The sequence below is a fragment of the Zootoca vivipara genome, chromosome 9 (assembly GCF_963506605.1).
Source record: "Zootoca vivipara chromosome 9, rZooViv1.1, whole genome shotgun sequence".
NCBI lineage: Eukaryota > Metazoa > Chordata > Lepidosauria > Squamata > Lacertidae > Zootoca > Zootoca vivipara.
In genome coordinates, this window is record NC_083284.1 from 60,892,996 (window position 1) to 61,037,174 (window position 144,179).

At 43.4% G+C, this 144,179-nt stretch overlaps 3 protein-coding genes across 12 annotated transcripts in view; 2 read left to right on the plus strand and 1 right to left on the minus strand.

Moving 5' to 3' along the window:
* The first annotated feature begins 8,301 nt into the window (after nucleotides 1-8,301).
* Nucleotides 8,302-86,980, plus strand: GABRB1 (gamma-aminobutyric acid type A receptor subunit beta1). 2 transcript variants are annotated; one of them, XM_035112201.2, is made up of 9 exons: nucleotides 8,302-8,381; nucleotides 8,602-8,693; nucleotides 9,152-9,219; nucleotides 56,363-56,583; nucleotides 73,517-73,599; nucleotides 79,980-80,117; nucleotides 80,207-80,359; nucleotides 82,317-82,558; nucleotides 86,633-86,980. In XM_035112201.2, exons 1-9 carry the CDS (start codon nucleotides 8,302-8,304, stop codon nucleotides 86,978-86,980), a joined length of 1,425 nt encoding a protein of 474 aa, XP_034968092.2. The 2 variants fall into 2 exon arrangements, with proteins under 2 accessions (XP_034968092.2, XP_034968093.2); XM_035112202.2 differs by having other exon boundaries at nucleotides 82,317-82,552.
* Nucleotides 86,981-97,856: 10,876 nt separating this feature from the next.
* COMMD8 (COMM domain containing 8) lies at nucleotides 97,857-105,490 on the minus strand. Its single transcript, XM_035113954.2, has 5 exons — nucleotides 105,382-105,490; nucleotides 103,607-103,762; nucleotides 102,238-102,390; nucleotides 99,325-99,480; nucleotides 97,857-98,498 (listed from the first exon to the last, which is right to left on the minus strand). The coding sequence occupies exons 1-5, from the start codon at nucleotides 105,421-105,423 to the stop codon at nucleotides 98,478-98,480; spliced, it is 528 nt and encodes a 175-aa protein (XP_034969845.2). The 5' UTR covers nucleotides 105,424-105,490; the 3' UTR covers nucleotides 97,857-98,477.
* Nucleotides 105,491-109,920: 4,430 nt separating this feature from the next.
* ATP10D (ATPase phospholipid transporting 10D (putative)) overlaps nucleotides 109,921-144,179 on the plus strand; it is a 56,364-nt gene continuing 22,105 nt past the window's right edge. For 5 of the 9 annotated variants that reach the window (XM_060278873.1, XM_060278876.1, XM_060278875.1 and 2 more), the window contains exons 1-12: nucleotides 109,921-110,069; nucleotides 122,670-122,938; nucleotides 124,143-124,337; nucleotides 127,630-127,834; nucleotides 129,242-129,327; nucleotides 130,883-130,989; nucleotides 132,778-132,909; nucleotides 134,234-134,349; nucleotides 135,941-136,193; nucleotides 140,006-140,223; nucleotides 141,027-141,209; nucleotides 143,355-143,919. In XM_060278873.1, the coding sequence (XP_060134856.1) occupies nucleotides 122,700-122,938; nucleotides 124,143-124,337; nucleotides 127,630-127,834; nucleotides 129,242-129,327; nucleotides 130,883-130,989; nucleotides 132,778-132,909; nucleotides 134,234-134,349; nucleotides 135,941-136,193; nucleotides 140,006-140,223; nucleotides 141,027-141,209; nucleotides 143,355-143,919 (2,299 nt within the window). In that variant the 5' untranslated portion in view covers nucleotides 109,921-110,069; nucleotides 122,670-122,699. Of the gene's footprint in view, nucleotides 110,070-122,669; nucleotides 122,939-124,142; nucleotides 124,338-127,629; nucleotides 127,835-129,241; nucleotides 129,342-130,882; nucleotides 130,990-132,777; nucleotides 132,910-134,233; nucleotides 134,350-135,940; nucleotides 136,194-140,005; nucleotides 140,224-141,026; nucleotides 141,210-143,354; nucleotides 143,920-144,179 lie in introns of those variants that run through there. The other 4 variants (XM_060278874.1, XM_060278878.1, XM_060278879.1 and 1 more) reach the window with 4 other exon arrangements.

Here is a 144,179-nt window from a genome sequence, read left to right on the forward strand (position 1 = left end):
ATTGGGACAAGGACTACTGGCAGGAGTTCATGTGCTCAATAGACCTACCCTCCTGAGCAGTTTGTTTCTTTGGATAAAGAGTTGATTTCTCTAACACCGTGTGAGTTATCGCTGACCTGCTCCTGGCTCCCACTCCAGACACCTTGAGGTATTGAGTTTCTAAGCTGCGGAAGGCTTTATACATGTTCCTGAGCACTGCTGAGAAAGACAGTGGCTACAGTTTTATACCTGCTTGCCTAGGGGTAAGTTCAGCTGGGGAGGGGGGAGAATCAGGCTTGTAGTTGAAGGATAGCTAAATGTGTGTTGGATCCATTTGCAGGATACCCCATCAGATTCATAAAAACACCACATTGTGTCAATCTGGGTCTGAATGTAGTTGTGTGATAATGCCCTGCAAGAAATATTCTGGAGAGAGAGATTCTGATGTGGCTGGAAGAGATTTATATTGAGCACTATGTGTTATTAAATAAATCTGTTCCAAGGAAGAGTCTGAAAGGGGGAAGGAAATCAAGGCTTTGTCTCATCTTTCGCAGCCAACCCTCCCACACAACTACACAGACAATTATCAACTTGTCAGCAACTGCATAAATAAAATACATTTATCCTGGAAGAACCATTTGCTGATATCCTTTTATTTTGAAAAGGCTTCAATTTCCTTTTATTCTATTTATAAAAAAACCTGATTTTTTTTTTTGCATCTAGTTACAGAGCAAAAGAAAGAAAGAAAGAAAGAAAGAAAGAAAGAAAGAAAGAAAGAAAGAAAGAAAGAAAGAAAGAAAGAAAGAAAGAAAGAAAGAGGGAGGGAGGTACTGGGGTCATGCCTGCTTGAAAATCAGCCCACTTCCCTAGAAACCTTTTTCATGGTTTCTCCATTAAAATGGTTTCTCCATTAAAATGTGCAAAAATAGCATATGGTACAGTTGTTCTTGGAGCAAACCACTTTAGAGGGGGAGTTGGATATTTAAATGCTCTCACATAAAAAATGCCCTGAGAGAACTCTGCCTTCACTGTACATGAGGTCCTTTAAAAAAAACATGGGGGAGCTTTCAAACATATTGTTTTACCACCTTCTCCATCTGAAGTGAGCCTATCTGAAAAGGAATGTATCATGCTCTATTTTAATCTTTTCTATATTAGTGGGGAAAGGGCATCATGTCCAGGTTGAAAAGCTATGCTATTAGTACCTCCACAGAAAAACAAGTTTGGGGAACTAAGCATTTGAAAACTTTGACTCCACTTATAATTCAGATGGCGCTGAGGTAAGACGTGCTTATCGGTGCTCTTCGGACCTTTTTTAATCTTTTAAATTTTTAACTTAATTGACCCTCTGGGTGCCAACTCTACTTCCTGGAAAATACTTTAAAGATTTCAAAGACTTTGAAGCACCTTACATTTGCTGCCGGTTCCCTGCTATAACAACGCTCTGAGAGCTTTGGCCCAGCTCCAGCCTACTCCCTGTCTCGCTCTTATCAGCCGGCCGGTCAAGGTTGCCAGAGAGGGGAGAATGCTGCTGCCAGAGAGGGGAGAGGTGAGAGCAAAAGCTGGGGAAAAGGCTTGGGAGGAGGACGTTCTGTGGGCTTGTTTAAAGCCTGGAAAAGACATTCCCTGTGCCTAACCCCAGCAAGACTCCCGGACCAGATTTCTACTTCCCTTAATAACAGAAAGTTTGACTGAGAACTTGGAGTTTCAGTTAACATATCTGCTACAAGACAGCGACCCTAGCAGAACACTGCTAGTAGCAAGATATTTGGTTACAGTTCTCTCATACAAAAGGAAAAATGGTTTACTTCATGATTACTGAAAATCTGTTGTATTACCCGATTTATAGTGGAAACTTGTCGAAACAAATGTACTGTTCCATCTATTTTAGCCAAGGAATTCTTGCAAATTATATCTGTTTATATGTATTGAATTTTTAAAGTCCTTTTTTAAACTTTATTTACTCTTGCTTTATTTTATCCTGTCTTGCCCAGTGTTTTTGTACATTGTGTTGCATAAGATTGTATTGTGGGCCTTTGGCCGTAATAAAGATTTCATTCATTCACTTATAATTCAGTCCTGCTTTTAATTCCCCCCAAAGCAGCACATCGCACAAGCAAGTACATGGAAGTAAAGATAGTACAATATAAACCTGGAATTTGGAGCACTGGGTTTGACTGGATTTGTATCTTTCCCTAAAACGAGGAGGAGGAGGAGGAGGAGGAGGAGGAGGAGGAGGAGGAGGAGGAGGAGGAGGAGGAGGAGGAGAGTTGTTGCATATGGTGTATCTTGAAAGTGAAAAAGAGACCACATAACACTCGTCTTGAAAGACCTACATTGGCTCCCAGTACGTTTCCGAGCACAATTCAAAGTGTTGGTGCTGACCTTTAAAGCCCTAAACGGCCTCAGTTCCAATATACCTGAAGGAGCGTCTTCACCCCCATCGTTCTGCCTGGACACTGAGGTCCAGTGCCAAGAGCCTTCTGGTGGTTCCCTTGCTGCGAGAAGCCAAGTTACAGGGAACCAGGCAGAGGGCCTTCTCGGTAGTGGCACTCACCATGTGGAATGGCCTCCCACCAGATGTAAAAAAGAAAAACAACTACTAGACTTTTAGAAGACATCTGAAGGCAGCCCTGTTTAGGGAAGCTTTTAATGTTTAATAGGTGAAATCCCCAAAATCAGTGAAAGAAGTAAAGCTTGGACATTAAGAACATTAATGGCTGTGATCTAGTTATGGGCCTAAGTGTGCAGAAGCAGGCTTCCTTATGTGAATCCCCAGATGGATTAAGTACCACGTATTAGAGACTGCTGCTCACACACCCCTAGATCCAACTGAACTATAATGATGCATTCAAGGCTGACTCAGTCCTTATTGCTGTCCCAGACAAAAGCATAATTCAATCCTACGCATACATATGTGTTCCAGAGCTCCTTAAAGAGAGGTTGGGATGCACACAGCCTATTGGTGTGAAGTTGGTACCCATGAGGTTCATCTACTGAAGCGAATTTTAAAAGGTCTGGAAGGTCTGGCCTAGATGGAAAACCACCCAGATGCAATAGATCTTTAAATAAAACAAGTTATAAACCTGTCTATATATTTTACTATCTTAGTCACCTATCCAAGATTGCTCCAAGTTTGCATTCAAAAAACTGAGTGTTGCTTGAAGAAAGAAGTCCATGTTAAATAAAAATGCCAAATTCAGGTGTATTGCAATATCAAACATCCAGAAGTTGAAAGCTCAAGAAAATTGAAATACAATGTTCTGTGTCATTGTCTAAGTGGATGATGTGCTACTCACTCTGACAAACTGGTTCTTAAAGGTGTGAATCTGTTCTGAAAGTGGTATATGGACCTTAGTGAAGCCCAGGTGAAGCATCTCCTACCTGATATATCAGCATAAGGGATTGCATTGCCAAATCAGACCACCTAGTCCAGCATTTGACAGGGCTGGAAGGTGATGTCCAGTGTCTATTGCTTGTCCCAGTGTTCTGGCTCTGATAAATATGCTGCCTCCAGAGCAGCCTTCACAAATCCAGTGCCTTCCTGATGCTTCAGACTGCATCTTCCTTCAACCCAAGTCATGGCAGCTTGTGCTGCTTGGGGCAGATGGCAGCTGTAGTCCAAAACACCTGGATAATGCCAGGTTGCAGAAGGCTACACTTGGTTGCCCTTTGTTGCAAATATTATTCTGCCCTTTCAACTTCTGCTTTAGGAGAGACAGGGCGGTAAGTGAACATGCCCATGAGGACAAACTGTGGTCATGGATCATCGAAACATATGGCATCCTGGCAAGTGACAGCTCATTTTTTGTTATCTATTCCCTCTTCATTAGTATTCCACCAATGTTTGGAAGCAGAAGAATACATTAACCTTTCCAAAGGATGCATTCTTCCTCCATGCTCTCAAAAACCATGTGGGAGAGTCCTTTATGGCTTCCTCACATTCCTCCTGGAGACTGAACATTGCAGGCACTTCTTTGCAGGTATAATTGCACCTCATCTTGTAGCCCCTCACTTTTTCCTTGTCTACTTTGCACCTTCTCACTCCAACCATGGCCATGCCCCATCTTTAAAGAAGCAAACATCATGACATATAGACATGTGACACGTTTTATTAAGTATGTCTTTATGAGGTAGGTACTCATGTCAAGTAGTCATGTATGTTCTTTCTTTATAAGAGGCCTTTAATCCTTCCAGTCAAGTTTCTGAGTATAAACTCCACCCATTTTCTTTGTTAACTGCCTTTACCTTCCTTCAATATTGTCCTCAAGTGTACTGTGGTCTTTAATCCCTCAATGCAGCACGAGTCAGTTTTGAATGGTGTAAGTAATACGTGCATGTTTAAGCACACAAAATGACACTTTTCTACCAGAAAGAAGCAACAGGCAATGCTAGCTCTGTCACATAGGTTGGCATTCCAACATCGCAAAACAAAACTGGCTGCGGACGCAGGGCTAAGCCTGAAATACCTAATATCCTTGGAATCGTAAGAAACAGCATTCAGCCACACCTGCTTGTATAACACCAGCCTGGAAGAACACCCCATGACTGGCACATACAGGATCACTGCTGTCTGTCTGACCATGTGCAGACTACCTGTAATCAAGATAACATCAAGTGTGTAGGAGGCATGAGCAAATGAACCCAACAGCTGGGGGGAAAGAGTATAAAAGCCACACAGGGTCCACTGGGTGTATTATGAATTCATTGGGTGGCTGTCAGCTAAGTTCTACTCACTGTAGACCTAACAAAATAAAATAAAATAATCCTTCCAGTAGCACCTTAGAGACCAACTAAGTTTGTCATTGGTATGAGCTTTCGTGTGCATGCACACTTCTTCAGATACACTGAAACAGAAGTCACCAGATCCCCACATATAGTGAGAGGTTGGGGGGGCACCACTCAGAAGGGTGGTGGGAAACCGGACTGTAGTGTTTACAGGAAGAATTTACGACTGTTTACAACTGCAACTGGTCCCACGGGAAAAGTAAGGGGTGGCTAAAGATAGTTTGATCATGTATAATGAGATAATCAGACCAGGTTTCTCCATGGTTTTAAGTTTGGTGATAAATTGCAGTTTAGCAACTTCTCTTTCCAGTCTGTCACTGTAGACCTGTTGGAATTAATGGACATAATTTAGTCATGCTCATTCATTTCAGTAGGTTTCCGCTGATTAAAACTTAGCTGAATGCCTTGTCTTTCTAGTTCACTCTGGAAACAGCGGCTTGTTTTAATGGAGAGCCAATTGGTTGTAGACTTTGGCCAAGTAATAAGGCAAGCATTTCTATGCTTCCACTTCTTTCCAGATGGCCAGAATGGATGGCTGGTCACTTTCACCACATGGCCAATGGCTTCACACTCCTAGTTCTCTCTGCGCAGCTTCGACAATATGGTTTTTTTAAAGCAGTTGTTGTCACCTCTGCCACGAATGCTCATCTGAAGCCACTTTCAGGCTTGATACATACATTCACATGTGTGGGAGCTATTTTGTGCTCCCAGTTCCCCAAGCAGATAGATTTTTCTTTATTTAAAAAAAAACAGGCTGAAACTCAAAGGATGTTTAACTTTTGAAATCATCAATTTATAGTCAATTTAGTTATTGATTAAATTTGAATGTCAGTAAAAACATTTGTGTCAAAGGAAGCTTCACTCTTTGGGCTAACAGTAGTTTCAAGTGGGGCAATTTTCATTGACACCATGGTGGTAGGAAAGGGTAAAGGCCCCTTTCTGGCCCTGATCCTATTTGGGCCCTCAGCACAGCTATTTCTTTTTTTAGAAAAAAATATGTGTGTGCATACTAATTACTTCCCCCGCCACCCTGGGTCAAACTAGATGTGATATCAATTTCATATAAGCAAACATCTCCAAAAAACCCGATACTGGTCTTTAGAGTAGCATGATCCCTAAACCTCACTCCCACAAGCAAGCAACATGTATTGACAACCTCCCCTGCCTCCAAGCTGTTATCTGCCAACTCTGCCAGCTGCAAAACTCACACTTCTGTCTCCTTCAACAGCAAACAGTTTCTCACCAGCCTCCACCTAAGCCAGTAGGTTGTCAGTATCATGTAATCATCAGCCATCAATGATTATTATAACACATCTCTATTAGCCATCAATGCTCATTAAAGAAACATTGTATGCTATTAGATTCTTTATTTTTAAAAAAGTTCCTCCTAATAGATAGTTACTTTTTTCACTTGGTATAATGCCATAGCATTTTTCTCAAATTATTAATGAGGCTTCACTGTATCAGAGAGATGCTGAGAGCAAGTTTGTGTCGATCAGGATGTTGCAATTTTCTGGCTTTAATTTGATGCTACAGATCATTTTATAAGCTCTTAGTACTAGCCATACGAATGGAGTGGCCTTTTTCAAATAAACTGATACAGAGTAACAAATCTCTGTCGAAATGGGCTGTCATAGTATTCAAGAAATCTTAGCCAATTAATCATAGGATTTAAGTCACTTAATTGATTGGTTAATTGAGTTGAAAGAATTCCGAAGTGAGAAGCATAGTTTCTTGGTGTATATGTTCTGCACACTTAGCATTCAGCAAAAACAGCCCCTCCTTTTAATGGGCCTACTCTGAGTAGGGTTGGAAGAAGCATTTGATGCTCACTTTTGTGCGGACACACCTTTTTGATTAGAGGGAGCTGAAGGAATATTTAAAATAAAGAAATCACATCAAATTGTGTGTATATCTAGCCTGCTACCTGATTAGTTGGAGTGAATCTTTAGTTGATTAAACGGTTTTAACTGATTAATGTAACAAATCAATCAATTGCATGTTGGAGCCCTACTGCTGAGTGATCTTCAGTGTGCACCTTAATGTTCTCTCTCTGCAAACTCCCTTCCCGCCGGGGGTCCCAACTGGAATAAAATATTGGAGGGAAGGTAAACCCCACCCCGCATAATCAGTAAAAAGATGTGGTGCACATACACCATTTGTCCATTAACTTTGGGGAGGCGCCAGCCCAGCTCCCTCAATTACGGGTACTTTATTTTGGGGAGCGAAGGGGCCTTGGCCCCTAGAGTTTGCTCCTACGCTTTTCCCATTTCCCCACCAAAAGCCCACACTCCAAATCACAATATGCATTTGCTCCAGCTGTGGCAGCTTACCTGCTGTTCCTGCTCCCCTAACATCAATCCTGCCCCCCTAAAATAAATCCTCGCTACGCCCATGCCCCCCTCCACTGCAAACCCTCTTCCGGAAAGACTCCTCCTTTCCCCATTTCCACAACTTCCCATTTAACGCATGAAACCCCACATGAAACCCTTCACTGTCTTCTCTCCTCCTGTCTCAGAAACAAAACTCTCTGGGTTGGATCCAGGCTAAGTGAGTGGACCTACGGTCCCATTAAAACCAATGGGTCATGTTAGGCACGACTTAAGTTTCCGCTGAAATGAATGGAACTCCGGTGTGTTCCATCCCTTCATCCTTCCCCTGGAAACGAAACCACCAAGGGCCCACTTCCCTTGGAGCAAGGAAAAAACCCAAAACAGTTCATTTGGAGCTTCTCTAAGCAAACGCACGCGCACGCGCGCACGCACACACACACAAACCACACAAAACCGGAAGCGTCATGCTGCCAGTCCTGCTCGTTGCCACTAGACTTGGGTTTGACCGTAAGGTCTGGCTCTGCAGCTAAAGACCTTTGCCACGCGCCCCACCTCCCGCCAGTCCTAGGCTAGATTCTCCGGTGGGTGAATGGGTGGCGTCTCCCATGTTCTTCCCGGGCAGGCTTCTCCTCCTTAGTCCTTTCACGGTCACACCTGAATGTTGCCGGTTCAAAGTGCCTGCTGCCTTGTTGGGCATCCCTTTGCTACGGGAAGGGAGGTCCTGGAGAGCACGGAGGGGAGGCGATGATGGCGTGTGGTAGGAGGAGGCTGCGGGTTAAGGTTGGGGAGGGGGCGGCTGCTGCCATTGGACAACTTCCCCCCGCCCTTGCCCCCGTGGCTTTTCGGAAATCGGCGACCTCTAGCAGCCAAGGCGCTCCGTAGGGAGCTCACTTTCCCCCTCCGGAACCAGCCCGACCACCCAGCCCAGACAGGCGGGGAAAGCGCTGGATGCGCCCGGGGCGCAGGAGGACCAGGGAACTCCCAAGGTCCCGCCGCCTCAGCTGTTGCTCGCTTGGCCGGACATTGCTGGCAAGGCGCAAAGGTGCCTTCGGAGACTGGGCCAGCTCCGCGCATGCGCCGCTCTCTCCGGCATCACAGCTCTGCCTGTGGATTGAAAGTTACATCCCTTGAATCTTCGCGGGAGGGGGTGGGGAGAGGGAAGGGGGAGAAAGAGGCATCAACTCTCCACCCGGAGGAAGGAATGTGGGCAGTTCGGCCGCGGGAGCGCGTGGGGATTTTGCTCTTCCCTGCGATGATAGCCATGGTCTGCTATGCCAAGAGGTGAGAATGGCGCTTGGACGCGAGAGGACGTGTGTGTGTGTGTGTGTGTGTGTGTGTGTGTGTGTGTGATGGGCTGAATGATGGACCTCATCTTCCGGGGAGCTCAGCTCCGTGGATTTCTTCCTCTGCTGGGAGGCTGGTCGGGATCCTGGTTGTGGCTGTGTCGGTGCCTGTGTGCGTGTGTTCAAGCGCTCGCTCTGAATCCTTTCCTCTCCCTCAGCCTGAATGAGCCCAGCAACATGTCCTACGTGAAAGAGACCGTGGACAAATTGCTCAAAGGATACGACATTCGCCTGAGGCCGGACTTCGGAGGTGAGTCTCCTCGGATTTGTTTACAGGGGGGAATCACCAGGCTTTGTGCCGGTCCCGCTAGTGTCAGAGGCAAAAGCTGGTTAGAATTCTAATCAGCTGCAGAAAGGGTCCTAGTAGCCAATTCCTTTCCCTCAAAATGGGCGCGTTTTCTTTTCTCTCCCCACTCCCCTCATACACACATTCGGACATCTATAGACATGCTCCAAATGTATGGGCTCTAAATTGGTTCAGTAAATCGATGTCCTTATATAGACGGGTTTTGCTGGGGTCGACGGTGGTAGGCTTTCAGATTTCACAGAGCTCTTCTTCAGACATGAAAAAGAGCACACCAATGTGTTAAGCATGTGAACAGGTACAGGACGCCCTCGCGTGTGTGATGCTTTGAGGCTCAGAAGTCCTGACCTTCCAACCCTTTTGACTGCTGGCCATTAAAAACAAACACCTGTTTCCGTTTCCAGGCTCTCCCGTTGACGTTGGCATGAGAATCGAGATTGCCAGTATAGATATGGTCTCGGAAGTCAACATGGTGAGTACTCTCTTGGAATAAATAACATTGGGCGGAGGAGACGCAAGGCGCTCTCTGAAATTGCAGAGGGCTATTCACGAGAGATTGGCCGCTTGTCGAGTTTAATGTCGTGGCGTCCTGTTCTGAGGTGTGCTGGAGAAATCAGTTTGGGGAAGACTTTGGCTGCTGCCACCTCGTTCGCCTCACCTTTTCCAAATGTGGAACGGCGCCACCTGCCGACCGCCGCAGGTCACGAACTGGTTTCAGCACCGCGGACAGCGACCTGTGCCTAGGCTTTTAAATGGTATTTCTACGCTTCTCCCTCTCCTTCTGGAGCGTTTGATTTGGATAAGGAATTAAACTGGAATTGTATTGGGGTGAAATAGATTAAAAAGAGGGGAGCTGATTAGTCACCAGTGGATCTTTGGGAATCAAATGCTGAAAGGATGCACAAGCGCCAAAAAGGAGTGCAAGCATGGAGCTTATAGGACTTGGTATGCAACTGGTAGCTTCCTGTAATCTAACTACTGCAGTTCTCATTGCAGTGATCTAACTTGGCATGCAGGTGATGGAGGGGAATATTTATATTAAGAAGCCATATTTATTTTATTTTACTTTAAGACTGTGCTCATCTTATTTAGGTAGCAAATTCTTGCTGCTATTCAGTGATGGGCTAAATCAGTGTTTGGTTCATTAGGAAGGGTTGGCAGCTGTATTGCTGCTGGAGATAACAGAAGCCTGTTGATTCCACATACACCCCGCCCCACAGTATTTTGACAGTCTCTTGTGAAGATGAACAGTAACTGCTGAGTGATGATTGCTGAATATCAGTGCTGACTTGAGGGAATCCTGCTGAGTAATAAAAATAAATGACAAGAATTAAGTATGAAGGTCTGGATGACTTTATTCAAGAGACAACTCAGATTATGGATTTGAAAGCTTACTAGAATATGTCCATTGGTGTGTCTTGTTTGCAGCTGGGAAATGAGGGCCATGCAATATTTATTGTCGATTTAGTAGACTTATATGCTGCTTTATGACTACAGTCCTCAAATCATCTCACATTTATTTGTTTACAGTATTTATTCTCTGTTCAGTGACAAAAGTTCTCTGGGTGCCTTGCAAGAAAACAATTCTATGCAAAATTAAAACCTAAAAAAAAAATATTAAATGTAGAATAAAAGATCAGCAGCATCACCAAACATTTCACAAGTTTCAAAACTCCAGAAACAACAAATTTATAAATAACAAAACAGTTTTAAAGCCTGGGAAAAGAAAGGCATGGGAAAAGGAAAAAAGTATTCACCTGGTTCCATTTTTTCAAAAACCAGAGTATATGCACCAAGCAAGACTACGCTGCTACCACTGGGGTGTTCCCCAGTAGCCAACCACCCGACCTCATTTGTTACAAATATGAAACTGACGCAGCTAGAAGCATGCACTTGAAAACAAAGACCGCCCCACCCCGCTTGAGCAGGAGCTAACAGCTGATGTTATTTCCCACAAGGCAGTTGGATCAGATGGCCCCCTATTGAGTGGAGGGGAAAGTCCAGCTGGCACAGACGCAAACATTTTGCATGACTCTTGCTCCTGGATTCCTTATCACAGGCTAGTTGGCCTTAGATGGCCCTGTGGTGGGGAAGAGGAAGTCCAGATGGGGAAGAAGCAGGCTTCTGGTGTTTTACTGTGCCTGCTTGCCTGCCTCCTGCCTGCCTACCTCCATATGTTTTAGTTTCCTGCATTGAGTAAATAGCTGTGCACAAAGAAGTCTTGAGGGCCAATTTGTACTACTATTTTTTGTCAGTGCTGAATTTAATCCAAGATTGTTTTTTAGCAGTCATGGTTACAGATATAGATATTCACAGTCCCCCCCTCTCACCACCCCCTCTTCTTTATTGTCTTTCTATATCATCAGGTCCCCATCTCCTGGCTGTTCCTAATTCTAAGCAGCACAAGCCTTTGCAGAAAATGGCACATGGACATCTGTTCTACATGTTCCTGCTCAGAAATCTGTCCTAGCTGCTTGTTGCTTTGGTTATACATGCACATGTGCATACAACTTATCTGTTGTATACCAGCACTTAGAGTCATTTACAAGGCAAACTACCTAACTCACAAGAAAAGCTACCTAGAGTTATCTAGCTATAAAATCTCATAGGGTTGAGGTTTGAGTGCTATAGCTTGTATGTTTCGCCACATGTCATGTGGTACATCCCAATGTTTCTTTCATTAAGAAAACAATGGTCACAGCTGAAACATTTTCCAATCTAGATAGAATTATGTTTCCCAAAGGACAGGGCTTGAAATTATCCCAACCTTTCTAAGGAGCAAAATTATGATTGGTTGACAAAGGTCGGGATCTCTGAACAGGGCAATCGGTTCCTTCTGACACAATGCTGTAAACAATGCTTTGTCAAGCCTGACATGAGTTTGCATTAACCTCCTTGCCTGGGTATGCAATTGCACAGTGAAATAATGCTGTCCCTATCAGAGTTAAAGGCCTTGTTATAAGAGATACTCGTGAACTTCCAAGCATTGGAAGTGCTCTGTTAACTTCACTGGGAGGTGAAGGGACTCAGAATGTCACTGTGGGACTCTTAAGAGTGGTGTGGGATTTATTTGTGTTGCTTACACCAGCAATATTTCTCCTAGGTCTTCAGGACAGCATGATTCATAGCATGCCTGTCCTATGCCAAGGTTTCACATTACTCCTTGCTGAGGTGGCAGAAACATGCCTTGTAGCATCTGAGGATGTGTTCACCCTAGGGCAATTAAATTGGTCTAAAAGGACTTATAACATTTGTGCTGCCCAAGCTAGCAGATTAGTTTTACTAGTAGAAATGCAAAGCACATCACTTCAGCCACAGCTGGGTGCAATTGAGTTTCAAGCGAGACAAAATTAGCTCACTCTTCCCTGTTCCATTAGGCAACTCTCTGCCCCTGCCCTTGTTGTTGATTATTTCTGGAACATCCATACATTTTTATGGATATGCCTGCCTTTTCTACTGGATACACCTGAAGCACACCTGTCTATAATGTTAGATGCACCTGGCCCCAAAATCCCATAGATACTGCATGAAGGAGCCAGAAGAAATCTGCAGAGGGACAGCGCTTCGATATATTTCTTTCTAGAACATGGATGGATAACTTTTGGCACTCCAGGTGTTGTTGAACCACAGGACTATTGGCCATGGTTGCTCGGGTTGATGAGAGATGTAGTTCAGCAACATCTGGAGGCCCAAAAGTTTCCCACCCCTGCTCTAGAGGGTATTGGCAGTGGGCCCATGAGTCAACCAGCTGCATCATTTTAACTATTCTGGCATTTTGTACAGAGGTCCATGCTTTCAAGTGAATTTCTTGTCTATAGGCAAGTGGGAATGATAGCTCAGTTGATAGCATGATAGCATGAGACTCTTAATCTCAGGGTCATGGGTTCGAACCCCACATTGGGCAACGGATTCCTGTATTGCAAGGGGGTTGGACTAGGTGGTCCCTTCCAACTCTACAATTCTGTGAGTCTACGAATGTCCAACAAGCAACACTCTTCATTCCTTCTCTCCCCTAAACCATAGCTGCCAAGTTTTCCCTTTTCTCACGAGGAAGCCTATTCAGCATAAGGGAAAATCCCTGTAAAAAAGGGATAACTTGGCAGCTATGCCCTAAACCCACCCAATTGTTCTATGGGTGTTCCCGATTGTTTCCGTTGGAGAGACTTAGAGCGAACAGTGCCAAGAAGGTACGGTATGTTGCTGCACAAATTGAGAGCCCCACATGCATTCCCTAAGAAAGGGCTTCTCATTTTACCCCCTTCAATGGGAGGAGCAACTATGTATCCCTTTGCACATATCCCTTTGTACTGCCAGAGCCAGTCTTCCACTGGAATGAGTGGCAAAGTCTATGTGTTTGGATTAGACTACAGCTGGCATTTAACAGGTGATACCTGCTCACTTCCACTTTGCAGGAAATGCCAAGTTCAGTCAGAATATTTTATAGTGACTTTTTCAATTTTTAGTAGAATTTAGTAGAATTGAGAGCTTCAGGCTGAATGTTTCTGTGTTCTAACTAGGCAGATAAGTTCTTCACAACTGCTATTGAGTGTAAAGCCAAAAAAAAGCTCGTTATCTGCAGTAATAAATAGTTACCATCACAGAATATTTGCCTTATGAACAATGCATCATAAAAGTGGAGACACCATCTGTTACTCATCAAAATAATTAATCTATCACTTAGGAGCAGATGAAAGTGATTGATTCATAAATGGTCTACAGTTAGGAATGAGCAGTCAAGGTTTGCTGAAGATATCAAATATATCAGATTGTTCAGGGTGGTTAAAACAAAAAGGGCCTGTGAAGAGTTCCAAAAGGATCTCTCCAAATGGAGTGAATGGGCAGTAAAAAGGCAAATGTAATTCAATGTAAGCAAGTATAAAGCATAGCTGCCAAGTTTTCCCTTTTCTCGCGAGGAAGCCTATTCAGCATAAGGGAATTTCCCTTAAAAAAAGGGAGAACTTGGCAGCTATGGTATAAAGTGGTGCACATTGAGGCCAGAAAAAGTCTAAATTTCACATATATGCACTCATGGAGTCTGTAGTTACAGTAGCTGACCAAGAATGAGACTTTGGTGTTGCAGTGAATAGTTTGATGAAAATGTTGACACAGTGTGTGGCAGCTGTGAAATAGGCAAATTCACTGCTAGCGATCATTTGTAAAGCAATTGAAAACAAGGTAGGCAATATTATAATGTCATTTTGAAAATCTATGGAGCTACCAGACATGAAATACTGTGCAGTGTTCTGGTCGTTCCACCTCAAAACAGGTATCGTGCAGCCGACATGACTGAGGCAATGGACCAAGTCCCCTAGAGGAGCCATTACAACATTTGGGACTTTTAAGGTTGGAGAAAAGTCAAGTAAGAAAGGATGTAAGCAAGTAAGAGGCATATAAAATTATGCATGGTGAGGAGAAAGTGAAAAGAGAAAAGTTTTTCTCCTGTTTTCATAAGGCTAGAACTCGGAGACATCCAATGAAGCCGAATGATTCAGGACAGACAAAAGAAATATTCACTCCCACAAAAGGCAGTGATGGCCACCAACTTAAGTTTAAAAGGGGGTTAGAGCCCCAAGGGTCAGCAAACTTTTTCAGCAGGGGGCCGGTCCACTGTCCCTCAGGCCTTGTGTGGGCCTGGACTATATTTGGGGGGGGGAGAAATGAACGAATTCCTATGCCCCACAAATAACCCAGAGATGCATTTTAAATAATAAAAAAACACATTCTACTCATGTAGAAACACGCTGATTTCTGGACCATCCGTGGGCCAGATTGAGAAGGCGATTGGGCCGCATGCAGCCCCCGGGCCTTAGGTTGCCTACCCATGGGTTAGACAAATTCATGGAGGATAAGGTTACCAATGGCTGCCTGCCATGATAGCTTTGTTTTATGTCCATTGTCAGAGGCAGTATGCCTTTGAACATCTGTTGCTGCAAATTGCAAGTTGGGACAGTGCTCTTGCACTCAGGGTCTGCTCTGGGCTTCCCACGGGCATCTGGTTGGCCACTGTGAGAACAGGGTGCTGGATGGGACCTTTGGCCTCTTACATTCCCTCCAAGAAATTCAAGGTGGTTCACATAGTTCTTCCTGCTTTCCCTTTTATCCGCACAACAGCCCTGCAAGGTGGGTTACACTAGTCAAGGTCACCCAGTTTGTACTAGCTGAGTATGTACTATTTGGTAGAGCATGAGACTCATAATCTCAGAGTTGTGGGTTCAAGCCCCATGCATAGCTGCCAAGTTTTCCCTTTTCTCGCGAGGAAGCCTATTCAGCATAATGGAATTTCCCTTTAAAAAAAGGGAGAACTTGGCAGCTATGGCCCCATGTTGGGCAAAAGATTCCAGCATTGCAGGGGGTTGGACTAGATGATCCTTCTGGTCCCTTCCAACTCTATGATTCTATGGCTGAGTGGAGATTTGATAACAGGTCTTCCTGCTTCTAGTCCTTTGCCTGCATACACACCTGTATTTTATTCTTTTATTATGAAAGAGGACCTCCATTTAGACTAGGTGCATTAAAAAAACATCCACTCCAATATTGTGTATAAAAGCATAATGATACCTATTATCCTGGAGGCATATTTACTGTATTTTGGCCCTACTCACTGGTCCAGCAAACGGACTACTTCTTATAAACACAGAAATGGTTGTACGTATCAGGTATGAATACAAAAAAACAAAACCCTTTTGCTTAAGAAAAGGGTAACCATTTAGTTAATTGCTTTAGTTATTAAGAGCCACAACAAACATGGTTATCCTACCCTTCTTTTTCACATTTGCAGCTTAACTTTGAATTGGTCCAAGAATGACCCTTGAAAACTTACTGAAAACCTTGTCTGCCTCAAAAAGTTCATTCCCCTCCCTAATGAAATGCTGCCCCCAATATACCTCATAATATATCTTTATTGTGTGCAATAACATGATCTGGACATAAATGAGATGGCAGGAATATGCTCTTCTACTGGAACTAAGAAATAAGAAAGGAATGTTGGACTTCCATGGATGATTCAATCAGCCTTGGTAACAAGGGGCAATCAAACTGCAGCACAGTTGACATAAATGAAAACTGCCTGGGGGTGACGGCATGCTAAAATTATTGATGGAAATGCTGTGTAGATGCCACGAGATCAAGTGACTCAGTTAGTAAAGGCATTAAGGAATCCCTTCAGGAAAGTCCATGAAAAATGGATCAATCCCGACACGCAAGGACGAGAGAATCCAAAGAACCCAAAGCCAATCACTTCTCCTTTGACAAGGAACATGATTATGGCACCTCTCATCTCAAATAAACTTGATTAGCATTTTAGCTGCTTAGGGCACTCTTAACAATGGAGTCAAATTGATGCTTTAAAAGTTCCAGGGATTGTAGAGAGCAGCTAATCAACTTCTCTATTCTGATGTTTGCATATTCTACTTCCATGTTCCGCTTCAGTTTGGCACATGAGACTCGATTGCGGTGCTCTAACGCAGTCCTCTAATGCACCGTCACTAGATCGGGGTTGGAGAACCAGGTACTCTTGGGCTTCTGCTCCTACCCCGACCACTGGCCATGCTGACTGGAGCTGATGGGAGTTGGAGTCCAGCAACAACTTGGAGGGCCACAGGTTCCCCAATCCCTACATTAGAGATCCCTGCACTAGCTTGTCAGATGTTGCACAGCAAAGTTATTTGTATAAGAAGGCTGGTATTTATCTGTACCAGCCCCAGTTCCTCCACAGTCCCTTCATTCTTAAGGGCCATGCTTCCCTCCGCTGCCTCTTCCTCAAATCCCTACTCTGTAGTCTGCGTTGCTTCTGACTTCCGTCTCACCCTGACTCTCAGGTAGCCTTGCTCAGCAGGAGGGATGGAAGAGTCTGCCAATTTCAGTCCTCTCACTTTCAGATTCCCCCATCTTTAAACAAGTTCTCTGCATTTCTGCAGAATCCCGTGAAAATTCTTCATAATGTTAGCGTGAATTTTCGTCTTTCATCCACCACTTCGGCTAATGTACACCTTTGCGCAAGGAAGTTCGCCAAATGTTATGCATTTTTGTGAAGTGATTTTCACAAATATGACACGTGTGCGCCCACTGTTTTCTGAATGTGGCAAACACTTGGAAGCATGTGTGACAGGTGTGCATCCTTAGACACCTATGCATGGTTCTTCGGTTCTTTGGAAACTAGAAGCAGATTAGGGGAAAGTACCCTGTTGCTCTGCACATCTTCCCATCCTCTGATTTGATCAGCCAAGGTGACTCATTCCAAGCAAACCAGCATTGAGATCAGGGCAATGTCAGCACCGTTATTACATGGCTTGCTGGCATTCGATGCTCTCAGTTAGTCAACCTGAAAAATAAAGCAAAGCTCTTTATGGGCATGCTTCATGCAGCCAATTGATTAAAGGAGTGTCCAAAATCAAAGACAGTACGTGAGAATCAACTGCAGGTGTCACAATCCCTTTGCTTTAGCCAATATACACACCCTGTGTCCTAGACTACCATGAGACATATGTTAATGTGAGTCTATTTCACCTCTGCTTTTTGGACACTCTCGCTGCAGTTTACAGAGCATCTTTGGAATCTACAAGGTGACCCTTTGGCACAGCATCAATTAATAGCAATTTAGCAGAATTTAGCAGTAACAAAAGGCTTGTGAAACATTTACAAGACTAGGAAATGAGTCCATTAGCAGCAGGGTTATGACTACGACAAAATCTATTAGACTCTGTCAACATGAGCTCTGTCTGCTTTCTGGAAGAAACTTGCTTTGAGTTAAACAGGCTGTTTATAAGAGAAGCCAGTGGATGCTTGTAATCTTGCTGTGCACAAGAGAAAGTAATTGTGTACAACAGCAGTGGTTCCCAATTATAGCTAATTACAGTACCAAGGACCCACTATTTTTCAAAAGCCAAGCCATGGATTCCCTACTTTTGAAAGTTTTGATAACTCTATGGCTGCCCCTCAATCAATACAAATCTGAGGTTCTCTCCCCCCCCCCCGGTAACAAAAGCCTGCCCCAAACAAAAATCCTGGCTACGCCCATGCTCTACGGTTGTTACCTCTGCAAAGCATTTTTTTGAACAAAATGTGGGGTAGCCCCTAATAAGCAATATGATTTTAGGTATAGTAAGAAAAAAAGACGACCATAAAATTTGTGATATTACCATGCAAGAAGGACAAAAAATAGTTGGAGGGGGAGGCAAGGGATGGGACCACAGACCCCCTGGGTGCATTCCACAGACCCACAGAGGTCCCCAGACCCCTAATTGGGAACCACTGGTGTACAGAGTTCCCCAAAATAGTGAACATTTTTATCACGAAAGCTGTCCTTGTCACGTAATTCAATAAATTGCATACATTCAATAAATGATATAACACAGAATAACCAGCCACAGCAATATCTGACGGAGAGGTGAGCAATTTGGTTACTAGCGTAGGAGAGCATTTGGTGAAAGGGAAAGGGTTGGCGTTGAAAAGGAGAATGAGTAGCGTCAGTGCAGAAGAAGCTCCTGCCCAGTGTTTGGATTTGGTAGTTTAGTCTTAGTTTCTCATTCTTTAATTCAATGCTCCTCCTCGACCTTGCATAAGTGAGAAAGTTACTGTGAGGTTTTTTTTGTTGTAATGCACATTGAAATGTATACATACACACACATGTGCCGGTGAAAACTTTAGGTTGTTTTTAACCTTGTTTTTATACTTGTTTCAATATTGTTGCTATACGTTGCTTTGAGTTCACCTTTATGAAAACAACTATGAAATAATAATAATAATAACAACAACAACAACAACAACAACAATAATAATGATGATGATGATGATGTCATTGGAATTTAAGTTAATTTGAGTTCCACAATGGAAGAAAGGTGGAATATTAATGTACTAAATAAATAAATCTAATAAATGACCTTTATCTAAAAGGTGCCTTCTGCAAGAAAGAATAACAGGACTGTTTGGAAAAGCTAGATAATTGGAAATATGGAGTCGGGATACTGAAGGATGGTATCTTGCTCCACTCCAAGTATATATGAAACCTCCCCATATTAGTCACAGATTTCAACAGCCATTGTGTGTGTGTGCATTACATTTTGTACTTCCTAAGGACAAATTCATCTAATTCCTATCACATCCTCTCCTTAAAAGAATATTGAGTGCAGTCTCTTCCATCTCTCTGAGAGGAAACTGATTTAGAGGACAGTTCTAAACACACTTTTACTACTACCAGTAATTATTCGTGACCATAGTTGTGCAGGTTTCTTGAATTTCAACCAGTTGAATTTGTGGCTATGTTATTCCTTCTGTCTTCCCATACTTCTTTTTAATGGTGATTGGAAAGGGACAAAGCAAATCTCCAGGTGGTCACCTGACAACCCTACTGGGAGAACATGGGCGTGGTGTTGATGGTTGTGGTGGTGGTGGTTGGTTGGTTGGTTGGTTGGTTGGTTGGTTGGTTGTTACACACAATAGAATGGGCTGCTTGTTTCTTTTAATGTGGAGGATGTTTCAAATATCCACCCCCCACTTGCAGGCTAAAGGCCCAGCAGCAAATTACATGAAATGAACCTGCCGGTTATGGATGCTAGTTCAAATGTCAAGCTGACCATCCACATGTCAAAAATGGAGAAAAGGGGGGGTGGAATAAAGAGGAAATGGAAATAGCTTTATCCATTTAAGCAACCAAGTTCAGGGTAGCATTGGAACCTGAACCACTTACCTGGGGCTGTGCTTCATAATCATCGTGAGTCACCAAGTGTTGCCATGGAAACAGCTATATTACATGACACAGTCTGTCTCAGAAATACAAAAATAACTGCGTAGAAAAACATTCATTTATGCATTTTGCAGCCCCCCCACCTGCTTTTAGAAATTGGCTTCCCAGCATTAATTAATTCCGCCAAACTTCTGGATGTGATGAGCTAGGTGGGCACTATTTGCTAAGTGGGCTTTTTGATAAAGATGCATGGCATTCTGCAAAGGCGAGTCTGCTTTTGCTTTTAACAAAAAGGGAAGAGAAGAATGATGGATTCCACCAAAAACCTGAATGCCATTCTAGGATGGCACAGATCTTTAGTTTGCTGCACGGGAAAGGGCAAAGGATTGAGATATAGGAGACTTAGGTTGAAAACTTTCCTTAGCAACTGAAAACACTGGGCAGACTAGACGTTCCTGCCTTCACATTAACAATTTTTTCCCCAGTGTTAGTGACCAATATCTGTACTCCTAGGGAAGTGACATCTCTCAGACCTCCTGCTGCCTGGCATGCACCCATAGCAACAAACCAGGCATCAAAAGGTGGAGGGAGACTTTTCTCCCTCCTTTACCTGTTGATTTGACATCTTTCCACAGGGCCTGCAAGATGGAGCTGTTCTACCCAGCCTTCGGCTTAGACTCATTCTGACCCCTTATATGGGATTTGGTATATAAATTTTCCCTTGGCTTTTTTGCTGGCCCATGTAGGACCAGCATGGATAGCTGGCTCAGGTGAATAGCTGATGTTTCCTCCCTTTATGGTCTTGATTTAAGGGCGACTACTAAAATGAAGCTGCATTTTAAGCTGTATTTTAAGCCGTGTTTTAATTAAATGTTTGTTTGTTTGTTGTTTTTCTATTACGTTTTATTGTAATTCATGTTTGGTGTTAGATGCCCTGAGCCTGGCCTCGGCCGGGGAGGGCAAGGTATAAATAAATAAATATTTATTATTATTATTATTATTATTATTATTATTATTGATAGAGCAGCACTAAGGACCACTAGATTATTATTATATTAAGATTCAATCTGGGCTACAGCTTTTCGGTCCAGAATACTACCCTCGTATTTCAGGTGAATATCACAGACTGGCTAGATTCATATTTTCAGTTCTAGAAATAGGAATGTTGATGCCATCTCTAAGAACATGGCATTTTGAAAAGCCTTGGTGGATTAGACCAAAGACCTAAATATATCATGCATTCCCTTCTCACATTACCTAAACCAGATGCCTATGGGACGCCTACAAGCATGACCTGCAAAAAAAAAAAATCCACTCTCTAATATTCCCTTTATATTTTGCTTCCTGTCTCCCACCTTTCCAAAGTATCATCATGTAATTTTTATTATTTAATCACATTTTAAAGTTCTTCTGAACTTTACTGGGGGTGGAGAGAGATTCAAGGTGTGTAAGGCCACATGTAAAAGCCATTGAACAAAGTCAGTAGAACTGACTTCTGAGTAAGCCCATTTAGGGTCAGGCTAAAAGGACAGAAGCTGAAACTTCAACATTTCTTTAAAAAAAAACCACAACCTGTTCTATGCATTTAAACTGGCCTGCTATTTAGACATTTTTTTTAAAAAAATGTACTTGCACTCATCAGAATTTTAGAGGGATACACACACGCAGGCAGGTAGAGTAAAATGCACAGAAATGATAAGATATAATGGAATGCTGCGAAATCAGAACGATTTGTCCTCCTGTTACACCAAAACAGCACTGTGTAAAGAAATGCACAGGCAGGAGGTGATAGGTAGGCTGGATTTTATGCCTATCGATTTTAACAAAGCCCTGCTAAATGCTGGCTTTGTTTTTAACAGAATCTCAGGCATTTCAGTGCCTTTTCCTGCCTCTTATTTCCCCAAGTCCACATTTAAGCTCAACATGTAGCACTGTATCAAGAGTTTAAAATACATCAAGAGTTCAAAGATAAAAACAGAACGGACTGCGCTGCTCAGTCAGCTAATGCTGCTCATCATTTTTTTAAAAAAAAGGTATTTTTTATTTTTAAAAAAATTCCTCGTTCACAAAAGCACATGCTTCGTCTCTTTCTTCAGGTTGTGTTTTCTACAGATCAGTTACATTTGTTGTGAGACCTTGGTGTTCTAGGGCGTGGTTGATTGCCTTTGGTTGGCTGCAGTGGGATTTGTTTGTGCCTGTGTGAGGGCGGTGGGTTGTTGGGTATTGAATTGTATGCTGCCGGTGGGTTCGTGGTGTTGTTTTGCTGGGCTGTGCATGCCAGAGGTAGGCAACCTAAGGCCCATGGGCCGGAAGCGGCCCATGAGGGTTACTTAACCGGCCCATGAGCCACCCCCGAACTGAGCTGCTCCGGAAATCACTTCTGTGCATGCCCAGATGCCGGGAAACACTTCTGTGCATGTTTGCGGTGCCGGAAATTGCTTCTGCGCATGCCCAGACACCGTAAAACACTTCTGTGCAGGCGCGATTTTTTTCCGGTGGCTGGGCATGCGCAGAAGCAATTTCCGGCACCACGAACATGTGCAGACGCAATTTCTGGCGTAGCTCTGCGCCGGCCCGGCCCACGGAGGATCTCCGCAGGAGTGATCCGCCCCATGCCCAGTAAGCCTTGCCGACCCCTGGTGTATGCTCATCATTTTAATGGTTTTACAGTGCAACTCCATGACAAGAGTTCTCCCCAAAATCTGGCAAGCCTTAGAATGAAAGATTTCAACATTGTCATCTAGAATTGTCCCTGCCTTTCATTTGCAGAATATGGAGCGAATACAGTGGTGGACCTTGGAGTCTTGAATTTCAGTGGCGCTATGTGGCACGCCAGAACTTGGCACACACCCCCTTCCATTCTGCATCATAGTTTCAGCTCCCCTTGTGGCACCCTAAGGCTCTGCACCCAGTGCAACTGAACCAATTGTGCTTCCCTAGATCAACCTCTGCTGAATCAAACCTTGGCCTTTGAGCAACTATGTTATTGCATAGCGCATGTGCACTTGATGCAACCTATCCAAAGAGAACTGGAAAATGTGGAAGCTGGATCTGATCAGAGATCAACGAGGTTATGAGACATTAGAGTGCTCAGTATTCAGGAAAGTTTCAGCTTCTGCACTCCTGGTTTCATAGGAGCCTGGATTCATAGGGGCTGAGGGGTCTTTGCACACCCCCAATAAAATATTTGAGGGTACCAGCCCCCCCCAGTTGATGGGCATTGTCATTCAAACCACTTCATGTGCTCATGCTGGGAGTGGCTTACCTGCCCCCACCCGCAATGTTTTATTCAAGTTGGCACCCCTGTATGGATTCAATACTGCCCCAACCCTGGCATGGTTACCTCTGTGTCATTTTAGTACAGTCAAAACAAAATAAAAAAAATCCTTCCAGTAGCACCTTAGAGACCAACTAAGTTTGTCATAGGTGTACAATGTACAGTGTAGATATCTGAGAGCATGGCTGCAAAGGGTGAGGTGGCATTTCATCTAGGCCAGTGCCACTCTAGGCTTTGCATAGCAAGACAAATCATGTGATGCTTGATTCAAAGGAGGACTGTGAGATTAAGTACTGTGAGTTCTCTTGCTCAGTTCTTCATTCGCTGCTCTCTCCCATGGCTCTTTCTGTCTCACCCATTCTTGCTGTTAGTGCATATGCGTGTAAAGACTGAACTTGTAGAGCACATGTGTATGCTGTGAAAACGGTGTGTGGTAAATAACAAAAGGGATTTACAAGGAAAATATACAATATGCAATAAAAATCTGTTAGAATCAAATATGTTGACAGTGTTCATCCACAAAAAAACCCCCACCCAATAGTATAAAATAATCACATTGCCCACATAGAGATACCCAGTGCTTTTTTCCTTAAAAAAATGTTTAGGGGTACTCTCATTTTCCTACTCATATTGAAATACTGACCCTCAATGAGGCCAAACCTAGATTCACAAGATGTTTAGGGGTATGCGTACCCCTGCATACCCCCAGGAAAAAAATGGAGATACCCAGTTGTGGGGCACACAGTGAAGACACATTTATTCCATCTAAGATTTTTTTTGGAATTTGCCCTCTTTGGAGGCACATAGTCTATAATGCCAGATTGTCCATGAATGAAATGTAACAAATTGTTGTATAGTGGATCCTTCAGATCAAGTCCCCTGAAAAGGTGTCTCAGTCCTTCAATAGACAGGCTAGCTCCAGTTTATTCATGCTTGCACTTCAAAATAGTCTTTCAGCAATCTGTGGACAAAAATGCACCTAAATCACATTGTGATGTGTGCAATATCTCTACTGAGTATTCTGAAGTCCGGCCACAAACTATATGGCTCTCTCTTACCTTTGTGAATTGGTTACCAAATTAAAGGCCACCATTTAAGCTCATTTTACATCATTGTACAGAAGAAATACGAAACGGCAGCCACATATTCAAATGATAGCATTGACACAGATCGTAATTTCTAGTGTTATTAACAGGAAGTAAATCTATGTCCATTTCTGATATCAAACAAAATGTCATTAGCCAAGGAGGGGCAACGACTGCATTCCATTCTGCTGGGAGAGCTAAAAACAAATGGTCTGTCCAGCATGACTAACAGACAAACCTTATTTCATTACATCATGGGAGAATTCAACTGTGGGATGTTTCCTGCCAGCATTATTGCACCTTTGTGCGAATTGCAGCAACAAAGGAAAGAGGACAGGATACACTGGGCAGGGAGTTAGACTGCCCCAGAAGGCAGTTCATCATATTGCCCCCATGATCTTCCACTCAGCAATGCCCACGAGGCTCAGCGTGGCTGTTTCCACAAGCTCCAGCACACAATATTCCTTTTCCCTGACAGCTATTTTACTCCCGGCTTTACCTTGCAAGTGATTCCAAAGCAGTGCAATCCTGCCGCATGATAATTACACTCTGCTCAGCGGGGCTGCTGACTGACACTCTGCGATATAGCAACAGGCAACTGTGAAGGTTTAGCTTCGCTCGCTTCAGCTGTCCGCCGCAGCATGTTTACAAGTGAGCACATCGGCAACATGGAGATGAAGAAGGGCTGTTGCTAGGTGCTTGGCAAAATCACGCCTTGAGTCACGTCCCACCGTATCATGCAGCAAGACCAACAGAGAGAATCATATTTGTCTACACAATTGGAAGAAGGGAATCCAAATACTCTATACTAACACAATCCTACACATGCCTGCTTAGACATAAGCAAAGGCAGACTTTAGACTCTCAAATTTCAGCAGTGCCCTGTGCGAGGTTAAAATTCTGCACCCCATCCTGCCTCTCATGCTCCATTCTACAGCATTGTTGGGGTGACCCCTGCATCATGGCACCCAGTATGGCCATACAGGTCACACTACCACAGCCTCTGATGTAAGCCCCATTGAATTCAAAGGGATTTGCTTCCAGGTGAGTGTGTATAGGATGTGCAGCCTAAAATGCCTAATAATTTCCTGTAAATCGATTATCCTTCATAGGGAAGATGAGACTGATAAATGAGCTGTTTTGTCATTCTCTTTCACAAAAACCAGGCTTGGTGAGAAATGTAGCACCAGGCGTTAAAGCAGGCTGACAAGTGACTCCATGGTACGCAACTGTGTGGAAGGTTTTATTTGCCCAGCTAGTTATACGATTTCTTGCCCACCTTGCACAACATGTCCCCAGGACAGGATACGGCAACACAATAATAAGAGAGTCAAAATCCGTTAAAAGAAATTGCATTCTAAAAAACAACAGAAAAACAGAGGAAAGGTGTTCTGTTAAATTGACTTAGCCCACAGCTCATGCCTAGGGATAGGTGAATATATCCATTTCAGTTGCTCATGTTTCTTCAGATTGGTGCTGCTCGTTTACAAGTTTGCAATTAAAAAAAAACCAAAAACCTAGTGAAAGTTCGTCAGCATTTTAGTATGAAATTCTCCTACTATACACATTTCTGCTAAGCACTTTCCCCCAATATAATGAACTTTGCATGCGGTTTTCACTAATATATGCATTGACATTCACACTTTACCCTAATATATATAAGCATTTTTGTACATGCCACTTGGCTGGAGAAAGGAACTGCACAATTCGGGGAAGTGGAAATTCCAAAAGAGTGGGTGTGTTTCGGTTCGCACAAGGTATTGGGAAGTGTTTATTGGGTAGATTCACATTTAAAGGTGAGTGGAACCCATCTTTTCTCCCATCCCTAACCCTGTAGGGCACAAGCCATGCCATTTGCCCTGGATTGTGCGCTTTCTCTTTGCAGAACTAACCATCATGGGGGCACCCAGCCCCAATGGTCATTACAGGTGTGTAAGTGGCACCCCGATTACCAGCTTCCTGCATGCCAGGTGTTCACGGGGTGGGGGGGGGGAGAGAATGATAGACGGTGAGAGGCAGGAGCAAGGTGGGAGGTTGGTTTCCAGGTGGCTGGCCTCATTAGCTTAGAGGGGAGCAAGCATGAACACCTGCCTGGCAAGCGAAGAGAGGGGGGAAATCTGGCAGCGTGTAGGGGGAAACGCTCAGCATGAATTTTAGTTATGGCTTTTGCAGCGATGCTTTGCCTCCTGTGAGACATTTTGAATGACGTTCAGTGGTTTTATTTGGCCAGGGGGAGAAGGCTGGTGACATTTTTAAATGGCAGTCGATGCGAAGAAGACAAATGGTAAATAAGCTTTAAGATCAGCAAGCAACACATGGCGTAGCAGCAGACTAATAAGAGCATTTCATTTTTTAAAAAAACAAACAAACCACCTCTCGTTTTCTACATGCTACAGCATGATAAGGGGAAAGAGTTTCCAATAAAACCATATTGCTTATATTCGTTGATGTGCTATTTAGATGTGGGATTGTGGCGGGGAGGTGCTTCACAAATCCTGCCCACGTTTGCCAATAAGAGGGATGAAAGGATTTACATCAAAGGATAGAAGGTACAGAATACAGACTGATAATGTATCTGGAGGGCATGAGATTGTTGAGACCGGAGATAGAAGAAACTTACCCCCCCCCTACTCCTCTGGTCCCACTCTTTTACAGGTTTCCAGCACCCTCCAAACTCCACTAGGAAAACTCCCAGTTCCTTCTTGCAGAAAAAGAGAAGTGCTTACTCATCAAATGTTTGGTGGCTATCGCGTGCACCTATAGGCTAGCACCTGTGACGCTACAGAGGCCAAGTGACAAACTTCCAATCTAGTTCACAACTGGCATTAAATGTTTTTTTTAAAAAAAAGTTTGTTTATATGTAGCATAGCTGTCAACCCTCCCTTTTTTTGCGGGAAACTCCCTTCTTCCAAGCCACAGCTGTCAACCTTCCCTTTTTTTGATGGAAATTCCCTTATTCCAGCGCCGTTTCCCACTGCTATCCTGGATTGTTAGATATACTGTAGACCAGACATAGGCAACCTTGGCTCTTCAGATGTTTTGGAACTACAACTCCCATGATCCCTGACCACTGGCCCTTTTAGCTAGGGATCATGGGAGTTGTAGTTCCAAAACATCCGGAGAGCCAAGGTTGCCTATGCCTGCCATAGACTGTCCCCGGGACAGGTGAGGCTGCTGATCCCTTATTTTCAAATCTGAAAATTGACAGCTATGATATGTAGATACCAGGGCCGGCCCTACGGCAAGGCTGGGGGGGCACCGGGGTACCAGGGGGGCGCCGCACAGTTGTGCCCACAGGAGCTGCGCAGCGGGCACTGAGAAACGGGGTGGGAGGGCGCCGGAGGGATCTTCGCACCACGGCGCCAGATATGCTTAAGACGGCCCTGGTAGATATACATAAACATTATTTAGCAAATGAAGAGTAAATGCATATCTGCCTGTTCGAAACATATATTTGCAAGGCTACTTGATTTCCCATCACAACTATGTGTCCCACCATTTCAAGCTTGTGTTGTCAAGAGTTATTTTACAGTGGACAGCAACGAGGGAGGCAGAAGGATAGAAGGCAGGAGTGTGTAAGATCAACAGTACATGGAGCCAGAGCCGACTAATTCTAGTTTTATCCCTATCTGCCTCCCTGCTGAGTTCTACAGGGGCAACACTGAGACCAAGAAGGAGGAAGCTGGCTGCCAGAGCCACCCTCTGGACTGTCTGAAAGTAAGAAAGTAGGAAGTTGAGAGATGGTGAAGGGCAGACTGATGTTGTTGGGGCTCTGCTCCATTTGCCCTAATGGTCCAGCCTCTGCTAGTAGATAGAGTGAATTCCCCTGCTTTTTCACTGGAGCTAAATGAATTGCTACCTATGTTTAGGATGGTGGTACACAAAAAAGGACAGGCCTCTTGCTTCACTGACAGGACTCAGCTACATTAGAATACAGTACAGTCATACCTTGGTTGACGAATGCCTTGCAACTCAAAGATTTTGGCTCCTGGACACCGCAAACCCAGAAGAGAGTGTTCTGGTTTGCAAACGTTCTTTGGAACCCAAACGTCCGACATGGCTTATGTGGCTTCCGATTGGCTGCAGGAGCTTCTTGGTTTCTGAATGTTTTGGACTTCCAGAACAGATTCCGTTTGACTTCCAAGATACGGCTGTATTAAAAAAAGTGTTTTAAATGTGTCATAGCACCAGATGGCACTGTAGAGTTTGATCCTTTGACAATGGGATTTCCCATTATGAGCTTTACAACGCGTTTTCCTGAAACCTTTCTTGATGTTTCTAGATCCAGCCACAGTTGTGCAGAAGGGAGAATTTCACTAAGTGTAGCTTGTTGTGCCCTAGTTCACCCTCTGGCTTCTCACAGTTCATAGTTTTGCACTCGGTCAGACATTACTCTGGTGCTGTCTTGCAGGGGGACCAAGATTGCTCTTATCTATTCCCAATGCTTTTCAGCTGTAATGTGACTCATTGGAACTTCTGATGGTGTCTGATAGCACAGGCGTGCTGTTCACCATTTCTCTGAAAATCAATGAGAATTCTCTGTGGCACATCATTCTTCTTCTAAGCAGAATAAATTTGGGGACCAAGTCTGAAGTCACACTGCTCACTGGTTGTTTTGGAGTGTGGAAATGCTCTAATGACGCTTCTCCTTCTTTTGGCCATGCATTCGTATTAGAAATCTGGCCCTCAGCTTACTTGCCATATATCACAGACAGCCATAACATGCATATTTGGCACCTAGATCACAAACAAATATTATCTTAACTTGTTTGTAACAAGGAGGACAGAGATGTGGGGAGGGGGCCTTTGCTGCAGATTCTAAAAGAATCTGGTGATGGTGGAAGGAGCAGAGGTGGAAGGGGGAGATATATCCCACAAAGCCCAATTTGCTTCCCAATACTTCAGTTAAACGGAAGCATTCTTATTTAACTTACTTCCAGGCTGTTGCTTTTGTACAGGTGCGGTTCAATCACATACCAGCAAATCCAGGTTGCACAATTGAAGTTTATTAGTACTCTTGAACAACGATCCTGTTTCTCCCCAAGTCAGACTTTTCATGATAAGGAAATTGATGGGGGAATGCACTGGGAAGTTTGTAGGATAACACTTGCTTGATGCAACAATCTCTAACCCTGCCACAAACAAATCAAATTGAATGCTTGATAAACAGATGGCAACATCTAATTTCCATGCAAACAAATCAGGATGAAAACACAATAAACAGGTTGTCTAGAATATTAAAGGTCTGATTGATTGATTGATTGATTGAATTATTTATTTAATTAACTAACTAGCCAACTGCCATGTAAGTCAAGACCAGGCATCCCCAAACTTCAGCCCTCCAGATGTTTTGGAATACAATTCCCATCCTCCCCAACCACTGGTCCTGTTAGCTAGGGATCATGGGAGTTGTAGGCCAAAACATCTGGAGGGCTGCAGTTTGGGGGTGCCTGGTCAAGACACACTGAAGCCTAAATAACTGTTTATTCAGCAACAGTTGATTCTAAACAACAACAACAAACTCATAATTTTTATTTAGGATATGGAGCCTCATACCTGTTCGCTCAAAGTCTTAGCTGTATGACTGTAACTTCTACTCCCACTTCCATATATGATTGTAGTCTGCTACTTCCACTATAACTTTAAATTCAAAGCATCTACTTTCCCTCAAAGAATCGTGGGCACTATAGTTTGTTTAGGACTAGAACAAACTCATTTACCTGTAAGCTGCTCTCACTGATCCTCGCAGCCCAAATCAAAAGTTTTTGGGTGCAAATAGCCCCATCAAAGCATATAAGAAAAGTCACACTGGATCAGGCCAAAGGCCCTCCTAATCCAGCACCCTCTTTTCACAGTGGCCATCCAGGTGCCTATGGGAAGCCTGCAAACAACTGTAAGTTGCTGTTCCCCAGTTGTAAATTCCCAGCAACTAGTATACAGAGGCAAGCTGTCTCCAACAGTGGAGGTAGAATGTAGCTGTACTGGCCGGTAGCCATTGATATGCTTATCATCTATGAATGTGGTCACCACGTTGACTCCAATGAAACCTGCTTCCAAATATACACCCTTAAGTGGCAGCTTTCGTAAATAAAAGCTGCCCTCTATATAGTTCCTCGTGGGCTTATTGACGCTGTGACTTCCCAGTATCCCTCATGTACTGCCCATAGCCTGAACTGGGGCCGCTGTGTCTTAAATGCCAGAGCAATTTTTAAAATCTTGGGTCCATTGCTGGTCACATCTAGTTCAACCCACATATCAGCAAATGCCTGCCATTCATTCCTACAGGAGAAAGTAAAATGCCATGCTTGGAGGACAATGTTGTACTACCCGCAGCACTCCATGGCTCTGTTCCAGGGTAGCTAACTACAAGTCCTACATGACAGAGGGCAGTGATCTATTTGACTGGTCTGTCCTAGTGGAAGGAACACCCATCCACATCCAGTTTAAAGATATAGAGGGAGCACAACGATTGCCTACCAACAGTAAGCTTTTGGACAGCAGAGCAAGCAGGTACACTCATTACTTGGCCGCAGTCTTCCACCACTACGGTGAGATGTTCTGTATTTCTTTTTAACATCTATACATATAAATTAAAGGTGCCCCTGACCATCAGGTCCAGTCGTGTCCGACTCTGGGGTTGCACCGCTCATCTCGCTCTATAGGCCGAGGGAGCCGGCGTTTGTCCGCAGACCGCTTCCGGGTCATGTGGCCAGCATGACAAAGCTGCGCACGGAAACACCGTTTACCTTCCTGCCAGGTAAAGGTAAAGGGACCCCTGACCATTAGGTCCAGTCGTGACCAACTCTGGGCTTGCGCGCTCACTTCGCATTATTGACCGAGGGAGCCAGCGTATAGTTTCCAGGTCATGTGGCCAGCATGACAAAGCCGCTTCTGGCGAACCAGAGCAGCACACGGAAACGCCGTTTACCTTCCCGCTGTAGCGGTTCCTATTTATCTACTTGCATTTTGATGTGCTTTCGAACTGCTAGGTTAGCAGGAGCTGGGACCAAGCAACGGGAGCTCACCCCGCCACAGGGATTCGAACCGCTGACCTTCTGATCAGCAAGCCCTAGGCTCAGTGGTTTAACCCACAGAGCCCCCTGGGTCCCTATACAGTACATATAAATTAGCACATGCAAATGTTATGCAACTCTACACCCTCCTTTTTTGGAGAGGCATAAATGGCCGCTCTTCTCTGCTTTCACCAACAGGAGATCCATGAGAAGTGTGATGCGTATCTGCTCACACATTCTAGGGTTCCTATCATCTGAGTCTTCCCTCCATATATATACCATCCCTCGGAATAACGAGCATTTTGCTAGCAAGCACAGACTTACTCCCACTGGGTGCATCTCTTAGTTTCGTAACAGCATAAGCCATGTTACTTCTTCTCGAAGGCCTCTGCCTAATTTCACACTTCCTCATGCACATCAATATACATCAATTAGTCTGTCTCTCTGTTAGGGTATTTGCTGGAAGACAATTAAAATAGACATGGTGAACTTTGTGGAGACAGTTTTCAGTGCACAATGGGGCACAGGGAGAGAAATTTGCCAGTGACCTTTGGGAATGTTTCTCAGCTGCAAAATGCATTACTTCCTATGTCACCCGTTATAAGATCAAATGAATTAATGATTATCAAATGGGTACAATGAGCACATTACCAGCATGATTGTTTTAAATAGGGAGCACCTTTGTGTTAAGTTGACATGAACTACAAAGAGCTATCTGACAGCACAGTTTATAAGAACCCCAGAGCTTGGGGTCTTCTTTTTTTATTGACCCGGAGGTGGCAAGGGAACACCTAGCTACTTTAAATAAATTCACACGGAAGATGGTGCAAGCTTGCTTTATCCTGCTCCAGAGAACAGAACATGACTCAATGGCTTCAAGTTACAAGACAGGAGATTCCGACTAAACATCAAGAAGAACTTTCTGACAGTAAGAGCTATGGAATGGACTCCCTTGGAAAATGGTGGGTTCTGCTTCATTGGAAGTTTTTAAGCAGAGGTTGGATGGTCATCTGTCACTGAGATACCTGAGATTTCTGCTTTGCAGGGAATTGGACTAGATGACCCTTGGGGTCCCTTCCAACTCTACAGTTCTATGATTCTCTGACTGCATCACCAGTTCGTCTACCCTGTTTCTCATATTTTAAGACATACCCATAAAATAAGCCATAGCAGGATTTTTAAGCATTCAAGGAATATAAGCCATACCCTGAAAATAAGACATAGTGATAGGCGCAGCAGCAATGCCGGCCGTGGCAGCAGCAGGAGGAGGAAAAAAATAAGACATCCCTTGAAAATAAGCCATAGTGTGTTTTTTTGAGGAAAAAATAAATATAAGACGTGTCTTATAATATGAGAAACACGGTAGGGCAGGCATGGCCAAACTTGGCCCTCCAGTTGTTTTGGGACTACAGTTCCCATCATCCCTGACCACTGGTCCTGTTATCAGTGGGATAGCTTTCAAACTAGCCCACAGTTATTCCAGGCATAGACAAACTCGGCCCTCCAGATGTTTTGGGACTACAATGCCCATCACCCCTGACCACTGGTCCTGTTAGCTAGGGATCATGGGAGTTGTAGTCCCAAAACATCTGGAGGGCCAAGTTTGCCTATGCCTGAGTTATTCTGCTCTTAAAATGTCCAGGTTTTCGATCTGGAAACAGAAGCCTTGCCAGATTTCATGATGTATCTGCTGTGGGCTTATTGTGTAAGAATAGGATTGGAATGAATAAATAATATCAGAGGGAGCGGGTGACTCATAAGCATAACTTTCTGTTCTGATAACTATAGCAACAATGCAAATATCAATCGGGTAGGGAGAGGAGATGTAACTTGGCAATGGATCTGTATATAAGTGCCTGTCTATTGACTTCAGATTGATGGGGCTTCTTGCGGTTCAGTCCAAATTAAATCGCTTGCTAGGATCACACCTGCCTAGTCCTCCTCTCATTGGCTTAGGAGTGGCTAAGCGCTGCTCTCCCTATTTTGGTGGACTCTAACTCCCATCAGCCGTAGCTGCCATGGCCAATGCTCAGGGATGACGGAAGTGCCCAGCAACATCTGAGGGGCCAAAGGTCAAGCCCGCCCACCATAGTTAGAAGAGCAAGAGGAGGGTATGAATCTGTACAATTTATAAGGGTCACATTTGGTCAAGCACTTATTGCATCTTTTTATTTATTGCACAAATCCATTCCCAGTTAGAGCTAAACCAGATGAGCAGAGGCCTTGTAGGATATAACGGTCATTGAGCTGTACCACTTCAGACTGCAGATGAGATACTGCATGTTTAAATGATTCATGCATAAAATATTCTTTGCACCTGCAAAATTGACATATCAAAGTTCTAGGCAAGGTTTTCCCCTGCCATGCTAGCTGTGACCCCTGGTTTAAAGAGTATTCTGATGTAATGGCATGTTTGGATATTCACTTCCCCATCCATGATCTGCAATGGGACATACGGCTCCGCAACAGATACAGCACATGTTTTTTTTTAGCTCATCTCCACTTTCCCTATAAGACCTGCATACATAATTTTCACACATCTGTCCAAATTGTGCAACTCTGGGCTGGTTCACAAAATCAGTGGCTGAAAAGTTTGCATGCACAATGCTGCATTGGGACCATGTGTCTTGTACACACATGCACACACATAGTCTACAACAAGGATGTCCAACAGGTCGATATCGATCTACTGGTCGATCCCCGGGAGGTTTTGGTAGGTCGTGGTCAATCGCTGGTTCCTCCATCCAGCTCTGGCCCCTCGCCCCGCCCTCTAGATTGCTATACTGGAAGGCGAAGCTCTCACTGCAATGCTGACTGTTTCATTAGCGATCTCTGCGTGAGCGCCTTTTTTATTATTCCTTCACCCTGATCCCTCCCAAAAAATGAGATTTTCCTCCTTAAAAGGGAATGCTCAACAACTTTGACCTGAACCCCTCAAAAAGGAGTAGATCACTGCCAGTTTTTAATTGTGTGAGTAGATTGCAATCTCTTAGAAGTTGGCCATCCCTGGTCAACAAAGGGGAGCAGGGAGATGTGACCCTGGAGGGGTTTGCAGGACTCTTACTCCCATCAGCATGGTCAATGGTGATAAGAGCTGTAGTTGAACAAAATCTAGAGAGTCACATATTCCCATCCCTGAATTCAAACCATGCCTGCAGAGGGACATTTTTCCAGCTTTGTAGGTAGCTTTGCCAATCTGCAGAGGAAAAATGTCCCTTTGCAGGCAGGGTTTGGAATCAAACAGCTCCTGCAAATAAATAATGTGAGGCTCACTGTTAGCACAATCAGCTGGTCAGTGCTGGCAGCCAGACCCTTTGAACTCCCCTGAGGTCATAATGGCATGAAGTGATTGACAGTGGGCAGACCCACCCACCTGACAAAGTAGACCATGGGGGAGGTTAGGAACTGCCCACTAGCTGAAAAAAGTTCCCCATTCATGCTTTAAACTATACACCAGTAGTCCCTACACTCCCCCCCCCGACCTCTGAAAGTCTTGGCAGACCATTTAATGATTTTTCTGCCTCTTTAGCAATTGTAATGCACTGTGCAAGATGCAATGTGATCTTTGGTTGTATTTTTATTGCTTCTTTTATTTCTTATATTGTATTTTATGAAATTACGATTTGAATTTCAGGTACCCTCCAGGTGTTCAGTTCCACAGAATACAATACAAAATGCATTAAGAAATAACAAGGATGAATAAGAAATAGAAGAAACAATAAATATACATTTGAAAATCAATGGGAATATTTAAGGCTCTGCACCTGCTGTTCTCAGCCACTGCTTCCATTCTTCTTTGCAGATGCACCACAGTTCCCTTAGGCCTCCAGAAAGGGAGGGGTTGAAAGGGATGAAATTTTATTTTTTAAAAAATGCAATCTTATCAGAACAGAATTTTAGCTTTAAAATATGGGTTACTTTGCTTTTGCTTGTTTCCACTTAGAAAATTTGTTTCTGCTGAGTATACTAACCTTAATGGCTATGGATTCCTTTAAAATGTTGAAAAGAGACATCAGGGGACTTACTGTTTTTAAGATGGATTTAAAAATAAATAAAGCTCATTGGAAAATATGTCCCACGATACACAACAGACTCTGTAGCAGGATTTGACATATCCTAAACATGTGCTTTATGAGCCTGCTAATCACTGTTCAGATTTGGTATTAAAAATTTAACAAGTGCAGTGTGGTAAGCGAAAATCACTTACTAAGGAAGGATGCGTTCCACTGGGAACTGTTCTTCAACAAGTGCTATTGAAATTAACAGGAGAGTCACAAAAGCGTGATGAATTCTCATTCATTTCAACTAGAGCCACCTCAAGAGACAGTCCCAGAGAACGGAGCCCAAAATAGCTGGCTCCCCCAAATGAGAAGGCATAGATAATTTGGCTTTGGCGTTTCTTCCATCCTTCACCTAAAGTAAACTGCATCGTTTCCATTATTGATATATTGTTAAGCATCCCCCAGATGGCGAGACGTTCCTGGGGCAATGCTTCCCCAGGTTTCGTTTCCTTTGGAAGGAGGTGTAATTGGGAGACCTGCGGCATTTTGTAATGTTTCATGTGTATTTACAAATTCAGATGTTGAGCATAGGTCCACATCAGATCTCGAGAGAGAGAGGCAGTGAAGTAGAGTACCAAAATGCTTTGGGGGGCCTTCTGCTCACCTTCTCGGCTTCCCTCGCTCTGCCTCTCGTTCTAAGACAGCAGCTCCCACATCTCTCTGTTCCCAGAACTGCTTCTGTTCTTTTCACACACAAACCAAGTTTACATCATTCTTACATCATCACTTGATATTCTGTATTTTCCTTATCAACAGTGCAAATGACCCACCCAACTCATACAGATAAACCATCAGAATAACAGCACAGTCCTATATATGTGTGTCTACCCAGAAAATTCCATTGAGGCATATTCTCAGATAAATCGATACCGGGGTGCAGGCTGCAATCCTCTACCCACCTACCTACCTTGGAGTATGTCTCATTGAACACAATGGGACTTACGACTGAATACTGTAGGCCTGTGTAGTGTACTGTAAATCTCGATTCCTCCCACTGAAATGTCTTTCAAGACAGCAGAGCAGGGAAGTTCATGTGATCATAAATCCCACAAAATCAATCCACCCATGAAGACAAAAGTTCCTCATCTTTGTATAATTTTCAGGCTTTCATCTAGGAAACTGAAATAATGGTATATGACTGAAATGGCCACAGCGCTCACGACATATCTCAAAGTGTTTGTGACTATCCCATGGGCTGAAATTGGTCACTGAATACATTAGTAAAGCCTTTTCCCAATCGTGAATCCATTCGTGAAAAATCAAAGTCTGCTCACAAATAATTCCTCAGTTTGCTGGATTAATTTAGCATCATTGGTTGTCTTCTTCTTTTTTAAAGGATTCCCATTCAGTGTTTAGGTAGCTGTATTTTCTTTTCTTTCTTCTTTTCTTTTCTTTTCTTTTGCTGGAACTTGCTATATGCTCCTAAATTCTGCTTTAACCCAGCAAAGTGTCATAGCTCCTATGGCTGATGTCAGGGCAGGTATCAGGAGTAGGTAAGCAATAAGATGCAAATACCAAATCTGACTGATCTTGTCCAGTTCAGCTCAGTAAGATATGTCTCATTTTCTGTTTCTCATGGTTCAGTCCCCTTAGTTTATCAGGGAAGCAGTAGAGGTGGTATGCAGAAGGGATGCAGTACAGTGTTAGGGTAGCCGCTTTGCATGCAGAATGCCACAGGAAGTGACCTCTCCAGACAACGGAATGACTCTTCTTAAGTCTGTGGTTGTGATGCACATGCATACTCCATCCATTTCCCTCCCGCCCACCCCTTCGCGCAGCCCCAGGTTCTGGCAACCCATGCTACACCACTGCCTAGATATAGTAACATAGGAAGCAGCCTTACACTAAGTCAGCCAGACCATTCCATCCAACTGGCAACAGTTCTCCAAGATTTCAGGCATGGGTATCTATCAGTCCTGCCTGGAGATGCTGGATATTGTCTGGAGAGGTCACTTGCGGGTTCGCATGGAGAAGGGGATTTCAACAGATCTCAGCAATGGAAGCACACAGCAGCAGCAGGTGTTGAAATTTTGCACCCCTAACAATTTTGCACCCGGGACAACTGCCCCGTGTCCCCCACCCCACATGCTACACCCATAGCTGCCAAGTTTTCCCTTTTCTCGCGAGGAAGCCTATTCAGCATAAGGGAAAATCCCTGTAAAAAAGGGATAACTTGGCAGCTATGGCTACACCACTGTATCTAGGTTTCCATTTGTCCATGTAAAGTTAGGTCCCTGCAAATGTGACTGTGGAAGGAAGGCAAAAGGAGAAGCATTTCTCAGTGAGCTACTGCTCATTACCTACAAAAATCAGAGCAGAAGACCCCAGCAGGTTTGCTCCCGTTCTCATAACGAACAGAAAATAATCTGCCTGCTGCATAATGCATATTACAGCAGGAGCTGCCTGCCACCCTCTATCTGCTAGCGGTAGATAGAATGAAAAGCAATTTGGACTTATCACATACGCAGGTGAGAGTTTGTGTATATTTGCATACTATATTTATAATAATCCGTCTGTTGCATCATACTGTTGGTAATGGTAGAGTACCCTCTTCAGCAGAAGGCATTAAGGATGGGGGGAGAGAGAACTCAGCTCCAGAGGTTTCAAATTACAGCACAGCTGGGTAAAAGTGATTAGCATGCACTATGGAGACTTGCCCTCAGCTGCTGCTGTTTCACACCAGGACTGGGAATGTGAGTAGCATGAGAATGGGTTCCTATAACCGTTTTCTTATTAAGATGTGACTTTGGGGGGGGGAACCCCATCTTGTGACTAGGCTCATTGTGCATCTACTTGCCATGATCCCATTTCTTGAACTTCAGAAAGCAACCTGACATGTAATAACTCTGTTCATAAAATCCTATTTTAGGCACACTTCACTGTGAGAAAACAGTATTTGGAAAATCCAGACAGGGCTTTTTTCAGCTGGAACTCGGTGGAACTCAGTTCTGCCACCTCTCAGGTTCGTTCCCGCACCTCTCAGGTGGGCGTCATTGCCATTCTAAGAGAATGGGGGAGGCATTCGTGGTGAGTTCTGGCACCTCTTTTTCTAGAAAATAGTAATGGATCTACCTGCGAAGTACAATTAAGGTAAAAAGTTAAAGGTAAAGGACCCCTGGGTGGTAAAGGCGACTATGGGGTTGCGGCGCTCATCTCGCTTTAAGGCCAAGGGAGTCAGCATTTGTCCACAGACAGCTTTCTGGGTCATGTGGCCAGCAGGACTAAACCACTTCTGATCTTACCTTCCAAGTCCCGGACTGCAGAATCCGGGACCGGCAGCCGTGTGACACCGGAAGTTGCGTCGACGTAACTTCCGGTGTCGCTTTGCCCTTCTATGGGCACCAAAAATGGCCGTCGCCGGCTTCAAAAGTCGCTTGTACGCATGTCAGGAAGTGCATCGACGCAACTTCCGGTGTCGCTCCGCCCATCTATGGGCACCAAAAATGGCCGCCGCCGACACCAGAAGTTGCGTCTATGCACTTCCGGACATGCGTAGATGCGACTTTTGAAGCTGGCGGTGGCCATTTTTGGTGCCCATAGAAGGGCAAATCGCAAAGAAAAAATGGCCGCCGGCAGGAGAAAATAACGGAGAAAAACGGGAGACGAAGTGATACAGGGGACCACCGTGAAAAGGAAAGTAAAAACGGGGGGGTTTCCCGGGGAAAACGGGGTACTTGGCAGCTATGCTTCTGGTGCAACAGGACACCACGACAGAAACCAGAATGCATGGAATCAATTGCCCCATATGTGCTTTCTATTCGTAATAAATGAGACACTGCCTGCAAAATACAGCCAACACAAATGATAAAGAGGTGGCAATGCCAAGTCATTTCTTACAGGCTGATCATCAAATCCATCCTAAAACTCTTTGTTATCCAAAAGACCAAGATACTTGCTTTCGAGGGGGAAGCCAGAGCTTAGAAGTTGGGAACTTCAAGGCCACAAATTAGAACAAGTCACAAATTATAAGTACCTAGGAATGGTGGTACAGGCTTCAGGAACAAACAAACTTCACATAAACTCCATCGGGAGCTCTGTGGAAGAAACCGCAAACTGTATTCTAAAATTTTTCAGAGCCCAAGGGGGCTTTTTCGTCCCCGCGGCCCTAAAATTATACAAGGCCAAAACGTTGGCACAGCTCCTTTATGGATCCTTTCTGGGCCCACCTTCCTCTGCTTTTTCCCCCCTTGAGAGAGTTAAATCCAAACACCTTAGAGCTCTCCTAACATGTCCCCAGATGCGTTTCAAACGCATGGGTCAGACTAGAAACGGGGATGATGAGAGTGGAGGCTTATATCTGCCTAACATCAATCTACAAATGGCTGGCATTGAATCTGTTCCCCTGAGGAATAACCTCACTGATCCTCTGCGACCAGTTCCAGTCAGGCTGGCAAACAGTCTGGGGTTGGGCCAAGCAAAAGTTACGGTTAGGCAAAGAATCATAGACACCGAGAGACAACAGGACTGCTCAAGGTACCCCGACTGTAAAATTGGAGAAATCGAGAAAGATATAGCAGCACCGGCAGCATATCTCTTCTTTCTCGTATCCAAAAATGCAATAAGGGCTTTTACTCTCGCAAGAAGCTCAGCTCTGCCCTTGTCGGTCCTGGAAGGATCCTTTTAAAAAGTCCCATATGCTCAGAGAATTTGTGCCTGTTCATTGGGGGAGATAGGAAGCCCAGAGCACTTATTTTTTAGATGTCCCTTTTATGAAGAGGCACGTAGAGAGACCATTGATCCCCTGCTGGTGAGGCTCGCTGACCTCCCGGAAAAGCAAAAATTCGATCTTCTCCTGTTAGGCAAAGATCAAAAGACGACCCGGATGGTTGTCAGATTCTGTGTACAGATCTGTAGGCGCAGACCACCCCCAATCCAAACTAGTTCATTAAGAAAATCCCCAAACTCGGTTCCTCGGGTGATTCTGGGTCATTTTTCCGAGGTCGCTTATCTCAAAGTTTTTAAGTGTCTATACGCTTATCGCATTTATAAATTTTAAATTCACTGTTGTTTAATGTTTTAAATGTTTGTTTTCCTTCTGGGATTGTACCCCCAAGTGTGTTTTATAACCTGGTCTCCGACCGTAATAAATTATCTATCTATTTATCTTTGTTATCCATGGCTGAAATGTGGGTAACTTTTTCTTAGGCACTTAGCCAGGCTCCGCCTGTCCTGCTGAGCTTTGCATGTTATTCCTTTGTATCCTGTACAATCCTCCTTGTAGGGTGGAGCCTTTTATTAAGAGTGGTGCACTGTTCTCTGGCCCAGATGAGCACTTGACAATTTACACAGAAATTATTCTCTTGGCAGTGTATTATTAAACAGGACATGAAAGCTTCTTTCTGGAATTAGCTTCCTTGAGCATCTTAACCAACTTGGTGCTCTGTTTAAAAAGTGCTCAGAAAGATCACACACAGACCCTCTATGTGTCCCTATTTTCCAGGGACAGTCCCAGATTTCCAGAAGCCGTTCAGGTTTCTGATTTGATCCTAGAATGTCCCGCTTTTCCTTAGGACATCCCTATTTTCATTGAAGATGTTGGAGGGTGTAGAGTTATCAGATACCCAATCCATCTGAGGCAACCCTTTATAGGGAATGTTTTTTTAAAAATGTTCACTGTTTTATTATGTTTTTATATATGTTGAAGGCTGTCCAGAACGGCTAGGGCAACCCAGTCAGATGGGTTGGCTATTATTATTATTATTATTATTATTATTATTATTATTATTATGGAATAGAAAGTCCCTATTTTCATCAGAGAAATATTGGAAAGTATGCAAAGCAGGTCTGTTTTTCAGACCTGTGTGAACAATTCAAGGAACTGAAGGTAGATTCATAAGCCTGGTGGAGACATAACAAACTTGTTGCTTAATTAATGCCAAAGGCTGCAGTCAATTGACAGTAACTCTTTTATTGCCTAAAGGAGACTATATAACAGCCCTAACAAACTCACTAACACAGACCTTCCTTGTGCTTTGGTCCTTACGAGATACCTATAATTGTATTTGTTAGCAGTAAGGTACTTGGCACTTTTGCTTCAATAATGTGATAAATGGCCTAGTTTTCCACACAATTTGTATGGCTAAGAAACGTATTAACTATAGTGAACTCTTGTTTATGCACCTGCCATGTTTTTAACCTGACAGAATTCCATGCTCCTAAATTGGCCACAATATGCAGATGGCGTGGTCATTGATGAGGGCACTCACAGGATACTGCCCAAAGGAACAACTAGCTGTGAATTACAATAAAACCAAACTTCATGGTGTTCTCAAGAAACAATAGGGCCTATGAATGGCAAATGGATACTGAGACAATTGAACAAGTCAAAGTCATTAAATATATTGGACTTGTCTTTCAGTCAACAGGGTCCTGGGTAGCACATCTGAATTATGTAAAGGAAAATGCACCTCAAAGTGGCAAAATCTTATCACAGTTTTTCCACACAAAAGGCAGTAGCCGCATACCCTCAGCACTAGAAGTGTTCAAAGCTAAACCCCTGGCCCAGCTACTATACGGGGCACAGATTTGGCCTAACGCTCACCTTGACTCTATAGAAATTGTTCAGTCCAAGTTCTTAAGGCAAATTTTCTCAGCGCCATCTTGTGTTCCAAATGCTTCATTGCACTTGGAGGCCAACCTTTCCTCAGTTGAATTACAAATTTCGTACAGGACATTTATTTACTAGCTCTGTCTGAATTTCACCCCCACCGGTCTTTTGCCCTTAATATTGCAAGACCACCACCAGAGTTCTTGGACCAAAACTGTTATTCAAAAGCTCTAATCCTCTGGTTTATCACCCCAACAATTATTAACATCAGATTTTGATAGGGCAAAGAATTTGGGGATGCCAAAGTTTGGGGGTGCCTGACTTATAGTGCACTATGCTGAGCCAACAAGTGTGATTTAAATATGATAGAAATCAGCAATTTAACCGAGGGATACCAGCTGCTCATGTTCTTCCTCTCCCTTCATCCTTCCATTTGCCAGCCTTGAAATAGCAAGCAGCACGGAGACAGTGGTGTGTGTGGCAACAGGATACGTTGTCAGGAAACTTCAGAAGATAAATATTGAGGTACGGGCAGTGACCATTTTAGGTGCATCCAATCAACGCACAATCACCGATGCCCAGGTCCTTTTAGACCCAGAAGGCAGCAGAGCAGGGGCAGAATGGAGGGAGGAACTGGGACAGAGCAGAACAGAACGAGGGCGAGGTGGGGCAGAATGGGGTGGAATGGGGCAGAAAAGAGAGGGGCACACTTATGCAAGCTCTGTTGATGTGCATGGGGGACAAGAATGGACCCCCCATGCAAAATGGTCACCACCTGCACTGACACAGCACTACTCAAAGTGGCACTCCAAGAAAACTAGTACCTAGACCAGGCACCCCCAAACTTTGGCCCTCCAGATGTTTTGGACTACAATTCCCATCAACCCTGACCACTGGTCCTGATAGCTAGGGATCATGGGGGGCCGCAGTTTGGGGATGTCTGACCTAGACCAATAGTGTTAGCTTCAGCAACATCTGGCTTTTCTGATTGGGGCTGAGAGTTGGAGCTAAACAGTGGTATTGTCCAATATGTTAATGCCAGGAAGTTATTTCTAATCTGAACAACATTTCTAAAAAAATTTAAAAAAACTAGCAATAGTGTGTGTGTTGTGGAGGAGATTATCCTGGGAATAAAATATCTTAGGATATGTTTTTAAAACCCTAAAATCAGTTTGCTGTTTTTTTTAAAAAAAAATATTTAAACCATCTGGAATATTCAAGCTAAATGGATGCATACCCTAGATTTTATATTTAGATCCACATATTGGATTTGTCACTTTTTTGCTCGCCAGTTTCTTCACATTCACATGACTTACTCCAACTCCCAGGTAAAGGACCCCTGGATGGTTAAGTCCAGTCAAAGGCAACTATGGGGTTGTGGTGCTCATCTCGCTTTCAGGCCGAGGGAGCCGGCGTTTGTCCTCAGACAGCTTTCTGGGTCATGTGGCCAGCATGACTAAACTGGTTCTGATGCAACAGAGCACCGTGACGGAAACCAGGGTGCATGGAAATGCCATTTATCTTCCCGCCACAGTGGTACCTATTTATTTATTTGCACTGGCATACTTTCAAACTAACTGGTAGGTTGGCAGGAGTTGGGACAGAACAATGGGAGCTCACTCCGTCGTGGGGATTCGAACCGCCAACCTTCTGATTGGCAAGCCCAAGAGGCTCAGTGGTTTAGACCACAGCACCACAGGTGCTTATTAGTAGGCTGAAGATGCTCATTTATCCTAGTGCTCAGTACCTTCTAAATGCTATACAACTTCATAGTATGTGTGGCTTTGCGAAGTAGCCGTGGTAATTACAAAGGATGGATGGATGGATGGATGGATGGATGGATGGATGGATGGATGGATGGAACTGTGCATGTTAGGTGTCAGCGGACCACCAGGGGTCAGCAGAGAGTTCCGAAAGTGGAGACAAGGGCTCTCTGGTGCAGCAAGAGCCCTGGATGGCAGTGCTGCGGAGCTGTCCACAGGAGGTGGTGCTGACCCTCAGGAAGCGGTGCAGAGCCTTGAGGATGCTGAGAAGAGAAGGTCTTCTTGGAGGGTGTCAGGAGTATGGGCAGGAGTCAGGCTCTGGGGCCTGTAGTGCCTTGCAGGACTGGGGCCTGCCTCAGCTTGTGCTGGGGAAGCAAGGCGTGGCCACACAGGTGAAGACCTCAGCTTGTGCTGGAGAGGCAAGGAGTAGTCACCCAGGTGAGGCCACTTGAGATCTCACTGCACCTGGTGGCAGGAGCTGGGAGGGATAAAAGCCCAGCATTTCCCTTCAGCTCTTTGCCACAGCAACGCTTTCCCTGCAAGGTTGCATCTGGCCTCCTGCTCCTTGGACCCTTGCCTTGCCGACGTCTTGATCCTTGCTCCGTGGACCCTTGCCTTGCCGACGCCTTGATTCTTGCTCCGTGGACCCTTGCCTTGCCGACGCCTTGATTCTTGCTCCGTGGACCCTTGCCTTGCTGACGTCTTAATTCTTGCTCCGTGGACCCTTGCCTTGCTGACGTCTTGATTCTTGCTCCGTGGACCCTTGCCTTGCTGACGTCTTGATTCTTGCTCCGTGGATCCTTGCCTTGCTGATGTCATGATTCTTGCTCCGTGGACACTTGCCTTGCCGACGCCTGAATCCTCGACCCTTGGACCTTCGCCTTGCTCCTTGTTCCTTGAGCCTTCGCCTTGCTCCTTGCTCCTTGGACCCTTGCCTTGCTGACACCTGGATCCTCGACCCTTGGACCCTTGCTTTGCCTTCGCCTTGCTCCTCGACCCTTGGACCTTCGCCTTGCTTCTTGTTCCTTGAGCTTTCGCCTTGCTTCTTGCTCCTTGGACCTTCGTCTCTGCCTTGCTCCTTGACCCTGCGACTGCCTGCTACTGGACCCTCAGCCCTGCACCTGTTCCTGCTTCTGCACCTCCATCTTGCCTCTGGTCCTGACGCCCGCCGACCGGACCAGGAAGGGGAGGTGCCAGAGTTGGGCAGTTCCAGTGGAGAGGGTTCTCCAGCAGCCCCATCACCCCAACAACGGAGGGGTGAAAAGAGGCGCGCAGAGAGGAGGAGATTCCGAACACCCAGTGTGTTCTGTTGGAGGAAGCCACAAAGGGCGGTGCTTCCAGATTCTGATTCGGGATAGAACAGTCATGCTTTTTGTTGCTGTGTCTTGTACAGCTTAGGACCCTCGTACCTATGGGACCAGCTCTCCTGGTATGCCCCGCGGAGGACCTTAAGGTCCACAAACAACAACATTCTGGAGATTCCAAGCCATAAGGTGGTTAGATTGGTCTCGACTAGGGCCAGGGCCTTTTCAGTACTGGCCCCGACTTGTTGGAACGCTCTTTCACAGGAGACCAGGGCCCTGCGGGATTTGTCATCTTTCCGCAGGGCCTGCAAGACAGAGCTGTTCCGCCTGGCCTTTGGGTTGGATCCAGTCTGACCCCTGTGTTTTCCTCCCTCGTGGTTTTGATTTATGGACTACTTAAAATGAGGCTGCATTTTAAATTTTATTGCATCTGACTCACTTCTAGCTTCTGCATTTTGTAACTTAGTCTTCTCTCTGTCACACAAATGGGTTCCTTCGAGAGGAAGAGTGGAATATAAATTCAATAATTAAAATATATTAGTTGGTTGTTGTTGTTGATGATGATAATGTGGCAGATCAAGACATTGGCCCTTCACCTGTCGTTGGAAATTGTACAGTGCATCAACGCAGTACTTTTGTCCATGCATCTTGGCTCTTTGAAGAGCAGTAAAAGGAATAGCTACATGCCATGCCACAAAACAAGACATTTCCTAAAGCATTATGTAATCTTCTTGCTGGTACGCTGTGCCATGGTAGATGTCTGAGCAACCATTTATCACTGAACTCTGCTCTTTGCTAAGAGCTGTCCATAAAGATTTCAATCAAAGGTTTGGAATAAATAGCTTTAGGACGGCCTCACTACCACTCAGTCTGAAAAGCAGAAAATGTATGGGAAATTAATTATCACTGTATACAGTGGCATGAACATGCCATTTCCCTGGCCTGCTGAAAAGGGGATGATTAACAACTCTGATTAGCATGCGAACAGATCAGACACTTCTAGCTAAATAATAGTGGCTTTTAAACCAAACACTCATTTCAGTCTTTTGAAAAGGATAAACAAAAAAAGTACAGGCAGTAACTCCCCCCCACCCCCACCGTGACCCTGGTGTATGGAAAGTGATAGGCAAGCTCAGCTAGAATATTTTTTCTCTGCAAAGATAGTGAAGAATCACAGCTGATTCCCACATAATATATATTCCATTTAAAGGTGGTAACACAAAAAATAGTGTAAAGCTAGTGCAAATCTTAGCCTAAGGCAAGGATGTGAAACCTACAGTCCTCATCAGCCCCAGCAAAAAAAATAGCAGAGGTTTTGTTCCTGGCCACTGCGTGTATAAGCAAAATCGGGTACAGCCAGAATGACCCATAGAAAACAATTGAAAAACCATTTTTTAGATCGCTGCACATATGTGGGACAAATGTGGTTCCTAGTCTTCCTCCTCCTCCTCTCCAACCACCTCTTCCTCTCTCAAACACTCCCATGAAGGGTACTAGGATTGTTGGCCATTTTTCTCCTATCCCATCACTTCCTCTCCCCCCCCCCATGCACAAAATTTTATGGTGTGTGTGTGTGTGTGGATAGATGATAGATAGATAGATAGATAGATAGATAGATAGATAGATAGATAGATGATAGATAGATAGATAGATAGATTGTGTGTGTGTGTGTGTGTGTGTGTGTGTGTGTGTGTGTGTGTAAGCAACAGGCTGGGAATCCAAGGCTCTGGCTATGGGGCAAGCAAGACCCTTTTAGGGTGTTAATGCTGTGAACCTCTCCACCACAGGCTCAGGTTGTATATAAGTGTAAACAAACCATATTTTATAAAGGCACCACAATCTTTGCTGTTCTTCATTAAAAAAACAAAACAAAAAACCACGAACCCTGGGTAAGCACCAGAAACCTCTTGAATCTCGCACCGCTCAAAGATTGGGGTGGCAAGCAGCAATATTCTGTTTGTGTTGATGGTAACATATTACTAGGATTCCTGAGCCAGTATAAGCTGTTGATAAGAATGAGTTGTATTAAAAAGTGCACTTCTGCTAAGACTGCAAAAAGAACCAGTTGGGGACTGAGTTAATTGTCAGGCTTGCAAAACCTTATTTGCAGTCAAATATATAATCACCATGTGAGCCTACTATTCTTCTTCTCCACAGTAGTGTCTTTAAATTCTATGCATGTTTATTTCCTAATGCAACAGCCCAGTCTAGCTTTAAAGTAGGATCAGAGATTATCTGTCGTTCAAACTACAGTATTCTCTGCCACTTTTTCCCCAGAAGAACTTCCACATACTGTACTAGTACCGGTATGTCTGTTGTACCATAACTGCACTATAATGACAATTCTAAGAAAGCTTGGTCAGTTCTGGCACAAACTCTACTACTTTGTCTCTAAACCTTCTCAGTTGTGAGTTACCGTAAATTTAAGTTTCATAACACATGTCATCGACAACTCTTCAAAAGTTCAAGATTTTGAGGGATGTGGCAAAGTTCTCATGGAATTGTTAGTGCAGGCCCCCACACTTAGGAGTAGAGTTTCTATTTTATCTTCGTCTATTGTATCATAAGTCGTGAAAAGGTGAGTCAATATTTCACAGTACTCTTAGATTTCCTCCTGTGAAGGAGTCAGCAAAGTGGTAGGCATTATATTTCAGCAGGTAGAAATACTCCCAGAATAAAATGGCACCCTTTCCCTGTTCCTTTCACTGAGGTTATAAGTTCAACTTCTACTTCTTCACTGTACATTACAGCATGGCCATAGGAACACTTTGGTTTTTAATTACAAAATATGCTGTGACAAAAATTTGTCAGAGGGACAGTTTTGCAAGGAGAGACTCCCTTGATTAGATGCTGGACAGTGAAGAGACTGACCACTGCAAAGTTCACCAGGGGGGTACAATACTTGCTCCGACTCGGACACCAGCAACCCACGTTACACCCTTGTATGTGAGTGGTTTTTAAAAAAATATGAGTATTCAATCATATGAGTCCCCATCAATAAGCAGTCTGAAGTGTTACAACGTACCACTTCATCTGCTGTTTGTGAGACCTTGACCTACTTAGTGCAATAAAAGAACTAATTTTGCATACACTTTGTCTCCCATTTTCTATTCTCATTCAGATTTTAAGCAGAGCTTACTTAATACCTAGCATGTCATTAATGTCATGTTATCAACACCAGCCTCATCTCCACAACTTCCCAGTGGGGTTGGAAAGTTGTCTTAGAAACACAGTTGCCATAGCAACCGGATAATAATGGACGTTATAACAACTTAACACAGTTTTGCTGAAGGACACTGTCAGACTTTATGAATTTGGTTTATTATTAGAAATACGGCATCTGATCCTACAGTGGGTGCTTGTTGTGTAACTTGCCAACAATGGCGGGGGGGAGGACATTAGAATTATTTCTCTCTCCTTCTCTCTCTTTAAATATGCATTGCAGCTTTTACAGTTGCGTGTGGAGACCCTTTAACCTGGCCTAGAAATAAATTCAGACTGGACTCAGATTTTTGGTTTGGTTTTTGGCAGAATTTAGGCCACAACTTTAAAGGTAAAGGTAAAGGCGCCCCTGACCATCAGGTCCAGTCGTGTCTGACTCTGGGGTTACAGAGCTCATCTCGCTCTATAGGCCGAGGGAGCCGGCGTTTGTCTGCAGACAGCTTCCAGGTCATGTGGCCAGCATGACAAAGCTGCTTCTGGCGAACCAGAGCAGCACACGCAAACGCCGTTTACCTTCCCGCCGGAGCAGTCCCTATTTATCTACTTGCACTTTGGTGTGCTTTCGAACTGCTAGGTGGACAGGAGCTGGGACCAAGCAACGGGAGCTCACCCCGTTGCAGGGATTTGAACCGCCGACATTCTGATCAGCAAGCCCTAGACTCTGTGGTTTAACCCACAGCGCCACCTGGGTCCCAGGCCACAACTGTATTGATTACAAATCAAGTGAGTGGTTGCATAGGCTCTGGTTCCAAAAGCTACCTAGGGTAGCGCTGAGTCAAGACGCACCATGAGTCAGCAGTCAGGTCCACACCTGGGACGGGGAACCTGACTACCGCCAGGCCCTGATTCCCTCATGTGTGCCTAGAACTCTGGAGAGGGCACAACCCCCCCTTGGGGGAATACCAACCAGAAGTCCAATGGATTCCTTTAAGAGGAATACCTGTGGATAGGGTGGTAAGGGATCATTCCACCCCTATTGGCATGAACCAGAGCCTATCTGCCAACCTTACAAGTTGTGACGAATTGCTACGCAGCAGGCAAAACCCAAGTGGCAACAGCCAATCAGCCAAGTGGGGGAAATTCCTGCCGTGCCCCTGCAACAATGGCAGACGACACACGACGGCATCGCAAGGTCAAGCGGAAGCCCTAAAATTAGGGAGAGGTGGGCGGGTGTTCCGATGCACTGTGCTGGAGAAGAAGGCTCTCTACGACACATGCAGTGTTTAAATAGTGGTCCATCTGACTCCTTGATTGGCATGCCCTCAGCCCAATTGCACCCTGTCAGATGGACCACCAATAGGGTGTTGTGGCTGCTCCAATTGTCCCCGCCCCAACACCTAGGCCTGGTTGCAGGGAGGACCCGATGTATGATGAACACGGGGCACCTGATGTCTTGGCCAGTGTACACACTATGCATTTAAATCACAGGGCTCCACCCCTCAAAAAAATCAATAATAATCCTGGGAACTGTGGTTTATTTTTGTCAGTTCCTGCAGTCCAGGGCAAGGAGCAAAACTGAGCACTTCCTGGGCTATTCAGTTATACATGACTGAGGGGTTGGGTGGCTCACAAAATGTGCTGACCAAGAGAAATTATATACAGTATAAGAAGTTTGCATATATTAGAAGTTTGCATGGTATGGTCATTATTCTGGATGTTAAAATGTCCAGGCATTTTAAATGGTTATGTTTAGCCTGCATTGTTGTTCTGTTGCCACCTCTCATCTTGCTAATTCATCACTAATGCTGATGTGTTATTGTTTTGTTGTATTGGTATTTGGAACCAAAAGTTTCTTTCATGCCCATTGCACATTGCCCTGGCATCTGTTTGCATTAAATATTTTTACGTAAAGAAATAAAATGAGGTTCAGCTCAAAGGGTGCCTCCAGACAGGTGTTTATTGTAGAATAGCTGCTGATCAGGGTTGTTTTTTTCCACCATCCACACAACAAAGCCTCCCCCGTGTAATCCATATTCACCCTTTCTGGGGAATAAGAAAACAAACAAACAAGCAAGCAAACAAACAAACCCTCCATTGCCAGCATCCAGTTTGCAAATTAACCCCCTATTTGGAAGAGCCTTAGTCATGAATCATATTAATTTCTTGATATGCTGACATTCATTTTCTCCTCTTTCGAAGAGCAAAGTACTCTCAAAGTATTTGTTACCACTTTTGCTTTTATAAGAATGGGGAGTTATTGCAGGGTTGAAAATCTTCCGATTTGACAAAAGCAGTAGAAAAGAATTTGGTTGACCTTGATGAGTTCTGGATCATGCTCCTTTAGGATGAATGTATAATGGGCTGCCTTACATTGTACTCCGAAAGTGTAAGGGCTGTCAAGGAAGTGTTTATTATGATTGCTTTGAATCTTTGAATCTTTATATGGCAATGAAAGCTTTTGAAAGGCCCCAGTTTTGCAATAGCAACAAAATTATTACATTGCCTTTGATATGTACTGTTATTTGTCACTGCAACTGTTTCTGCGCAAACTTACGAGCTTTGATGCAGTGTGATTTTTTTTTTTTTGTTACTTTCCTGTCTTTGCCTCAGCTCAGTTATTATGGAGAAAGGAGACACTCAGACATAAGGCTAAAGGCATTGGTACAGGTGAATACTGATATCCAAGCTAAGCTTGTTATGCATCGAAAAATCCAATGAACACGTCAAGCGTTAGAGAATTAGCTTTCAAGTGTTTGTGGAAATTCATCTGCTAGGGCTTTGATATGAGACGGCATTGGCATGAAAGCATAAAAGATGGATGGCAATGCATTGAATCTCAAATTAGGGTTGAGAGGCAAGCACAGAATGGCATCTTCATTTAAACTCAAAGAGGGATACTGATTTTGGATCACATCAAATGAAACCACCAGTTTCCAGGTCATAGAAAACTACGGTAGTTGGAGGATTTTCTCATCATTGAGGCATTGGTTTTAAAGAAAATCCGATCTGTTCCTTTGTCATTTCTGGGTGCCAAAAGTTAATTAAAATGCATTCCCTTCTCAGGAGGGAAGTTCCGAAGTTCTCTTAGTTTCATCTTCAAGCACTGACAGATTTCAAAGAACAATGAAGTGTTGGCAGCATTATCAATTGGGCCTGGTGAACTCTAGTTCAAACTACAGATTTTTCATCCAGGCCCCTTATATACTTTATGACAACGATTCCTTCCTTTCAAAAACATGATCTAAAATGTTTATTCTGGTCTGATGTTATATGGAGTGTAAAGGAGCAGATTGGTATAATATGCAGGTTTTTTAAAAAAGTTGTTGACATAAATTCAGGCATGTTTTACCAATGTATTTTAAAAGAGAGCATGAGTTTAGTCACCATCCACAGTTAATATGTATTCAGTGATAAATATTATAAAATTTATGAATGTTGATGTTTACTGATAATTCTTAAGAACTTAGGAGGCCAGTTGGATGTTAGCTATAATTTTTTGCATATCTTCTCTCTAGAATGTTATGGAGATCTTCTTGGACCCTTAACTGCCATCCCAGACCATTGGCCATGTTGGCTAGGGCTGTTGAGAGTTAATGTCCCTCATTATCTAGACCAGAGCTTTCCAAACTGTGTGTCATGACAGGTTAGTGTGTCGCCTGCAGTGTGTAGGTGTGTTGCACGAATGCTCCCCACGCATCTCCTGGGGCTGGAAAGGGGCTAGTTTAACCTCCGGTTTGCTGGTAAAACTGAATCACTGTGTCACAAAATGATGCAAAACTGAATTACTGTGTCGCGAAAATATGCATAACTAAAAAGTGTCACTAACATGAAAAGTTTGGAAAGCTCTGATCTGGAGGGCTACAGGTTTTCTATTCCTGCTTTAATTAAATTACTCTTGTTCGCTGTAACACAATCTGGATCTTCTATGAAATATATTTGCAGTATTTTACAATGGGTCATGCTTGTTTGATGGTTCATGAGCAGAACAGGCTGGCTTTGCTTACAGTTTCATCTCTCAGATGCAACCTGCAGTCAACAAATTCTTCCTTAGCCAAAGGTGTCAGCTTGTAGTGAGGAGAAAATAATCACAAGACACATCAAAACAACTTGATTGGTAGCATATTAGAACTCTACCAGCAGGAAGGTGACTATGTCCTTGATATGGAATCTAATGTGAAGCCTAAGAGACTCTATGAAAAATGACCCTAGGAATCCGTTATGGATATATATTTTTCCAGCCTTTTGCTTTTTTAAGAACTTGTTTCTAACTATCTATTCATTATTTTAAGTGCTTATTTTCATCAATATTTGTAATGAATATTTAATACTATTATATAGAGATCATTCATTTGATTAAGCAATAAATAAATCTAGCTAAATAAATAAATATCAGAGGTTGTGCTGTTGGCTTTAATCAGAGACTTCAGGCAGCTCCTAATAAACTCCTAATAAAAATTAGGCATCCTGGGTAGGCCAAATGCATGAACTGAATTTTTTTGATCCATCACAATTTTATAAAGAATGTGGACTTTTGGTTGACTTCTGCATTTCAGCAAGTCCCCACAAATGGGTTTCAGTGCTAATTGCACTGCTATATGTGTATGTAAATGCATCTTTTCATTTAAGGCCATTGCAGTTAATGGCTTTTTAATAACAGGGTGAAAGGATGCCAGGACTGGCACAATTCATTATTTTGCACAGCTTGTGGGCCCAGCCTTAAAGCTGGAACAGACATAGCTTTTCATTCATCTGCCCTGGTAGTCCTCTCCACCAGCCCCTTCATAGCACCACTGTGTCATGCAATAGGTCATCAAAAATTTGACTGAAGCAGCCTCCACCCCTTGCAATAGCAGAAGGCTGAAACTAAAGCAACATTATCTTAGGCAGGTATAGGGAACCTGTGGCCCTCCAGAGATTGTTGGACTCCAACTCCCACCAACTGCAGGCAGCACGGTCAGTGGCCAGGGATGATTGGAGCTGTGGTCCAGCAACTTCTGGAAACGCACAGGCGTCCCACCCCACACCACGCAACTGTCCCATTTTGAGGGGGACATCCAAGATTTACTGAAGCCACGTCAGCATCTGATCACAATCCCAGATGTCCCATTTTGGCTTCTTCCTCCCCCTCCGCTGTAGTCTCTGCCACCAACGCCACCACCGATGCCACAGCAGTCATACTGCAGGAGTTGCCACCACACTTCCATAGGTCCCAGGTTCTGGAAGTAGTGCACTAGAAGTACAGCAGAAGAGGAGGAAGTGGAGGCTGCAGCCATGGCAGAAGAGGAGGCAGAGGCCGTGGCAGCAGAGGGAGCGGGGGAGAGAGAGAGAGAGAGAGAGAGAGAGAGAGAAGGAGAGAAGGAGAGAAGGAGAGAGAGAGAGAGAGACCTACTGTTGGTGCTGAGATGCCCACTCAGGAGGTCCCCATGCAGTTGCCATAGCGCGCTCACTCTAAGGGGGGCTCAGGTTGCCATGGCATGTGCCGGTGAAGGTAAGGCAGTGGAGGCAGTTGAGGGGTGGCAGGGAGTGATGGCAGGCAGACAGGGGCATGGTGGTTCCAAATTTGCCCTCCCGAGATGTTGGGGGGTTATGTCACCTCTGTCAGAAGGAGCAAATCTTCATAGCAGCTGCATCGGTGTTCCAGTTGCCAGAGGCACTGAACATCAATACTAGTCTGAAAAAAACTGAAGGGATGCCTCTGGCAATACGATGCCATCTGGCAAGATTATGCCAGCCTCACATGAACTCATTTTAGATGTGGAAAGCGGGTGAAGAGTAGCCCATCAGAGTTGCAAAATCCATTCAGTACCTATGTATGTTTATAATTTATTATACGGTTAAAAACAAGTGTACTCTATTTAAAACAACTAATACTGGTATGGGTAAAATAAACTAAAATCTAAAAGTGAGTAAGCAAAATTGAGGGCACGGGTGGCACTGTGGTCTAAACCACAGAGCCTAGGGCTTGCCAATCAGAAGGTCGGGGATTCAAATCCCCACAACAGGGTGAGCTCCCATTGCTCGGTCCCAGCTCCTGCCAACCTAGCACTTCAAAAGCACATCAAAGTGCAAGTAGATAAATAGGTACCGCTCCGGCGGGAAGGTAAACGCCGTTTCCGTGCGCTGCTCTGATTTGCCAGAAGCGGCTTTGTCATGCTGGCCACATGACCCAGAAGCTGTACGCTGGCTCCCTCGGCCAATAAAGCGAGATGAGCGCCGCAACCCCAGAGTCGGTCACGACTGGACCTAATGGTCAGGGGTCCCTTTAACTTTCAGCAAAATTGAAGACTTAGGCTGGATCTCGACACATCAAAGAAGTGTTTCAGTTAAATGTGTTTTAAACTTTGTATGAGAAATCGGGTTGGCAAAAACAGAACTCCACAGCGCTATCTGTTGTCACAGTGTTAGAATGCATAAGCAACACACATAAAGCGCTTTTTCTTTGCCAATGTAGCTGAGTCCTTAGTAATTTAAAGGACAGATAAATGGTCTATGTAGATCGAGTAGGTAAAAACCACTGGCGCATTTTGTAGGCTGTCATGCAAAATTTTGCAGTTTGTTCACAATGGTTGCCTTTGAAGAGGTTCCAGTTCACAAGTATGAGAAATTCAGTCAGAATTAGTCACCCATAAAGGTTTTATTCCTAAGCAGGACTCTAGATCCACATGCTACCTCCTGCTCACATTTCTTTTCTGGACAGAATTCATGTGAATGGTGCCTTCTGAAGACAAAACCTTTATTAAATATATGTCTTCGTGGAAATAGAAGATTTCAGTAGAGACAAAGACTATATCAGAAGAGGCCTTCTACACTATGAATCTGCCCCTAAAACACTGTGGAGGCGCTGGAAATGGCAGCAAAGTAACCTCTTAATGAAGTAAACAGGATCTACTTACATATAAGAATGGGTCTGATAGCAATGGATGCTACTGGCTCTCAAATCCTCTCTGCATTTTTCATTAAAGTCCTTACAGGAGCCCAGCTGTTCTCATTTCTTTGCCTTTTGGTTCCCAGTTGCTTTTCTTGCCCCAGGCAAGCTGGCATGGAGCACGCACAACATCTAGGGAGACGGGGAGGCTTGTCAGGGCGGCAAGAGCTGGCACCGAAGTCCCTTTTCTGAGAGAACCTGAAGAGTCACCATATGGCGGCAACACACATGTTTGGTGCACTTGCAAGCAATTAAAAAGCTCATCATGGTTGCATTAGTAGACATCTTTTTGGGGAAGGAGGCCCAGCCTCACTGTAGTAAGTGACCTTACCACTTGTAGATCCAGATTCCTCTGGGCGCCTTCAAGTACAGTTAATCCCCTGGACGACGACTAAGCACATCCATTTATATAACCCAAATTAGGAGATCCTAAAAAGCGTCACACACACACACACACACACACACACACACACACACACTCCAGAACTGAGGAATGGTTATGAATGAAAACAATTATAAATATACCATAGCAAGTTTTTACTCCCGAATCCACAGTTTATTAGGGTGACCAAAAATGTCACAAAATAGCTGACAAGCTTTATGAGTTCTGCGATATTTTGGCATTGCCCCAATGTGGAGTTGCAGGGAGTTGAGGGCAGGTTCCTATTGACCAACATAACTGTATTTACATTTTATGTCGCTTAGAGATATTTTTAAAATACTTCGTTATTGGGTGTGTGTTTTTTAATTATTAACAACATACATAAGACTAGGGCTTTGGGTAGTGGAGGTGACAGTACTCACTGGTAGAAAATAACAGCACTCCCCCCCCTTTTTTTTTTGCTAACCATGGCAGCCATTTCATGCTAGCATCCACATAGGGTTGCCATATTTCAAAAAGTGAAAATCTGTTTTTGAGCTATTTTTGCAAAATCTTCAAAAAATTGAAGTTTTTGAGTTATTTTTAAGGAAATTCGCCCCCAAAAAAAAATCAACACTTCTGTCATAGGTTGCCATTTTTAGCCTGGACGTTATTTCCGACGGATGTATGGCAGCCCTACACCCATGGCACTTTTTATCAAAATATGAGTACTGTTCTAGCATCTCATCACTAAACCCAGTTACCTCTTAAGCTTCCAGCACTTCCTCCGTCCAGTCTGCTCTCTCTTCTCCCTTTGACCACTCATGGTCATCCCACCAGCTCTGAGCCTTCCCCCCCCCCCCCCCGCTGGTGCCTCTCATCATTCCTCTGCGACCACTCAATCCATGACACTCACTGACACCACACATCTTTCGAGGGTTGGCACCCATATTAGGACCTCATCCTTTAAAAAGTCTGGTTGAAGCTTGGCCACGGTGTCTTAACTATCTAGTTGAATTCAAAGGTACCTGAGTGCTACTGACATTCTCTGCATTGGGATCTGGGGCTATAACATTTGGATAAACAATGACGTCAAGCCTGCCGTGTAGCTTTCACCTTAAGCTGATGGAACATGAAGATCTGTTTTGCAAAGTCTGTATGGACATGCTTAAGGCACTGTGACACCTTTGTACAGGATGTTCTCAGTTACATCCTGGAGTTTAAGCAAGTCCCTCATGGAGAAGGGGGACACAAGATTGTTCACTGTACCACTTGTAAGAAGAAAGCTAGCATCAACAGGCCAACAGAAGCAGCATTCATGACACTCACAGTTGTTCGTTTTTTTCAGTGAATCTTCAGATCATAAAAAGTATTAGAAACTATGCAAAATTTACACACACCGAATTATTCTTTTTCTTTTTCTTCTTTGTTTCCAGGACTACACACTCACTATGTATTTCCAGCAGTCCTGGAGGGATAAAAGACTATCATACTCTGGAATACCTTTGAATCTGACGTTAGATAACAGAGTGGCTGACTATCTCTGGGTACCAGATACATACTTCCTGAACGACAAGAAGTCCTTTGTTCATGGAGTTACTGTGAAAAATCGAATGATTCGGTTACATCCGGATGGAACTGTTCTTTACGGTTTGCGGTAGGTAATACTGTATTTAAGCTTACTGTGTAGCTATGTACTGGGGTGTGTATCTCATCATAGGAACTGGAATACCTGATGACAGGGACACTATCTCTAGGGGCACCCTCAAAACTTGTTGTTCTGGGTGTTCAGCATCTGCACCGCAGGGCCCCCAACGTAACTTCTGGTGCCTCATGAAACACTGGAAATCAAATCCAAGGCCTTGAAGTGCCACCAGAAGTCAGGTTCTGAGGCCATGGGGTACATGACGTCATATTGGCAAGCTGGGCACCCGTAACCTGGGGCCCAAGTCGGCGCCCCTGCCTGATGATTTATCAGGGGGGGGGGAATGTTTACCTTTAACCTGTTCAGAAACTCCTCACAGACCCACAGCCAAGCAGTTTTATCTGGTTCTTGGTAGTCCTAGCAAATTGTGATTTAAGGAATGGGGCAAGTGTCCTGCAAACTTACTGCTTAGGAAATCTGCTCAGGGTGGTGACATTCAATGTTGTGTGAGCAATGTTGTGTGAGCAATGGCAGGTGTCTGCAGTCATTGCAGTAACAGCAAAATCTTATTCTGCATAGCAAATATATGGAAGTTTGAAACAAAACTGAAGCCACAATAGTAAGAAATAATAATAATAATAATAATAATAATAATAATAATAATAATAATAATAATAAATTATACCCCGCCCATCTGGCTAGGTTTCCCCAGCCACTCTGGGCGGCTTCCAACAGAAATATTAAAATACACTAATTTCTTAAAGATTAAAAGCTTCCCTAAACAGGGCTGCCTTCAGATGTCCTCTAAAAGTCTGGTAGTTGTTTTTCTTTTTGACATCTGGTGAGAGGGCATTCCACAGGGCGGGTGCCACTACCGAGGAGGCACTCTACCTGATCCCCTGTAACTTGGCTTCTCACAGCGAGGGAACTGCCAGAAGGCCCTCGGCACTGGACCTCAATGTCCGGGCAGAGCGATGGAGGTGGAGACACTCCTTCAGGTATACTGGACCGAGGCCGAGAATTGCGCTCTCATTAATTTTGCCCCACATTCTTGCTTCCTGTAGGAGTGATTCAAGCAAAAAAAATAAATGCTATTAAGTCTCTCTTGGGGAATGGTGGACCACACTGGTGTACATAAATGACTTTTCTCAGGGGAGCGGGGAAACTGGTGTTTCAGCTGCAAAAGAGAAAACAAGGCACTAGGGAAATGGCTGATAAGTTCCAGAATGTGGTTATTAATTGTTAAACAGAGCATGCAGGAAATGTGTCTTTCTAATTGCCTTCAATCTCCATGGCTGCGGCTCCTATCCATCAAACTGGTGAATGATAAGCAGCTTATAAGCCGTTGTATACTTTGAGGGATATTTAGATGCATTTTGGAAATATGCAGTCCTTTTTTTCTATATAAAAAAATGTTTAGGGGTGCTCTCATTTTGACTCAAGAAAATCACCATTTTATAGTTCAAATTGGGAAAAATAAATAAAATAAATGGACAAAAGTACAAAGATTCACAAAATGTTTAGGGGTATGCGTACCCCTGCATACCCCCAGGGGAAAAAAGCACTGGAAACATGTTAGAGTGCCTTTCCTTTCCTTGCTGTAGCTGGACAGTCATCCAATTATTCTGATACGTGAGATGGGAAGCTCTTTAAATTTTGGGCCATGGCATTAAAATGGTATTGTTATCCCAGCACAGAAAGGTTTTGACAAATAAAAGTGTACAAAAATGTACTAGGTGGGGAAACATTTCATAGCTTCAAAGTTTACGATAATTCACAAGTGTTACTGTGTGACCTGCACATGCATGGACCCAACAGGTATGTATGTGTAGTTGGGGGTCTTCAGCAGAAAGTCACGGTAGGCCATAGGACAAACTGCACTTAGCCACAGGGCTAGCCATTAGTTGTTGTTGTTTTTTTAAATAATTTTTATTAGTTTTTCCAAATTGATAATCCAAATTACACATTCATAACTCATCAACAAACAAGAATTCAAAAATAAAAAGAGAAAAAAGAGAAAATTAGAAAATAGAAAATAGAAAGAACAAACATCTTATTATTACTAATATGCTTAACATTTTAGACTTCTAGTTACAGGTAGGTAGCCGTGTTGGTCTGAGTCGAAGCAAAATAAAAAAATTCCTTCAGTAGCACCTTAAAGACCAACTAAGTTTATATTTTGGTATGAGCTTTCGTGTGCATGCACACGAAAGCTCATACCAAAATATAAACTTAGTTGGTCTTTAAGGTGCTACTGAAGGAATTTTTTTATTTTAGACTTCCTCGATTCCCCCCATTGATTCCATTTTTAAATCCAAATTGTGCAGTTTTCATGACATTTCTTATAACATTCTATCAATTTATCTTTAAATCTTTACCTATTTTATTCTTAACTTATTTCTGTTCTGTAAAACATAACAGCTATCCCCATTCTATCATAATCCATGTCCCATTCATTTATTCTACATTTCTCCCCCTAGCCTATAATTAATTCCCAAAAATGCCACACGGTATAATCAAATAATACTTCTTCTGACCTAATCACAATTATACGTTCAAATCACATTCAACCCCCCCCCCCCTCCCCTGGGTTCAGGGTCTCCAGATGTCTCAGCCAGCACCTTAAATCGTTCCAGTTTCGGACCATTTTAATCAATCCTAGAATTAATATACATTAAAATCTCTCACCCCACTCCCACTCTGACCCATCTCAGCCACCACTCTTCCTTCTTCACTCCCTTCTGTCTCCTCAGTTCTTTATCTGCGACAAAACACCTTCCAGCCTCTTTTACACTTTTCAGCCTTTTCCCAATTCCCCCCCCTCCCATACATTCTGATTGCATGAGTCCTGCTCTCCCTCTCTCACTGAGAGGGCAGTGTTCCATGCTGAATCTTCTTTAAAAGCCCATTGAGTTAAACCTTGGTCTTGTCCCCCCCCCTCCTCTCACTGGGAGCACAAAGTTCCATTCGCCTTGCTCTTTTTCTTCTTCTTCTTCTTTGGGTTCAATTGGATCTTCCATAACTGGTGAGTCCACACTCTGTGTTGAAATTTCTCCTTTTTCAGATTACACCCAGTTCTGATTTGTTTCTACTGGCTGACTTGCATTCTGTCGTAGTTCTTTTATTTCTTTTACAAAGCCCAAAAGTAATTCCAAAAAGTATTGTTGGAAATCTACACAGCTGGGTGATGTTTTGTCTGCAGCCATCCTGGTCTTTTCAAATTCCGTGAGAAATACACCGGTTGCAAAGTTGCAAAGCAGGAAGTGGTATGATTCTTTTCCCCCTCAGATTTCAAAATAACAGTAATATGCTCACTGGTATAAATTCCTATTTTTGTCTCTTTTTCTTGCTATAATCCTATTATGAGAAGAGATTCATCAGACTTCTACTCCCTGTCTTTTATTCTCAGTTCTCTTCAATTTTAACAGTTCAAAAGTTCAAAGAAATAGATAGTTTCCTTCCTTTATGACATCATAATGGCAGCTCGCTGATTCCTCCAGGGACCCGACCCACAGGGCTAGCCGTTAGACCAGGCATAGGCAAACTCAGCCCCCCAGATGTTTTGGGACTACAACTCCCATCATCCCTAGCTAACAGGACCAGTGGTCAGGGATGACAGGAATTGTAGTCCCAAAACATCTGGAGGGCCAGGTTTGCCTATGCCTGCATTAGACAATAGACAAAAGCTTTGAATAAACAAAACACATGATTTATTACAAACCAGAGAAAGATTGAGGAATACACAGGTTGTTACAAAACTAATAAATCAGACCAGTAACTTTAGGGCTAAATCTTAGAGGCGATGAAGGAAGGAAGGGTCTAGGCCAGAGGGAAATATATGAGACTGAATTGTCACAATGAAAACAGTGCTGACAAAGAGCTGTGTGGCTCTATTTTATAGAGAAAGGGAAAGAGATAGAGAGAAGTAGACCAACTAGGAAAGAGAAAACCAGAGCACACCCATGACGTCTTCCTGAGCAAAGGGAGATAATGTGTCTTCTATTTTAGGGGCTTGTATATTGCCTTAGGTGCACAGTCACTGGGCTTCCTTTGGTGGTCTCTGCTGAGGAACTGGGAGCAAGCAGAGCCAATGCAATATGAGACTTTGGGCTCACCCACACAGGAGTTTAATGTGGATTTGAAGTTGCACATTACTTTAGTTGGTCCACATTATATTCTTCCCATCCAACTGGCAGCCCACAGTAGGGCTGGGCGACATCTGGTTCTCAACATCACTATATCTCACCAGCTAAATATCACGATATCTCGATATATCACAATATATATTGGCGGCAGCAGTGGGCCTTGCTGGGACTCCCTGCAGCAGCAGAGGGCCTTTCCGGGCATCCCCACAGCGGCAGAGGGTCCAGCTGTACCTCTCCACAGCAGCAGAAGGTATGCCATGCTTCCCTGCAACAGCAGAGGGCCTTGATGAGGCTCCCTGTGATGGTGGAGGGCCTTAAAATGTAAGGAAGTAGTAGATTTAATAAAAAAATTAAATACACTTCCATATAATATATTTAATATATTTTTAACTCATTTAAGAGTAGTTTAAGTGATCTACTAGTCAAGTTGCATCTGCTTCCCCACTGAGAGGTCTAAGTGGAATCTGCACACGCATACAGCCCCTCTGAGTTCAACTAAATTTACTTCTACTTTCCTGGGAGTAAGCCTCATTGAATTCAGTAGGGCTTGCTTGTGAGTAGACACGCATTTGCTTGCACTGCTTACCGAAACACCTTCCCCCCCCACCTACCCCATAATTCTCACACAGTACCCAACCTCCCATTTCAGCACAAGGCAACAAAAGGCAAAGTATATGCAAAGTATTAGTTCAGCTGATCTAGTATATTGCCTTGTTGAAACACTTATCACAATGTTATTTCAATGCTAATGTTATTCAACGATAAGGCAATTTATTGCACAGCCCTAGCCCACAGTTTTCCAACAGTCATCTCTGATTTTCCTGATCCAGGGATGATCTGAAAAGGGGGAAATAAAATCAGTATACCATCACAGCTTTCCTGGAATGTGTTATGTGGGTAGTTTCTGGTTATGCTTATGTGGTGCTGTGCATCACCACATCTCCTAGTTCTTGTTGTTTCTGACAGCTGAAAGGAAAGGATCTGGGTTCATTTGTGCATTTAAAATAATAATAATAACCTCAATTTCGCACTAACAACTCTTTTGAATTTTGACTGCTGCACCTGAATCCCCCTCCCTGTAGGGTAGGGGAAAAGAGAAATCAGGCAGAGCTTATTCACACTGGAATCCATGCGGCTAGATTTCTCTTGATATATATTAGTGTTGTCACCAGTATGTCAGGTAATTGCATGCAAATTGGAAATCCAATGTAAGGTACAACTTTAATTACTGCCCCTTTCATCTTTATTTCCGCAAGTCTGCAAGAGATTTCTCCCCACCCACCCACCCACCCACACCCACACCCACACCCCAACAATGCTTTTAATGAGTTCTAGAGCCACAATCCTTAAGCCACTGACTCTGGAGGAGGAAAAATCCACTGCAATAAATGGGTCTCCTCCATAGTAAGGAATCTAAGAAGAGCAAACTGAGCTAAAGGAAAACATTTGCTATTCATATAACAAATCCATATCAACCAACAATCAAAGGTGACACCTTGATGCGAAATGTCAGAATGAATATAATGGGAAACAGGGATTGTTCCGATGTTCACATACAGCCAATCAATATAGCCTCTTGGAGCCTTTCCAGGTGAAATGTAAAAATAGGTTACTTTTGCCTACAGAGTTTTATTGCAAGCACATGTGCTGAACCCTCTCTGTGGAGCCTACCTCCCCCCCCCCCAAACAAAGAATGAGGCAAGAGACCAAAGTATGGGTTCAAATTGGCCACAACTTTATTGAACTTCAGAATGTGGGGAACTTGGCATAGGCCTAGGCATGCAGCCCTCTCAGCCCAACTGGGACACTGAGGTGCAGTGGGAGGGGATTGTAAAGCATAAACTTACACAGCATGCCCTTCCACTTTACCTCAGCCGGGCGTTTGACCAATATGCCGCCGCTCTAGGGCCAGGGAGTCCCGCAATCAACCCTTTAACAGGCCCTGCAGACGCTATTGCGTGTTGGGGGTGGGGTGCATAAAATGCTTTCCCCCCCCCCAACTCGAAGATAGACTAAAGGATACCTTGCCAAAGCCTAAAAATCGCCAAAGTTGTGACGAAATGCTACGGGGAAGGCGAAACCTGCCAATGCAGGGGAAATTCCTTCTCGGTTCCGAATACAGCAACCATCTTACGACCATAGCAGCGCCCGCTGACCTGGAATGCAAAATATTACGCTGCAAGAAAATATTATTAATTTGGGAGGGTTAGGTGGGTGAACCTGGAAGAGGAGGGAACAAAGTGAGGTTTGGCCGAAGGGGTCGGCCTCTTTTCCCTTGGCCCTCGTCCCCCCCCGCCAGCCGTCCATTGTCCTCCTAGGCCGGGGGCGGGCTGATGCCCACCCTAACGCAGGTGGGAGGCACCCTACTAGGTAAGCCCGCTCGGTGTCGCAAACCCCAGCCACCTGTTGGGAAGGGAGGGTGGAAATTGCCACCCAGCACCAGCAGCATTATAAACTTTCACACATAATTGGGTGGCAGGTTAGCATTCCTAATCTTCCATGGTTTTGTGGTCCATCATTGTATAGTATAGTATAAAATAGGAACTGGGGAGGATCAGGAGTTCATCCAGACATCAGCGCAATAAGTGTGTCAGTGCTGTCAGAGCACTTGTTGCCTATTTCGGAAAGGCAGGAGGGTCCTTAAGAAACCTGCAGTGTTCCTCCTTAAGCACTGAAACAGTCTCCCCATCACTGAGAGCATGACACTCACTTCCTCTCTTCTGCCATCTTTAACACCCGGACCCAACCCTTCTGATCCCTAGAACATAGGCAGAGAGCAGGGAGTATATGGACTAAAGGTGCTTGAAGAATTTGGTTCCCGTGAATACTGATGCAAAATGGACCTAATCTGCACCTCCCAGACTACTATGTGGCTCTGAAAGTAATTATCCTTCAGCCTCGTATGGGGAGGACCACACACAGGCTTGTGTTGTGTTCTCTCAACAGGCCAACACCTCATAACATAAATACTTCTCTCCCTTTTTGTAAATGTGGACCAATATTTTGGTTTCTTAAAAAGTCCACCCATAAATGGGGCAAAACAGAGTTGTTGTCTTTTGCAGGGGGAATGAAACCGGCTCGGGACAGTTATATAGTGATTCATCCATCCCTAATTAGGAATCATGCTGGATCTTACAACCATAATGCCTTGGCCTTTTCTGACACACACGGATTGGGGCCAATGTTATATGTACCCTCTTAGAAATGCACTCGCACAGATCCACAAAAGGGCTACACCTTTTGCAAAAGCAGAATGACCTTTTCTTGAGCTTGAATGTCGGCCTGCTGAGAGAGCACAATGCACGCCTGGGTGTTTTTCTCCCCATACAACCTGCACCCGATGACAAAATAGCTCCTGCAGTGGCATAGCAGAAAAAGAGAAAGGCTTTGGTCCATTGTTTAGGTGAAGCGCACGGTGTCAAACCAGATCCAGACAGCATATGCCAAGAACAGTGAAATAATTCCTTTGTCAGTAACATGGTTGGGTGCCACATTTTCCAGAACAAATACACACATCATCCTAAATGGTGAGGTGGCATTCAACAGAAATCTAGGCATTCCCACATAAGCTATTTGTCATGGCAACAAAGATGCCCCACTTTCCCAAACTGTACTCCAGCTAGTTTACCTTCTTGGAGTGATGAAATGACACATATTGGTTATTTCATATAGGAGTGGTTCACACATAGCACTTGAATTATTGTCTTTTTAAAATAACTAGCAGCAAACATGTGGATCGGCCCAGTGTAAAGATGTAAAGCACTGTGCTCGAGACTTTGTGAGATGATATTAAGCACCTCTCTGTGGGAGGAAGAACTGGGTTTGAATCTGCGCTCTGTGACAAAGCTCACTGGGTGACTTTGGGCCAGCCATTCCCTCTCAGTCTCAGCTACCTATTATGAGGCTAAAAAGGACGGGGAGGAACTATGTACACTGCCTAGAGCTCCTTGGAGAAAAGGCGAGAAACGAATGTGGTAAAACAAAGAGTGCCTTCCTTTTTTTTGTTTTAAGAATAATTTATTAAATTTTCCAAATAAACACATTACACAAAATAAAACATTCAAAAAAACAACACACACAATTTCTCTCTTTTTAACCATTATTTCCATATCTCTCATTCTCAATGCTCTGCCGAGCTTGACTTCCCTCCCTCCCCTCATTTGGTTTTCTTTCCAACTCTTATCTCGCAGTTCCTTTATTCCTTCCATTTAAAGTCAATTCGTAGGATTTATTTCAGTCCTGCAAGTGTCTTTAAACTTCTACAGTTCTTTTCCATATAGTCCACAAATTTACTCCAATCTTTTTGGAACCTTGTTTCCCCCTGGTTTCGGATCCTGCTAGTCAGTCTTGCTAATTCTGCATAGTCTATCATTTTTGTCTGCCACACTTCAATTGTCGGTAAATCCTGAGTTTTCCATTTTGGGGCTAACAAAGTTCTAGCCGCGGTTGTCACATACAAGAATATTATATAGTCCTCATTTGCAATCTCTTGTCCAATAAGTCCTAATAAAAACGCCTCGGGTTTTTTTTTGGGAAAGGTATACTTAAGAATCTTTTTCAGTTCATTATATATCATTTCCCAAAATCTTTTAACTTTTTCGCACTTCCACCACATATGATAAAACTCTCCCTCCTTCTCATTACATTTCCAGCACATTTTATTACTCATCCTATACATTTTAGCTAATTTTGCTGGTGTTAATTACCATCTATACATCATCTTCCAGACATTCTCTTTCAGGGCAGTAAACTTCAATGTTTGATTCTATAATTTCAACTACGCATCATATAAAACAAACAGTGCCTTCCATTGTAGCATTGAAATCCTTGCTTAAAACATTAATGGCGTTCCTTCAACCACCACGGAATGTGTCAGTTGTAAGGTTAAACTGTGTAGCATGGCCCACCACCACCAATTCAGCCTGTGTCAAACTCCTCCATGCAATTGGGGATCCTGAGCCAATCTAGATTCCCCCTCAGGAAGGGCAGCTCAACATGTGTGTGTTGGTAGATACATAGGGCCCCAGAGGCACAAGGCTGCCCCCAAGATTGAGGGGGCCCAGCCCCCTACCAACAAATATTGAGGTGGCCGAGCTGTCTTTGGCCCCCTAGAGTTGGCGTACCTGTAGAGGGGCCCTTGATATAGCCATTAAAAGTGAGGCATGGGAGGGCCTTGGCATTGGTGAGGAACTTCTGTGGCCATTTAGCCCTTCACAATTCTTTTTAATGCATGAAGAGGCTTATTTGAACCCTGATATTTAGATATTTGAGTTTGACCAAACTGCGGGAGGCAGTGGAAGACAGGAGTGCCTGGTGTGCTCTGGTCCATGGGGTCACAAAGAGTCGGACATGACTAAACAACAACAACAACAACATTTAGATCTTGGACCTCTTGGAAAAGGGAAGAGCTGTAACTCAGTGGAAGGACATCTACTTTGGATGCATGAGGTCCCAGGTTCAATCCCAGGCAGCTCCAGGGCTGGAAAATTGCTGCCAGTCAATACTGAGGTAGCTGGTCCAATGGCCTGGCTCTGTATTAATCAGCTTCCTATGTTCCCAGGGCTGGATATGGACCTAGGAGGTGGATGGCGGGAATGTATATCCTGGCTCAGATAAGGAAACATGCTCCCTCAGCTCAGTCTTCTTCCCATAAACTGGAGGGATTGAACTCATCTGAGAAATAGCTCAGTTGGTTAGAACATGGGGCTGATAATGCCAAGGTTGCAAGTTTGATCCCCATATGGGACAGCTGGGAAGATAAAAATGGGAAACAGTGGATAGCGCTTTTCCACATGAGTGCTTTATACATGACAGAACATTTAACGCTTCTTAGAAGCCAGACTTAGAGCCTATTCAGAAGGCCAAAGTAGCTTACCAACATCCCATGCAGAGATGTGCTAAAATGTGTAGTAAAACAGGCCTCTGAAGCTGGACTTCTCCGTTTCTGGACTCCCAAGCTGCTATAACTGTAGCAAGTTAAACTAGCCAGCCACCTAACATATTGGAATGCACACACATTTCCACAGTATCCCAAAGCAATTGGAAGGGAAAGATGGCACGGATGACTAGAGAGATGTATGAAAGGCAGAAAGCCACAGGAGGGCAATAATAATGTTTAATAGTTGGTAAGCAGCTTTCCATTTTCTGCTGCACTCGTTTTCGTGTTGAACTGGGGGGGGGGTGAAATCCTTTAAATATCAGTTTCATACATCTGGAAGGCATGAAATATCACTAGAGACATAATGGAGCTGTGCCCAATGAGAATTAAACATAGCAAACATCCTCTCTGTTGGCTTTATTTGAAGTTTCCTTGGGGTAATGGATAACTTTGAAAGGAGAATAAATGAGGCTATTTATAAAAACTTAATAAACTCTGTGCTTTAATGTTGTAGAGAAATGGCTGTTTTTGCTGCCTAAAATTCAGGCTATCATAAATGTCAGAAGAAAATTGCTCAGCGTACTACTCCTGTCTTATTTATTGTTTACTAGAAAGAAAAGTGGAACCCTCCCTGCTATGTTCTGCCTTATATTACTGCTTATATTTTCAACTGTAGATGAAAATGAATGACCCAAGGTATACAGTACGCTTTCGGGTCGTTCTAGTTTGCTGTAGCCCATCACATTTGTCAATATAGTCTGGATCCTACACATTGAGCATGAGAAGATGGGGATGAAGTGGTACTTGTCTTGGGGGGGGGGCAGAATGGACTGCTCTACCCCAGACTACTGATGGAGTATCAATTTTTTATGCCTGTGTAGAAAATGAAAATCCCTGTGTGTATAAAGCAGCCAGGAAAGAACAGGATTAGGACTTTTCTCCCTGATACTTTGTTGGGTTTTTCCTTGCATTGAATCTTGTAGGCAGAGGGGCATTCAGAAGTGGCACTTGACACACACACACACACACACACACACACACACACACACTCGCAGCAAGTGATAACGTAGATTCTGCCACCTCAGGATTCTGTCACTTCATTCTGCTGCACGTACGGACCAGGCATGTACAGTACCACATACCCCACAAGTGTCCTGGAAAAACTGGGACATCCTGTTTCCCTCGCAAGAACACAACGGTTATTTTGGGCACCATGATATCACGTGATTTCATGCCAAGGTTTCACCCCAAAAAAAGCACTTTGGGGGGCCCCGCAATCTCTTACAGTGCCCAAAACACACATTTTTGGTTACTATAAGAGCACGCCCCCACAAGTGTGTGCTTTGGGCTCCATGATCTCATAAGGGCCACATGACTCATGCAGGAGCACAAAGAGAGGAAGGTGTACGGTGACCATCTGGGCTCCCCCTGTGCAAGTCACTGTGATGGCATCAGCAGCGAGGGCTGGGCTTGCATGGTGAACTATGTTCACCCTCCGCAGGCCACAATGGCCTGGCATGCATGGACCTGCATGAGCACCAACCACCAGCAAACCATGCTACGGCACTGCAATAGATCAGGTGGTGCTGTGGGTTAAACCACAGAGCCTAGGGCTTGCCGATCAGAAGGTCGGCGGTTCGAATCCCTGCGACGGGGTGAACTCCTGTTGCTCGGTCCCAGCTCCTGCCAACCTAGCAGTTCAAAAGCACATCAAAGTGCAAGTAGATAAATAGGTACCACTCCGGTGGGAAGGTAAACGGCGTTTCCGTGCGCTGCTCTGGTTCGCCAGAAGCGGCTTTGTCATGCTGGCCACATGACCTGGAAGCTGTATGCCGGCTTCCTCGGCCAGTAAAGCGAGATGAGCGCCGCAACCCCAGAGTCGTCCGCGGCTGGACCTAATGGTCAGGGGAACTTTTACCTTTACCTTTATATACACAGATATACTGCTGCCATTTCCAGGTGCCAATGAGGGGAAGAGCATCCATCATGAGATGGTTTTTGAGGAAATCATCTTTCAATGAACAATATTTTTTTTAAAAAAGCGAACCACTAAAATTAAGCTGTGTTTCCTCTGCATTTTCACATCCAAAATGCCTGTTCAGTCCTCAAGCTTGCTTTTCTCTTCTTGTTTTCTTAAATTTGCCATTTCCCACTCCCTTTTGGTTTTAAAACACACACATACATCTCTGCAGTCTATTTGCTCTGTCAAACAAAACTGTTGTTTGCAATAAATTGTGCTTCCCATTCGCAGACCACCTTTATTGTTTGCAGGAGTGTAGTTATAGCATTGTCAGAATTTCTGCTATAAATTTTATTGGATTGTATTTATAGCCTCGCAGTGAAAAGGGCTAACTGTGCTGAAGTTTCTTCAATAGATCTCAGTCCCATGGGATACTTGGTAAAATAAAAATAAAAAATAAAACAGTGCGACATTACTTTGTATTTGGCAGCGTCAGAACACCTGGTAGGTAGCCTTTATGGTACCTTGCAAAATAATTTACCTTGACCCAGCTATGGGCTCATTCTGTACACATATACAAAATGGGCTCCTGCCTGCTCTCTTTGACTGGGTCATTGCAGGGATGGATAACCTGCGACCCTCTAGTTGTGGTTAAACTCGAGTTCCTATCAGCCTCAACCAGCATGACCAATGGTCAGTACAAGTATTGTAGCCCAACAACATCTGGAGAGCCAGTAGTTTCCTACCCCTGGTGTGTTGCGTTTAGAATGCTTTGTTGGTGCTGACCATTAAAGCACTAAACCAGAGCTTCCCACACCGTGTCTTGCGACACATTAGTGTGTTGGGTGCAGTGCGTAGGTGTGTTGCACGAACGCTCTCCACACTCTTCCCGGAGCTGGAAAGGAGTTCGTTTAACCTCGGGATTGCAAGCAAAACTGAATTACCGTGCCGTGAAATGATGCAAAACTGAATTACTGTGTTGCGAAATGATGCATGTCCAAAAATTGTGCCACCAACTTGAAAAGTTTGGAAAGCTCTACCTTAAACGGCTTTGGCCCCGTATACCAGAAGGGGCTTCTCTGCCCCCATCATCATTCAACCCAGACACTAAGGTCCAGCTCCAAGGGCCTTCTGGTGGTTCCCTCACTGAGGTTACAGGGCAGAGGGCCTTCTTGGTAGTGGTGCCTGCCCTGTGTTACTGTTGTGGAGGATGGGAGTGATTAAAAAAAAATCAATCCTCCTGTGAGACTGAGAATATCCCCTCACTCACCCAGTTTAGGATATTCCACCATTCTTCAGCAGAGATTCTTTTCTTTCAGCAAAGTAAGCGGCTGACGTATATGTCAAACAAAGCTTCAGTCATAAAGAAAATTGCAACACAATAACAAACTGTCTGAGAGAAGTTATAACAACCTCATGAGGCGAGAATGCCAGTTGGCCTCTCTAATTGAACTTAACTGAACACCTGAAGGGAGGGGCCGATTCCAGAGCACAACACAAAAGCCCTGCCCACCAGATGACAGACATTCTACTAATCCAATTAGGTTCCAGTGTTTATTCTCACAGGAACATCCTCCCATCAGATGTCAAGGAAATAAACAACTAGCTGACTTTTAGAAGACATCTGAAGGCAGCCTGTTTAGGGAAGTTTTTAATGTTTGAAGTTTTATTGTGTTTTTAATATTCTGTTGGGAGCCGCCCAGAGTGGCTAGGGCAACCCAGTCAGATGGATGACATACAAATATTATTATTATTATTATTATTAATTATTATTATTAGGAAGGCAGCATGAGAGCTTGGTGGGGGACATCAAATTTTGGCCTCACTCCACCGTCTCGCACGACAAGGCAGTGTGCAGCCTGTGGGTTCCATGTTGTGGCCCTCTTTGTAGAAAAAGTTGGGCCGCCCTGATATAGAAGCTAAAACCAGTTAAAAGGTTTGGAGAAATAAAAATGTCGTTGCCTGATGCCGAAAAGGCGTCCAGACACCAGGTGAGTTTCTCTGAGAGATTCGTTCCATGCTGGGAATGGTACCACTGGAAAGGCCCTCTCCCCAGTGCAACTCACCTGACAAGGGGCACTCAGAGAAGGGCCTTAGGTGAAGATCTTAAAGCCTGGTTTGGCGCAGCTCCAGACAGGCAAAATGCTGGGCCTTGTATGAGGGAGAAAGAATTTTGCATGAAGAGATTTGTATTTTGCCACTGGAAACATATTTAATGTCTCATTCTGCATTACGTTTTGTCTACCTTATTGCTGCTTTGGGGCAAAACCGTTTAGAAATACAGCTCAACGTGCCTTCTAGAACTGGGGGGAGGGGGAAACCTGGCTCCTTTGATCCATTAGCAAACTCTTAAGCGATATTACGCAAAAAAAAATAATACTGTCAATGCTGAATTAAAATTATTAATTCTTTAGAGAGGGCTATTTTTTTCTGAGCAAGTCTTAACACATCATTCAGTTTGAACAGCCAATTGCTCCTAATATTCCCAATGTGGCGTACAAGGGTTCCACCAAGGCTTCCTGTTTCTGCTGATCCCCCCACCCCCAATTAAGGGTTTTGTCCTTTGTTGTTGCTGCTGCTGTTTGCCTTCCAGGGACCCTGCTTTTTTATTATTGGTTTTCTTTGTTTGGGGGGGGGTGTAGGTGGTTTGCCCTTTGTTTGGGGGGAGTTCCCAGTTTTTCTGTTAATTTTCTGTTTTTATGGTACCCTAAACAGTACTGCACCTTAGGTTTCCAAATGTATCCACAGGTCCCAAAAGGCTAGGGATCTAAAATTAAGTTAACTGGCTCTTCTAGTGCTTCTCTACCTTTTCCCACACAGTAGAAAATCCGAAGGAGCTATTTGAGTGGTCCATTTTCCTTTGGAGGAGCAAGAACTGGAGATTTATGGGAGATGCTTATAGCTTCATTTGTTTGCTTTAAAAATGTGCAGGTTGAAAAGGAACAGTAGGGATATGCACAGCAAGCAGAGACAGTGCTAGCCCAAAGGCAGAATCCCAATCACAGATTGATTCATGAACTGCTGCCACTCCATAGAAATTAATAATAACGAGCCCACACTCACACTGTGCAGTATGCAACTAATTACCTGAGAAACGACTGCCTTGGATGGCATCGAGGATTCTTCCATTAGCATATAATAATAATAATAATAATAATAATAATAATAATAATAATAATAATAATGTATTATTTATACCCCGCCCATCTGGCTGAGTTTCCCCAGCCACTCTGGGTGGCTTCCAACCGAATATTAAAAACAATACAGCATCAAACATTAAAAACTTCCCTAAACAGGGCCGCCTTTAGTTGTCTTTTAAAAGTAAAATAGTTGCTTATTGCCTTGACATCTGCTAGGAGGGTGTTCAACAGGGCAGGTGCCACTACCGAGAAGGCCCTCTGCCTAGTTCCCTGTAACTTTGCTTCTCACAGTGGGGGAACCACCAGAAAGCCCTTGGCACAGGACCTCAGTGTCTGGGCTGGACGATGGGGGTGGAGACGCTCCTTCAGGTATACTGGGCCGAGGCCGTCTAGGGCTTTAAAGGTCAGCACCAACACTGACCTTTTCACACTGCTGGGATGGAAGAAATCAACAAAGGGAATAGACAAGGAGAATTTTTCAAAGCAGAAAGGGAAGGACGACCTGGCCGGGGCACCAGTCAGAGGGACAAAGGCTGTGGGGAGGTCACACCCTTCCACCCAGTGCCACATTTACGTATAAGCTAAACAAGCTATAGCTTAGGGCCCCACTCTCTTGGGGGGCCCAAAAAAAATGTAAAGGAAAAAACAACTGGATGTACATTTCTAAAATATAAGATAAAAAACAAATAAAATACAGTATAGCCTACATACAGCAACAGTGTTTTGTGTTATATAGGCTCCTATGATGTAAGTAATGGGCCCCACCTGCTAGCCTGCTCCCTAAAATATCACTATTACTATTAATATACGGTACTTCTTCTGAACTGTATTTATTACTTTGATAAAATACATACAGTACTTTGTTATGTGCAAATGGCTTTAGATACCTATTGGGTCCATAAATTACCATATAGCATATATTCAACAACAACAAAAAACAGTGACAATTTGTTGTTGACAAAGGGCAGCTGGACATATAAAGGGCCCCATTACCTTCAGTAGCTTAGGGCAGCGTTTCTCAACCGCTGTTCCGCGGCACACTAGTGTGCCGCGAGACGCTGGCTGGTGTGCCGCGACGTGCGGCGACGAGAAGGGCGATTTGCATTGTCACGTGCCTGGCGGCCGCCAATATACAGTGCTGACCCGCCGGAAAGGAAGCCGGCCTGGTCACGACGCGGGGCGAGCGCAGCTCTCAACAGCCACCACCACGGGAGGGTGGTTTTAGACAAACTTAAAGAAGCTGGCTGGATGAGCTCAACCTGAAACTTGCTGAGCAAAGGATTGTGCTGGCAGAGAAATCAGCGGCTTGTGAAGCCTTATTACAGGAGATTGCAACCAACACAGCAATTGGCAAGTGTTTCTTACAGTCATAATTATATAGTCAATATAGGGCGGCACAGAGTTAAATTTTTTAACTTTTTTAATGGTGGTGTGCCTCGTGATTTTTTTCATGGAACAAGTGTGCCTTGGCCCAAAAAAGGTTGAGAAACACTGGCTTAGGGCCTCATCAAACTTAAATCTGCCCCTGCTTCCATCCCCAGCACACAGCCCTTGACTGCTTTTTTAAAGTCTGTTTTGTTGCCATGTGAATGAGTATTTGTCCTGGAAGACAACACTTGATGCTTGGTAATTGTTTTTAAAGAAATTCAATAAAGTTTGCAAGAATAATTCGAAAAGTTTTTTAAGAATGTTAAAATGTTTGACCTGAGCGGCAGGTCCACATATCCTTCTTTCTTGATGCTATCTTATCTCTCTCTCTCCCTCTCTCTCCTTCACTCTCTCCCTCTCCCCCTCTCTCTCTTTCCTCTTCCTTCTTTCTCAGGATCACTACCACGGCTGCCTGCATGATGGATTTACGCAGGTACCCTCTGGATGAACAAAACTGCACGCTGGAAATTGAAAGCTGTAAGTTGTCTCTCCATTTTCTACTGCTTATATAAAAGCGCAAACTTGTTTTGTACTTTTGTACAATGTGTGGCAAGGAATCTTACAATGCATACAGACAGCCATCTACACCTAAATTGCTACCATATTTCTGACCCCAAATAAATTTGCTTATATCTCTTGCCTAATTTGCGATATTCTCTAAAGCAAGGGCAGGCAACCTTTTTATACCTACCACCCACTAATGCATCTTTCTTGATGGCAAAATTTCCTTACCGCCCACCAGTGCTCGATGGAAGAAGGATTCAGCTTGTGCCGTAGAACCCCCTACCGCCCCCCAAGAATCCTGAAATGCCCACTAGTGGGCGATAGGGACCAGGTTGACAACCCCTGGTCTGAAGTATAGATCTGAGTTTGACTATTACTGTTTCAAAACATTTTCGAAACATTACGCTGCCTCTTTACCGTATCTTTAAAATAGGAATATAACTAGCTGGTCACATATACAGTGGTGCCTCGACTTACAAATTTAATCCTTTCCAAAGGCACCTTCATAGATCGAAAAATTCGTAAGTCGAAAAGCGCCATTGGAAACGCGATTTCCCATAGGAATGCATTGGAAACGGAAAAATTCGTAAGTCGAAGCAACCCCATCTAAAAGTTGAAAAAACCCTATCTAAAACTGCTGCGGTTTCCATTCGGATGTCGAGAAATTCATAAGCATGTGGCCATTTGCCCCATCCGTAAGTCGAAAAATTCGGTTGTCGAGTCGTTCGTAAGTCGAGGTACCACTGTACAGTATGGTGGTGCATCTAGATTAATTACGGTACTGAAATAGTTTAAATCAGTTAAATATACCATGTACTGAGCTACACAGTCCAATTGCCTGACTCTGTCCAAGGCAACTTCCTTTGCTGCAGTGAGAATTCCTACTCCAGACGCAGTGTCTCTAATGCTCCACAGCAGCGAATATATCTGTGCTTCCTGGTTGGTTGGTATCTTGCACATGTGTGTATTAGGTGGTTTAATAATTTTGGAGATTAGATCACATAATTCATTGGCTGCAATACCATTAGATTACTATGAAAAGCAGATATAAACACTGCCCACCGTCCTTATACGGAGCCCCACCAGGGTCTCAATAAACCTCTTGCAGCCTGCATGGTGGTGTGCTTAGAGAGTTAGACTAGGAAACTTGGGTTTGGATCTCCACTCTGCCATGAAGCACAGTGTGACTTTGCTAGTTGCAGTCTCTTAGCTGAACCTACTCCACAGCGTTGTTGAGATGATATGTGTGTTTGTGCATTTGTGTCTGTGCTTTGTGCACCACCCTGAGCTCTGAAGGAAGATAGAATAAAAATGCAAATTGTACAAATAATACCTACTTAGGACTTCAAGAGCAGGGTTGGGGATGTTGTCCTGGGCTACATGAGGCTCAGTGGGTCACAAATTGTGCATTCCTGCATAAGCAATTATCTGGCTTTCTTTTTGCCCTGACTGGTATCACTTCTGTTTACAACACTTTTAGCATCCTTGTCATCTTTCGCAATGTTATCCACCACCATCAATTACTATAAAATATAGAACAGCAGTCGCTGAATACTAATTGCCAAATGTAAAACACTAAATATCAAATTGCGAGCATTCAGCGGTTGTGGCCATAGAATTGGCTTCCACGTTAAATAAGGGATCGTGGGAGGAATAGAAAGTGTCTCATTAAGGCATTTATGTTTCTGGAAAAGCCCGTCGCTGTGTTTTCCTTCTTTCTGCAGAAATAGATGCAATCTTAAATGTACATAATGGCTGAACAAAGACAGGGGTCAATTTGAAGAGGCATTGGTATGCATCAATAAAAAAATATTCCAGCCGCGTGCTGGAATCAGTGGTTGGTTGCCAGGAAGCCAGGGGGGACACTCCAATAGCTGCATTCTTATTTGAACCGTCATTGCCACTTACATTGGCAAAAAGCATTTTGACCGATTTGTGCAGAATCATTATCACTCCCTTTCCCGAGATTATATACTGCACTGTTACGGTGGCTGCATATACAATACCTTGGATTGAAAGGGTTTCACAGGAAGCATGAAAACCCACTGCATATCATTGGGGAAGGCCAATTCTGCTGTGAGCTAAAGACCCCAACTGTTTATCTGGGCCTTTGGGAAAGAGTGGATGTGGCTGATGATCTACAGTACCTTATCTTTCACTCCCACTACATTGGCTACCGCTAATGTGGTATTCTAGAACCCATACAGTCCGAGAGCACTGATAAAAAAAGGTAAAGGTAAAGGACCCCTGAACAGTTAAGTCCAGTCAAAGGCGACTATGGGTTGTGGTGCTCATCTTGCTTCAGGCCAAGGGTCTGTGGCCAGGTCAGGTGGCCAGCACGACTAAACCACTTCTGGCGCAACGGAACACCATGGCGGAAGCCAGAGCGCATGGAAATGCCGTTTACCTTCCCACCCCAGCAGTACCTATTTATCTACTTGCACTGGCGTGCTTTCGAACTGCTAGGTTGGCAGGAGCTGGGACAGAGCAATGGGAGCTCACTCCATTGTGAGACGCGGGTGGTGCTGTGGTCTAAACCATTGAGCATCTTGGACTTGCTGATCGGAAGGTTGGTGGTTCAAATCCCTGTGAGCACTGATATCTACCGTAGTTATGGGGAACTTGGAAACAACAGCAGCTATATAGCTCAGGAATTATATGAACTGGTCTACATAACTAAGCTTTTCTTCTTCCTTTTCCTTTTCCTCTTCCTCCTCCTCCTCCTCCTCTTCTTCTTCTTCAAATGAGGCTTAAGGATAAACAGATGTTATTTGTTTGCTTATTACATAAAAACCCCACTTTTCTTTCAATGAGCTCAAGGTGGCCCACATGATTCTCCCTCCTCTCATATTTTCCTCACAACAACTCTGTGAGGGAGGATAGGCCAAGGAGCAGCTTCACGCCTGAGTGGAGATTTGAATTTAGGACTGTGACAATCCCTCACCTGACAGAATATCGCAGCCATCTTAGGAAAACAAGTGCTTAAGGCAGCTCATCAAAAACCTTGTCATGAGCTTAGAAGCTATGAATTTATGAATTGTAACTAACTTCTGAGTGTATCTCAGTGCACTTTAGTGCTGCTCAGTGACCTGTAAATTCAACAAAAGCCTAATGCAGTCAGATAAGGATTGTCAAACAATGTGTTAATGAACTTAGAGAGGAAGCCAGGGGTGCTTATGGATCCGCACTGATCTTGGGGGGGGGGGGCAACAGGTAGCCCCGGAGGGAAAAAGCGCCTTTACCAGATGCACCTGGTACAACAGTTTTGACTGTTTATGGACCAGGAGAACTTGACTCCAGGTACTGGTGACTTCAAGATTGGATTATTGCAATGCTCTCTATTTAGGGCTTTCCTTGTGCTTGAACTGGAATGCTGCAGCATAGTTGCTGGCTGGAGTGAGACCTGCTCAAAGATCTGCACTGATTGCCGATCTGTAACTGGTCCAAGTTCAAGCTGTTAATACAGTGGTACCTCGGTTTAAGTACACAATTGGTTCGGGAAGTCTGTACTTAACCTGAAGCGAACTTTCCCATTGAAAGTAATGGAAAGTGGATTAATCTGTTCCAGACAGGTCCGCGGAGTACTTAAACTGAAAGTACTCAAACCGAAGCGTACTTAAACCGAGGTATGACTGTAATGGTATTAGAAGCCCTCAGCTGCTTGGGACTAAGTTTCTTGCGGGATGTGCCCACTAGACTCCTTTGGTTTGCGAGCTGACACTCTTGTGAGTGCAATACTGTATGAACCAGCTGTTGAACTTCCTGTTAGAAAATACTTAAGAGCCTTTGAAAGAATGTGTCATTAAATTTCAACTCAAGTCCTGTGCAAGGCACTCTGAACCTCTAGTTGCTTTGATGTTCATTCATTCTCAGGGTACGACAGCCATTCTCCTAAAATCCAAAGGCTGAATCGCCTACAACAGTCTCCCAGCCGTACCTAAGAACCCAGGTCTTTCATACAAGTTCTGGCAATCAAAGCAGAAGTGCAGGCAGGCCCTAGCATGTTCCAAGAACCTTGGAACTTTTTATTCAGTCAGATCACAATTAAATCTCTATGAGCAGGCAGCTGAAATTGTGAATCTTGTCATTACACTTTTTGTGTGGGGAGAAGAGGCAAGGACTGTTTGATGGTAATGCATTCATCCTCATGCTGTTGGCCTTTGGCACAGTTTATGCATTTACTGGTTTTCTGCCAATGTGTGAACAGCTGCCTGAAGCACAGACTCTCTAAGCAAAGAATTAATTTAAAGGTTTTCTTTGTCTGTTGCTGAGCTTGCTGCAGCATTTGATAAATTATTCCAGTCCTCGCTGCAATGGGAACTCCATTTTCTTTCATCCATTTTTATCCTCAACTCTTACTTAATGAATTCAACATGTGCCCACAATTATAAACACTCTTTTTTAAAAAAATACAAATGATATAGCAACCAGTTAACAACATGTCTGAGTGAAGCCACACACTGTTTGCAGCAATGCTGTGTTTGCAGCAATTCTTGTTTAATGTTACATGAATGTGCCTGTTCAACCCCTCCCCTCTGCTATGGTATGGTCACAATGCGGTGATTGAAATCTTTCACTTCTACTTTTACTAACTGCAGTTTAGAATTATGTTCAAACCAAGACAAACTATTGCTATTCTAACCATGTTTGGATAGCTCCGGTTTACTGAAACAAGCTAACTTCCAAACATAGTTTATGAAGCTGTCTCGTTTCAGTAACAAAGCAGAAGATAAACCACAGTTTAGGGTTCAGAAATAAAATTAAATGTAGTTTACTACAAACAAAATTTTCCGTCTTTTTCCGTGTGGAAGTGCTGGAGGGGAGGGGGACATGTGAAATTCATTCTGTTTTATTCACATAATTCCAAACCATAGTTTGGCATTATGACTGAACATTCAGAAGATGTTCATTCTCTTTTACAACACTTGTGCAATGTTCACATCTTAATCATGTTTTGTACTCCCCAGTTTCCTAAGCAGTGGGAAGTTCCAGGGACAACCTTATAGGTTCGATTTTGGAAATGTTGGGGGGTATGAAATCCTGCTAGGTGAATATCTTGATAGGCAGTTAAAATATAGCACTCTTCAAACAAACAAATATTTATTGTGTTTGGATTGGGTCTGTAACCCAGTCAAAGCCCTTTTCTATAACCAGCCATTTCCCAATCCACCGGTACCAGATTCAGTCTGGCTACTATTTACCTTCACTGCTGTTGCACAAAGTGAGTTTAACATGAATCTTGTCTTCAGGTGCAAATGGTAGTGATGCAACATTCCCATGTGGGATGAGTGAAAAATAGGTGTGAAGCGTAAGCAAACCGGAAATTGAAAACTGCAGGGATTTATTTATTTTTTAAAGTCAGAAAGTTCTTGCACAAAGCAGTGAGGTATCTTGCAAGTCATGACTGCCCCCTGCAGCTGGTCTCAGGGCTCATTCAGATCCTGCTCTGCCAGAGGAATGCTTCTTTTGCAGTATGCTTGCTAACCATTCCTTACTGCTTACCTGAGCCACGTGTTTCACTTTTCTACAGGGACTAAGAAAAACCTTGCTTTAATTCTGAGTAGATATGCATAAGGTTTCACAGTGAGAGGCATAGCACAATCCTATGCATGTTTACTCAGAAGTAAAGCCCAGTTGCATTCAGTGAGGCTTACTTCCAAGAAAGTGTGCATAGGATTGTAGCCTTATAGACATAGTGCCCATCATTCCAGTGATAACTTATGATTCAGGCTAAAATCCTCAAGCCCACAACAGTTCCTCTGTAATATTTTACAGGGCTATCTGTTCTTTATCAATTATATTTATTCCATTTATTGTTGTTGTTGTTTTATGTTTTATACAATTTGATATGTATAATTTTATCATTTGTTATAATTGTGAAATTCAAGTTTTAAAAATATTATTTAAATTAAGAAGAATAAAAAAGCCAAAGTCTGAACTTCTCCAATATCTTCATGTTGCCTTTGACAGAGAGCTGGAGAAACATTTAAATAAATAGTCTTCAACTTTGGAACGGATGCTTTCTTTTATCGAAATGCAATAAACATTATATAAAAGCACAGAGATAATCTTTTGTTACTTTTGTTAATCTGTCATTGGTTTCTCATGAAAAATAAGTGGCTTGGTATAAAATATGGTGATGAAGCTTATTTATAATTTCTAACCATCAGAAATTGCCCAACAAGAAATAAAATAAAAATGGCGGAAGTTCACAGCTATGGTCAGTAATGTTTGTTCTTATTTTCATTTTATTGACATTTGCTTGGCTTCGAGATTTAATTTTACTACTCAACTAATTTATAAAACATTTGGTCAACCAACTAACATGCTTGGGTATATCTTTCCTATTGCAGATGGATACACAACGGATGATATTGAGTTCTACTGGAATGGAGGGGAATCTGCTGTAAGTGGAGTTAATAAAATTGAGCTCCCTCAGTTCTCAATTATCGACTACAAGATGATCTCAAAAAGAGTAGAGTTTGCAACGGGTAAGCAGTGAGCATCCCGAGACATACTCTGGGAATAGTAGTAAAAAAGAGACATGCTGTGGGTCACTTTTCCATTATTTTTTCAATAGGGGCATACCCTCGGCTGTCACTGAGCTTTCGACTTAAAAGAAATATCGGCTACTTCATTTTGCAAACCTACATGCCTTCTACTCTGATTACGATTCTGTCGTGGGTATCTTTCTGGATCAACTATGATGCATCTGCTGCACGAGTTGCACTAGGTAATTTATTATTTGGACAACAAAGCTACTTAAATATCCTTGGTGTGTGATATTTATCCTTTTCATTTATTAATTTAGTATCAGGATGACACAACTACTTACATATCATTTTACTCACATATCATTTCTACATCTTGTTTTCAACCTTATTTATAGGTTATATAAACATATCCTTCTCTGCTTAACTTCACTGTCAAATAATATCTCTTATTACTTCCTTAACATACCAATCAATTTTACCTTGACATTTATATCTAATACTAACTCAACAATATAATTATAACACAGGTTAGAATTTTAATATCTGTAAATTCTCGACCAATCCTCCTCTACAACCTCCATATACTTCCAGATCTTATATTAATTATTTCCTGATTTTCTTTCTTTCTTTCTTTTAAAAAAACATAATGACACCTAACATCCTGGCAATTTTAGATTACTGATCATGTTTCTCTTTTTAAAGTAAATTTCAAGTCCTTACAGTTGTGAAGAAAGTGGTTGAAAGTATGGGGGAGATGCGGTGTATCCCAGAAACTGGAAGGCGGGGGGGGGGGTTAATAAGATTTCAGAGCCATAATATATGAGTCATACCCTCCCAGTTCTAGTAATTGTGTTCTATCTTCTAGTCATTGTGCAAAACAAGCTTAGTTTGTATAATTTATACAGTTGCAGACCATCTCTCTGCCTGGATCTCATGAGAAAATGATGGTGACTCTGAAAAGGAGTCATAAAAGATAATGTGCTATGTTGGCAATACCTCTTTGGCTGACCCCCCCCCCAAAAAAAAAGCTTCTCCAGTTACAATAACTGGTGGCAGTATAAGAAACTACCTTACATTACGCTTAGCCAGGCTTCCTCAACCTTGGCCCTCCAGGTTTTTTGGCCTACAACTCCCATGATCCCTAGCTAGGAGGGCCAGTGGTGAGGGATGGTGGGAATTGTAGTCTCAAGACATCTGGAGGGCCAAGGTTGAGGAAGCCTGCCCTTAGCAATCTTACTACTTCCAATGCTTCCTATGAAAGTGCCACCTTCCAGCATGGGATGTAGCAACCATGCTGCTTCAGTGATGTAGGACTGCATCTATGTAGATGTAAATTACATTTGCAATATACAGGTGGGACCTGTTCAGGATTCAGCCAGATAGTCAGGCAGGATTCAGGACGCTCCATTCCATTCACCCCTTCCTAGTTTTGTCCGTCCCCCCCCAATAGTTAATTAGCATTCTATACTCATCCTTACTTAGCTGTTACGTGTGAAAATGGGGTTGCTCCAAATGAAGGCGTCTGGTTGAGTTGCTGCAGATGCACCGCAGCACTTCTTCTCTCTGCACTCCTCCCAGTGGTCATTCCTCTTCTGGTCACTGCTATGGCTGCACGACCTGACTGCCTGTCTCTAGGCACTGCGGTCATCTTCAAGGGACTCCCATACAGCAGAGTTGATGTTGCCAGCCTTCATGTCATGTCTGCATCATACCTGCCAAGTTGCTGTCAGAAAAATAAGGGACCGGGCCGGAAATAGCAGACCGGAAGTAGCGCTGCCGCCATTTTGGAACTGGGCGGAGCATGCTCAGAAGTGACTTTTGATGCTGCTTTGCCCAGTTCCAAAATGGCCGCCGCGCCAGAATAAACCGGGGGAAAACAAAAAAATCCATTTTTTTCAGCTAGGAACAGCTGGAAAAACGGGGATTTCCCAGGGAAAACGGGAGACTTGGCAGCTATGGTCTGCATACATCTTTGTACCGGTAACAGAGAGTTGGTCTGCCAATGGGCCTGGTGCCTGAAACCAGCTCCCTTGCAGAGCACATCCTTGGGGAACCTGCCATCTTCCATTCTGTGGACACGACCAAGTCAGCGTAGAATGAGTTTGCTATTCGTATATAGGATTTTAGCAGGTTGGTTGGTGGCATCTTTCCACATAAAGAGTTGCCTTGTGTACCGAGCTCTTTCCTTCCTCCTAGGGATCACCACTGTGCTGACTATGACCACCATCAGCACTCATCTCAGGGAGACACTGCCAAAGATTCCCTATGTGAAGGCAATTGACATCTACCTAATGGGGTGCTTCGTGTTTGTGTTCCTTGCCTTGTTGGAATACGCATTTGTAAACTACACCTTCTTCGGCAAAGGCCCACAGCATCAGAAGAAAGCAGCTGAGAAGGCCAGCAGCGACAAGAGGAAACTGGAGATGAATAAAGTTCAGGTAACTGGTTGCCTGGTTTTTCATATATTTCCATTTACCTATATCAGGGTGAGGTTGAAAAGCAACAAGGAAGCAGGACTTCGGGAAACCCTTACGGGGCTATCCTCACTTGTGCCACATGTCAGAATTCCATATGGAATATTTGTACGCAGCACAGGACAGGACAGTGATGAAAATGTTGACCTAGAACAGGGGGTCAGCAAACCTTTTCAGCAGGGGGGCCAGTCCACTGTCCCCCAGGCCTTGTGGGGGGGCAGACTATATTGGGGGGGGATGATCGAATTCCTATGCCCCACAAATAACCCAGAGGTGCATTTTAAATAAAAGCACACATTCTACTCATGTAAAAACACGCTGATTCCCGGACCGTCCACGGGCCAGATTTAGAAGGCGATTGGGCCGGATCCAGCCCCCGGGCCATAGTTTGCCTACCCATGACTAGTAAGTGGCAGCTGCGAAAAAGGCAAATTCCATGCTAGGGATCATTAGGAAAGGAACTGAAAACGAGACTCCTAAGGTCATAATGCCATTATATAACTATAGTGAACTGTGTTTGGAGAACTGTGTACAGTTCTGGTCACCTCAGCTCAATAAGGACTTTGCAGAGTTGGAAAAGCTTCAAGAGAGGACAGCCGAAATGATCCAGGGGAAGGAGTGACCTCCCATATGGAAAGTTTGCAGCCTTTGGGACTTCTTAGTTTGGAGACAAGGGAAATAAGAGGTGACATGAATTGTGTATGGCATGGAGGAACTGGATGGAGATATACCCCCTGAAATAATACTAGTAAAACAGTTGTGCAGGGAATATGCATGTGTACCATACTGTCAACCCCAGCTGCTATCATGCAGGAAGAGAAAATGCAAAAACAAGTCAGGGCAGAGCAAAGGTGAAGGCAAACCGCAGCAGTGAATAGCAGTGCTCCCTTCTTTCCCAACTGGAAGTCCATATCAGTCAGGCAGTAGCACATGACCCATTTGGCCTTTTTGCTGTTGAAATGCTTCGTGGCCGTCTTAGTGGTGTGACCACAGGCTGAATTCTCACCCTTTGCCAGTCCTGACAACTTTACTCTTTGTGGAGATACACTGAGGCAGTGGCGACTAGCACCCATTTGGACCAGTAGGGCAAAAGGCAGGGAGACCAGCAGCCAATGCAAGATCGAGCCATTGAATGCAAGATCGAGCCATTGAATCCCCCCCCCCCAGTCTCCTCCCTGCTGAGTTCTACAAGGGCCAGTCTGAGTCTAAGGAGGACGTAGTTAAGAGCCAATGCTGCCAGACTCTGAACTGAAAAGAGCTCTGTGGGTTGGATGTCCACACCCTTAACCTGTGCGGAAATGTCACATGCTGGATAATTGTGACATTCTTTCCTTTTGCAAGTTATTTATCAACTGACCTAAGGTTGGAGATAATAGTTCTTCTAAGAAGACGGGCAGTCATTTGTGGGTATTTGGACAGTTGAATAATAATTTCTCCCTGTTCTTTTGGTCACCAGGCCATTAAGCCTTAGCTAGGTACATAATTTTCTATCCATAGCAATTTTGTCCTAAACGTAGGACACCCTGCACATGTTTCCTCACGATGGAAAAGGACCACATTATCTGCTGAATCACTTTCCATTGCCCAGTCTGTAACACTGGGCAAGCAGAGAATTTGGGCAAAAAAAGTGCACCAGAAAAGAAAAATAGAGATTATTATCTCCTTCCGTTTGCGTGAATGTGTTAATTTGTTAGCAATCATGATAAACTCTTTGTTATGAATTGCAAAACTATAATTCAGAGAAAATGAATAGTCTGATGATTTATACAGAACAGGGGTCTCAAAGTGATTTAGAAACTCATTTTAAAATGTAGCAGGCTCATTCATAACACTTTAAATTAAAGCAGTAATTCATCCAACACTTGCCTTGTAATAGGCAATGAGTGCACAGTACTTTAAATGAGGGGGACTCACATGAATCATCAATAAAAACCATTAGCATTTGTCAGTTATTAGTCTTTACGATGGAGGAAAAAACAACAGAGAGTTATTAATGATATTTGCGCTTCTATTGCAGGTGACTATATAACAAATCTGGGAAGCCCTTTAATTTGCCAGTTGAATTGTTCAGTAATTAAAAGACTATAGATGTGCAGTTCATTCAGGCAATAACAACAACAGCCTACAGTATTCTTGTTGTTCGTCCCCTGCATCTTATATTCCAGAATGTAGTGTCTCTGAATATTGAAGTTTAGCTATCATGGCTTAATTCAATCCATGAATTCGTTGAATCTTTTTCTAAAGCTAGACACCATCACTAAGACTTTTTCCTATTTAAAAAAAACACCCTTCCACCTTGAATTATCTGCCATGAAGTTCCTGCAAAAGATTCTGAGGAATGTTATAGGGCAGAGGTGAGGAACCTGTGACTCTACAAATGTAATGTCGTTGGATTACAGCTTCCATCATCCCTGACTATTGGCTCTGGTGGCTGGGAATTATGAGAGTTAGACTTCAGCAGCATCCAGCTGTTGGCAGGGCAGCAACGCTCACATGAGCTCACATCGCTGGTGTCACTGTGGCTTACTGGGAAGGAAAGGGATAAGATGGCAGTGTGGTTGGCATGGTACGAATGCATTGGTGGAACCAGTCCAGCATACCCAGGCTTCACTACCACATCACCCATCTCCCTCCTACTAAGCCACAACGACACTGGTGATGGGGAATTTGGGCAAGTGCCACCACCCCACCAACAGGTTTCCCATTCCTGTAATATGGATGGCAGGCTTATTGGGCAGCTGTGCTTGAAATGAGAATGCACACCGAATTCTGTGGCTGAACACGGCTGGGAGAAGCGGGGGGGGGGGTCCACCAGTACTGGGCCAGCCATTCTTCAGGAAAGCTTGCCATTGTTCCATTGTTACAGATACTCTCTGCAAATATTCACCGATTAGCTTCCAAGGAATCCCAGAGACTCCCAAATGCAGTCTGAAAAACCGTTGCAATAATTACAGATTGAGCTACTGGCCTGTGGTCAACAATAATGGCTGCTCAGCCCAGTACAGTATACCAACCAGCACAACATTTATTTCTCTGCACATTCCTTCCTTCCTTCCTTAGACTGAATCCTTAAATAGATACCTGGCAAGGGCTATGAGGCTGCTGTGTGACTCTAGGTCCCGTTTCCTCGAGGGAGATAATGACTGTGAACCTCACAGAGACTGTAATTGCAACAGTAATCAGTTCAATTGCACTGGGCCATTAAGGAAGCTGCTACTGTAGGTTTCATGTGTGGCACAGATGCAAATTACTTACTACCTTCCTACCACTTCACTTACTTCTAGTGACTTCTGTTAATTTTTAAATTTTAATGAGGAAAATAAAACCCATAAGAAATACAAGTAAAGATTTCCTCAGCCATTTGACCGTTTTGAAGCACTTCCTGATGTTCTGGGAAGATAGGCAGTGCGAACCACAGAATAATCAGTATTATTACAGACAGAAATGGCTGAAAAAGGGGGCAGGGACTGGAAATCCTAAGAAAGGTTACAAAATACAACTACCGGTATTCCCATTAACTAAAACAATCTCCAGGTTCTTTCTCAGATTCCTTTTTCACATTTCCTTATCAACGTTGGCATTGGAAGGGGCGGCTTAAGGCTCCCCCTTCTCTGCCCTCGTTGTCATTTCCTATCATGCATTTTATTTGTTATCATCTCGCTCATTTGCCAGCATGCCAAACACCACCAGTGGCATAGCGTTGGGGGCGCAAAATTGTTAGGGGGCGCAAAATTTCAATACCCAGTGCTGCCTCAATACAGTTGCGTGCTTCCGTTGCTGGGCTCCATTGAAAATGGCTTCTCCATGCGAACCAGGAAGTGACATCTCCAGACAACGGAATTACTCTTCTTTTCTTATCTCTGCAGCTGTGATCTCCTGGGTGACATAGACAGCTTTAGGCAGTTGAATGTGCATGCGTACTTAGTTTCCCACCCACCCACCCCTTAGTGCAGCCTCAGGCACTGGCAACCCACACTATGCCACTGAGCACCACTAAGGGATTAAGCGACCTTCTCTAAAGCCATGCTCCTTCTTTAGATTGACGCCCGTGGGAATATTCTTCTTACTACCCTGGAAATGAGAAATGAAGTCAGCAGCGCCAATGTGCTGGCAACTTTGAATGACCCGAGAGCTACCATGTACTCCTACGACAGCGCCAGCATCCATTACAGGAGGCCTGCCACCACAAGGGACCTCTACAGCAGGAGCACTTTGGATAGACAGACAACCCATCAAAAGGGACGCCTACGGAGAAGAGCGTCACAGCTCAAGGTCAAAATCCCAGATTTGACTGATGTCAATTCCATAGACAAGTGGTCCAGGATGGTGTTTCCTATCACGTTTATCCTTTTCAATGTGGTCTACTGGCTTTATTATGTGCACTGAGTTATGCTGTTATCCTTCCACCTGCCTAGCCCAGACTCCTGTTCTCAAATTTGCCAACCTTAAAGACTGTTGTAGCCATAGTGCTACATATTCAAGGTACAATATTCAGCCATTCTGTGGGTTAGGGTGCCCTTTTAACCATATCCCAAAAATCAAACCATGTTTACTTCAAAAAAAGAAGACAATATCTATTTGAACATGCACTCATCCTTTTAGATCTGCTTTCAAAGAGCGACACTGAAGACACAAGTGCTACCCCTCTGTTTTGTTCTAAGGTTATTTCTGGTGATCTTTCCTTTCTTTTTTTCTTAGCATTTAAAACATGGCATGAAAAAAAATCTGCCTTATTTTCCAGAACACTTACATTGGTCCTAACCGTAGGCTTGTTCACACATTACACTGAACACTGGTACCAGCTCTCTCTACACATGTACAAGTGTTTGTGTAAAAGAGTGTGCAGCTAATTTGTTGATTTGTACATCTCAGCACACAGGTATACATTCATGGAATGTTACATGTTTGCGTGTACAGCTCAACTATTTGTGTACACAGATTGTACACTCACGAAACAAAAAGTGTGAACATTCCTAGGAGCACCATACTATTTGCCAAACAAATCTCAAGTGTTATTCAAGTAAAGCCAAAGCTACAGCTGCATGCAACCCTAATCACACTTATCTAGGAGTCAGTCCCATTGAACAAAGTGGTTTCCAAGTAGATATGCACAGAAGTGCACTGTACACGTGTCACCATAATTAGGCTCCCAGATCAATAACTGATATATAGCTTGAATGCCCATACAGAGTGTTTCTGACACTATCAGGGCAGATTTAGGTTTGTATCACTTAATTTGTTAATTCGTGGATCAAAAACATGTCAATGATTCGGGTAGCATTTTCAAATTGTTCATAAATTCTAATATAAATGACTGCCAAAAAAATGGCTAGCAGGGGGCATCTTAGAAACAGACTTCTATGAAGGCAATGCCTCTTTCAAAACTGCAGGAATGCCTGCTACAACATAACCATAATTCTCTAAAAGCAAAGTATGCTTTTCTTTCTTCAAATTCTATAGCTTTGGTTATATGCAGATGTAATAATAATAATAATAATAATTTATTATTTATACCCTGCCCATCTGGCTGGGTTTCCCCAGCCACTCTGGGCGGCTTCCAACCGAATATCAAAAACAATACAGCATCAAACATTAAAAACTTCCCTAAACAGGGCTGCCTTCAGTTGTCTTTTAAAAGTAAAATAGTTGCTTATTGCCTTGATATCTGATGGGAGGGCGTTCCACAGGGTGGGTGCCACTACTGAGAAGGCCCTCTGTCTGGTTCCATGTAACCTCACTTCTTGCAACGAGGGAACCGCCAGAAGGCCCTCGGCGCTGGATCTCAGTGTCCAGGCTGAACGATGGGGGTGGAGACGCTCCTTCAGGTATACAGGACCGAGGCCGTATGCGGATTTAATCAATACCGTGTTTCTCATATTATAAGACACGTCTTATATTTATTTTTTCCTCAAAAAAACACACTATGGCTTATTTTCAAGGGATGTCTTATTTTTTTCCTCCTCCCCCTGCCACGGCCGGCATTGCTGCTGCACCTATCACTATGTCTTATTTTCGGGGTATGGCTTATATTCCTTGAATGCTTAAAAATCCTGCTATGGCTTATTTTATGGGTATGTCTTAAAATATGAGAAACTGGGTAATCAACTTAATCTCATACAACTGTTTTAAGGAAATTTCTCTTTGATTAGGTGACAAGTCTAGACAGAACACCTAATGTGTGTCTTTGGGATCTGGGCTTGGTGGCTGGTCTACAACACAAGTGAAGCTGAACCAACATTACATAATAAGGGTTGCTGGAAGAAAATAAGTGCCAATTCAGATTTTTCCCACTCTGTCATGGTGTTAGTTTTGTGAGAACACACTGGAGTCTTTATTAGCAATTCCTGGCCCCTATCAGAGGACGTTCCTCTCTCTTTTTAGGAGCTAAAATAGATGTAGCATTCCATCACAGGTCACCAATGACTGGTGCCTGAGGGCACACATGAACTCACAGGCACCCAAAGAATTTCCTGCTCCCCACCTGCTTGGTTGTAATGTGTGTTTCTGGTACCTGTAGCAGTTTCTCTTGTATGAGGGTGTGCCCATGCGCCCGAAAAGGTTGGTGACCCCTGAATTACACAATTGGCCACTGTCTGCTTGGGTTCCTTTTCCCCTTTAGTTAATAGGCAGTCATGGCCTTGTGGGGAGAGCGGCAGCAAGGAGGAAGCTTGCAGTGCTGATCTGGATAGTCACCCCCATCTTCATGGCTGCTACTTATCCTAGGAGGGAAGCTGTCATTGGTACCAGTAGGAGTTTCCCTCCTAGTGCAAATGGAAGTCACAGGATGCAGGGTGCAATCCAGTAAAGGGTTAAATGCCCCCTCCCCAACTCCATGGTACCCCAGCCCCACCCCAGGATGCAAGGAACCTGAGTTGGAATACAAATTCCATCCCCCTTGATCTTTGGCCATGCTGGATGTTGGTGCAAATATAGATACAGATACAGATAGATTAAAGGAGAATTCCTGGGTGCCAAGATCCAAGATTGGGGCAAGTACTCTTTGGTGAGAGAACCCAAGCAGGGATTAATAATCACAAAATTAAATGTGGAGATATAGGCTGTTAGACCTTTAAAATATGTGACCCTCCAAGTGAGTTCAGTATTTACTTATAACATTTATATAATACCTTTATCTTCCAAGATCTCAAGGTGGTGTACATAGGTCTCCTCTCCCCATTTCATCCTCACAATAACCCTGTGAAGTAGAATCATAGAATCATAGAGTTGGAAGAGACCACCAGGGCCATCCAGTCCAACCCCCTGCCAAGCAGGAAACACCATCAAAGCATTCCTGACAGATGGCTGTCAAGCCTCTGCTTAAAGACCTCCAAAGAAGGAGACTCCACCACACTCCTTGGCAGCAAATTCCACTGCCTACCTATAAAGTAGGTTACGCTAAGAGATGGCGACTGGCTCAAGGTCACCAGTGAGCTTCATGGCTGAGTGGGGTTGTTGGCATGGCAGGGTTCTAAAATGTCCCCTTAATAGATCTCTTTTCAACATGTCCCTCTTCCCCCAGGCATAGGAAAAGGCCACATACTTGGTCAGTTAAAAAATGGTTTACTTACAAACCCTCCAAGGATCAAATTCACCTGCTTTAGAAAGTTGCACAGGCATTAAAACTTGGCTTAACTAAAAAAGTGGTGAAAGTTCCTAAATTATAGGAATAGAGCCATGTGGCTAAACTGGAGTAACCAGCTCAAACCTTTTCACATGATGAGTTCATCAGGTAGACTGGAAGACAACAATGACTTGATTACCTAGTTCCTCCCATGGTGAGGGAACCTGGGCATAGCTAAGCCTCTTCATGCATTAAACGTAAGCGCCCTCTCCCACTTCATGGAGCCCGTTTGGCCCCCTGGTATACTTCAGAGCTTAGGGCAAGGAAACAAGCTGGGAGACGGCTTGAACGCAAGTGGAGGAAAGATCCAAATGAATGCAACTGAACACTGGTAAGAGCTCATTATCGAGCCTACGTAGTGGCAGTGACGGCAGCAAAAAAGGTATAATTTGCTACCTCCATTGCATCCTCCTTATGCCGTCTGGCAGAGCTTTTCCAGGTAGTATGAGGCCTTTTACAGGATGGCCCAAAGGAGGTGGTAGAACCAACAGTAGCTCACTGTGACTTGTTTATCTCACACCAGCTAGGTCTGATGGGAGCTGGAGTCTAGCAACATCTGAAGAGCTACAAATTTCACATCTCTGTTCTACGTTGTTTTAGTGAACTCATGTACATGCACCCAGATCATGCATTCATCATTATGTGGGACCAATGGAAAGGCAAGTACGGTATGTGTGTATACACATATACCCAATGCCTACAGTACTTTTTACCATTACCACCCTTTTTTAGTAGGATGGATGTACACCCCTATGCACCTCATCATGCATGGCATGTTATTTACCGTGGGGGTTGATAACTCATCAGATGTGGAGGATCATTAGTTTGGTGAATACATGATTGGACAGTCTCCCAAGACTCTATTGAAACTTTTGATGAAGTCACCACAAAGCTATTTTTTGCACATCAGTTTCAAAGCTTGCCATTTTCCTGCCCAACATTGCCTTCATGTGTCATTTCATGAGCATTTAAGACCTACTCCTGCCCAATTTTTGATACTGTACTGCTATTCTTTTCCAGGTGTGGTATCAAAAGTGGTGACCTGGATAGGTCCCTTGTGCTTGATATCACATATAAATCTAGTTATTGATGCTACACATACATCATGAACATACCAGGGTTCTGTGCCTCAGGAATGTGGAATGTTCGGTAATAGTTTGGATCTTCAGAATGAATCACCAGCTCTTCCCATGCGTAATTTAAGCTGAAGTCACTCACAACTTTTTACGTTACTTAAAATCCTATGCTACTGAAACAAGCAGGACTTCTTATTAAGCATCCATAGGGATGGGGCTGAAAGTGCCTTACTGAAAATGGATGAATTGTTCCCAATAAACAAAGCAAGAATCAACAAATATATGATGTTGCTCGCCTCCTATCTCCCAGGACATTTGTTTTAGCCGAGCCTCTTTGCTGGAAAATGATTGACTTCCCTATATTCAGTCTCACTAGTGAAGATCTTATCAGAGAAGTGAAAACCACAGCTTGGGTTAACGTAGTGCTACCATCATCTAGACCTAGAGTTACTAGATCAGAACTTTAAAAAAATAAAATAAGAAAGGACATTTTGAAATTGTAATGTCTGAAATAGGAGACCTTCCGTATGTGACTTGAATGATCTCCTTAGAGCCAAGAGTAATAAGACACATCATTACCTCTCTCAAACCACACCCAGCAGGCATGTAACACTTCCACTGCATTTCTAATTCCCTCCCAAAATGTATTGGGCCAGCCCTGGTTTCAATTCCCAAATGCAGTGTTATCCCAGCAAGACTCCCATTCCTTATTTATCTGTTATAATGTTCTCCTAAAATTCTGACAGCTAAAGAAATACCCAAAGTGCCAAACGGGAAGCAGAATCTTAAGCTCCTTTTTAAAAGTAGCACTAAATTTGAGCCAAGAGGTTTCACTCACATTGTGCCTTTCTATGCATCCATGCTTGAGTATTATCTAAATCCATGAAAAAAGTATCCATGAAAACAACATATCCTCAAAGTGCCTTATTCATACGAACCTTGGTTCAATTTTCTTTGAACTGAGCCAAACTTCTTCTTATTAAAATGAGGGTAATGGGGGGTGGGGAAGGTTTGATGCCTAAAAAGATATTCCCCCCAAAAAATTGTTCTACGCAAATGGACCCTGACATATTTAATGTAAAAAGCTAATTTACTGCCATGTGCTGTCAGTTTGGAGCGTATATGCAGATAATACAGGACAGACTCAGGAAAATGGTTGGACGACGATATCCCATGAAGTAACTGAGTAACGTCAATATTCTTGATGTTGAAACTGTATACGGCTATGCTGGAATTTCAGTTTCAATTTATTATTTTTGAAAGCCTGCTTCTTTTCCAAAATGATTGTACAAATAGGCATGAAAACACAGCATCTTAATCTTCTAAAGCTGACATTTACTGGAACGAATTCTTCTCCATTGCATAGTTCTCAAATGCTGGACTTTCATCAGTTCCTCTTCGTTTTGTTTGATTTTTGTGAATATGGAGATGCTTAAATTCTTGTGGCATTGAGAAAGTTAGCTCATACATCTGGATACACCTCTAAAAACCTAATCAGTGGCTTTGAATTAAAGATTCAGCAACAGGGAGCAACAAGCTCTATAGCTTGATTCACCATTGCTGCCAGCTTTTGGAAGTTGGGGTACATATAATCAATACAAGGGGCTTAAAAAAAAAGAATACAGTACAAGGAGCTAAATTGGCACTAATGGTTTGCTTTAAAATTTCCAAATTAAAAATGCTCTCCTACGACAATAAAGAGAATGTGCGCTTTCATTCCTCTTTTATTTACCACCCCTTTGAGAGCCAAAGTTTGTCTCTGGTGCCACTTTAAGATTAAAAGCAAAGTGACACCAACAATTAAGAAATCCATCAAGTTGTATGGCTGATCAGAGAACAGTTATAGGAGCATGGCTATACATTCCAACTCTTGGACTCTTGACTGTAATATGAGTGGCAGAAGTTTATGGAACAAGAGACCATCAGGGTCAAAGCACTTTAAAATTAAGAGGAAGCACTAATCACCATTTGCTAACCTTCTAGTCTCTTCAGTCCCCCTTTCCACCAATTCCTAGTTAGCTGCTTATACAATTTTAAGACTGCAAATCCTAAACACATTCGTCTGGGAGAAAGTTCCAATGAATTTAACCAGGATTCGCTTCTGAATGGAAATGGATTACATTGCAGAAATGTCCTTTTAAAATGTCTACCCTGACTAGAATCACTAATGAGCTTCATCTAACATTTTCTCTGCAGATATGAAATCATACAAAAGTGTGTATCTTATCAGCTAATTCCATGAAAGATACATCATTTTGCCACAAATAACAAGGTGGTAAATCTACTTGTGCCATTTCTTGCATGAGTCATTAGGGAGTCAGGTTTACCCAATTTACCCAATATGTAAACCCAGCAAGTCATTACAGCATACATTCTGTGAAATTGTTTAACCACTGCTTTAATGTGAGAGTCCCACGTTTGAAATTACCCTGCTTGCATAAAAAAGGAACAAAACACATTAAATATAGGGTAGTAGAACTAAAGGAGGAAAGAATATACGAAAACATTGATTATGTAGTTTTATTAGCGTGTGGAAGGAACAATAAAATGAAGCTTTGTTCTTGGTCAGTAATCTGCTCTGTATCCCTTTTGCTGCAAATACATTTTCAGCTACATGAATGCACGCAGAAGAACATGGTAGGGTAGGGTGGTGGTAACCAATACAGTGCCCCCCAGTTGCTAATGTCCAAAAATGAGGGCACCGCATTGGCTTGTCCTGCAGTCAGGTCTCTACAGCTTGTGTTCTGCTAAACCTACAGGTTGTATCAATGATCCCACCCTTTTGTGCAGTCACAGGCAGGCAGCAAAATTTGAGGTCTATCAGGTTCTTGGCTGAACATGGTTGTGGGGATTGTAAACAGCTTGGTGGGTCACAAGTTGTGCAGACAGGTTGCAGTATGATGGTTTATATTCCTTTCAAGTATCATTAAGTGATTAGGACCTCCCTGCGTAAGCATGGAGCTGCCCATTTGGCACCTGATTGCATTTGCACATGATGGGGACTTTCTTGGTCTTCCATCACTACTCTTGGTGCCTTCAGACACCAGTGAATCAGCCTGGTGCAACCTCTCGTTAGCCAGGATAGCTTGGGCTGACCTTGTATAGTACTTGCTAAGTATCTTGAAGAACAATTGCATAAACCTTTTGTGTATAAACTTGCCAACTAATTAAAAATGAAATGGGGAGGAGTGTCGCTGTGGCTTGAGCAGGTGATTAATGGAAATCTATCAGGGATGGAATCTGAGGCAACGTATCTGAACTCTACAGGCCTCAATCCACAAGTAATCTAAAAAACTTGGCCTAAACAATTTGGAGTATTAGGTATCCATGGCTGTTATTAGGATGAGGCCATCAAGGTGAAACTCTTATCCAAAGGCAAAGAGCAACCACATGATATGTTGGTTCAACACCAATACGCCGAGATTATATTCCCCAAGCCAGTTTCACAACTTTAAATTGTTCCTAACCAACTTGGTGTGGTGATCAAAACACACTTCCAGCAACAAATGAACTATTTCCAAGTAACTGTTTTTCATTTTTGAATTTGTCTAATAAAAACAAGGCCCTAATACAATTACACACATTACAGAATCTCCTTAAGAAGGTGGGGGGGCAGCCTTTCTCTGTGGATCGTTTCAATCTCATTTACGTATTTTAAAGAAATATTTTGAGTTAATTTTTCATGAAAACTTATAAATTCCAGCTGAATTTTCACTGCAAACACATTTTCCAAACCATTCATTCGACATGAAAGAGCTTTTATACATGCAGTTTCTGGAGTTCACTTGCTAAAAGGATCCCTTTAAATATTTGTTTTTTAAAACGAAAGGAAAGATTTCTAGGAAATAAAATCGACAAAATGCCAAGAGAGGAAAAATAGACTAATTTTTTATTATTAACTTTTCTATTTTGTATACAGATATGCTGCATTTTCTGATTAAAATTCCTGATCTGTTAATGCAATGTGAATTTATGTACTTGCTTTTTACACATCCCACGTCTAACTTTTTAGAGTGTGCGCATTTTATAATTTTTGTTAGGCTTCTGTTTCCCTACTGTATATAACTGCATGTTTGTTTGTTTTTGCACATCTTGCATAATGTAGCACTAGACTCTATTGCTGTCAACACAAATGTTCTTTCAAATATTTTTCCAAAGGTGTTTTCTGGGAGTAACTGTACATTTTTGTATGTTTTGAAGAAAAAAACCTGTAAAGCCCACAATACTGTGATTATTTTCATATGCTGATTCAACTGATCTAGTATAGCACAAGGGTCACCAGAAAGGTCTCTTGTACAAGCTGCATTTACTCTTGCTGAGTTCTCATTCATCACAACAGAGCAATGGCATCTTTTCACTTTGAGGTGCAAAGTTCATTCTTGGCTATCTTAAAAGTTAAACTGCAAAACAAGAAGAAAAAACTGTGTGTTCCATAGCAGCATTTGTGAAATTTTCTTCTAAACCTTGCAACAGCTAAAATGGTGTTATCACCATAGGACGAACAGCTTCCATCCTTTGTTGAAACAAAGTTTTTAATGCTTAATATTTGTGCTAGATTTTTGCCTTTGGCATGCATACTGGACCCTGTTTATAACAAAAGTCAGTGTGCAGGTGCTGTGATTTGGCCAAGAAGACACTCCTGAGAAATGATCACATATGTGGGAAAACACCTTTCTGTCCAGCAGCGAAGGCCAGAAAACTCCCTGGGTTTGTGACCTTGTTCTTGCAGCCTTCATTCAAAACAGCGCTTTGGGGGATATTTTGTACATATTTCGCAAGCCACGCACCATGGCAAAAGAAACCCACAGGAATAACAGCTGTGTAGTCTGACAGAGGAATCTTCCTTTTCAATAAACTATGTCTATCATATTTGTCACCCCATAACTTACATTGTGTGTAGTACTTAACATTGTAGTATCTGTTGTCTGTAGATAAACAGGCTAAGCACCCATATCCAAGAAAATGTGAATCTGCACAGAAAGGGCACTTTTTTAACAGCCTTCAGTGAACAGACGTTAGTTCAACCAAGACAGAAACAAGCTATATTTCTTCACCACCCTTCATATGTTGCTTATTTGCCACCAAAGGGAATGCATATTTGCTTGCTGTGTAAGCATTAATGGACCATGATCCTTGTTAAGCAGGCAGTATTCACTCTTCGTCGCCATTCTTCTCTACTGCTTGTTCTAAACCAACACACAGTTGGGAGTGCCATTCAAAGTAATCTCCTTATAATGACAACCATTTGTAGTTTAGAATTTATTTACAAAACAATCCTAAATTGCACCTTGTATTAAAATGATGGCCTGTGTTCACCTATTTCTCTCATTTTTAGTATACACTTTTGCAGTGTACACCTAGGATAATCCTCACAGCAATCGTGCAAGACGTTGATAAATACTAACTTTCTCAAACCCATCCAGTAACCTTCATGACCACGGAAGGATATGGACCCAGGTCTCACCAGTACTGACCATTCACTGCAACATCACAGTCTGATCAGGGGCAGAGTCAGATTGCAGATCTTTAAAATGGCCCAGGACTGCATCATTCTGATCCAACAAGCTGCACCACAAGAGCCATCCTTCTTTATATCATGCTCTTCATTTACGACGGACCATTTGTTCATCCACATATTGGATGCAACATAACATTCAGGTACACACATATGGCTGTTCCTTTAACTATGAAGATTTTTCAGCCTCTCCTTTTAAAAGTGTCAACATGCCTAGTGCCATCTCTCACTCCCCTTCTCCAGTCCCAACTTTGATTTTTCACATATTTTGATTTTAGTATTTACGTATTTTAGGGGGGAAATCAATTCTGAAACACAGTACTCAAGAGAAATTGTGGGGGTCTTTTGTTGTTTTTTTGCTGTAGTACAGAAACTACCATCCCTTTGTTCTTTTACTCAGTATTTTATTTTCCGGACTTCCCTTTTAAATGCTGCAGGAATGAGCAGGGTGGGGGGAGATGCAAATGAAGTAGCATTATTTAAGTTTTATCATTAAACCAGTTTTCATAGCTTCTGAAAATGTAATAAAATGTAAATTTCATTAGCTGATGTATTCCTAGTAACCAAATAAACATTTTTTTAAAACTTCCGTTGTACAGCTTGAAATTTTACATGGAGATTTCAAGCATGCATTATGAGGCTTTGTGTGGGTGTGGGTGTGTAAATAAAGCAATGGAAAATTTGTTCCCCATACCTTTTTTTAAAAAAAACAACTCATGAAAAATGGTATTGCTACATCTCTTCTCATGTCATGTTTTATCAGTCAATCATACAGACACTTTAAGCATTTGAAAAATACTCCTTTCCATATTGGCATTGAAGTTCTGATGTAGCAACATGTGGTAATAATGGATCTTCTCCATAACTCAGAAGCATTTTATATATAGGAAATGATATATTATTCCAGCAATACTATAGGTATTCACCAATTTGTGAGTCTTTTCTCCAATTCTCAACAAAATGGATACACAAATAAAAATCTTAAGTGTGGCACTATCCAGCTACCCAGATACCTTTGCACCCAACCCAAAGACTAGCTCACAGCCCAACTTTAATATTTAAGAGAAATCAATTTATTTCACACAGAAGCACATTATAAGCTAGAGCTAGGCAGAATGCTTAAAATGGTCTGGTGATGGGCATGTTCAATCCACTACACTTAATTGTAGACACATTCTATTGTGTTTAACAGAGCTCAATCTGCAAAACAAAACCTCTTTATGCAGTTCGAAAATATAACAGCAAATTGTGTCTTTAAGTATAAAATAGTTTTCACAGTCCTAGTCTGCAATTTAGTTACACAAATCCCAAGAGAAGAAGAAAAGGAATATTTGCATCACGTTATTTCAGGTAACTGTTGGCTGCTTGTTACATGATAGGACAAAGTCCACCCTATCTTCAGGATCTCCAACAAATGCTTTAACATGGCACTCAAACCTTCTCAGAAATGCAGCGGTCTATCAAAGATATGTTCACCGGTTAACCACAATGTGATTTTGCATTTATTTTGGCCTAGCAGAGATCAAGAGTTGTTCTCTCAGTAAGATTGTGAATAACATCTTTCCGTCTCTCACTTTAATGCGTCAACCTCAGCACTTCAGAAGCATTTCAGTTCCTTTCGTTTTGAAGAATACACTTCTATTTTCTTCACTGACACTTCCGATAGCGGAATCATTTCAGTTGCAGAACAACCTTCAAGAGGAATACAAAAGTTGGAAGCAGTAAGTCTAAGTAGCAACGCGTAACAACTCTGTAGGTTCTCATGCTCAAACAATGGCTTACGCAGCCTTTTAAAATGTTTGAATACATTTCAAACTTACACCCACACATTTTTTTGCCTTTGTGTCTTCTCATTTAAAGGATAAAATAAGTCTCTAATGGCTTTCACACAACTAAGGGGTGGATTGGTAATCTTCTTCCACACTTCCATAGCACTTTCAGCCAGAAGAGACATTTCCAAGGCAACAAACAAGGGCAGGAAGTCAGAACTGAAAGGGACTCCAAAGATCTTGCCAGTCATAGTGAAGTACTTTGAATTAAAGACAGCTGAATAATCACACTGTTAACACTAGCAAGCCTTCCTATTGCATTTGAATTAAGTTGTGGAGGGTCACAGGTTCCCTATCCTTGTCCTAAGACAAATATCTTCTAAGTGATATGACCTAAAGAAGTCTCCCCTAGCCCCAGATAAGATTCTTATTACATAATGAGGGCTTTTTCCCAGCAAAGTTGTCCTATTGGCACAAGGACTTCAATTTGTGCAACAGGATTTCCTTTTCCTCTCCCTGTGCCCCCCAATCTGTTATGTGGGTTCCTCCAAAGCAAATGGGGAGGGCAAGAGGCAGGCAGGAAGAGGAGAGGGACATCCTGTTGCACAGGCAGAAATCCTTGCACCAACAGGACAACTTTGTTGGATACATCCCATAAAGTGGACTCTTTGCATACAAATAACTGTTGCTAGTTTTATCAGGGAAATCATTTGGGTAATTTCAGCTTTCTAAAATAATGTGATACACACCTTATTGGCAGCTTCCAGTGAACTTATTAGGTTCTGTAGCTCTTCCTTATTCATTTCTACGGAGTATGGCTTGAGGTTACCATTCTCTGTTAAATCCAGATCAAGGTTTAGGAGTGGCATTTGCAGCATGGAAAGTTTATCACTAGAGAGAGCAAGCTATACAGGAGAATAATAATAATAAAACAGCTTAGGTCAGTAATGATAGCACTTTTACAACACAGTGAGCAGATTCTGGAAGGCTGATAAAACGTTATTTATATTAAGTATATGGTCATGAAGATGTACATTCAGGGTATCCTCCTGTAACTGAGAACCCTGGACCAAAAAAATTTAATCAGAAACAACAACAACAATGGTCTAAACAGCTTTCTATATGGAGCAAATACACAGGTTTCAAATCAGCTGGAGTGAAATTTCCACTGGAAACAACCCAGTTAAAGGATGTGAATTTTAGACTTTTTAAAAGTGACAATAAAACATAAGAGGCCAAGAGTTCCCCCCACTGATATTGGCAAGGGAGGAGAGCAATTACATGTCTTCTTCTCGGAGAATTCTAGCTGCCATCAGGTGAGCTGTCTCTAGGAAGAGCTGTGTGGTGAGAGAGCCCTCAATGCAGACACTGTGATTCACCCCAGATTTGCAGAAAGAAGGATCTGCCCCCAGATCCACCAAGGCCAAAGCATCCAGGCCCCAAGTATCATAAATTAATCTGTTCCTTTGTACTAGGGTGGGAAATATACTTGTGGAAGCCCACCCCTGCTATGAAAACTTTACTAAGATTGTAAGCCACCTTGTACAGTTTGAGAATGTGTTGCCTTGTTGTTGAAGAGCAGTATGTATCCCAAATAAATAAACTAATTCATATTCATACATATAGATTGTTGTGAAGCAGAACTGCCAAAAATATAGCAGGGGGGTGGGATCCCCAGTGTGACCCACAAAACTCCACACATTACGGAATCAACTGGGCTTGGATACTATGACCTTAGCAAGGCAGTATAGAAGCACTCAGGAAAGAAACCTTGGCCAGACAGAAGCTGTCCATGTGTAATACATTGCTTATCCCAATCTAGCAAGGGAATAATCCACAATAAAGCAAGACTAAATAACAATAAAGCAAGACTATCTATTCTGCTTCAATGTATCTGAAGAAGTGTGCATGCACACGAAAGTTCATACCAATGACAAACTTAGTTGGTCTCTAAGGTGCTACTGGAAGGATTTTTTTTTATTTTGCTTATCTATTCAGAAAACATTCTTACTCCATCAGAGTAATTCTTTGGTTTCCAGGATTCACTGCAATTTGTCAAAGTACTCACTGGCACTACTAATACAACCTGTCAGACCATATATGCCTCTCCAGCCTGCTCATTGCTGTCATAAGCACACTTTCAAGAACCGAAAGATTATCAAATACTCCCATAGACATAGACAAAGGGTCCCAAGACTCCCATAGACAAAGGGTCTCAATTCCAAGGAGGTATTTTTAGGGTTTGGGTGCAAACATGTTTGATGGGGTTTATAATCAACCTATTACCTGAAGGTACAGAAGGTCTGGCTGTAGGTATTATTCATAAAGGCTGAAAATATGCACACATTTGCACATGTAATGAACTCAAATTAACCATAGGGGAAAGAGAACTGCAGATTAATCAGATTTATAAATTAAACCTTAGCCATGAAGAAAAGTTGCAAGCCCTTCAGAAATGAAGAGCCATGTGTGGCTCACAATTTCTCAATTAGGTTCCTGCTGAAATGTTTGCAATGTTCAACAAATAATGCTTTTAAGAACTCCAATAAGACAAAAAAACCCCTCTCTTTATCTAATGGCTTCTAGAACAAATTTACGCAAGAGCCAGTTTATAACCACAGCGAAGCAAGCTGAAGCACATTAGAAGAGTAATCACTCTTCTGAGCAAACATTTTGCATGATGGCCAGATGTTCTGCAAACTACCAGCTGCATAATTCTCATTAACGTGACCAAACTACTATAATAGATTTAACACAGATCCTCTTATGCAGATCTTATAAACAACCTGAATGTTCTATATATAATCCAAGGGGAACTGTAGATTATATTGGCATGTTACATTGCTACAACGTACTATACCATACAGTAAATATTCTGTAAACCAGTCCAATTCAGGAGAGTGAAAAAATGCTGTATTATGTACCGGTACATCATTTATTGGATGGGACGCAGGTGGCACTGTGGGTTAAACCACAGAGCCTAGGGCTTGCTGATCAGAAGGTCGGCGGTTCGAATCCCTGCGACGGGATGAGCTCCCGTTGCTCGGTCCCAGCTCCTGCCAACCTAGCAGTTCGAAAGCACGTAGATAAATAGGTACCGCTCCAAGCGGGAAGGTAAACGGCTTTTCCGTGAGCTGCTCTGGTTTGCCAGAAGCGGCTTAGTCATGCTGGCCACATGACCTGGAAGCTGTACGCCGACTCCCTCGGCCAATAGAGTGAGATGAGCGCCGCAACCCCAGAGTCGGTCACAACTGGACCTAATGGTCAGGAGTCCCTTTACCTTTACACATTTATTGCACAAAACATAATAGCCCACTTCCTTTCTATGGCTCATCACAATCTTACTAACCGTTTAATAGCAATTGTTTGGAACCTTTACTACATACTATACAGCAGGGATGGGGAACCTCATTCCATTATAAATCAGGACGCCTTCTCTCCCCTCAGTTGATCTGCCATAGTCTGTTTCAAAGTCTCATGGACCACATATATTTGTCTAGATAGTCAGCAACATACCCTCCAGATGCTGCTGGATTCCAACTCCCATAAGCCCCAGCCATTGCAGCCAATGCTCAGGGTCGAAGGAAGTTGCAGTCCAGCAATATCTGGAGAGTCACAATCTAGCAGTCTTATAAAGCTAGGAATGAAACTGTCAGCCTAACCTTCAGCTGCCAGTCAAAATCCAGGAGGCGTGCCGAACAGATGCCGTTTGTTCTTTCAATCAGGGCATGCCTGATGTCATGTTTTCTGCCTTTCAAGCAAGTCACCACAGCTTTTTGAGAGTCAGAACTGAGCTCGTCCAATGGCTGAAGTGCCTACAAAACAAAAAATATTGAAAAAAACACGTAAATGTATTAGGTTGTATGATAACAATTGCCGTTGCTTGTACTTGTAAATACAAGAGTTATTTTTTAAAGGCCACATCATTTCTGTGTCTTTTTGTAGGCACAATCAAAACCACCAGAATGCCTATATATTACGCCAGTTCTACCGTTACTCTAAGTACTGACTAAAATATGGGCCTCAGTCTTGCAGCTGAGGACCACAATGCAACTGAGTACCACTGATACACAGGCAAGAGCAGCTCCTACCGCTTTGATAACCGTGGAGCCAGCAACAAGCAGCTGGGCCCGCAAAGCCCTTCATGTGCTCAGCTGTGAAATCCTAAACTACCTCCCCTTTGTCAAAGCTATGGCGCAGGGAACTGCCTGAAAGAGAAAATGACTATGTGGCAGACTTTAAGAAATGCAGGCTAGGAATGACATGGCATCCAGCAGTGCGTGGCAAAACTCCAACTTGGGACTGCAGGAGGAGGCAAACACAAAGCTGCTTGGTTTGGCTGCAGGTGTCTGCACCTGCCCCCTCTTTCCAGCTGTTTCATGGTCCCTGATCATCTGATTACAAGTCCTCTAATCATGTAGCAGTGGAATAACTGTGTGGTTCTTGGCTGTACAATTATAGCAATACACTCCTTGTTGGGGTAATTTCACTCCCCCCACTTTCATTTTTGGGTTTCTTAAAATATATACATATTATTATTTTTACTTCTGAAAACCTTGGAGTCTCCCATGCATACTAGTACCTCCCTCTTGTTTCTCAGTGCCCTCATTTCGGCTTAATTTATGTTGGCACTCACCAACTGGGTTCACTAGAGCATCAAATCAAAATCAGAAAAATGGTAACCATTTCGGGAATAAAAATCAAGTACAGGCAGCTCAACAAGTTTTATCAGCAGTAGATTAATACACCTGAGAAGAAAAGTCTTTAACTGAACATTATCCCAAATGAAAGATTTAAGACATATTAAATTTCATTTGATTCTTTTCATAATCTACAAGAATTACAGAATACACAAATGTATAATCTGTTTTAATTGAAAAGTGCAAATTGAACTTAATCTTGAAGCAGATACCTGTTGCAGATACACAAAGGCTCTGCTAATAACTTTCTCATAACAGATTATATTATTACATAAATTAGAATAGCAATACTGAGTCTTTATTTACAAGGTCACAAAACAAGTGCGGATACCTCTTCATCTGAACGATCTTTGGCAACGGTACTTTTGAAATATGCCGAGGTTTGTTCTAGAACCTCCATCCATTCTGTCAAATTCCAAATAGTGTTATAGTCTTGATATCGAGGGTATGCACGGCCACAAATCCCATCAATTACTTTGTGAAAGAACTGGAAGAAATGAGTATAAACAAAGCTTTAAGAGACAGCTGGTTCTACTGATGTTGCATTTTGTTGGTTTTATTGATGTTGTATTTTGTGATGTTTGTAATTATTAGTAGCGAACAGGATCTTTGCACATCTACTTTGCTATGCAACACCACATCATTTGCAATCAACAGTTTGATCACTTCCAAATTATAGCCTTAGCAAAATTAATTAAAATTAACAAAACGGTGCTGCAGGACTCTGGGTATGCCTCTGTCCAGCAAGGGGTTCTGTTGAAATTACTGACTTAACAATCTGATCACCCACCCACCCCATATGGAGACGGTCCAGAATTATCTGTCCTCAGGGTTGGCCCAAGACATTTTGGCATCTGAGGCAAAACACAAAATGGCATCCCCCTCCCCACCTGGGAAGAAGAGGTGGGTGAAGATCTACATCGGGAACGAGGAGGGGCCATAAAGATCTACAGCGGGACCTGCCTCCCTGTGGAAAATGGCACCCTGAGGCAGTCGCTTCATGGGTGGGCCAGCCCTGCCTGTGAGACCACTTGCTGTTTCTGTGCCCAAGCCTGTGTTATGAACACACCACCTTTGAGCCTTTTCAGGTGCATTAGTAAAGAACAAGGGGTGCCAACTTGAATAAAATATGGGGGACAGGTAAGCCCCGCCCACATAATTGATCACATGACACAACACACACACACACACACACACACACACACACTGAGAGAGTGTGTGTACTTGAATGGCAATGCCCAACAATCTTAAAAAAAATGGGTGGGGGGGACCTCAGCCATTAGTTGACTCCTATGGTGAAGGGCAAAAGCACCAGGTAATGCTGTGGATTACTGTGATGTTAAAAGGTCTGCCTTGGATTCGTATCGAGATCGTTCTGTCATTTTTGAGATTGCATCCCATTACAGCTTTTGCCACTCTTTTGTTGACTATGAGGGCCACTCCATTTCTTGTACGGGATTCTTGCCCACAGTAGTAGATATGATAGTCACCCGAACTGAATTCACCCATTCCCTTCCATTTTAGTTCAGGAAGACAGGAGTGCCTGGCGTGCTATGGTCCATGGGGTCACGAAGAGTCGGACACGACTAAACGACTAAACAACAACAATGCTGTGGAGGCCATGCAGTCAGTTCAGGGTTCCACGAAAGAAGCCCACATGGCAGCTTCTGTCTGCCATCAACCCTTCAGAAGATGGAACACTGGTGGCATGAGGCAAATGGAGCCTCCATGAACAGGAGCAGCGCTCCTCTGAAACCCGAGGAATGTTGGGGTCATTCGGGAAGGGGGACGGGCCGGCCCATCTTTTCCACGCCCTGCTGGAGGCAAAACTCTGGGCTTTCAGGCATGGCCAAACTTGGCCCTCCAGATGTCTTGGGACTACAACTCCCATCATCCCTAGCTAACAGGACCAGTGGTGAGGGATGATGGGAATTGTAGTCCCAAAAAACCTCTGGAGGGCCAAGTTTGGGAATGGACCGCAGTAGCTCCTTCAGAACCACCCCGCGCCTCTTTGCCTCAGAGCAGACCCTCCAACGCAGGAAAGAAGGAGCGCGCCTTTTTTACCCAATCAGCGGCCAGCCTTCCCCCCTCCCCCCGCCTTCTCACCTTCAGCCTTTCCTCGGCCGGCAACTTTTCCGTCAGCTTCATCTTTCTGTCCCACCCATCCAAGCTGCGCACGCGCGGGAGTCCTGACTCGCCAGGTGGAAGCTGCGAACGTAGCGGGGCCACGTGACAACGCTCTGGCCAGCCTTGGCCCTATCAGAGCGCCCGAATAAAGCCGCTTCCGCCTCCGCGTCATCCTCCTCCTCCTGCGCAAGGAGCCTGCGCAGCGGCTGAAGCCCCGCCCCACTCCTTCAACGCATCCCACCCCCATCTTCAAAGCCGTGGCTCTCCTTGTATTTGAGTTGAAGTGCTAGTCCGGGCCAGGCACTTCCAGAGGGGAGGGCAATTGGTTAGTGGTCCTGCCCTAAGGCAGATCTTTATTTCAGTGTGTTTATGTTTCAGCAGAACAAGCTGCAAACCAGGTCAAAAGACTGCTGGTATATAATAAAGGTATAATATAAATTAGCAAAATCACAGTATACTAATCGATCACATTAGATGATGTGAGGAACTTCAATTAACCTTGTGACAAGAAATAGAAAAGCATCAATCAAGCCACCCCATGTCTCTCACCAAGGGTCTCTCCCCTGGAAGGACAGGTTCTTCTTCTTTGACGATCACTCGTAGCCGGGTAAGATTGTCTTCCATAAACACAGTTTTACACCCAGACTCTCACCTGGGGCAGAAACCGCATTTTCCTCTCACTATAGCCAACCAGCTAGCAGACAAAATGCTCATTAACCCCACACTAGAATAACCAGAGGCTGGTGAGAAATCGTACATACTTGACCCACTCCTGTCTCCTCTAAGATCTACAACAGTGTGTTCTCACCCTGGAGCGTGAAACAAGTTTCATTCATTCTCCCTCTGCTAGTGTTCCAGCCATCATGTGTAGTGGATAGGGAGAAGTTTTGCTTCATCACAACTCTAGAATTCAAGGCCATCCAGCTAAGCAGAGAAATTCTCAAATAAAATTGCAGGGCAAATGTTGCAAGCCGAGTGCAAATGTGACATGTCAGCACCAATTTGCATTTTATTTAGTGATAAGATGCTGCTGCATGAAATTGGAAATGAATGAATGGATGATGATGATGATAAGCACAGCCTGCTTGCCTGCAGTCTAGTTCAAGATTGCAAACCAGTTGGTGCCTGGTTTCTCATCTGAAACAGCAGTCCTTTCTATCTGACAGCAGCTCCTCTGCCATCCCAAATAAGCTTTGAACAATCTCATATTATACACATTCATGAAGTTTGCACCCTTTGAGATGCATCAGCATATTTTTCTGTCCAAAGAGTTGTTTTTAGTGCTTCAAGTATCATGGTATTCCTATGTCAGTGGTTCCCAAACTCCCCCCGCCCCCCGGCTGGTGGTCTTGGAGGACCACTTAATGATTTTTATGTCTCTTGTCACAATTGTAACGTGCAGTGCCAGATGCTATATTATTTTTCAATGTATTTCATTGCTTCTTTTTATTTCTTATATTGTATTTTATCGTATTGCATGTTTCATTCCATAAAATTCAAATTACAGTATAATAAAATACACTATAAGAACTAAAAGAAGCACTCAGAATACAATGAAAAATCAATGTGGATATTTAATGGGGACATGCCACAGGCCACCTGCATGAAACTCTAGGAAAGTCCTACTGGTTTCAGTGGGAGGCATTTGTGAATGTGTTTTTAACTCTCACTGACATATTCTCATATTCAATTAATTATGGTTAATTATCACTTAACAAATGGACATGGGTGGCCGCGACGGAGTGAGCTCCTGTTGCTTGGTCCCAGTTCCTGAAATAAACGATAAATTACAAGAACTCAGGCCAAAAGAAGATGGATTTCAAATAAATCTTCACAAGGTTTTGTTGATGTGATGCGGAGTTTAAATGGGAACCAATCCCAATGTTGAAGGCAAATAAAGGTAAGTTCCAGTAAAAATCAGGTCAAGGCCCTGTTTCGACTATTCTTCATCAGCAAAGATTCACAGGTCAAAGTGTACCAAAGTGTATGTTTCCCTTGGCAAACATATTTGGTACACTTTGACCTGTGAATCTTTGTTGACGAAGAATAGTCGAAACGGGGCCTTGTCCTGATTTTTACTGGAACTTACCTTTATTTGCCTTCAACATTGGGATTGATTCCCATTTAAACTCCGCATCACATCAATAAAACCTTGTGAAGATTTATTTGAAATCCATCTTCTTTTGGCCTGAGTTCTTGTAATTTATCGTTTATTTCTGGACTTTCCCAAGAACTCCAACTTCTACTGCTATTCAATATGGTCCCAGTTCCTGCCAACCTAGCAGTTCGAAAGCACGTCAAAGTGCAAGTAGATAAATAGGTATTGCTCCAGCAGGAAGGTAAACGGTGTTTCCGTGCACTGCTCTGGTTTTGCCAGAAGCGGCTTAGTCATGCTGGCCACATAACCCAGAAAAACTGTCTGCGGACAAACGGCGGCTCCCTCGGCCAGTAAAGTGAGATGAGCGCCGCAACCCCAGAGTCATTCGTGACTGGATTTAACTGTCAGGGGTCCTTTACCTTTTACCTTTATTACTTAACAAACTTAGTACCTTATGATATTCCCAACCAGGCAAAACACACCAAGCAGTCTTTTATCTGAAATACAACAAATGTGGCATATGTTTTGTGCTAGATGGTTAAAGTAGTCTATAAAGTTTGTAGGTATATAGATATTGGGAGAGGGAGATCTTCACAGTACAGCCAAAGAAAATGGTTGAGGATTCTAAAGTGCATTAATGATATTCGACATGGAATGAGCATTGTAGTCACTTTTGTTCTAAAGTCATAAGTAAGAATGTGACCTTTTGCTTGTTGCATCAGAGACTACTGATTTGGGAGCCTGACTATCTGAAGGACTACCTGTATCCATGTGAGCCTGCCTGTGCAAAAGATTGATATCTGAAGGCCAGACTGATGAGTATTGGGAGCATGGCTTTTTGGGGTGGTAGTCCTGCATTTATGGAATTTATTCTCCCTGGAAATCCACGTGGCTCTGCTCCATCATTATTAGTTGTCATTTTTAAAGAAACACATTTTAATTTTCATCTACATTTTTCATTATTGCACTTTGGTTTCACTTATACTGTTAATTCTAAGGGGTTGTGTGTTTTCAAATAAATGATTTCATGCTGTTGTGATTGATTCTGCAGTTGTACACCACAGTGTGAAGATTAAAGGTAAAGGTAAAGGGACCCCTGACCATTAGGTCCAGTCGTGACCGACTCTGGGGTTGCGCGCTCATCTCGCATTATTGGCCGAGGGAGCCGGCGTATAGCTTCCAGGTCATGTGGCCAGCATGACAAAGCCGCTTCTGGCAAACCAGAGCAGCACATGGAAACGCCGTTTACCTTCCCGCTGTAGCGGTTCCTATTTATCTACTTGCATTTTGACATGCTTTCGAACTGCTAGGTTGGCAGGAGCTGGGACCGAGCAACGGGAGCTCACCCCGTCACAGGGATTCGAACCGCCGACCTTCTGATCAGCAAGCCCTAGGCTCAGTGGTTTAACCACAGCGCCACCTGGGTCCCTAGTGTGAAGATTGTTATGCCCTAAATATTTTATTAGATTAGATTAATAAATATTTTAATAAATATTGGTATCCCGATATTAATATGGCATTCTAGCCAAAGACTGCCTTGTCATGATGATACAAGGTGAGGCAGTTACCTCAGTTGGTTTAGGATACCACTGAAAGCAATTGTGTGGGAGATTGACAATTCAATCTGATTCACAAGACACAATCTACCCAGGGGTGGTACTCTATGCTATCTAGGGACAGAGGTTGTTGTTCTGAGTTTTTTGTCTCAGGCAACAAAATTACTTAGGACAATCCTGATCTTAGTGATTCGGACAGGCACCAGGTGAAAAGTATGGAGAAGACAATTTAGGGGGGGATTCCGGACTGTTAGTCACATAGAATAAAATGCGAAGATCTCATTTCTGTCACAGTTGCTATTAAATAAAGCGGAGGGGGAACTAGTGGGAACTCCTGGATATTCAAATACAAACAATTACAGTATTGTATTTCTAGGAAGGCACTGATCCTAAACAAGAGTTACTAGGATCTCAGCGGGACTTAGAACTAATAAAGACAGAAGGAGTAAAACGGGGGAAATTAGACAGAAGTTAGCAGCTGCAAAAAGAAATGTATGAAAGAGAAAAGTAAACACAACGACAAAGACGTTGCCATGGAAGCCAACGCTGCATTGCTCTAAACGGGTCCTCCTTGGGGTGCATAAATAAAACTGCTTGCACATTTGCAAAGCTAAGCAGGGTCGGGTATAGTTTTGGGGAACCACGTGCTGAGATACCTTATTTCGGGGGGGGGGGTCTGTAGACTAGATGACCCTATGGGTTCCCTTCCAGCTCTACAGATCTGTGATTTCTGTGCTAGAGTTGGGAGAAGAGAGAAACGCCTTAAGGAGGCGTCAGAAAGGGCGGAGGCCTCCACAAAAGATTGTCCTCTCCCCCCCCCACGCCCTCGGTTGGTTCTTCCTACTGCAGCCGGCGAAATGGGCGGGGAGGCAGGGGATCGGCTCGCAGCTGCAGGCTGTTGGCTGCGTGCTTAGGTTTCGGACCGCAGTGGGAACATCGGCGGCAGGGGGAGAGCGTTCGAGTGCGCGGGGAGAATCGAGGCCGTTTTTGTGATGCGCCCAGGGGGAGAGCTAGTAAGAGGCATCTTCTCGTGCGAATTCATTCTCTCTCATCTTCCCCTTCCTTTTTGTGCGTTGCTGATTCTCTTTCTATCTCTAGAGCGTTTTACCACCCATCCCGCTCTGTCGGAATCCCATTGACATAGTCAAAAAGTTAGATTCTCCTGGCTTTGCTTTATTAAATCGGTATTTTACTGTATTTGTTATTCATCTAGAAAAAAACGAACGTAAGTATTCCTCAGACGCGCCTCTCCAACGCTGCAAGTCTTGTGCATATTTATCATAGCTGTCAAGTTTTCCCTTTTCTCGCAAGGAAGCCTATTCAGCATAAGGGAAGTTCCCTTAAAAAAAGGAAAAACTTGACAGTTATGATATTTATTATAATATACTGTATAATACACCTTTCACCCTAACGTCCCAGGGGCAGGCACGTTATAACATTACCTGGTACAGGAAGCCGCACTGAACTTTTAGGATTTACTTCTGAGTAGGCAGAAGTAACCTAAGGAAGGTTTTATCACAGCCACATGAGGCAAACCTGTGGCATCGCTCAGAATGATTGATTCTGTTTTGTCGTTCAGTTTTGTATCTTCGAAGTAGACCAGTGTGTGTTTGCAAACTAGGCTGGTGTTCTTCTATTTGTTGAACTTTATGGGAAGTTAGAACAGTCTTGGGAAAAGTAGAATAAAGCCTCATGTCATGTGATCTTTGTAATTATGGACGCAGGTCAGAGCTGTGTGGAGTTTGTAAGTTGTAGTTCAACCTTTGCATTTCATTAGGACAACTGTTGGCCAATCTTTTTGGCTAATGCGCGGTAAGTCAAATCTAAAGTATAAGGTGGCCCAGCACAAGTGTCCCATACTTATGTGCCCTGGTGTGACTTTGCCTGTCATATCTGAGCTGCAGAATAGGTAGCACAGTTTTCTTATCATGTGGGCAGGCCTGCAGGCTGTCCTGCACTTGTCCAGGTGTGCCACAAATCTCCACTGCCTATGCCACATTGCCACAGGTTCTCTATCTGGGTATTGGGGCTTTAACATTTGCATTCAGTATTAGTGTTCTGTCTTTGGGTAAGTTCAGCCTGTGGCCTCATGGCACAAGCAAGCTGGATTTTGTTGCTTTGCCCCTGTTGACCATAGTGAAGTAAAGAAAAGAGAGGGAATTCAATTTTTAAGCAGAATTCTGAACATTTATATAGTACTTTGATACGTTTAAAGAGCTTCCCATGCATTATCTTGTTGCAATCCCAACTACCAATTAGTGTAATTGGTCCCCATTCGCAGGGGGGAGGGGGATCAAGAATGAGAAAGAGTGTGGCTTGCTTTTAGACCAGCAGGTGAATTCATTGCTGAGGCAAAATTCGAACCACGGAATTCCTGACTTGTAGATCATTCTCTGCTGTGAACACACCATATGATTTCCCCCAAAGAATCCTGGGAACTGTATTTTGTTAAGGTTGCTGCAAATTGTAGCTTTGTGAGTGATAAACTACAGTTCCCAAGATTCTTTGGGGGAAAGTCAGGTGCTTTAAATGTATTGAGTATGTATTGAGCCTGGTGGTCTTATGATTTTTGTTGTCTGGGTTTTTTTTGGTAAGGAATTGGCTTTGATGTTAATTTGTACTTTTAATAGAGATGGTTACCATATATATATATATATATATATGTATATGTATATGTATATGTATATGTATATGTATAAATTGCCCTGTGTTTTGGATTGTAAATTCCCTTGAGTTACTTTGATGATTAGGCAGGGAACTATAAAAAAAATTTTATAAAAAAAGAGTAGCCAGGAGGCCATTTAGAGTTCCCAAGCTACAAACTGGATTTCCTTTGTGCCTTTAAATCTCCTGGGAGATGAGGCCATTTCGGCTTCTCCCACCTGTTTTTCATGTGGGCACTTTCCATCTACTTCTCTCTCCTACCTGTTGCATTGTAGCCTAGACACCTGCTTGCTACAGCAACCTTAACTAGGACACACTAGCAAAATGGCAGCCATCAGCATTGTATGCAAGTATTTTGCTTGTGGGAATCTTGTAGCAAAAATAAAACCAGATGCTTAACTCAATAAGCTGAGTGTCAGTAAAGCATGTAGGGTCATGCCCCATTCTAATGTTGAGTGAATATGTGTCAGACAATGCCGCCCTGCACAAGATAATTAGGCTTCCCATTTTCTGAGTTGATTTTGACAGATAATGTGAAAAGGGTTTTGATTTTGTTACATCTTCCCCACTCCCAACCCCAATGAAAGAATCATAATCTGAGTAACACATGGCTGATGACAGCTTAGGTACCTGAAGTGCCATGTTTGTGCCACAGCTTGTTTGAAGTGGAAGGGTTAATAAGGCTCACTATTACATTGAGCTAGGCCTGCATTTCTACTTGATATACTCACCTGGTTTTCACAAAATACTAAACCATGATTTAGTGCTTAAACCACCAGCCCTCTGGTTAACGGCCAGACACACTGATCCATTGTGCCACAAGAAGTATCCCATGAATGAAGTATCCCCTCTCTTCCTCCTGTGCAGTTGGTTTGCGGGAGGTAATATCATTGATTATTTTCCCCTTTCTTATAACACTCTGGGTTCAGTGTTTTGTTTTTAAAGTCTCACTATACTGTAGTCCTATTGAAATAAACAGGTGTTAATAATAATAATAATAATTTATTATTTATACCCCGCCCATCTGCTGGGTTTCCCCAGCCACTCTGGGCGGCTTCCAGCCGAATATTAAAAACAATACAGCATCAAACATTTAAAACATCCCTAAACAGGGCCGCCTTCAGTTGTCTTCTAAAAGTAAAATAATTACTTATTGCCTTGACATCTGATGGGAGGGCGTTCCACAGGGCGGGTGCCACTACCGAGAAGGCCCTCTGTCTGGTTCCACTTCTCACAATGAGGGAACCGCCAGAAGGCCCTCGGTGCTGGATCTCAGTGTCCGGGCTGAATGGTGGGGGTGGAGATGCTCCTTCAGGTATACAGGACCGAGGCCATTTACGGCTTTAAAGGTCATCACCAACACTTTGAATTGTGCTCAGAAACGTACTGGGAACCAGTGTAGATCTCTCAGGACTGGTGTTATGTGGTCCCGGCAGCCACTCCCAGTCACTAGTCTAGCTGCCGCATTCTGGATTAATTGCAGTTTTCGGGTCACCTTCAAAGGTAGCCCCACGTAGAGCGCATTGCAGTAGTCCAAGTGGGAGATAGCCAGAGCATGCACCACTCTGGCGAGACAGTCTGTGGGCTGGTAGGGTCTCAGCCTGCGTACCAGATGGAGCTGGTAGACAGCCGTCCTGGACACAGAATTAACCTGTGCCTCCATGGACAGCTGTGAGTCCAAAATGACTCCCAGGCTGCGCACCTGGTCCTTCAGAAGCACAGTTGCCCTATTCAAGACCAAGGAGTCCTCCACACCTGCCCGCCTCCTGTCCCCCCAAAACAGTACTTCTGTCTTGTCAGGATTCAACCTCAATCTGTTAGCCGCCATCCATCTGTTAACTATGCTACATTGTGATTTATCTGCTAAGGTCTTATTAATTATAAACCTCATAACCTTCAAACACAACACCGGAGTTTTCTTTTTGTTTTGTTTTACTATATACAGTCATACCTCGGTTTAAGTACACCTCAGTTTGAGAATTTTCAGTTTAAGTACTCCGCGGACCTGTCTGGAACGGATTAATCCACTTTCCATTACTTTCAATGGGAAAGTTCACTTCAGGTTAAGTACAGACTTCCAGAACCAATTGTGTTTGTAAACCGAGGTACCACTGTATTTTATGTTTGTGTTCTCCCCCCTTTTTTTAAATAAGTTTTTGTTTTTTTCATTTAATAGCAATCCAATATATGCCACATTAATACAATACCAATATTAATACAATCAAAAGAGCCAATTATTCAATTGAACATTTTTGAGTGACTTCCCATGTTCTGTTTCTCAGGAGATGATGATGTTCCTTCATCCTGCTCCAATCCTCTTATTTAATCCAAATAAAATAGTTCTGATCTTTTTATTTATTTATTTTATTTGGTTTTACAACACAATTATGTACTATACAAAATACACAAATACAAACATACAAAAGAAAAACATATACTTCTCAGTTCTTATTATTTTCTTAACCATTTTAGGGTGACTTCCTCGAATCTCCCCTTTCTGTGCTTCATTGTCAATCATCTTGAGCAACTTCTAACTCATAACTCTAAAAATCATATTGTATATCTTCCTTTACATATTTCTATTTATTCATTCTTTAAAACATTATTTCATATTCTCCTTAACCTTAAACCAAACTACAACCTATAGCTCTGATTGATAGTTGGTAGGCACTCTCTCTATTTCAGTGCTCCTGTTTTCAAAAAAATCTGTAAATTCAGCTATAAGCAAGGTATTTTCTTGGGCTGTCTGTGGGACACCTAGTATGAGCTGATTGTTAATTTTTAAAAAATCTAAGAAAGACCACTTATTACACATCAAAAAAGAGGACCCTTATCTCCATAAATAGGAGGCAAAAAGAGGCCACATATTTGCATATGCCAATTTATTTTTGTATATATACTAATCTGTGAATAATTACTATAATTTCAATGGAAACCCAGTACATCTAACCATCATGAGGAAGACTGTGACCAGGTGACCTGTTTGTCTATTGCTGTTGATAGACAAGGCTGTTGATCTCCCTTATTAGACTGGACTTCAAATAGAAAAATCATTCAAACAGAGGACAGTCCTCTGGCAGCTGTCTTCTGTAAGGTGGGACACATATCCTTTCCCCACATATCCCACCATTTTAATCGTGATCCCCGCAGTACACATGCACCTCAGAAAATCAGCTTGCTCTTCTTAGTTGTCTGTATAAGGCAGGCATCTCCAAACTTCGGCCCTCCAGATGTTTTGGACTACAATTCCCATCTTCCCTGACCACTGGTCCTATTAGCTAGGGATCATGGGAGTTGTAGGCCAAAACATCTGGAGGGCCGCAGTTTGGGGGGTGCCTGGTATAAGGAGACTAGGCCTCTGTCCTCCTTGATACATTTTAGTATCAAAGTAAGGCTGTGGAAAGGGGTATTGGAGTCGGAAATTAAGCGTGAGGCTGACTGAGGATCTCGGGAGTCCGAAGTTAATGGTTCTGGGGAAAGAGGAAACGTTCTGAATCTGACTTCCTACAGGCTTCAGGTTCCCTAGGGTCGGTCTTCTGAGCCTAGTAACAATATATTTAGGGTCCAGAAAGGGGGGGGCAACAGTTGTACGTGTGTGTGTGTGTGTGTGTGACTGAGAGGAGCAGGCAAGTGTGGGAGCCATGGAATTCTGGAGCAGAGAATCTTGTGGGTCACATGACTCTCTTTCCAGCTCTTCTAGAATTTGAGAACAGTGGGAGTTAGTTTATAGTTCTGAAGAGGAATTCCCTGAGCTTAAGGAAGGCGGTTGCAGCACAGGGGCGGCCCAAGTTTCTGTGCCAAAGGAAATCCTGCCAATATCGTCCAATGGTTGAGAGCCGCAAGGCACAGCCTCACTGCTGTTTCTCCTTCTGCAACGATCCCCAAACAGTACCTTCCCTAGTTATCTCTTCTCTGTCAACGGACTTGGCTGTCAACACTGCTTCCTTATTCCCCCTATGATTCCCACCCCCTTCCTTTGCCAGGGCCTTGCTTCCTCCTCTCCCCTTTCTCAACGTCTGCCAGACATATTACTGTTCCTTTCTCTCTGCTTTCCAGCGATTACTGCTCCCTCCTGAGCCTTAAGCCCTACCCCATGCTCCCATGCTCCATTTGGCCACTGTGTGGCTAGGGAAAGGGATGAGAGAAGGCGAAAAGGCACTCTAACTCTCTGTCACACATTTTTTGACTTACCCTTATAGATCAGCTTCTTCCGTTCATCTTTCTAAAGCTATCGGGAGCTGCACTTGAACTGCACAGGAGCCATATAGGATTTGTGAGAAACGGTTTGACCGCCTAGGCCGCAGTCCCGTAATACAGTATTTTTCCGTTTAAGAATTATGTTTAAAAAGCCTGTGCTGCACCTTTTGCAAATCCCTTCAGCGACGATGGCTAGGGTGTCGCTAAATGTTGTTGCATGAAAATAATGTTACTTTGCTCTGGAGCTGTGTGGATCCAGAATAGGTAAGGTGCTATTTTGCTTAAACCACTTGATTTGTTGTAGCAGTTGCTAGGCTGGATAAATCATTATGTGTCTGGTCACCTAAAATGTGGCGCCAAGCATTTGAAAGGCATTCAACCTTACTAAGCTAGTGGCACTGTTCCCCATGAGTAAGGAGAGCGTGGGTGTAGCCCGGGGGGCAGGGAGGGGCAGCTGCCCCCCAATAAATAAAAATCAATTAAAAAATACACAGTGAACTGATGTTCTGCCCCCTCCAACAAGAATCCTGGCTACGCCCATGATGAGGAGACCATTTGTCCCCTAGCAAATGCTACCACCCAGGTATTTTTGGCACCGTCTCTTTGGGATAGCTTTGGGTGTTGTCCCAAATGTGATGGGATGTGGGATGTTAAGGCTCCTTAGTAGCTCTAGCTACGTACTGAGTTTCGTGAGAAGGCTTTTGGGAGGGGGGGGGAATGTCCTAGCTCAGTGGTACAACATTTGCTGAGCACCTGCTGTTTCGATCCCTTGCATCACTGTATAGGGCAAGGAAATATTTCCTATCTGAAGCCCTGGACGGCCGCTGCCAGTCAGTGCAGACAGTACTGAGCTAGGAAGAGTAATGATCTGGTTCAGTATAAGGCAGCTTCCTACTCCACTGCTTGTGTAGGTCAGAGACAGTGACAGTGGGTCATCGCAAGCATCGAGACAGCAAAAAGGGCCAAGGCTCTTCAGAGAGTGGTCATGGGGATTATCAGTTTGGTTTTGTTCTTATTTTTATTATGTATTTTGCTTGTTATATAGTCATTTTATGTTGCGAACCGCCCCGAGATCTTTGGGTATAGGGAGTTATGCAAATTTCATAAATAATAAAATAATACTAAATAAAACTTTTATGTTGGCCCTTACTGTGTTATTGCTGGCCAAAAGGGCCATTGCTATTTTCAGGTGTGCTTCTCGGGGTTTTTTTAGCCAGTAGTAGTTTTTTTTGTGTCCAGAGCAGTTTCATTTCTGGCAGAAATGCAGCAGTGGGTGGCTTTCCTCTTTGCTGCGCCTCCTTAAGCTGCACCTGATTTTCTACCTGTTGTTGAGCTGTTGAATGCTCAGAGCTGCCCTCAGGGGGCCAGGGAGGCAGCACCCTTATATATACTTAAACCATGGTGAGATAACTTATCCATGTTATCTGGAGCCAGTCCTCCTTGTGCAGAAAGATTGCGTAAGCTGCTTATCGACTTTCTCTGCACACTGAAGAGCAATTCTGAAGCGTTCCTTGTGGCAGAAACAACTATATTTGGGTCAGGTTAGGTAATGCAGCCCGCCAACAATTTAACTTTCTAGTTCCTGTACGTATTTCCTGAGGAAGTTTTCCACACTTAGAGCTAGAAGGTTATATCCTTACGAAAAGGAAGCTGCCTTGGTTTAGCATCACTGATTTCAGGACATTGCCAAACATTACAGGAGAGATTTGCTGGCAGGAGTCAAATATTTTGGGTACACAAACAGAAGGGACAAGTGTACTGGTACGGTATCTCTGGGTGTCCTTTCAGCTAGAGGGCTCTGAAGTTCCCTTACTAAATGTGCACGATAGACTGCAGAGTGATCTAGAATAAACAGATAAGGAATCTGCAGGAAAACCCCAAAGGAATATTTTGGCAAATCCATATTGCTGAGGTTACACCTACACGGCAGTTTTTGAAAGGCACTGAGCTTCGCACCTTACTTGTCAAACAAGTTTTGTTTGGTAAGTAGCCTTATAGATAAGAACATGCAGAGTTGTGGTAAAGAAGTAATATACCGGTAGATGCTTTGGGTATACCTACTTGAAGACTCGCACCCATATATTAAAAAGGTACACTAATTAGAATTTGGACTTCGAGCACTCAGGATGTGGGAGGGAGGGAGAGGCAGACTCTTTCATTATTTTACTTCCCATTATAAATACTAGTCACTCCTTCAAGTGCAAAAGGAGGGACTAGTATTTGAAAATGAATTCTCAGGTACTCATTAGGACTCCTAAAGGCTTTTAAAATTAATACAGTGGTACCTCTACTTATGAATTTAATGCATTCCGAATGCACATTTGTAAGTCGAAAAAATTTGTAAGTCGAATCCCATAGGAATGCATTGGGAGAAAAAATTCGTAAGTAGAAGCAACCCTATCTAAAAATTCGTAAGTAGAAAAAAATCCTATCTAAACCACATCCAAGATGGCAGACGGAGCTCCATTCGTAAGTAGAAACATTCGTAAGTAGAGGTACCACTGTAATAAAATATAAGAGCCCCTTGAAATAGGCATTGGCCATTATGTCTCTGTTTTTAAGTATATTATAGTTGATTGTTAATAGGTTAGTGTATATCTCTTTATTGTCCTTTGAGAGAATATGAAGTGATTTGAAAGAGTTGGGTATTGTCTGTTCCATTTTAAGTGGGACCAGTTCTCACAATAATATTGCTTGTTGTATGTTGCTTTTTGTTTTTCCTTACTATTCTTATGGTTCTCTGCATGGGTTGAGTAGTGGATCTCCACTGCCGGGGTGGGGGGGGGGGTGAGCAGGAATTATTTAATCACAATCACATTAGTTCCCTAGAATTAACACAGACCATTACAGGGAATTTAGTCTTGAGAATTGGCCTTGAGCTGTATGGGATTGATCTCTGTTTCAAATTTTAAACTCACTGTCACAGTATGTAGCCTAATAACATGACTAAGTTAGATAAAACAACACTTTTAAAACATGGTAAATTGCTCTTATATAGGTTAAGCATGTATTACGGTGGATAAATAAGTATTTAGGTAAAGGTGACACCTGACCGTTAGGTCCAGTCACGGACGACTCTGGGGTTGTGGCGCTCATCTCGCTTTATTGGCCGAGGGAGCCGGCGTATAGCTTCCGGTCATGTGGCCAGTATGACAAAGCCGCTTCTGGTGAATCAGAGCAGCGCACAGAAACACCGTTTACCTTCCCGCCGGAGCAGTATCTATTTATCTACTTGCACTTTGACGATTGGCAGGAGCTGGGACCAAACAACGGGAGCTCACCCCGTCGCGGGGATTTGAACCACTGACCTTCCGATCAGCAAGCCCTAGGCTCACTGGTTTAGACCACAGCGCCACCCGTGTCCCTTTGTTAAGTGATAACTAACCATAATTAATTGAGTATGAGAGTATGTCAATGAGAGTTAAGAACACATTCACAAATGCCTCCCACTGAAACCAATAGGACTTTCCTAGAGTTTCATGCAGGTGGCCTGTGGCATGTCCCCATTAAATATCCACATTGATTTTTCATTGTATTCTGACCAAACAACAGGAACTCACCCCGTCGTGGGGATTCGAACCCCCCCCCCCAATAAAACCATCCCGGTTGCAGGTAAGGTGGTGGAGAGAATGGTGGCTGTGCCATTTCAGGAGGATACGGATTACCTCAATCTGTTTCAGACTTGGTTCAGGCATTGTTTGGGACTGAATCAGCCTTGGTTGTCCTGATGAATTACCTGTATCAGGACAGGAGGAGTGCATCTTTGCTTCTGCAAATGTAGCTAGTCACAGCTAAGTGGCTGTTGTGGGTCTTACAACAGTGGCGAAGCTAAGGTTAAGAAAAGAGTGAAGCCCTGTCTGATTCAGTCCCAAACAGTGCCTGAACCAAGTCTGAAACAGATCCAGGTAAAACCAAGGTGCAGTAATTGGATTTTTTTCTTTTTAAAAAATGGATTCCATTGAGTTTTGTACAGTCTAAGCAAAAAACAAAAGCAAAAATATCAGTCCCTCGCGATTTGTTATAAATAAACTAATGCATACACAGGGAGGAGAGAAACAAGGAATGGAAACTAGAGATAGTTAATCACATTAGTTAATCAAATCTCTCCAGAAATCTGAATCTCAGGCTGGTGGTTTGGGACCTACAGATAAGGAAATCATGCAGGCAGAGGGCTTTCTCGGTAGTGGCACCCACTCTGTGGAACACCCATCGGGTGTCAAGGAAATAAACAATTCTTTGACTTTTAGAAGACATCTGAAGGCAGCCCTGTTTAGGGAAGTTTTTGAATGTTTTTTTATTTTACCGTGTTTTTAATGTCCTGTTGGGAGCCGCCCAGAGTGGCTGGGGAAACCCAGCCAGATGGATGGGGTATAAATAATAAATTAGTATTAGTATTAGAAATTCCTTTCCCCACTGCCTTCTTTATCTCAGTCAAAACTAGGCCTGGACAGTCTGTGGTGTGGATTCAGTGAGCTGAATGTGGTTTCATTCACTGGGTGCCTAGCTGCCGACAGTGGTTAAGCTGGAGTAGCTCAGTTAAGACCACATTTGCATTGTGGCTTTGGCCTTAGAAAGGTGTCAAGACTGCCAGCACTTTCCGTTCCTCAGTTCATTGAGAAAAGTTCCTTAGGTAACATGATCTTGGTGCACATTTCACAGATAGGTCCCTGGGGCACAATGTTATAATCTCTCCCTTAACAGCAGTTCCTTGCACTGATGCTGACTCATGGATTTGGATGACCAGCTGTGAGTTTAAATGGCTTTTCCTTTCAAAATGCTGTTATCAGCTCAGGCTCACACAGCTTTAACCGTGGTGCTATCCAGAGTCTGCTTCGAAGCCAAGTGTCTATATCTGCAGGGTGCTATATCAACTGCAGAAGCGAACATATTGCAATACCTCTTCATGGGGACTATAGCTTGTTACGGAACGTCCGTAACAAGCGGATAGGATATATTCTGCAGTAGGGAAGCAAATCCGTATTCGCCACTGTTTTTGTATCGGAAAAAGCCAAACCGGGTAAAGAAAAAACAGGAAATAGCTTTGCACAAAAAATAAAGAGAGAAGAGAGAAAAGTCTGGGTGTAATAATACATTTCCTAGGTATTATTTATTTATACATCCTAGGTATTATTTATTTCCTACATTTTTCTAATGGTTCATGGCCATTAACAATTTTTCCACCTCCTTCATTCTCACAACAACGCTGTGAGGTTGGACGCAATCCGATAGGAGCTGAGCAGAACCCTTCAGCACTACCCTTGGACAGGTTGAGCGTTGACTTTTGCCTGCACACTTTATTGTACCCCCCCACCCCACCCCACCCTCTGAATATACATAAGGGTCTGGTTGATTCTGTTTCAGTGTATCTGACGAAGTGTGCATGCACACGAAAGCTCATACCAAAATAAAAACTTAGTTGGTCTTTAAGGTGCTACTGAAGGATTTTTTTTTATTTTGCTTCGACTCAGACCAACACAGCCACCTACCTGACACTTTATTGCAGCCAGTTATGTCAATCAGAGCCATGGGGCAATCCAGCGGGCCAGTCACCCTTTGCATCCTCCCGGTGTGCAGGCTGGGTATATCTAAGCAGGAACACAGCCACATGCAGGACCTAAGGACGAGCAGGTCTCTAGATTATCCTAAGTGAAGTATATAGTGGTGCCTGCTTGTGATGAAGTGCTAATGTGTGATGGAGCTCTCAGATATATGTATGGTTATAGCTCACCCAGTCCAATTCCAGCAATATTGGGTAGGCTCTATAATCTGTGCACACACAGAGAGAGAGATACTGGAAAAGTAGGTTGCACAGCTGACCTCTCTCTTTTTTAATTCAGCAGTTGTCAAACCATGGGCTACAAGGAAAGAAGGATTTCTTGGTAGGCTATCTAACCTGCTAGTTGGTGGCAGAAGCAGGTTGTGTCTGTTCCTGCAGGGAAAGGGGGATGTGTTGAGTGAGAGGTCAGTAGGGGTGTTGGCAGATAATAGGCTGAGAGAGTATCTTGTTGGTCTCAGTGATAAGAGAATTTTCCTGTTAGGAATCTTGGCCAGCGCTCCTTTCCCCCCCTGCCTATTAATATATAGAGCTCTCCAATCAAACACAGAAGTGGGGGGGGGGCGCGACATTTTGAAATAAGGTCTTGCACAAAGACCTTTGGCTTTTCTTTTATAACAAACCCATCCCGATAAATAGCTCTGAAATGTCATTGTTCCATTTAATCAGTGGTTAGTATCTTTATTGTGTTTTTTTATGGGTTGTAAGCCAATCCAGGTGAGTGGGGTATAAATTAATAGAATGATAATAAGAATAATCATCATCTAAAGCAGGGGTCAGCAACCTTTTTCAGCCATGGGCCGGTCCACTGTCCCTCAGACCATGTGGTGGGCCAGACTATATTGGGGGGGGGGGGATGAACGAATTCCTATGCCCCACAAATAACCCAGAGATGCAGTGTAAATAAAAGGACACATTCTACTCATGTAAAAACACGCTGATTCCCGGACCATCCGTGGGCCGGATTTAGAAGGCGATTGGGTCGGATCCGGCCGCCAGGCCTTAGGTTGCCTACCCCTGATCTAAGGTTACACTTCAGTGTTAATTTGTTATCATAAAGTTAAAAACTGCCTTTGGATAAATTAGATGTTTCTCAACACAAAACAGCAATTTGTCCTCACTTGTAATGTGCATTTCAACTTCACCCAGCTTATTCTGCAACTCTCTCTCTCTCTTTTTATCTTAACATGCTGCGAAGTAAAGGGCGCAACTTGATTTGCACGAGAACATGGCAGAGTGGGCCAGATGCAAATGGCAGCGCATGTTTTCTGCAGAAGGCAATAATGATGTCACCTTCCAGCAGCCGGGCAAGACCACCAGTAAACACAGGATAGTTATACCATGTCTGGGGCATTTTAAGGAAGAATACGAAAAAGTATCCCGCCTGTATAAAACCAACAGAATACGGACTACAAAGTACCGAATTTGGAACTTTTTACCGAAGAACATATTCGAACAGTTTCACAGGTAACGTGCACAGTTGTGAAATTAAATGATAATTAGATAGTATTTTTGCCACATTCAGAGTGAAAGCAATGGTAGTTTATTACAGTAATGAACACTGTGAGCTGCCCTGAGATATACAGATTTAATAAATACAGTGGTACCTCGGGTTACAGATTCCACTAACCCAGAAGTAGTACCTCAGGTTAAGAACTTTGCCCCAGAATGAGAACAGAAATCGTGCTGCGGTGGCAGCGGGAGGCCCCATTAGCTAAAGTGGAACCTCAGGTTAACAGTTTCAGGTTAAGAACGGGCCTCCGGAACAAATTAAGTTTGTAACCAGAGGTACCACTGTAATGATGTAAGACTAAATATTTATTTTGGCATTGGACACACGAAGGGTTAAACTTAGGTGGCACTAAATGACTCAAATTGTAATTAAATGCAAAAAAGCACAGGCTGTAATAATTCAATTAAAGTTTACAGCATAAAAACACAAAAATGCACAACATACTAACAATAATAATGTCCCCCCCCTCCCCAAAGTTTAAAAGGCCGAAAGGTGTTTAATTAGCCAAAGGCCTGGGAGAAAAGGAAGACATGCATCATTTCGTGACATAGTAATTCAGTTTTACTAATGTGGCATAATGTCACATTTTGAATTTAATGTAAGTGTTGATGTACCCCCAGGTGTAGTCAATGTGGTAGACTACAGCTCTTATCATTCCTGGCCATTGATCATGCTAGGTAGGGGCAGGTGAGAACCATGGTCAAGAAGATTTGGAAGGCACTTAGTTGGCTAACCCTGGTATACCCTATCCTAAGCACCTCCATCCTGATGGATTTGGTTTGGGCTGTAATTTTAAACATCATAAAACCGAAAAGAGAAAACCGAAAAGGTGATTTGGAAGCATAATGGTTGTGGGAGAAGCTGCATTTTGTGGTTGTGTGTAATGTTGCTTTGATTAATCTGGACACGTTTTCTGATTTTACGCTAGTGTTGTGGGATCTTTTCAGCCATTACCCCCATGGAGTGAATGCCTAGTCATAACATGCATGCCCATACTTTGCTATAATATCAACTTACCGCCCTTAATGAGCTGAATACGAATCGGAAGTCAACTGCTACTCACTTAGGTGTGTCATATCAAGCTCCAGACCCTTCTTTTACACACTCTTCAGTGGCTGACACTAACACCCTGTGGGTTGTTGTGTTTGTGTTTTCCAGAGCTGCCAATTTATATTTCTTATTTATAGTTCTGCTGAACTGGGTTCCAGTGGTGGAAGCTTTCAGGAAAGAAATCACCATGATCCCTCTCGTGGTGGTTCTCACGATTATTGCTGTGAAAGATGGTGTCGAGGATTACGCAAAATACCAGTTGGACAAACAAATAAACAACATAGTGACTCAGGTCTATTGTAGGTAAGTAAATAAGAAATAATGTTACAGTTGCCTTTAACAAATATAAATAAGAAGTTGAATAATTAGATCCGTTTCAACCTGGCTTTCAGTCCAGTTTTGAAGCTGAAACTGCATTGGCCGCCTTGGTAGATGACCTCTTTTGTGAGATTGATGTGGGAATGTTGAGCGTGGCAGGAGAGGATATATTGATTAATGTTATCCTCCCTAACTCACATTAGGAAGCTTCTTTACTTAGCAGAGTGCATTCCCCTTTTACACACAGAAAGCTGGTTGCAAACTCACGTGAGTCTCTTAAAACAACAAGCAATTCAATCTGGCTTGCCCAGATTGAGATATGTTCTATTATTCCTGGTAAGACCCCTTTAATCCCTCCTAAAAGAATAAAGACACAACAGTCTTATTCATAAGTAACAAAAAGTATTCAGGTAGGTAGCCGTGTTGGTCTGACACAGTCGAAATAAAATAAAATAAAACTGTCCAGTAGCACCTTAGAGACCAACTAAGACCTAACTAACTAACTAACTAAAAGTAGTTTTACTCACGATCAGGCAGAGCACAGTGTGATCCCTGAAGGCAGGCTTTAGGCTTAAAGTTACAAACATGTGCAAAGAGGTTTACCCCATATGGGAGATAACCTGGGGACTGCTGGCTGGGAGCCAGAAGTAATGTCCAGGTGAATCAGGAAGTTCGCAGGACGAAAAAAAGATTGAAGAGAGGGAGGTGGCTGCATGACTTGGCCTTTTACCAGGTCTAGAAAGGTCACGCCTACTAGTCATGTGCAAGGAAGGATGCTCCAGGCCAAGAGGAACAGGAAGTTCAACTGACTGGACCAACATGCCCTGCATGGCCGCTCTAGCAAAACAGGTAATGTTGTACTTGACTGCTCCCAGTGGATTACATCTCACAATTGATGGTACTGTCAGATGGTACTGTCCTTCATCAGAGCCTGGCTGCCCCGCTCCTCCCCTCCTGCCCCCGTACCGCTTGGGGGCGAGCCCCTCAAACCCACCCCTGGCAGTGCAGGCCTATTCTCCACCACTGGGTGCAGGGTGATATCCCGTGGGTCCTTCTGTGGCTCTTTGTGGTTTTCAGTCCTATCTACCATGGGTGGGTATATGAGTGATTGTGAATGGGGCATGCAGCTGCTGGTGTTTGCCTTAAGCTGCCCCAGTCAGGTGCCCTCCAGATGTTTTGGACTCCAGGAACTTGATGACCCTCATGGTCCCTTCCAACTCTACATCTCTATTATTCTGTGGTCACCTTGTAACTATCTGGACATACAACAAGAGAGGCCTCTGTAGAATATTCCAGTTCATATTATAGAGGAAGGCAGTCTTTCATGAAACCTGGTTCCAAGACTTTTAAGGTTTGGCAGGTTAAAAAAATAGCAATGTGAATAGTTGTCGGAAATCTATAGGCAGATTTTCTTGTTTCCTGAAACGAATGAGGGTTTGGGGGATAGGGGGCAGAGAATGAAACGGTGCTCATGTTCTCCTCCTGTGCTTAAGCTAATATGGCAGAACTGCCATTGACTAGCTCCACACCTTGCTGCAGTTTAAGGGCTTGAATCCCAACCTGCTTCTGAGGAGACATAATTCAGATTAGCTATATGTTGAAGCAATTGTTAATTGGCTCTTTATAGATGATTGTGCTGTACTACATTTCCCAGACTATAATGAACCTCAGCACTGGGGTGGGGTGGGGACACACAATGCACCAGATTTAACTCCCTCACACGGGGCTGCAAAATGCAGAAATACCAGCCCAGGTATAGAGGGTACCATGGATGCTCCCTCTTGATTCTCCTTCATACTGGCTTTGCACATTTCAAGCCAAGATTTGGCCTTTGAGAGTATATTAACATGCACAACATTGGCTGTGTGCAAATTGAATTTAAAATATTTTCAGATTGAGCTCTTGATAGGGCCTTGAACTCATTATCTGTTTTAGGAAATGTGTGCTGCTTGAAAGTGGTAATTACAGTTAAATGGTATTGTTTTGGGAGGCAAGAGGCTCCTGGCAGACATTAATGCAGCTTTAGTGTGTTTTGTACCTATACTGCTGTATCGATTTCGCACATTGATTTTTATGTCCTCTTAGAAAACCAGTGATAACCATCTAGGAAAGGAAGTAGGCAACTGACTTGTAATAAATATTTTTAGACTGTGCTGCTCCTCCACCCTCATTTTCTCTGCTTTTGATTCCCTTGCATTTCGGGGAGCAGGAAAATACAAAAAAGTGAATGTCCTCTGTCCTTTGTGGCCTCTCCCTTTAGGCTTGCAGTCTGTTGAATGTTTGCTGATACTGATTTTTGGCCCCAAGGGGGTGGGGGGATGTTTTGTGTTTTTGTTTGTTTTTAAGAAGAGGATTGAGGAACCATTGCACAAATATACCACAAGCCTTTGGGTCTCAGCTAGTTTTCATATTCTAGTTAAGTATAATTAACATGCTTTCCGTCTTGTTTACGTATTATTTCCATGGTGCTGACAAATGCCAAGTTCTAGTTGACAGATTGGTGGCATGCAATTTCTAAGCAAGTTGCTCCATTTGGGGTATCGGGAAAATCAAATCGGGAAGGAGCAGGCCTCTCAAACACAATTGCCCTTTATTGCTACATAATAAGAATAGGACTAGAAACTTTCTGGAGCTCTGCAGCATTCAAACTACAGGAGCTCAAGTGGTTTTGATTATTTATTTATTTATTTAAAATAATTATATCCCGCTGTATTGTAGAAATGTATCGCAGCCTGCAGATGGTCTGGGAATCAGTGTGTTTTTACATGAGTAGAATGTGTGCTTTTATTTAAAATGCATCTCTGGGTTATTTGTGGGGCATAGGAATTCGTTCATTCCCCCCCCCATATAGTCCAGCCCCCCACAAGGTCTGAGGGACAGTGGACTGACCCCCCTGCTGAAAAGGTTTGCTGACCCCTGCAGCTACACACAGAGCCTCACCTATATGAAACTCTATTGTGTGCTAGCTACAGACAATCCAGACTTCATTTAAAAAGGTTTAAAACATTAACACTTTTGAATTTCTTTATACCAGGAAATATTCTGAACATGCATAGTTAGATGTGATTGTTAATATCAGATTTTCCTACGTATATGTAAAGTCAAAATTGAATTGACTGCCTTATACGTGCTTTTGTTTTGTTCCTTGAGAAACTGATGGATTTTTAAATGTGTGGTGGTTTATTGCTTATTGTGTTTTCCTTCTGTTTCATTTTATCATTTTTTTAAAATAAATAAATAAATAAATGCCCCCCCCCTCCTGTTTTTTCCTCCCCAGACATAAAAAGGCATATGTTGAGAAGTACTGGAAAGATGTTAAAGTAGGTGATTTTATTCGACTGTTGTGTAATGAGGAGATTCCCGCTGACATGGTGTTGATATATACTAGTGATGGAGATGGAGTCTGTCACATTGAAACAGCAAGCCTTGATGGAGAGACCAACCTGAAACAGAGACAAGTTGTGAGAGGATTTGGCGAGCAGGTATAAATGGGCACTTCTTGGGGGAAAGTCTGTGTAAAATCCATATCAATGGGAATCCTATAAACTTCAATAGTTTTTGACAGTGCTCTTTGTACTGATTTCGGACTCCTGGCTCTACTCATTCTGTCTCCAGGATACCTCTCCCTTCACACACAGAAAAGCAACACCAATATTCTTCCTTCTGGCAGCAACCCTTGTGATTCACCATGTCATTCCAGAAACACACACAGGGCTTTTTTTTCAGCCAGAACTTACCAGAACTCAGTTCCAGCACCTCTCAGGTGGGTGCCATTGCCATTGCATACACATACAAAGGCACACACACCTTGGTGAATGTTGACATTCACCGCAATTTGGACATTCACTGCAGCTGAGAATGTTCCTCATTATTAGTCCTTTTGGTGTATAAAAAGTTTTCCATGCAGCTGATTTATCCCACAACTATGATATACACTATTAATATATCCCATTTCACAGAGGGGAGAACAGTGGCTGAGGGAGAGGTATTCTATATAATAGAGGGGTGGTGTGTGGAATAAAATGTAATAAATAGTCCAGCACAGGATCTGATCAACCCATGTTGAGGCTCACCAACTTTCTTGGACAGAGGCCTGTACCAGCAACTTCTGCCCTTTTTTCAGTCATTCAAGAAACTTTTATCAGTCACCTCAGAGCGGGTTTTACCTTTTCTTTCTACCTAGGATGTGCCCAATAAGCAGGAAAGCAGGCCTTCCTGTGAACTTGCTCAGTTCTCTGAGAATCTAGATTTAGCAGTACCTGGATTTTTACCTCAGGTTGGCATACCAACCAGCGTGGATAGTCATGCAAAGAATTGATGTAATAATTATATTAGTACACTCATATGCAATGACTAGATAGATAATCAAAGGAGTCACTAACTCTTCTACCTTAAAAACAAAAACTCCTCCTTTCTCAGTGCTTATTTGTCAATTGCATTTCTATCACTATGTCAAAAAGTAGTCAACCCATTATTATTGGGGCTTGATTAAACCAAGTGAGGCCTTGGGTCTGTCTGAGCCATTTTCTTTCCCTCTGAGGCTCACCAACTTTCTTGGACAGAGGCCTGTACCAGCAACTTCTGCCCTTTTTTCAGTCATTCAAGAGACACTTTTCTCAAGTCACCTCAGAGCGGGTTTTACTTTTTCTTTCTACCTAGGATGTGCCCAATAAGCAGTAGAGCAGGCCTTCCTGTGAACTTGCTCAGTTCTCTGAGAATCTAGATTTAGCAGTACCTGGATTTTTACCTCAGGTTGTCATGCCAACCAGCGTGGATAGCCATGCGAAGAATTGATGTAATAATTCATTACTTTAATGAAGTTGCTGCATCCCATGTTTGAGCTCCATTTCCCCCCCTTCTCCCCCCACCCCCACCCCGTGTGTATCTAGGAAACGGAAGTTGATCCGGAACATTTCGTAAGCACGATAGAGTGTGAGGCCCCAAACAATGATCTTACCAGGTTCCGGGGGTTTATGTAAGTAATTTGGGGTAAGCTCTGTCGGCTCTCTCTGCTTGAAAAAATATTATAGCATTCGTATTAAAGTAAAGAGCAGCAGCTAGCAGTCTCCGGGCCATACCTAGCCACTTTCTGGCTATTCATTATTCCCCTCGCTTGCCAACCCAGAGCTGACTGGGGTGGGAGGCACACAGAGTTATGGGATGTGACTTGATAGCAGATTGCCTTCACGGATGAATTTTTGGGCCTTCACTCCTTTGCCAAAGTGGCTTACTGACAAATCTTGTTTGCCAGCTATGCAAGCTCTTGGTCCCATGGAAAGTCCTTGGCTTCAGAGTCAAGGGAGGCTCCCAGCTTGAAGTTGGAAAGATTATTAGCAACTTTACATTATTAGGCTACATTATCAAAGTATTTGTATCATGGCCTGACATCATATGCCAATGAATTTGATTCACAGTGGAACCTTGGTTCTCGAACGCCTTGGTACTCAAACATTTCGGCTCCCGAACGCTGAAAACGTGGAAGTACTGTAAGTGTTCCGGTTTTGGAACGTTTTTCGGAAGCCGAACGTCCAATGCAGTTGCCGGCTATTGTTTCCGGGGCGCCTGCACCAATCGGAAGCCACGCTTGGTTTTTGAATGTTTTAGAAGTCGAACGGACTTCTGGAATGGATTACGTTTGAGAACCAAGGTACCACTGTATTACAATTTTTATTTTTATTTTTTAAAGAGGGATTGCACTGAAAGTGCCCTTGCCAGGCTTTCCTCTCAATTACTAGCCCAAACACACCAAGTCTCCTCACTTGGAGATGTTTTCAATGCAGGCAAGATGCTCTAGGACAGCCTTCACCAACCTGGGGTCTTCCAAATTTGTTGAAACTCAGCTATATAATCTAGGCGACAAATGGCTCTTTAAGCCAAGGTTGCAGTCACCAGAACACAATGTTTAGTTGCCATTTGGGGGGCAAGACAGCTCTAAAGTCTTGTTTTTCAAATGATGGACTGACTGTGATTGATTCTCAGTTAAACTTCTGGTTCTAGTTCAGATGGCAACCTTGAACTAAGTTAACAACTTTGAGAACTGAAAGAAGGAAAGTCACTTGATCCTAGGACAATCCACATATATTTTGTGGTATTCTGACCTCTTTATCTAAACAGTCTCTGCTCCTGCTCAGGCGGCATTTGGTTCCAGAAATTCATTCCATTTGTGCAGATAAAATATAGCTGATGGAATTCTACAGGGTGGTGTACTAGTCGAGGAAAACAGTCTAGATTCAGTGATCCCCTGGTGGTGGCAACGTCTTAGCACCCAGGCATCTCCACTTGGTTGCAAGTGGTTGAAAGCAAAATATGTCTGGCGTCTGGCTAATTTCAGACACCGGTTGGACTGCAAGTCCCATCAGTCCTAGCTAGTGCAGTCCGACAGCATCTAGAGGGCACCAGGTTGTCAAAGACTGCTCTAGGCTATATTCTTTTGAATGTCTTGGCGGTGGGTATTGGCAGTGTTTGGTGAGCCTTTGTGAACTTGAGTGTCTCTAGGCAAATAACCATCACAGCTGGATTTGTCTTTACAGTGAGCACCCAGATCAGGAACGAGTGGGCCTGAGCAAGGACAACTTGCTCATGAGAGGATGCACCATCAGAAATACAACAGTTGTTGTTGGCCTTGTGGTGTACGCAGGTCAGTGCCCTGGCTAGATATCGTTGGTTTGCACAGCCTGAGAAATGAAGCCGTTCATTGCCATCGCTGGCAAACACAAAGGGTTGTTCCCAATGTTACTCAGAGTGAACCCATTGAATTGATAGACACAGCTAATTTATGCCAATGAATTTCAGGGGATTCTACTCCCGTGGAATGTTCTCCCCAGGGAGATTGGGCCAGTGCCTTCATTACATATCTTTAGGCGCCAGGCAAAAGCATTCCTCTTCATCCAGCCCTTGTGGCTGATTGATATCTGTCAGGGGGCTCCCTCAGGGTCCACGGGAGGAGGTGGAAGGGAGATCGGGATACAGGGATCCACGGCCCCTCCTCTCCAGTAGTACTTCTTCCAGCAGCTTCTTCCAGCAGCAATGCCTCCATTGGGGAAGAGAGGGAGTTGGTCAGCGCGAAGGAGAGAGGGCTCGAGAGGCTCTGAGATGGAGATGCTACTTCCGTCTCCCCAATTGCGCAGGGGAGTGAAATGCAAAGAGGGGAGGCGGAGGCTGGGGGTGTCCAAGTTCTTATGCTGGGGTCGAAACCGGAAGGGGGCACTCCCTGATTCTGCTAGTGACTGAGACAGACATGAACTTTTAGCTCTGCACTGTATATAGTATGCACAATAAACCTGTAAAAAGCCAGGTTGGAGTCCGGTGTTGTTACTCATGAGCAACCACCACACGATCCTTACAGCATCTGATGCCCTTTTTAAATGGGAGGGTGGATTATGCTATGTGTTTCATGATTTTCATATTGTAATTTTATGTCATAAACTGCCCCGAGATCTACAGATGAAGGGTGGGACACAATTTTTTTATAAAGAATAAGTAATAAAAATAACGCTCTAAGGATCTGGTTGGGTACTTTGTGTGATAAAGGCTATTCTAGCGGTGCTAGAATATACTGTAGAGGATTAATCCATTATTATGCCAGGTGAAGGCTGGAAGGGAGGTCCAGTAAATAGCAAAGACTCCTAAAATCAATGTCTCCTCACATCAATTTCCCCTCCTCCCAGTTGTTCCACAGAATTATTTTTATAAAGATCAGTATTTAAAACATCCCTGTGCCTCCCTCCAGTTCAAAATGTCCTGGGCATTTCATAGCCATAAAACAGTTTACAGCAATAAAAAGCACAGTGCTATAATTTTATCATAGTGGGTTACAACAACAACTGTAAAGTTGTTAATCCTTGGGAAATAAAAAGGATTTTGCCAGGCATGTAACAGACGTTAACGTCTTAGGCTCTAGGCTAGCCACCCTGGAGAGAGAAAGTGTGTGATTGACAAAAATGCCCTCTTTCCAAGGAGCCACAGGGAACAGAGCCTGCCCCTATTTGCGTAGCATCCAAGTTTTTGTTTTTGTTTTACTTCTTGGTCAAACGAGAGTAGCGATAGGCAGCTGGGAAGCCAAGGACTCAGTCTGGCGCAGTGTGACTGGCTGCAGAAGCAACTTCCTCCCCAGCCCATTGTGTAACTCAAACTACTTCCTTAGGCTAGCACAGGCCTTCTGCGGCTTTGATTTATGCCTGGCTGACTATATGCTGACTCTGCGTAACTACCATCAGGCATCCAAGTTGGGAATTTTGACCCTTGGGATTTCCTTAACCCTTCTCCAGTCCAAGCGGCCATTTGTATCTAGTCAGCATCATGGGACTCAGGGGCCAAACTTTGCAAAAGTATAACAAGCAGTGTCTCTCCTTGGCCCCAGCGGGGCGAAAGTTTTAATTGTTTCAGTTTGCATTAAAAGATCCAACATGTTTTGTGTTGTCGAAAGGTCACGAAACCAAGGCAATGTTAAACAACACGGGGCTCCGGTACAAGCGAAGTAAGCTAGAGAAGAGCGTAAACAGAGACATCATCTGGAGTGTTCTGCTTCTATTTGTGATGTGCTTGACAGGGGCCGTGGGTAAGTAAAGAGTTAAGATCCACTCTACAAAACAAGATATTCTCTCTTTCTACGTCTGTTTAGGACTCTCTGTTTTAAGGGGTTTTCAAATGGAGTTTAGCATATTTATTTATTTATTTTTGGTTCCAAGACCTTACGTTGCCTGAGGTGAAAAGCAAAATGGCATCTCTCCCTTCCCACTGGTATTCCATGCACGGAAGTTGACTGGATTCTTATTTCAGCCCTGCAGATGGGACAATAGGGGTTCAATCTGCCTCCTAAGCAGCCCCTATTTGACTCCCGTTTATGGAGAGCTCTATTCTGAAGCGCCATTTTTAGTTGTATGGTTTACACCGGCCGTATCCGCACCATACATTGGAAGTAGTCTTGTACCGCTTTTAACAGTCACAGATTTCCCCCTAAAAGAATCCCGGGAACTGTAGTTTGTTAAAGGTGTTAGGAGAGTTGTTAGGAGGGCCCCTGTTCCCAACTACAGTTCTCAGAGTGGTTTAACAGCCAGTCCCTCTTCCCAGGGACCTCTAGGAAATCAGCTGTGTGAGGGAAATAAGGGTCTCCTAACAACTCTCCTATCACCTTTAACAAACTACAGTTCCCAGGGTTCTTTGCTGAATGCCTGATTCTGCTTTCAATGTATAATGCAGATGGGGGCTGCTATGAAACTGCCGCTTGCTTCATTTGCCATCATAACGTAGAGCACGTGTTTTGCCTGTAGAAGCTCCCAGGTTCGATTCCTGCTATCACCGGTTACAATGATCAGGCATCAGATGATATAAATATATCTGCAGCTGCTTTGAAATCTCGAATACTTATTTCATTGTTCTGCTGGTGTATAAATTAAGTGAATAACACAAGCCTTGCATGGTTTTTCACCCACATTGTATATTTAAAGCGCACGGCTCTGTCCCAAAGAATTCTGGGAGCTGTAGTTCCTTAAGGGTGCCAGGAACCATAGCTATGTGAAGGGGTAAGTTAAGCAAGTTAATAGTACAGTGTGCCTTTGTAGCTCAAAAAAAAGTCCTGCTGAATCTAGTGAGATTTTTTTTAACAAGAGAGCATATATAGGATTGCAACCTTCATCAGCTTATTTTTTAAATGATTTTTAAAATATAAAGCCAGGGCAGTTTAGAAGCTGATTGATAACTTTGTTGTCTGCATTCCCCAACCTGATGCCCTCCAGGTCAGCAGGGCTTGACGAGAGTTGTCCAAAACATCTGGAGGGGGCACCAGGTTGGGGAAGCCTGTACTAGTCTGGTCACTTGCCTTGGAATGCAGTGCCATTCATAGTTTTGATTTTGTTAATGGATTCTTTATCTTTTTTTAAAAGGTCATGGATTTTGGCTAGGTGCCCATCCAGACCCACCTCTCTATAGTAGCGGAAGGCAACTTTCTCCAGAACTGGGAGGATTTATTATGTTCTGGACAATGATCATTTTATTGCAGGTAAGTTCATGGGTTTGGTTGGTGCTGCGTTCTTTACTACTACTAGAAAGCCAAAGTAACTTGAGTTTGGTGGGTTTATTCCAGAATTGTAAAACCGTGGAAGGGACGTTGGAGCTTGTCTAGTCCAGCCCCTCTGGTCAGTGCATGATCTGTAGTGCAAGGTGCAACTTCCCTGACATACAGCCATTCAACCCTCTGGACGCCACCCTGTTTCTCTGCACCCTTCTTAAAATGTGGTGCACTGAACCTAGAGATAGTACTCTGGATGCAACTGAGAAGTACAGAAAATTATTATTATTATTATTATTATTATTATTATTATTATTATTATTATTTATTAGAATGGAACTTCTGCCTCTTGTGATCTGGGCCCTGTGCTTCTGTAAAAGCAGACAAAGATTGGATTAGTGTTTTTTCAACACTCCCGTTACACGGCTGGCTCATAGTCAATTTAGGATCAGCTGAGATGCTTAGATCAGGATTAGCCAATGGGCTGCCCTTGGGATGTTGCGGACTACAGCTGCTGTTGGCCATAGGCAGCATGGCCAATGGGCAAGAGCGATGGCTGTATCACCTATAAGTTTCATAGTTGACAACATCTGGATAACACCACAATGGTAATCCCTGGCCTAGATCTTTTATACATTCTCTACTTGTTTTCATCATTCTTTTGTAGCTAAATTCAGGACGTTGCATATACAGAGGTCTCCTCACTTGCGTGCATTCGACTCCCTTGCGTATATGTGCAGTACTGGGAAATAATTAAATCAATCTATTTCGGCCTGAAAAGAGGGGGGGGGGGGACAACAACTACCAATCCAGGAGCATTTGCACTAACCTTTCAGGCCCATTTTTAATAGTGTTTTTCAAGGGTTCCCAGAGGTTTTGATGATGTTTACAGGCTTTTTAGATGGTGTTCCCCACTATACGTGATTCACATTTACATGCACCACCTGGGAACGTAACCCCCGCATTAGTGGGGAGACACCTACATCATAGTTGGGTAACAGTCTGAGTTCGTATTTTAATCCTGGTTCTGTCTACTGCCATGCTAGTCGTCCCAGCTTTGTATCAGCTGCATATTTGATAAACATCTGGCTACATCCTTTTCCAAGTCACTTACAGAACCCTGTGGGCACTTCACTTGGGACCTTTCTCCAAGTTAATGTACCGCTATTAACAAGCAGTAGTTGGGTACAGTTGTTCAACCAGCTGTGAGTTAACCTAACATTAATCTTGGCAAGCCCATGACAGACTTTCTCAAATGATTTGCTGAAATCAAGATATACTATGCCCACGGCATTCTCACGGTCTGACATACCAGTAACTATTGAAACAACAGATGTGGTTGGTCTAGGATGACTTATTCTTGATAACCCCATACTGTCCCTCTTCCGTTCTGTTGATGTGAAGATACACCCTTCCGCTAGCCGACTCCAGTCGTGAGTCTCATTCCGCTGAGTCTCAGTGATCCCTATCAGATCAACCTTACCCCCTCATATTAGGATTTCGGGTTCATTTTCTGGTGCAGTTGAGGGCAGGATCTGACCTCGTGAGCAAGCCATACTAAATCCACTTCTTGCCTTGGCAGGTTTTGATCCCAATTTCTCTTTATGTCTCCATTGAATTTGTCAAATTGGGGCAAATCTATTTTATCCGGAATGATCTTGATTTGTACGATGAACCGACAGACACCAGGATTCGGTGTGGTTCACTGAATATTGCTGAAGACCTTGGGCAGATTGAGTACGTTTTCTCTGATAAGACCGGAACCCTCACTGAGAACAAAATGGTTTTCCGGAGATGCAGCATTGCGGGGATGGAATATGGTCATGAAGAGAACGGTAAGGCTGAGGGAGAAAGCTGCTTTTGTACCAGGTCTCTGGCGTCAATCCTAAACACACTTGGCTTATGCCTAAGTGCAAAAGATTGCACTTTGCAATTCTACAAGTAGTCTTGGAAGGAAACCCCCTCCCCCCAAGTGGACTATACTTCTGAGTTGTTGTTTTTTTCATTAGACTGTTGAACTGCATACCTTAACATTCTTACTTGGAAGGAAATAATACTGCAAGCAGTGTTACTAACCTCATGCGTAAAGGAGGCTAACGTTAATAATAATAATAATAATAATAATAATAATAATAATAATAATAATAATAATAATAATAATAATTTATTATTTATACCCCGCCCATCTGGCCGGGTTCCCCCAGTCACTCTGGGCGGCTTCCAACAAAACACTAAAATACAGAAATCCATCAAACATTAAAAGCTTCCCTAAACAGGGCTGCCTTGAGATGCCTTCTAAAGGTCTGGTAATTGTTGTTCTCTTTGACCTCTAGTGGGAGGGCATTCCACAGGGTGGGTGCCACTACCGAGAAGGCCCTCTGCCTGGTTCCCTGTAACTTGGCTTCTTGTAGTGAGGGAACCGCCAGAAGGCCCTCGGAGCTGGACCTCAGTGTCCAGGCAGAACGATGGGGGTAGAGACGCTCCTTCAGGTATACTGGACCGAGGCCATTTAGGGCTTTAAAGGTCAACACCAACACTTTGAATTGTGCTCGGAAACGTTTAGGCTATTGACCCCTAGTTCTGCATGTGTATATACATGATTGCCAAGGGCAGAGGAAGGGAGGTGCGGTGGGGGTAGTCCGCCCTGAGTGTCACCACTGAGGGAGGTGACAAAATGCCAGGCGGCACAGCAGGGCCTGCAGCGCGCTCGAGCCACGCGTCTCTCCTTGAAGTGACGTGGTGGCTTGGGTGCCTGCAGGCTCCGCACAGCCCCAAACGATTGGCCCACTACCTCCCCCTCAGCTATAGGGCGGCTGAGTGGGTGGAGGCAGGCAGACTCCTCGGAGGACCCACAGAGCGTCCTGCCTCGGCTCGCCCCACCCCTGCAGGTGGTTGGCATGCTGCTGTTGTGGGTGCAAGAGTGGTTAAAAATCACATTGGGCATATGCAATGCTTTGAAAGTGCCTAAAGCAGCTCTTGGCTTCCTGTCCTATACGTTTAAACAGTATCAACTGTCCCGTTGTTGTTGTTGTTGTTGTTGTTTTTTGTTGTTGTTCCCCGCTCATCTGGCTGGGTTGCCGCAGCCACTCTGGGCAGCTTCCAACACATATTGGCCCGAATATAAGCCGCACCCGAATATAAGCTGCACCTTTAAAATTCAAGGGGGGAAAAGAAAAAGACAATACGCAAATATAAGCTGCTCCCTTAAAATTACACAGGCACGCACACCCGTTCCATTTTACCATATTTCTGTTTCAGCAGCGATATCGTAAAAGCCCATTTTTGTAAGGTCATGTATTTAAGCTGCACTTTAACTTTTCACTGTCGGAATTTGTGGGTGGGGAATGAGGCTTATATTCAGGCCAATACGGTAAAAACATAATAAAACATCAAACGTTAAAAACTTCCCTTTCCAGGGCTGCCTTCGGGTGTCTTCTAAAAGTTGTGTAGTTCTTTATCTCCTTGACATCTGCTGGGAGGGCTTTCTACAGGGCGGGCGCCACTGCCAAGAAGGCCCTCTGCCTGGTTCCCTGTAACTCCACTTCTTGCTGTGGGCAAACTGCCAGAAGGTATTTAGAGCTGGACCTCGGTGGTATTCGGGCTGAACAATGGGGGTGGGGATGCTTCTTCAGGTATACTTCAGGTATACAATGGCCAAGGCCGTTGAGGGCTTTAATGGTCAGTGCCAACACTTTGATTTGTGCTTAGAAACATACTGGGAGCCAGTGACGAGCATCTTATTATAGCCCCCGTGGCATCTCTTTAGTAGTCCACTTTTTAGTCCACCTTTTCATGTTCCGTGCTCATTACTTGTAGTCTGTATAAAAGGATGCACTAGAAAGTGACAGACATATTGGGCCTGTAAACACAAAATTCTTTAAAATATGGAGTTTGCCTTTTTATCCCATGCAAGCTGATACTGCTTTGCCGTGGGGACCTGTGCATGCTAAGGAAATTCATAAAACCTTGATTAGGATAGAACCATAGAAATGAAACTGAAAACATGCATATTGCAGGTTCCAGTCAGTCCATTTAGTCATATACATATATATATATATATATACACACATACATACATATTTATCAGTAAGGCTTGTATTGGATAAATTAAACGGTGCTCGTTCATGTATATCTACTAGATGTACTTTATAAATCAGTCTAGCTCTGCAGTGATCACCGAATAAGTTTGCACTTTTAAGTAGCAAGGCCTAAATCTGCATGAAATCACAAACCAAATCCATGACAACGGAGGATGACTCACTGTGCAGTCCCCATGTAAAGTGGCCGGTGTATCTGAGGCCGTTCATTTAAGAAGACGGTGATGCCCTCCGGTGGCCGCATTGAGAAATTGGTTGAAATCAAACAAGCAAATGCCAGTAATATAACTCTGAAAAGCTTTGTGTGCAAGTTTCTGTAATACTGCTAGGAAATGCATGCAGCAAAAGATGGCATTGTTGAAGATTCAAGCACATATCATATAAATATTATCAGTGTTTTTTTCTGGAGAAAAAGGTGGGGCAACTCACTATGAAGTTTGTTTGTTTATTGCGGACCCAGCTGCAGTGCCACCCCACCCTGGGCAGTGGCTAAATGTAAGATGTGAGTAATAAACTCAAGCAGACAATGAACTGGATTAGAAATGGCCACAACTTTAATGATTACAGATATAGGTGGATTTTGTGTTTTTATATATGTTGGAAGCTGCCCAGAGTGGTTGAGGCAACCCTGTCAGATGGGCGGGGTTAAATAATAAAATTGTTGTTGTTTTGGCTCAGGAATTGGAGTGTATATCTTTTCCAGCCCCCCCATCCCAAAACAACAAAAACAATGATTTATTTTCTAAAAGGGAAGGAAACTCAGTTCCCCCACGTTCCTGCTAAGAAACCCAAATCCTGACTATTACGATCATGTTTCTGACTGCTATTAAAGAAAAATATAGAGGTGGGATGTCACTGTTTTTGTTGTTTTGTAGTTCTTTGTAATCCTGTAACTTGGTAAATAGAAGAGGATCCTTGATTGTAGATCTGAGATTTGACCTCCCTCCCCTCCCCATGTCAAATACCAAATACAGTTGTACCTTGGTTCTCAAACGGAATTCATTCCGGAAGTCTGTTCGACTTCTGAAAATGTTCGAAAACCAAGGCACAGCTTCCAATTGGCTGCAGGAACTTCCTGCACTCAACCGGAAGCTGCGTCGGACATTCGGTTTCCAAAAACCGTTCGCAAACTGGAACACTCATTTATGGGTTTGCAGTGTTCGGGGGCCAAAGCATTTGAGAACTAAGCTGTTCAAAAACCAAGGTACGACTGTACGATTCATGGGAGGAAGTCCACTAGGACAAGGAATTCCTTGCCTTTGCTTTCGCTGTTGACTTAGGACTGCTAAAATGGGGGTTCAGTCAAGTATCTTGAAGGTCACAATACAAAGACCAGTGGCAGGTGGTGTGTGGCACATAACTGCTGCTCATAATGGCTTTATTTGTTTATTTTGCACCACCTTGGGCTCCGTGATGCAGGAAAGGTGGGGTTATAACTAATAAATACATTGACTTCCTTGGAAATCTTTGGATTGAGAATATGGGACCAGTCATAGATTCATTATTTTACTTTAAAGAATCATGCGGGTGATCTTTTTCTGTCTGTCTAGCTAAGAGGCTGGAATCATACCTAGAGTATTATGAAGAGGAAGAAGAAGAAGAAGGACTACGTGCTTCATATTCCTCTTTGAGGCATCCGTCAAAGTTTACCACCTCCAAATCGGGTTATTTCCAGAGTGCAAAGTCTTTGAGCCGCTTGTTTAGTTCCACCTCTGGCTTGCGAGCTAGTGTATCACGCACAACACAAATGGCGTTCAGCAGCCCAATTGTAAGTGTGTTCCCTGAGCCTATGCGGGACTTATGTGTGGGCTTCTGGCTGACCTATTCATACATATCTATACAGGGACACGGGTGGTACTATGGTCTAAACCAGGGGTCAGCAACCTTTTTCAGCTGTGGGCCAGTCCACTGTCCCTCAGACCATGTGGTGGGCCGGATTATTATTATTTGGGGGGGGGGGATGAATGAATTCCTATGCCCCACAAATAACCCAGAGATGCATTTTAAATAAAAGCACACATTCTACTCATGTAAAAACACCAGGCAGGCCCCACAAATAACCCAGAGATGCATTTTAAATAAAAGGACACATTCTGCTCATGTAAAAACACACTGATTCCCAGACCATCCGTGGGCTGGATTGAGAAGGCGATTGGGCCGCATCCGGCCCACGGGCCTTAGGTTGCCTACCCCTGGTCTAAACGCTTGAGCCTCTTGGGCTTGCTGATCAGAAGATCGGCGGTTTGAATCCTCATGACGGGCTGAGTTCCCATTGGTTTTCCAATGACTTTAAAATGTCACAATGCTCATTTGATGAAACTTAGTTGTTCGTCACGTTTTGAAATGATTTAGTACTTGATTGCTGTTGTAGCGATGTATGGATTTGCATTTTTGTTGTTTTACGGTTGTGAGATGCTGGAGAACTGGCCTGCGCACTTGAGTTATAAATGAATAAAATTTCTGAAAAAGCTGGGTCTTCCAGCAGTATGGGCTCATTGCTATATGACCTTTGGAGGAGGGGGAAGATAATTTCGACGAGAACCTTACCATCCTTGTTTTTGCTTGAACAAGGAGACTGATGTTGTGCCAGATGAACGCCTTGAAAAGAAGTTGAGGAGGGTCACTTTCAAATCCTATACAACATCGGAGGTGATAGGGCTAACCCCAGAGACAGTGTACATCGCTGAATTCTTCATTGCTCTGGCAGTTTGCAACACGGTCGTTGTTTCATCGCCTGATCAACCACCGCGAAAGGTGAGGCTGGGGAGAAACTAGGGATGTTGCTGGTGCTTATGTGTGTGTGTGTGTGTGTGTGTGTGTGTAGTAATTATTATTATATTTATTATTTATACCCTACCCATCTGGCTGGGTTTCCCCAGCCACTCTTGGCGGCCTTTCAACAGAATACAAAAAACACAATAAAAGATCAAACATTAAAAACTTCCCTAAACAGGGCTGCTTTCAGGTGACTTCCAAAAGTCACATAGTTGTTTTTTCCCTTGACATCTGATGATAGGGCGGGCACCACTTCTGAGAAGGCCCTCTGCCTGGGTGGCCACTCCCAGTCACCAGTCTTGCTGCCACATTCTGGATTAGTTGTAGTTTCTGGGTCATCTACAAAGGTATTCCCACATACAGTGCATTGCAGTGGTCCAAGCAGGAGATAACTAGAGCATGCACCACTCTGGTGAGACAGTCTGCAGGCAGGTAGGGTCTCAGCCTGCGTTCCAGATGGAGCTGGTATATAGTTGCCCTGGACACAGAATATATGATGCACATTAACTCACAGTAAGACATCAAGCATTAAAAACTTCCCTAAACAGGGCTGCCTTCAGATGTCTTCTAAAAGTCCGATAGTTGTTTATTTCTTTGACATCTGATGGAAGGGTGTTCCACAGGGCGGGCGCCACTACCAAGAAGGCCCTCTGCCTGCCTCCCTTTAACCTCACTTCTCTCAATGAGGGAACCTCCAGAAGGCCCTGGGAGCTGGACTTCAGTGTCTGGGCTGAATGATGGGGGTGGAGACGCTCCTTCAAGTATGCAGGGCCAAAGCTGTTTAGGGCTTCAAAGGTCTACACCAACATTTTGAATTGTGCCCGGAAATGTACTGGGAGCCAATGAAGATCCTTTAGGACCGGGGTTGTATGGTTGTATATAGACTGTTGAGGCTTTTAAAAGGCCACAGAAACCTCCTCTGCTGTTGTAGAGTGTCACTGTGCTGATTTTGTGTCCGATTCAGCACTAACTAAATAGTCACTGTTTGTTTATGCTTTTTACAATTCAGTCCCCTCAGCTCACTGCTTTCAATTCTGCCCTCCCCTATACTGTAGGTGACGATGTGTAAAGCCAAAATTGCGTTTACTCACAACATCCCCCTGGAATTGCTCCCACAAAAGCTATCTTACCTTCTTGAAGCCAGTGCGAGATCTCGTGAGGTCCTCCGAAATCTCGTGAGAGCCTCCCACAGCCTGGCAAGCAAGGCAATAAGCTTTTAAGCTTTCTGCCTCCTGTGCATTTAATTCACGCAAGTTGCGATCCGAATGCGTCTGCAACTGAAGATCACGTTTTGTGCATTTGATGGAAGTGGGCTTTAGTCCACAAAAGCTTATGGCATAAGTCATTTAGCCTTTTTAGTGCCACAAGTCATTTTTATAAAAGTCTTAAGTTACATAAAGTAAAAATGCTTGTCTCTCTTGTCCCCCTTGTCTCTCCTGTTCATTTTTTCCTCTGTTCTTTCTCTCTGCTTTAAGACAGACACACACACAAAATTTTCTACTGCTTTCATACTTTAAACTGTAAGAGCCATAGGGCTGTCAGTCGTCTCAGAAACTTTAGGGTCTTTCTCCTCAGGGAGTCTTAAACTTATTATTATTATTATTATTATTATTATTATTATTTAAATAATACAGCAAAACCAGAATATCAACAGAAAGGAAAAAAATGAAATTTAAAAAATTGAAAACAAATATACTTGTTGTATAGTACTCCCCCCACCCACCCACCCGCAGCTTCCCTCCGCCACAATTTGACTTCTTTAAATCTCTATCTCCACATTTATCCTTGCATTCTCCAAATGTATCGTTATTTGTACTTCTTTTACCTCTTTTCTTTCCCCATTTATACATATACTTTACATTTTTATTCTAAGCATGTTGGCATATCTTTCTTAGAACAATACTTTAACATATAGGAGTCTTAAACTTTTATTTCTTTTCTATGGGAGCTTAGGATCTGGTTTCAACATGTTAAAAGGTGTTGGCTGTAATACAGAGGCTTTGCTTGTCTGTTTTGTGTATAGGCCTTTGGATTGTGTCCTTTGTGGCTGCTGATTATTTATTATTATTATTATTATTATTATTATTATTATTATTATTATTATTATTATTACTGTTTTTACAGAGGCGATGGAATCCAAAAACCCGAGTTCCCACTTCACACTTAATGGACCTGAAGCATATTTTCCATAAGTTATCTGCCCGAAAAATAAGCCCCACCTCTGCTCGAAGCTCAGGTACGGGTGAATCAGAGTCTGATAGCCTGCGTTCACACAAACTGTCCATTTTCCGTGTGAAGTTTCCGTCATCTCTTTCGGATCGCAGCTCTTCATCCGGAAGCCCAACCAGCTCCATAGCTTCAGCGCACGCCGAAATGTCACCCAGAACCGGGCCTGGGTCATCTCCTGAAGGCGATCTGTTCTATGAAGCAGAGAGCCCTGACGAAGCGGCCTTGGTTTACGCTGCCAAGGCTTACCAATGCCGTTTGCAGTCCAGGAGTCCCGAGGTGGTGACGGTAAACTTGGAACCTTTGGGACTGTTGACATTTCAGCTGCTGCACATCTTGCCTTTCGATTCCGTCCGCAAACGGATGTCCATTGTGGTGAGGCACCCCATTTTGAACCACATCGTCTTGTACACCAAAGGAGCAGACTCTGTCATAATGGATCTGCTGGAAAAAGAACAAACAGGTACGGGTGACGCTCTAGTCAGCTTTCTATTAAACACTGGCAAACACAGAAGCCTTTAACCTCCAATGCAGACGTTTCATACACCTCGAGAGTCTGGCCAGTGATGTACGTAATCTGAGAAATAGCCAATGGAGGGTTGTGGTAATCCCATCTAGAGGCTGCCAGTTCATGGACAACAGTGGTCAGGCTATCTCAATCCAGGAACGCCCTTAATAGTCTTACAAACTAAGGGTGGTAAAAGGCACTCATAACAACTGAGG

What these genes read in the sequence shown, in the direction of transcription:
- GABRB1 (XM_035112201.2), top strand. Translation starts at nt 8,302, where the DNA reads ATGTGGGCAGTTCGGCCGCGGGAGCGCGTGGGGATTTTGCTCTTCCCT. An exon ending in ATGGTCTGCTATGCCAAGAG is followed by an intron (nt 8,382 to 8,601) that starts GTGAGAATGGCG and finishes CCTCTCCCTCAG; the next exon opens with CCTGAATGAGCCCAGCAACA. An exon ending in CCTGAGGCCGGACTTCGGAG is followed by an intron (nt 8,694 to 9,151) that starts GTGAGTCTCCTC and finishes TTCCGTTTCCAG; the next exon opens with GCTCTCCCGTTGACGTTGGC.
- COMMD8 (XM_035113954.2), bottom strand. Translation starts at nt 105,423, where the DNA reads ATGAAGCTGACGGAAAAGTTGCCGGCCGAGGAAAGGCTGAAG. An exon ending in CGGCCGAGGAAAGGCTGAAG is followed by an intron (nt 103,763 to 105,381) that starts GTGAGAAGGCGG and finishes CATTTCTTCCAG; the next exon opens with TTCTTTCACAAAGTAATTGA. An exon ending in CACTGGAAGCTGCCAATAAG is followed by an intron (nt 98,499 to 99,324) that starts GTGTGTATCACA and finishes TTCCTCTTGAAG; the next exon opens with GTTGTTCTGCAACTGAAATG.